The following is a 144,179-nucleotide window of genomic DNA, read 5'->3' on the forward strand; positions in this document are numbered from 1 at the left end:
AGTGTTTAAAGAATATGAGAAAGGTCTACTAAATTAATGGATTATTTTTGGGAAAATAAATAAGAAATTTATTGTGACTTACGGATTGTGAAAGCTTGAAGAATTATCTAAAAGACTCATCCCATCATAATAAAAAGTCATCAGTTAAGGCAATTTAATAAAAGGAAATTTTGACAGTGAGATAGATGATAGAAGTGTTTATCATTCAGTCCTGGAATAAGGAGTCCACTCTCTAGTATGCTTTGTATAGCTGGTCTGTCTCTTATCGTTAAATTAAGATGTTAGCCCTCTTCATCTTCCTTATGCTGCTAAGTAAATATAATAATACAGGCTCGTTGAAACTCTTTTTTGAATAAAATTCACAGTGATTCCCAGTGCAGAAGATGTCAAAGGGAATGCAAAGGCACCTTCTATTGCTTGAAGCCTTTTTGAGGGAACTTGCTGAGTTTCAAGGAATAGCCTTATAACTATAAATCTTCCTCTCCTTCTCTTCCTTAAAGTTTCCATCCTCAATACTCAACTGTAAACCACAGATTTAAATATAGGTACAGAAATCCTTCCCTGGTAAATTCACTTCAAGACCTATAAATAACAGAATCACCATCTAAATACATTGGCAAAGCTCTTTTGGTATTAAAAATTCAGCACTATCATAAGTCTATACACCATAAGGTTTAGAAGAAATTATTTCTATTCTAGAGCATCCCAGAAACCTCTGGAAAGTCAGCAAGTGATTTGCTATCTTGAACACAAGAGTCACAATAAAGAGAGCTTTTTCATCATAAGGTGTTTTGTCAACTCTTTCCACAAACAACCAAAGGAGAATTTTTACATTCAGCTACACACTTTCATGTTATATGGTATTCAGAACACATAAAAGGATGAGAGAACATTTCAAATTTAAAGGCAACTGGATTTACTGATTAATTCCACCTGGACGTATTTTAAGTGTTAAGCATGAACAATTTCAAAAATGTAGCTTTACCCACAGAAATAGGTAGAACACATCTATTCCCGACAGCAGCATGGCAGGGTGAATGTACGTGATCACACTGTCTGCTCTTCTTTCCATCATCTTTCTTTCTGCCACAAGGACATTGAGATACAACATTTGGGATGATTAAATAAACTCCCTTTCTCTATCATCTACCCTCTTGATCCTGAGGAATAGGCTCTTATTGGAAACTTGGTGCACTTGAGCTCTCCCAAGGACTGGTTTTCACAAGCACACCCATATATACAAGTAAGCCTGGGTCCTGAACTGACTGCAATCCATGATAAGCAAGGGCCAGAATGGACTCTGAGTCTGGCAAATCCACCACCTCCTCTGTATCAGGTTGTTAACTAGGTAAATTAAGTCCCTGCCCTCCAGAAGCTCAGGTTTTAGTGCAGAATAAACATATCAAAGTAAACAAATGACTTAATTTTAAACAGTTCTAACTCCTATAAGAAAAGTTAAGAACACTGATGGTAGAATATAATCTTAAAAAGTAAGGCCCAGAGGAAGGAAATATTATTTTTTATTATTATCCATCTACATTCTCTGGCTGGGGCCTTGTGAACTGGACTGACAAGACAAATTAACAAGAGAAGAGCATACAAATGTATTTAATATGTTTAACATGACATAGGAGTCTTCAAAAGAAATGAAGACCTGAAGAAATGTTTAAACCTGGGAATTTTTATATTAAGTTTAATGACGAGTGGAAAGTCATGGAAAACATGATTGGAAAGGTGGGAGTGAGCTAAGGGTAGTGAACTCAGGGAAACTTAGCACAGCCTGTTTGCTCAGATTCCTCTCAGGCATTTCTTCATCTTTGGAGGTTAAGAATGCTCCTTTTCTCTGGGCATAGTGAGGGCCTCACCTGAGGGTCTACTTACTAGCTTCAGGGGAGAAGGAGGAGGTCAGACAGTCTTTATGCAAACTGTTTCTTAAATTCCTTCCATTTAAAAGATTCAATATGCTGAAGTTACATATTTTGGGGGCAGTGTGTTCTGAACACTATCAAAGTTTATTTTTGTGACCACCACAGTTCAATGAGGATCTAAACTGTACAAGCTGGGAAGGAAGATTATTCTGGCAGAGCACAGGATTTTAGGAACAGCACAAGGCCATTGTAGCTGGACCAGATCTAGCAGAAAATGGTACAAGGCAAGGCTGGCGTCCACCAGACCTTGTAGGCTATGAAGAAGCGGGAGATTATCAGTTTCTCACACAGGGGAGAAATGAGAACTTGCAGGTATATTAGAAAAACCTCTCTCTGCTGCACAGGGATGCAATCAAGGGGGTAACTTACAGGATTATGCTGAAAAGCTTGTGTATGTAAAGGCCTGTACCCAATGTTTGGTATATAGCAGGAATTCAATAAATAGTAGCTCATTACTGTATCTTTCTATTATGATGATGCAAGACCACATGCATACTGAATCTGTACAGAGGAGAATGACCACATTTTTCAACTGTATTTAATTTTGAATTGCTTTTCCTTATCATAAAAGGAATACACACTCATTTACAGAATTCATAAAACTATGAAAAACTATCATAAAGAATAAGAAGAAAACCTGCAACTGTAATTCTTCCTCCCAGAAACGACTGCTATTGGTAGTATTTTCTTCTAGGTTTTTTCTATGCAGTCATATCTATATAACTAAGCTCTCGCTATGTGCACACTTTAATAAGCTATTAGATATTTTCTAATTAATTAAAGCAGGTTAAGATTAAGGAGTCTCTTACAGCTCATATAATCTCTTTTCAGTAGCAAGGTGCTGTACAAAATCTATATTATTGTCTTTGCACATCCATTTAATTCTTGAATATGTCACAAACTGAACATGCATGCATTCTCAGTTAAGTCTCAGTTCAGCTCTTTGATGAATGGAAGGCAACCTAGAATTTTTATACCAATTTAACAGATGTGTAAACTGAGACTTCAGTGGCTAACTGCAGGAGCTACATTTCAAATGACTGGAAAGAAATAAGACACTAGTAACTTACTTTTGAGGGAGGGGAGCTGAGTGACTTAAAAACAGGTGAATTATATTTTACTATACATGTTTTTATATATTTTGAATAGTGTACAATGTGCATATATTACGTATTCTATAATTTTAAATAAACATCTACAGAAATCATTTTTATTCAGGGCAAGGGAAGTGGGGAGAGGCAGTAATTATCATGGATATAATCTTTTCATGACCTAAGAGTAGAAGTGGAGCTAGATTGGCAATTTAACAATCCGTCTCCACCATTAATTAGCTGAGTGACTAGTTCAAGCCTTTTCATTTTCAAGTCTCAGTATTCCTTTTATTATAGAGGAGAGCAGGCTATCTCTCCCACCTACTACCTTATAATATTGTCAAGATGAAATAAGGAAATGCATGGGGAAATCCATTATGAACTGTAATATGCTTTACAAAATTAAGTCTGTATTATTGAGCCTGGATGCTTAATGTTTTGATATTCTCTAAATGGAACCACATCAAATATTAACCACCTCCATTACTGCTCCCCTCCAATACAAGCTACATTTTGGTAATAAATGAGTCTTTGTGAATCACAAATCTTAATATGAATCTGCCTAAAATTTTCCTATGACATTTAAAATTTGTTTGGCATTCCAGGCTCATAGTGGTCACGCCCAGTAAAAAAACTTAAAAAATTAATCATTTTTGAAAACTACTCAGTATGTTCTAGTTCAAATGTTTTATTTTTTGTCCCTAAACAGTACCTTCAGTTTTCTGACATCAAGATGTTAGAGTTCAGTTTGTGTCAAGGATAGGATAAATCTGCTCATTCTAATGCCAAATCCAATGTGCATGGGCTTTTGTAGGATAGAAATGGTTGAGAGGACAGGAGGTGATTATGGTGATGTCATGACCCTGCAATGTATTCCCTACACGTGCTAGGGCAAGCAGCAAATGAAGCTGACCTGAAACAACCCCTTAAATGCCTCAATTTCGACCTTACTCTAGTGACACGTGGGAGGCTATAACTATTAAAAAAGGCTATGTTTTGTGTGCTCTTCCTAGATTATCTATTCTCCTTTCTCTGATGATGAAAAACATACCCATCCTTTAAGGACCATTTCAAATACAATTCCTTTCAAGAAGCCATTTCTGATGACCTCAATCCAATGCTATTTAGCCTTCTCTGAATCACTACTGTGTACTCTTATCTGTCTTATGAAATGCTACAATCTCATGTGTTGTAATTGAGTTATATTTTCTTCCCTACTATTGTGTGTTCTGAGGACAAGATTTTCTTGTTCATCTTTCTATCTGCAAAAACATTTTATACTGAGTAGGCATTCAATAATATATTAATTCATCACACCATTCAATAAGTAAAAAGTCTCCCTCAAATCACTTCAAGCTATGAGATAAAATAATTCAGTCTCCAAGTGAAAAAGTAACTAACTACAGAAGGAACACATCTGATCACCAAAAAAAAATGCCTTTATAAAGACCTCTTTTGCACTGAAAATTCATCTCCTGCAGTTACCCGATTAATGAATTTTATTCAAAAAGAAAAGCCACCATTTGTATAAGGTTTTGATTACTGAAGTAAATGATTCTCTAAACTTGCAATACATACAAATTAGCAGGCTATTTTCAAATAGCTAGCTTTGCTTTGGTTCTTATTTGTGCTTGTTTAAAAGTTCATCCTGCTTGTATACATGCACTTATGCAACAACCAAATACTCAAAACAATTTAAGACATAGAATAGAGATTTTTCTTCCAAATTAGAATCCCAACAGAAAGGGAAAATTGCAGTGACATTAATAACTAATGACTCAATCAAAAATTGATTTCAGACAAATTAACACAGATGAAAGTCAAATTTACACTCATTTAGACTGTCTAGAAGAGTCAAAGGAGAATGAAAGCCAGTAAGTGCTAAAATTTTGAGAGAAATTACATTTAATTCATAATCTCTAGCTTTATTTTGAAATCACTTCAGTGAATTACGTTAAAATGCACCAAAACTTACAGATAAGTCTTTTTTTTTTTTAATATAAATACAGAGTTAACATTCATCAAGACTCCATATTGAGCTATTCAAGAGGGATCTGATGCATACCTGACTCTCACATAGCTTCACAGCTTTAATCATGAGCCACTGAATGGGCTTCATAACAGACAAATGGAGAATTAAAAAGACAAAACTCCAGCCAACAACTTCTACTGTCTTGGTTGGCTATGATTTTCACCTGACCATAGCCTCGTTCCTTCTCAGTGTCTAAGGTTAGTCATAACATCATTCCTCAACTTCCCTTTTTACCTGCCTGAGGAAGTTCTCTGATTCCTTACAAGAAGAATCAGTACTAACTCACTTCCGTAAGCAAAGCAATTTATTGTTAGGAAAGGGTGCAACTATCTTCTGAACGAGTAGAAACCTGACTGCCCAGGCCTTCTAGAAAGCAGAAAGAAACAGATGGTCTTTTTGAGGCTACAATCCCCTTGAAGACAGACTCCATCCCTGTTTCATCTTTGTGTCCCTTATGCTCAAGGGCTGGATTCCTGGCAGAGAGTACCTGATTATCCTAGTCGTTGTCACACGTCCAAAGCCCTAAGTAAAGTCAAGGCCGCCTGACTGACAGCTAAAATGTATCCCACCCATTACGGGATGGGAGCATCGCGGGGGGGGGGGGGGGGGGGGCGCGTACTTCCTCTCTGACCCAAGCCCCCCACTATTTTCTTGGAACCCTTCCTCACACGCACAGAAAGCTCAGATTACCAACAAAATAAACTTTCAGACTTAAAGTCAAGAAGAATATCACGCAGTGTCAGGTCTCCGCGCCTTTGCTCACACGGTTCACTCTGACTGGAAGGCCCTCAATCTCTGCTCGGTGAAATTCCACTCCTGCTTCCAAACCTATTTCAAATATTACCTCCTCTGGCACGACTTCCCACGGAGGCCTCTCCATGAAGAATCCATCGGCCCGCTTCCAAGCGCACCCTTCATCACCGCGGCCTGCTCGGCGTTTCAGTCGGTCGTGCGAGGGCCGGTCGCGCTGACGAGAAGGTGAGCACAGCGGTTGCACACGGCTCCGTGAGCTTGCACAGCCCCAGATCTTCTGCCCTGACTCGGCCAGCACGCCTCCCACAAAAGCGCTTTGGGTACAAAAATGTAAGGGTACTGCGGAAACCAGCTCCCCGGCCCAAGATGGAGCCTTGCCGGCAACCGAGCTTGGAGTTCCTTGAAACGCTCGGCTTGACCAGAAATGCGGCATAAACAGTCAGCCAATCCCTAAAGCCAAGCCAGCTCTGGGCTCCATCCTTCTTTCCTCGTTCCCTGAGCTTTCCACACAAGGCCTGAGGGCGACGCCGGTGCCACAGGCCGCTTCAGCGTCTCCCCTTCGGCTCCTGAGGCGCTAGAAAGCGCGCGCTTTCCCCAAATCCCGCGAGAAGAGCGCCCCACCGCCTGCGAGGCGAGGCGCTGCCGCAGCCCGTGCATTGTCTTCCCGCGAGGGAAGGAGGAGGGACTCATTACTGAATTGTCTGAGTGTCGTCATTTGACAGTGGCAAACTGAAATGTTCCTTCTACACGTTCTCTGATTCTAGTCCATGTGACTACCATATACAATTACAAAATAAGCACAATTTCAAAAACTGAGTTTATGAACCAAAGGCTATTTTGAGAGTTAGTTTTAATTATTTTAACAGTTCTACATGATTAATATGATGGTCATTAAAAAAGGAAGTTAGAAAAAAAATGTATCAGGAACTCGAAAGTCTCTAGGCTATCTTTTACTGAAAAGAAACTCAAACACTTTTCTTACCTCCTACAAACTTAGTATCTTCCATGGATGATAATGATACAGAGAGACATATGCAAAGGAAGAATAGAATAATGGACACATAATAATAAAGAAAAAGACACCAAGTAAATTACTTACATGTCCAGGAAATAATGTATAAGAAAGGAGCACACACACACACAAAAAAAAACTTAGTTGAAAAGAGATGAATTTATACACAATAACCTAATGCAAACATCCACTTTCCTACCTGCTTAAGGTAAATTAGAAAGTGTCCAGTTCTTCAAAATTCTTAGAAATATGACTGCCCACTTATTTGATATTTAAATTTATTCACTCTTTAATATGTCTTTTAATTTGTATTTAGCTTGTTTTGTCTCCCCAGTGAGACTTTAAACTCTGTGAAGATAAGTACCATCTCTTTTTTTTCTGTGGCATTCTATGATATTCTGAAAATCTGAACATTCTAAATGGATATAAATTCAGAGGTCTTCTGAAGCACCCATGATTACTACTGCCTAATTTCCTCAAAATATTAACAGTATGAATGTTATTATCAATACTTGCTTTTAACATCACCTCCAAGTACTCTGCACTACATTAAAAATCCTGTGTTTGTAGGCTACTCATTCAAAATTATCCCAAGACAGGCTACCAAAATAGTACTACTACTACTACTACTACTACTACTACTACTACTACTACTACTACTACTACTACTACTACTACTACTACTACTAATAATAATAATAATAATAATAATAATAATCACAATAATATAAAAAAGAATATCAGGAAACTCAATAGGACTTTTGAAAAGGAATTTCAAGTCTATACTTATAGCTCATTTGAATTTAATAGCAGATTAGACTTTAAATGGTTACTGTGTGTTTCAGCAATTCTGCTGATAAACATTAAGAGGGAAAAAGCAATTTTCTCCAGACAAACATAGATCTTTGACACTAAGTACATTCGTACTTACACATACATGGTTTAAATTAACTGAAAATACTCATGGTCTATTTCGTCTCTTAACCTCAAACAGATCTGTGGTGTTTGAGTATTAATCACTTTCACACAAACTCAAACCAAATACCTACCTGAGGAGGCCAGTGGTTAGTTTTTGAGTTTTACTTCATTTTAGTAACACGTAATTAAACTACAATAATTCCCTCTGACTGTGGAAAATAACTTTCAGTTTAGTATTAGCACAGACTAAAAAATTAAAGAAATCAAATATAAATAGAGATGTACATATTAATTTAATTCTAGAGAAGGTTGTATATTTTTATGGTCAAAGCAAACACACAAAGCTGAGTCCATTTTATATTGCCTGAATCTAAAGACATCACAGGAGCAAAAAAATTTTTTCTCTGACCATTTACAAATTAGTCAGCACATTTCTTGAGTACCTGTTAGATGACCAACACCATACTAAACATGAGCCCAGAGAAGGAAGGATTGTAGAGGAAATGAAAGGTTAGTTTCCTGATTTTTAGTTTATATACAAATAGGAAGATAAAAAAGTTTTTTAAAAAGTATATTCATGAAAGCATTTACAGAGCATATAACAAAAAATTCTTTTTTGAGAGTTTTGACAAACCTGGTAAATTAGTTTTTTGCATTGTGCTTTACTAGGTATATTGACATACATCTTATCATTTGCATCTTCTGAGAGCAGGAATATACCATTACTTCCAATCAAGTTGGCTGCATGGACATGGTACCAGTGCAGTGATACATGACCCCAGACTCAGAACAGCCCCAGGCTTGGTTTAATGCTCTGATGTTGTCTAACAATTCATAATAATATTTGAACAAAGGGTTCCACATCATCACTTTGCACTGGGCCCTGCAATTAGGAAGCTTTTGCATTTGACAAACAAGAAAAGGTATCAGGAGAGGAGTCATCTTCAAAAGCATGGAAACAAATAATTGAATTATTTAGAGAAGAAGAAGAAAGGATGGCGTTTCATTGGGTCTTTAATAGAACGATGGGTACAGACATGATGTGGGTGACAAAAGGGGAGGAATTGGACGATTTCCAGGTAGATCAATATATACATGGCCTCTCTTAGGGTGCTCATATTGTAGTAGGAAACTAGGGTCCACCCAGGAGCTCCTTCCATTTTTACTCCTCACTGCATCCTCCAAACCATTTGTTTTTTAAGATTAATGGCTGGTAAACTATGATCTCAGGGTCAAATCTAGTCCAGGCTTATTTTTGTAAAACTCTCAAAGTAAGTAATGATTTTCACATTCTTAAAGTGTTGGAAACAAAACAAAATAACAAAGAATATGCAAGAGAGGGAGTACTGTTAATACATGTGGCCTGCAAATTCTAAAATATTTTCTATCCAGCCTTTTACAGAAAAAGTGTGCCAATCCCTGATCTAGATAGATTCAACCATTTTCAGAGAAACATGTTACACTCTTCAGAGTCTTTTCCTGACCAAGAATAATGATTAGGGTATGTCAAAGCTAGAATCTGTAAATAAATGTGTGTTGGGCAGACTCACTACTCACAAGGCATAGTGGGGCCTTAAGAACTCTGTCAAGTTAACTGTTTTGATCTTGGAGACTCAGGATTACATTAACCTCACCTCAGAGCAAGATTTGATTCAGACCTCACTCCTTTCTGACCTTGACCGGCTTGGCTACCTCTGGTTGGACCTCAGTCTCAGTTATTCTCAACAGTGAGCAGTAGGCTGCTAGTAATCTCTTACTTCCATCCCGTCCTCTCCCTTTCCCCTCTTCTTCCCCTCCGAAAGAGCAGTCTGTTCAGGACAACCAAAAATAAATACATTTCCTCATCATTTCCCTCTTTTGTAGGCCTCTTCCTACTGGCTGTGGGCTCATATCATGTTGAAAGCCTTTGAGAAATGCCATCAGTGGAATTCTATGGCTCACACCCTAGATTCTGAGTCAGCCTTTGTGACTACTTTGCAGACCTCAGGGTGGGCAGCTGCCCTTCCCTTCTGTCCTCACCTGCATAATGGCAGGTTTCCCACGCCTTCCCTGGCTGCTTCTGTCTCTAACAGATGAGTACCTGGCCGTGGGTTGCTCGGCCTCAGCAGCTAACATCTTGGCCTGCCTCAACGTATTGGGGTAGAATATTGGAGAAATGACCAGCTGCCTTGCAGCTGAAGAAGGCTGGCTGGAAACTTGCCTGTTTTTTGCAGAGAAGAGATTTTCACTTCACTGCAAACAGATATTTTTGGATGAACCTGCATTTGATTTTTCCTGTCCTGGTACTTTTCAAGGAATAGATAGGAAGGAAAAAAAAAAAGAGGGGTGAGATGAGTGAAGTTCAGATATGGCTAAATAATATACCTGAAAATAGTCAAGAAGGGAAATATGAACTATTAAGCATGGTGCTCTTACTATGTTCTAGTCCTTTTAAGCTTGACTGAACTAAATGTTCTTCCCTTCTCTTTCTTCTCCTTTCCTGACATTTATGTTTTTGTGCAGGAATAATTTCCTGAGAGATGAACTTGTACTGGTTCTTCCTTTTCTTTTCCATTCCTTCTTTGCAAGCTGGAAGGCAGGCTTTTAGTCACAGATGTTTACAGAGTGGAAAACAGAAGCCTCTTAAAGTTAAAATCTCTTTTCCTGTCTTTCATAAAACCTTTAAAGCAATTATGCTAGTGAGTGCCTTCAAGGGCAGGAAGAGGAAAGATAATGGTATTTTCTTAAGGTTAAAAAGACATTGCAGATTGTACAGATAAGAAAATAAGCCTAAGATAATGATTTCCTTAATTCCTGGTATCACTATTTCGGGGAGTTGTTAAGATGTGAAAGGGAATGGTTTTCTGGTGTTTATAAGATGGTTGAAACCCAGACACAGGAACTTTTGGTTTTCCCATAATTTCCTTTTCCCCACGCAGAGCACCAAAGCAGCACAGGTACATCTATTTGCATCGTGTGTGGTTTCATACTCCTGGGTACCAATGGACTTAAATGAGTCAAATGCTTACATCTACACAGAAACCTGCACCCAGACATTTATGGCAGCTTTATTCATACCTGCCAGAACTTGGAAGCAACCAAGATGTCCTTCAGGAGGTGAACAGACATATTAACTTGGCTCCATCCACACATCACAATGTTCTTCAGCACTGAAAAGAAATGAGATAGACATGAGGCCACGAGGAGACAGGTGGGGTACTTTGAATGCATATTACTCCCCAAAAGAAGCCAATCTGTAAAAGTAGCATACCTTAGGGCATCAACTACACATAACATTTGGAAAAAGGCAAACCATGGAAAGGGTGAAAAGATCAGTGCGTTGCCAGGGGTTATGGCTGGGTTGTGGGGAGATAAACAGGCTGAGCACAGAAGATATTTAAGGCAGTGGAACTATTCAGTGTGATACATTCATGCTGAGATACATTTGTCAAAACCCATAGAGCATACAATACCAGACGTGAACCCTAATGTAAACTCTGGACTCTGGATATCATGTTGTGCCCATGTTTACTTACCAATAATGCCCAACACACAGAATGTTGGTAGGCTAGTTGGGGAGCGGGAGTCTTTGAGCATGGGGCACGGGGGGTTGTTGCGGAGAGCAGCAACAACAGAGCAGGGGGCATATGGTAACTCTGTACTTTGCTCGACTTTGCTGTGAACTCAAAACTTCTTTAAAATATAATAAAGCCTGTTTCAACAAAGGGAAAAAAAAGTTATGTCTAGAGATACCATGGAGACTGCGAACAATGGGCATCTCGTTGACAACCATGGGTGACCAATGACCAATGGACCTATGGATGTGCCCACAGCCTTGACACTAAAGACCCTCTAAGACTTTCACACAATTCTGGGCAAGCCTATCCAAATTATACTTAATATTACTTTTCCTGTCAGCTTATGGTAAGGAACCTAAGAATCATATTTTTAATTTAAAAAAAATGGATAAATGGACTTTCTTGAACATCTGAGTTCATGGACCATGATTTGAGTTAGCCTCATCTTTCTGCTCACAGATAATCATGATGAATAGTTAAAGGTCTTGAAAGGATAGGGGGTTTCTGTGGCCTTCGTCATAGATAAGGTCAGTAGCCCTTGCTCACAGAACTTCCCTTCAGGTTTTCATTGCCATTGTCAGTGATGGTTTATCAGGAAAGCTGTAGTTTGGAGCCTGGTGCCTTGGGGACCCCTTCCTACTAAACTCACAGGATGATTTGCTCTATGCTACAGAGTCTTCTTCTAAATGAAATGTATATTGGGGAGAAAAGGGAAATGGTCCCCAAACAAATTGATGTTTCACTTTTAGTACACACTGATGTCAGAGAATTTCACTCCTTCTGTCTTGCTATCAAACTTTTACATCCTTGGCCATTTGGTGCTTCTAGCTCCTCTAAGTTTGCAGTTAGTCTAAATGCTGAGTGCAAAAACAAGAAGCCTTGGCTGGAAAAGTCCTTCTGAGGTCACCCTGCCTATCTCCCTGCCTCCAGGCCGATTAGCACCTAAACCAAGCAATTCACAAAAGTACTGTCTATTTTTAAACAGCTCAAGAATCAGCATTATGTAACTTCACTTTGGTAACCCAGTTTAATGTTTGCCAAGCTGTCCCTATATGTAGCCTTCACATAATCTAAAATAATAATAATAAAAGAGGAAAAGGAATGAGAATAATGAAATAAAATAAATAAACCAAAAGAAACTGTGCTCTAACTTAAGCTCAGTTATTTTATTTTTTTAGTCTCACTCAAGGCAACAGCTTGTATTAAAAGTGCTCATCAGTCCATTTTAAGCTACTCTTTTTTGGGGGGTGGGAGTGGAGTGGGATTAATGCTGCTCTGTCTATTACAGCAACCACACCCAGCTTCCCTTTGGTGGTTGAGAGGAGCTGCCACTTTGCCACCCCATTATGCAATCACTACCATTGCATTTAGATTCCCTGGCCACTCATTCATTTATTTTTTTCACTTGAAGACTATAATTCTGTCTAACATATACTGCCTGAAATTATCTTACTCATCTTGCTTATTTCTTCTACTCCCATCCCACTCCATTTCCACTGAATGGAAGTTTCCAAAACAACTGGGGCATTGTCAGATTAGTGTATGGCTATCCACCCTATGTTTAGATTATCAATAGGAATATAGCAGGTGTGCACCAAATCTTTTTAAATGAGAGAGTAAACTGAATAAGAAATTGATGCATTGCCCAAGCATCATTCAGTGTCTACCTCACACAGTGCACTTCTGGATTACGATGATGTGCTTATGCCAGTGCTTACAACCACAGGCAAAAGTTAAAACATGATTTGGTTTGTTCTGGTAGAGAGTTATATAAGGTGTTCACGGCAGACATAATCCTAATGGAACTATCTTGTTTCATTCTTGTTCTTTTCTTATGGACATTACTTTGACACTCCATGCCAACTTTTGTCCATGAATATGGCAGCATAAGCCCTCAATCTCTGAAGATGCAATTGTGGTTTGACTTGAGTTACACAATTAGTGGTGAGAGCACTGTGAACACTTCCCAGAAAGAAGACATTCCATCTGGGGCAGATACTACGTCATCTTCGCCTGGTTAAAGAAGGGAAAGTATAGCTAGTCAGTCAAATCTCCAGGAAATCCATAGCTCAGGACTGGGCTGTGATGATACTTCAGAATGATTCCTAACACCTGAAGTGTACATATTTCATAAATCAGATAGTCCACAACTTGACCAATCAAACAGTGGTTGTGAGCTCCATCCAGACCTTGTTTAACTTTAAAAAGCTACACTCCAGAGATAATTTAGAACCCAAATTCCAGGAAGCACTGCCAAAATATTCCAAAATTGAAAATACGTACATTATTTTCTCACAGCCTCTGCACAGAATAAGCATATGAGAACAAGGGCAAGTTAAAAGAGGTTAACTTTTTATGCAAACTGCTACTGTCTGCAACATTTGTCTCTTGGTTGGAATGACAGTAACCCTAGTGAAAACTCATGTCAATTTTAAGGAAATGTTAAATGTTCTTCCCAAGGGTCTACAAATGATACATCCTGAAACATGGCAACTGTCAAGTTGCTCGTTGAGCATTCCAGTCACAGAGAGGCTGGTACTATAGTCAGCACAGTGTTTCCAACAGACGGATAAATCAATGACACAATGTGAGTGTACATGCATCCACCCAGAAAAGCGGAGGAACAGTGGAGGAAGCTAATCGTTTTTAATCGCCCTCTTACAGAAGGTTTTACGTTCAATGTCTCGTGCCTTTAAACTATTTTCCTAATGTGAGACCATAAAGTAGACTTCTGATTCTTGCATTTTCAGTGTACCTTTTAATTCATTACGTCTCTGAACATGAGCAAATACCAAAATTAGGAGTTATTGATGTTCTCACTCTGTATGCTTCAAATGGCCAGGAAAATAAATAGCTTGCATGACATTACAAGGAGTACAAAAAATATACTTCTGTTTCTTCCGTATTTTATCAACAGCTGCTGCTTTTCAGTGAAGTGATACAGTTGTGTGGACTTTTTGATAGTTTCTCTCTTTTGATACATGAATTTACAATTCAGATGCATTTAAGGATCACTGCATATCCCATCTTTTTATCAAATGATTTTCATGGCCCAAAGCTAAAAAGGGGTGAGAGGCTGTTTAAAAAGCATCTTTTTTTGGGGGGCAAATACATTTTTATCTATTGATTTTTACCCTGGTTGTTGGCAAGGGAAATTCATCCAAACATTTGGTTTATTTACAAGTTTTTTAAAATGTTATGCCATGTCATATTTAGTTAAGGCTTTTGCTTTGTTTTATTCATTTTTGACCCTTTTTTCCTAAAATGTGGTTTTTGTTGGCCATCTCTTTATTAAAACTTTCCTCTCCCTTGGCCTCTGCCCTACAAACATTTGAACTTTTCATGCCTCTTGGGCATTCTTCTTAGGACTGCTTCTGAATTGGAGATCATTTCCTAAATTCTTCCTTAATGCCTACATGCAAAGCTGATTGTATAAGCATCACCTCTGGCCCTCAACCCAGAAACTCTAATTCAGTGGGTCTGAGTAAGAACCTAAATCTTGACTTACATAGATTCTATACGAAATGGAAATACTTGGTCAAGACTAGGAACAAATACCTTTTTATTTTCTTGCAATCCTAGGTGTTATTACAGTTTTGTTTGTTTGTTTGTTTGCTTTTACAAATGCCTTCTTTATTTTTGATCCCAAATTCAGGTCTTCAAGCCTGGTCCCTCATCTAAGTTCCAGCCTTCATTTTCAAGAGTGCACTGGACGCACTCATGACGTGTACAATGCCCCGCGGACTGCGCTGCTTACCTTACACAGCACCTCGTTCATCATGAACCACCACCTTAGGGAGAGCCTATTAGTTGCATTTTCCAGATCAGAAAACTAACACAAAGGGGTTCCATGACTCACTCTACATTATACAATATTAAAGGAGCCAGTTGACTGGAGAGCTTCTTTTTTTTTTTTCCTTTCTGTTATACACTACTTTTAGACACATATATAAATTTGAATCTGAATTTTCCCTTCTTCAGATTGAATCCTTTTCCTGAAGTCCACTTTTTTAAACATTTTTTTATTGAGTTATTGTCATTTTACAATGTTGTGTCAAATTCCAGTGTAGAAGCATGATTTTTCAGTTATACATAAACGTACATATATTCATTGTCACATTTTTTTCTGCTGTGAGCTACCTGAATTCCATTTTTATGTGCATATTCTTACAATTTTTGTAAGTGTATACCAGAAACATTATTATGAGCTAAGAATTACACTACCTCATGTCATCCTTCCAACAATATTATGAGCTAAATACTATTATTATATATGAATAAATTCAACTCGGAGAGCTCATGTCTTATGTCTAAGGCAATGAGATAGGTAATGGCAGAGCTGGGGTTTGCCTGAGCTCTCAGTTAGCTTTTTCAACCAAAACGCTGCACTCAGTAGAAAATAAGGACCCTGCTGGCCATCAGGCACAAAGATGAGCAGGAGTCAAGGGTGCCTGATGTAACTCTGAAGGCAAAATGTTAAAAAAAAAAAAAAGACCTCACTGTTCCCTAAAATCGAGTCAGTCCATATTTTGTGGGAAAAACATGCCACACTCTGGAACTAAAATCAAGCATTAAACTCACTCAGTTCATTAGAGCCTATGTGTGTGTGTGTGGTAGCTAGGCAAGAAAAAGAGCTCCAGAAAGTTTTCAGGATGGATGATTTCTTACTGTAGTTGTATAAGTAATGATGTGATCATTGCAATATTTTCCAAATAGAATTGTCAGGAATGATGCATCATAAATTCTGTGATCATAGCAGAACTAATGAGGGCAATTGGAACACTTCAGTAAAGTTCCTGATTCTGCTTGTGCTTGAATCTTGAAGAAAAAACCCAGTGGGGGTGAGGAGTTGCTCGTATGTCAACCAGAAGGTCAATTAATTGATTGTTAATGAAATGAAAATTAACAGAAGAAATGATTTGTTTGTTCAAAGGAAAAGGAGACCCAAGCAGGCTGCCACTGCTGGTGTATTGCTTCCAAAATTTCAAACTACAGATTTCTCCTTGCTTGTCTCTCAGTAAATCCCTCATCCCCCAACATTGTTTTCTTCCTGAGCTACCTTCCTTTTAATGTTCCCCCCAATCCCCATATCCTTAACCTCATAAAACTCTTGAGCGCATCATCTCCGTCCACTAACCAAATACAGACCAGGAATTTGCTGAGCTCCCCAAATGAGTATCCTTTGGAAAGAACAGAAGCAAGACCGAGTATTGCACTTCTCCAAGGACGAGAAAGAAGATTCACTGCATCATCTGAGGCTTGCAGGCAGGAAAAAGCCATCTATCTGGCATCACCAAAGCAACTTGAGTCATTTGCCAGTTTCAGGCTTAGACACAAAGGAGTTTGCAAATATGGTTTCTTGTCAGTGTGATTCAGTCCATTGTACTCTGAAACTAAGTGATGGGCAGGTTACTGATGGTCAGAATCAAGCCTGCTGAGGTGTGTGAGATAAACACAACAGCTCCTAAAGGAAGCGTCTATCATTTTTCCTCACAAATGTAAGCATTTGCCTGCCCTGGCCTCACCAAAAATGGATGTATAGTTTGACCCTCAGAAATTATTCCACAACAAAAACCATCATGTTTCTCTTTGGAAAGAAATGAATGGGAGCTACGGATGCTCACCTAACTTTCATGGTGAAAGACCTACCAGGAATTAAGAAATCTGAACCTCCTATGAACTGTATAATATGCACTGTATACCACTGTATTTGGAAAAATTACCACCTATTTCCAGCATCACAGAGACCTAGTCACAAATGATATAACATGACTTCCTGAAGGCAAAATATATCTATCATCTTTTCTGTTACTATTTTTTCCTCTAGTTTGTCCTAAGTTTCTTAAGATACAATTATCTTCCTTAATTACCTTGAACATAGCAGGAGAAAGGTCAATTAGCACTCTATGTACCAGATAGGCAAGTGTTGTTTGGATTCTATTTTCTGCATCTTAGTTTGATTTTCTAAATGTGTCTTGAGAATTATCAGAGAATTAACTGATCCCCTGGCTACAACTGGAACAATCTAATCAAAAAATGAAGTCATCAGCTTTGTCCTATTTCAAAAGGGCCACTTATTACTTGTACAAGATATGACTGAGCCTGTTACTAAATTTACCTTCTGTTCATTTTCTAAGGGTTTCCATCATTACTATGGCTTGATTGTACCCATCTGAAGAATGCAAAACATTATCTTCCTGTTGAAAAAGTAGCTCAGTAAGATTCCAAAGCAAAACTTCATAGATAGCCCACCCACCCCCTAATCAGTACAATCTCTTCTGAGATGGGTTACTTCTCCCATCTGTTAGGCCATGATTACACAGGACAGGAGAAGGGGTGCAGAGAAAATACAGGTGGGCGGCCAAGACATTTCTCATCAAGCACTACTGGATAACAAGAGGAAGTGATGTAAATGGCACACAAATAGAAAGTGGCATGACCAAAACCAATGTGGTGCCAGACACTGAGCCTAACACACAACAGGGGGAGCGGGGCCCAGAAAGAGAGTCTCAGAAAAATTAAGGCTTGTAGGTGGACTCCTCTTCTTCTTTGAGGTTCAACATCTTGTAGAATGCAACGGATATGTATTGAACGGAATTAAAATTCCCACGCTGAATTGTGTTTCACTGGGTTTCTGTACCTCTTGCTTCAAGCAAATTCCTCCCAACCTTTTGCTTGCTTGTATCTAGTTTAGTTTTGTTTTTGTCACGTGTAGAGTTATTAAAGTGGTTGATTCTATGGATGCCATAGTCCCGGTATATGTAATTTAATGGTATTTTCAGGGTTTTCTTATTTATAGGTGAGAGACTACGGCATGGAGAAGGATGTAGATACATGGGTGAGCTAATGATGTGTTGAATGAACATATCAAACTTACGTTGATTACACAGGTAAGGATGAAGGAGGTTTCTAACTGTTACCTAACAGAGTTCTGCCATCATGCCTGTCTGATTCAACATTACCTTTTTGTAGTGCTCATTGAGTGGGAAAACAGCATAAATCTGGGAGAGATACAAACAGGTTGGATACAGGAATTAAAAACAGACCTTGCAAACTGGGGTGAACGAGACAAATACAGTAAGATGGCATACAATTGAGGGAGAATAAGAGGAACCGCACATTAAACTTCTAGAAAAGAGTAGCAGTGGTATTAGCAGCTACTATCAACTGAGCAAACACCAATGTGTCACAACACAGTGAGATGAGTATAGGGTTTATGTTTTTTACATTTTGTGTATGCATGCTGATAGCATATCTGTAAGAACTGACATTCTTACAGATATGCTATCATATCATATCTTTTCAGAAGAAAAATATTTCCTTGATCAAAAATCAGAGCTTACCTGATGATTTATCAAATTAAGAACGTACTTAGCAAAGTGTCTTTTAAAGTGTTGCAAACTGTCTAATCAAATCATTACTCAAGAAAAAAAAAAAAGACATTCTTATTTACTTCCCATTTACTTTACTGAACTTGTTTAGTTAAAAAACATCTGGTGTAATAAAACATGCCCTCCATAAAGTAATATTTGTGATGTTCTCAAATAAAATGTAAAAAAAGAAGTGCTCCTTGACTTAAGGGCATTTATTTAATAATTCTAATTTTATGCAAAATTGTGTATCTTTGTGTGTGTGTGTTGACCTGAAACTCAATGTTCATTAAGAAATGTGAAATAAAATATGAAAATGAATATATGTATATATATGCATGACTGGGACATTGTGATGTACACCAGAAATTGACACATTGTAATTGACTGTACTTCAATTAAAAAAAAAAAAAGAACTGTAACATAAAACCTGGTATCTAGAAACCAAGTGCTGTTGTCTTGTTTGGGGAGATGTTAATCACTTGCCTCTCAGTCATTGGCACAGAAATCATAAGTTGTTTTTTTTTTTAATTCAGTTTACCTTTTTTATTACAGCCAAAATGGGAGAGGAGTTTTTCTGATCATCAACAAAAACTAGCAAGCCTCTTGTTTAAATATCTATCTCTTTTTCTTCATAAATGAAATAAACCCCTACAGGAAAACGTTGGCTCTTTGGTCATAAATCATGTCTTTCTCTTCCAGAAGCAACTTAATGTGAAGGTGTAGCCAAATTTCACTCTGAATCCCACGTGCTTACCAATGGTGGTGGTGACATTTTCTCCTGGAGGAAATGAAATTTGCCTTCACCTAGCCCTTCAAAATGATGAGCTCTGTCTCTCAGCAACTGGTTGTCCTGGCAGAGCCCCATCCCTGAAATAAGGTGATGCATCACTGTGACATACAGAATGCGTTTTCGAGAGCTGTCTTCCAGAGTGTACAGGGTCGCTTTCCATTGCTGGCTGGGGCTGCCAAGGGCTTGTGGATAGAATGTGGGCAGAATCCTTTCGAGCAGGAGCTGTTTTCACAGCTGCCCTGTTGACTGAGATGTGCTCTAACTCAAAGTTTTCCTCATCGCACCGCAATGTGGCAAGAAGAAGAGACAAATCCAGATGGCATTGGAAGCACCATTCCTCCTCATTTTGGTGGGCAAGTGAGGAGTGGGCTCAGCATGGCTGAGCTAGATCAATGCAAGATCAAACTGTTACAGCGGGAGTTCCAGAAGTTTCTCTTTACTAATGAGGACACTCCCTTAGCCAAGACATTTTTGTTGTCATAGAGCCGACTAGATGTGCCCTATTGCCCCAACTTCCTTTCAATACGAGCAGCTGGATGGGGTGGGGTCTGTCTGTTGGAGCACTTTCTCTGCTGCAGCCAGCTCAGCCACACCCAGCCCAAGCACATCTTTGTGTGAAATAATGAGACCTCAGGGGGATTCGTGTTGTGTTTTCCTGCTTCTAAGTTTTTCCTCACAATAAATTCTGTTTTTTATTTATACCCCCCGGCACTATGTTGTGTATCGCCATACCTACCCCCCGCCCCCACGGCACGACAGCTTGACTTCCAGCCTTGTGAGCATTTTAAATTCATTCCACTGGTCGGCTTTGCCAGGGACCTGAAAGTAAGCAAAAGACACAGAAAATCTCTTGGGATGGTGAACAAGGGATACCCACTTCAGGGCATTCAACTTGAATATTCTTCCCTTCTTTTCCTCTTTTGATCCTTCTTGAGTTCTTCCTTTTCCTAAGCAAAGGAGTAGCAGAGAAATAGTCAAATTGGATTTAGAATTAGCCTGGAAAAAAGAAGCAGAAAATGACTTCAATTCCTCTTCTTTTCTCTCCAGCCCTGAAAAGACATAGCACATATAACCAGAAATCTGGTACTCTACTAACAAAACAGACGTGCCCATTGCTAATTGGGCCCGATCCACCTGATTCATGACGATAAAGGACATATTTGTTACTCTGCTGCTGGCTGTTGTTTGATGTCTCTTCCCAGTGTTCATAAGCCAGCCCTCATACGCAGTCATCTTGCCTCCATTAGTACCTGCCTGTATCTGAAGCAGATTTTAAACCTGGGAAGAAAATTGATGACCTGCTAGGCAAGCGTGGAAAGACTCCAGAAAGTAACAATTGGCAGGAATACTGTCCAAAATTATGGATATTGTGGTTGGGAATTTAGGTCCTCTCTACAGATATTTTGATTTACTCTGCAAATACGTAGGAATTTTTATTTTTTAAGATAAGATAAAGTTTTTACTTCTAGCCTTCCAGTTGCAAAGATAGCTGTTGCTCTGTAAATCAACACTGGATTATCTGTTTTTCTCATCAGAAGGTGAGTGGGAGACAAAATACTGAAGTCTTCATTGAAGACAGCGCCAACAATTCATCCCAATTTTGTGTACTTTACGTCATTTTTCCAAGGAAAATACACTGTAAATGATATGATATGAAAAAAAATCACTACATGAAAATAAATTTTGTATACTTATTTGATTTATTTTCTTAGATTACTAGATATATTTTCTTTCATAAATAGGTTTTATTTTGAGAAGTTTGGTATTCACACATACTGCTGACCATTTCTTTCTAATTGGTTCTTCATATTTTTTCACTCATGGCCCACGACACATGCCAGGTATCACTGACACCCATGGAGCTGAAGGTAAACTTTAAACTTCACAGTGAAGCCTTATAATTCCTGGGAAGCTGTTCACCACTCCTACCATTGGAATTGGTACAGTGGAGATTTTTCCTACATAAAGGAGATACATTTTATCTATACAGTAAATAATTATACACATAGGCACACCTGTATAAATGTAGACCAGACCCAGCCCCTCTGCAAAGACAGAGAAGTTCAAGCTATGTAGCTTCTCAAGCCATATGCAACCTTAGGATTCTGGAACTCCTGCCCCCAAGCTATTTAAAACAAAAAAAAGTGTAAAACCTTGGTCTTGATACATCTTGATACTTAGATGAAAATAACCTGAATGCAGGAGATGGATAGATGGGACTCGGACTTTTTCTCACTTTTCATGGGACAAGACGCATTCACACTTTATAACACTATGTACATCTCTAAAAGCTGGAAACCTTCAAGTGCTCAGAGTACTCATCAAATCTCTGTAGAGAAAATCCCTGACATGTGTGATGGGTACAGCCTGAGACCTTTGCAAATCATCACATTCAATAATGCTTCAAAGCACCTCCTTTTACTCAGATGTACAATAAATAGCGGCAGGAGTGAGCTATTAATGGTGGGAGGTCAACCAGACTCAAGGACTAAGCCACACATAAAATCCAAATCTCTGCTGCACAAGACTGCCCAGGCCTTCCATGACGTGGACATTCCAGCTCCTCACATATACGTGAAAATGGGAATCTAGCCCCAGGATACACCCGGTCTACTGCTGTTCACTCCTGCCCTCCCCACGTGTAACTAGGTATGGGTTTGTTGAAGTCTGAAGCTGTGTGTACTAGAATCTCTGCAATATTTAACACAGATCTTGGCACAGAGAAGACAAACAACACTCGTCTGAATGGACTAGAGATAGTGATAAATTAAACAGAGCTTACAATTCAGTAAATGTCGGGATACTTTTGAAATGTCCCAGGCAATTACAAGACGTGTCATTTTAGGATAATGTCTCTTAACAGTTTCACCAAAATAAAACTAACAGCTAGAGACAGTAGAACATGTATGTCTGGTAAAATTTTTATTTGATTGAATATTTTCTTTTATTGAGAAGGAGATAGTTTTAAAAATGAGATATTAGGTTAAAAAGATGGCTTAAACTTATTAATGCAATTTCATGTAAAATTTATACTCTGTTCCATAATATACCCATTCTTGTTCTAATACAAAATTCCATTTTAAATTATACATAAGTTAAATGATTTAACAACCCCTCACACACACAAATTTTAATTATGACTGACCCTTCGAGGCTTCTAGAAGATGTAATATCTTTCTACAGTGGGATATTTACTCATGCTCTGGTATTAGTGAGTATCAGGAAGTGGGGGTTGGGATCTATAAAATTCAATATTAGAAGTACAGCATTAGCAGTTGAAATCTAGAGGAGTGAGGAGTGCCTTCATCAAAGGTGATGGCCTTCAGTACCGGGCCAGATTACACAGGCCCTCACCTGGTTGGCCAGTGTGGCTGCCTCGCACACAACTTTAGTGCTTTAAAGGGCAATGGATTTGAGGGCAATGACTAAACCACTGTTAAAGCTGGAGATCAAACAACAGCTTAGGATCTACAGTTTTACATTAGCTTTACTCTTTTATGTTACCTGCCACTGTGAGCATTTACAAGTCTAGAGTTTCTGGTTTAAAATCCCCCACAAATGAACTCATTTCATGTATATTCTTTAACAAGTTGAAAAATATTCACCAAGTTCTTCTAGGCAAGGCATACTCCTAGGCATAATACGGAATAGGATAAAATACAAGATAGTCATTAAACAACATCTATCATAGCATTGTAACCAGTACAAACTGGAAATGCTGGCTGATAGCACAGTAATATAAATGATAGTTAAAAACAGTATTAGAAGGCTATCACAAGACTGTATCATACAAGTAACTCTTAGTATCCAAATCTATGTGGATGTTAAGTTCAGGTAGCAAGAACTCAGAAAGCAAAATAAACAATCCAAATGCAAAATAAATAATTCATAATGAAAGAAAAAAATTCATACTAGTGAAATGCTAGAGTTAGGAGAGTCAATAATCTGTTTAAAATGTAAAAATAAATTTCCAAAAACAAGTATTTTGTAGAGTATTCATATATGAATGTTTGGACATGTGATAGTTAAATACTTTTACAAGCAAGTAGTTGGTGGGAAATGCAGAACAAACTGGATAATAAAAAGAGAGAAAGCAAGTAGAGATAAAGGGAGATGAGAGACAGAAATCATTTTCTCATGTAAATAAAAAATTGAAAGGCCCCACCTTCAGGCATGGCTTGATCAAGAAACTACATCAATGTTATCAGAGCCAAACCCTATTTTTATCCATCTCTGATCTGCTTTCCTCTTTATTGGTTTCATTCTCAGATATAATTTTTTTTTTTTCTCATGAAGGCAAGATGGTAAGGTGAATTAAAGAGTTCTATGCTTAGATTTTCAAAATTCCAAGTTCAGGGATAAAGAGAGTAATCTCTCTCTCTCAAAAGTCCCATAATTGGCTTTTGATGAGCTATGATTTTACCCTCCTTTGAATAACAAACACTGAGATCTGGAGCTGTGATGCTGTGATGGGCTAAGCCTGAATTACATACGTACCCAGGAACTGGTGGTGGAGCCAGTCATGAGAATGGCCGAAATGCTGAAATGGCTGAATGCATCAGCGGAAAGTTGAATAAAATTAGCTCCCAAAATGGTATTATTTTTACTGTTACTAGAAAAAAGAAAAGAATGGTACTCAGCAAGAATTCAAAAAAATATTCACCACTGACATTAAATTTTAGAAAGCCTGGAACGTCAGGACAAGAAGTGGTACCGTTTGTCTCACATTTAGTATTAATCAGGGAGAAGGCGGGTCTACAATACAGGGTGAATTAAAGTGAATGAATCAAATAGAAACTGGAAGACAGAATCACAGAGGAATTTGCTGGATGTTGTGTCTAGTACTTTTGGTCACACTCCACACACCAAAAGAAGATGGGAAATTGTGGGGAAAACACTGCCTAACAGGCTATCACTAACAAACCACTGCTGACGGGGCTAAGCCAAAGGTTATGAAGATAAGTAAGTCTGCAATAGAGTATTATACCAGTTTTTCTTATTTGGTTTTGATTTAAAGGTACACTAGGCAAAATGATTTATCTTTTGTCCAGAAGTAATAAATCAAATAATTTTTAATGAGCAAAAGGAGGAGAAAAATGGGGAGATTCAGAGGAATCAGTTATTAGTCAAAATGTAAACATAAGCAATGATATTCCAAATTCTATCGTCACTGATTGCTTTCATTCTGTACTGTCAGGCTGAAAAATACGTCAACACAACAAAGCAAATGTATGTCATTAAAACTGGGCATTATGACACCAGAAATTAACCAAAAGACAGAAAAATTACAGCGCGTCAAAGAGAAACCGAGTTCTGTACAGACACAACTTTTAAAACAAGAAAGCTCAGAGGGAAATGGAAAATGAGCTTCTGCCAACTTTATGTCTAACAGAGATTGCCTATTTTTCTTTGAGGTGCTTATCATGGAAGGAGCTCAGAAATATATTCAATGCATGAGTTAATAAAAGAGGATGAGAAGTTACCCTGAGGAAAAAAAGAAGCACAACAGTACTGCTGACTGTTGAATTCCAGCATGCTGTCTAGAGAATGTTAAGAATTCCTTCTTATTCATACCTTTCTTATATTTTGAAGGCATCAAGGACTTTCCCACACATTGTATTCTGCCTTAAACAACTCCTCCATTTTCCACAAGGTCTAGCACGAGTTGAACTCTTTAGTCTCTCCCTTGACTGAATATCAATGCAGAGAGCACTTTGTACTCAAACCTCTGCTACACAGGGGAAAACAGACCGTAGACTCAGAAACCTCACGCTTATCTTTGATGAAAATATTGGGATTTTCCTGTTGTATCGATGAATGTTAAACTTCTAGATGATGAAAAAGTCATAATACTTGTGAAAGCCTGACGAGCATCTGCTAAAGCAACAACAGGAAACCAAGAAATCAAAGATGTGTCCCAGAAGCAAAAAGAGGACAATGCTGCAAGGGAAAAGCACAAACACGCCGAGTTTCTCTGAAGCAGCCCACACGGCAAGAGTGACGTGAACCTTGCAACTGACCACCTGGAGGCCGTTGGGTTTTGACAAAAATAGCTTCAGTGGAGTTTATGGCAAAAGCTAGATTTTAACAAGATTAGGAGTAAACAGAAGTGAAGGATTTGGTATAATTTATATACAACTATTTCCAGAAGTTCGGCTTTAAATGAAGGCTGAGAAGTAGTGCAGAAGCAGAAGAGGGATGTAAGATCAAGAGAAGGATTTGCTTTGTTTCTGTTGCTGTTTTGTCATGTATTATTGCCTTTGTTTAGATGCGGGTGGTAACAGTCTTTCTGTATTCTGATTGGAAAGTCCAGCAGACAGAGGGAATATTCAGAACAGAAAAGAGATGAGCTGAATAGCAAAGTCTTTAAAGAAGTTGTATCACGTGGTAGAAGAAAAAGTGAACACTGTGAGAGAAAATCTGGGGACTTGGTGATGGAAAGGTACAAAAAGTGATAGAAGAGTTTACTTTATTTATTTTTTTACTGAAAATATATCAGGAAGGCTGATTAGCTGAAGGTGACGAATAGAGAAGAGTGAGAGAGAAGAAAGGAGTGAAAGATAAATATATTAAATGGTAATATCCCCCTAAATAGAAGTAGAGAAATAAAATTCATTCTTGAAGAAGAGATAATCTATATTTCTGTGTCACTAGTGCCTGAGTGACATCCAGGTACAGGTAGCCAATGAGTCCTTAGAAATTAAATATGACAGTGCAAGAGAATCATCAGAAGTAAAGATTCAGATTTGTGACTACCCAGGCAAAGATCATAGTTGAAGCCAAAGGATTAGATGATACAAACAAGGAAGAACACAGGGAATGAGCAAGAACAGAGTCTTTGGGAAATGTCTGCACTTACAGAACAGGAAGAAGAGGTCCATTCAAAGGAGATAGGGCAGTGGTGTCTAGAAAGCAAAGAGGACCACAGTTGTGATGCGGCAGAGAAAACCAGGAGTGGAGTCCAAAGGCTAAAGAAATGTAGAAGGAAAGCCCTTCCCCAGGAAATCTCACTGGATTTAGCAAGCAGGGGGTCATTTCAAGAAAGCTCTTTCTGTAGATCGGTAAGAGTATTGTGCCCAGACCCCACAAATTAAGCAATAACTGGAAGGAAGTAACAGCTGTAAAATGCTTTTGAAAAGTTTAGCCTTGAAGAGAACTGGTGAGCTAGAATAGGAGGAGAAAGAAGTGGCAGAAGCAAGGAATCTAATTGGAATAAAAGACATTAACATAACTGTAGGATGAAGGGAAATGTCAAACGGAAAGACAAAAATGAAGATCACTAGTAAGAAGTAAGATAATGGACAGAGTGAGCCTTGCTTCCGTCCCAACAAAACATGCCCTATCATACTGCCAACTCTGCTCATATCCTTCTCCGCACACTCGCTGCTGCACTGATGGCCCTGAATTGCCCCAAGTCAGGCTGAGACTCAGGACATATTTACATGCTGCTCCCAGCCTGGATAATCTTCATGCCTCAGGTCTCATTTCCAGCATTTCCTTCTCTAAAAGGTTTCTTCCAATAGCACTCTCTGGGGCAGTCTGCCCAGGAATCAGACCCTATCACAGCATACCATTTGTTTCCTTGATAGAATTTATCAAAATAAGAAACCAGTTTGCCTTCTTGTTGGTTATTGCTAAATTTTATGAAGGGGGATCTGTTCCGAACAGCAGTGTAATTTCTCTGCTTGGCATTATAATAAGCAATAAATCAACATTTGTAGAATAAATCAACAAATAAAGATAGAGAAATGGGACTTAGAAATCTAAAGATAGGGTTCCCTTTACAAATAAAGAGGAACATTTTCTTTCCATGAGAAAGTTGATAGTTGTAAGAGTTAGAAATTTTGTGGTAGAGAGGAACACTTTTGAAGTAACTCAATTTGATAAAGTAGGAGGCAAGGTCATCTACTAAAATAATATCCCAATAACACCACTGAACTTTGAGTCTTAGTTGCCTTCTTGGTAAGATGTGGAGAACAATGGGGCTGCTGCTGTGAGGATGAAGTGGGATATCGCTGAAAAGTACCCAACATGGTACCTGGCAAATCATAAATACTCCGTGAGTTAAGGAATTCTGTACACATTTCTTCATAGCCCTGTGTAATGTGCGCTCCCTCATTATGTATCACCTTCTCCGAGAAGCCTGCCTGACTTTCCAGACTGTTAGATATCTCTGCTGTGAGCCAGCTTAAGGCTCTGCTCATCTCCCCTGAAATCCTAATATATTGAAGTCAAATTGCACGTGTGCTTGTCTGTAGCTTACACATTGCTCTTCTCTAGCCCCCAGCCTAGGATCTCAAAAGGTGGGATGGGGAGTTCACTTATATCTCAATAAAACTGGAGAAAAAAAAATAAAGGGAGGAAGGAAGGGAGTTACATCTTTTTCACTTTCCAGTCTTTCCATATCACCTTGCAGAATGTTATATACCTAGTAGGTACTCAATACATTTTTGTACTAAATCAGATACATCCAGAAATTAAAATAACAGTGGGGGCTTGTTACATATTCTGTAGCTATCTTTGCTTTATGTGTTACTGCTTTCCACAGGATGCTCTGATCACAGCATATGCTTTCAAAATATTTTGTTATTCTACCAACTTTCTTCTCAAATGTTTCCTAATTCTCACTGAAAAACAAAGTCAATTATGTGTAACTCATTTAATTAACTTGGCAACGAAAATGAAGTGAATAAGCAGTCAGCAGAAAAATATAAATATGCTGTAAAAGAAGGATTTAACTATATAATTTGTTCAAAGTAAATATAATAAACTTAGTGTAGATAAGAGGGGATACATGAAAAGCAAGGCATCTGCAAATTTCATTAATGCTTTCAGTAAAATTAGGGAATCATTCATTATAGCAAACAGATTGTACATATTTGATGACATATAATCATGAGTCCAAAGTGTAAAAATATTATAATTCTAGCTTGAGGTTATGAATTCATGGCCATCTTTCTAGGATGTTTCAGTAGAGTTAAGTATAAACAAATATTCCAGGCAAGGCTTTGATGCTATGCATTTATATTTATATACAAATTTATAAAATACATATTGTTATGAATTTAACTATTTATTGTTAAATAGATACTATTTAAAAGCCAAAAATTGAACATGCACAGTATCTTCTTCTCCCCAGTTTAAGTCTAGATGCCACAAATAATAGGTTCTTAATAGAAGTAACCATAAAGCAAAAGGTGCAACTTGCCAGACCAAACTGAATCTAACCCACTGATGTAACTTGCAAGGACAAAAGCAGACATGTTTATGTAGATGAAGAAAACACAAGGGAGAATATACACCTGAGAGATGGCTGCCAGTTGGAGCCACAAAAAAGTCCAAACAAAAATAAATATCTATGAACAAAGGACTGATGGAAACCTCTCAGGATGGTTCACTGGAGGATTATCTGCAGGTTATCTTAATAGATGGTTCTACCTAACTGGGGAGATACCTCTTTCCTCTGCATATAGAATTTGTTCCTAGCTGGTGATCTAACCAGAGAGCTTCTAAAGTAGAGGAAAATATTTTCCTGGGAAGGATCCACTGTGTGGGTGACGGAGCTGTTGAGAGGAAAGTGAGCCACAGGAACTTCAAACCTACAAAAGCAATTCAGAGAGAAATGAAGGGAGCTCCAAATAAGAGGGAAAACATGTTAAACTACTTCATTCATAGAGAAAATGCTTTTCACTTGGGCAGTTACAAGAGTCCTAAGCATATCTTCCTACTCTAGGCTCAGACACCATAAAAAAATCCAGACAATGGGTCAGATTTTCTACTTACACAGAAACCACAGCAACCTTTCCATTCAGTAAAGCAGTCTTTTAGGTAAATAGACACACATAACCGCTTGAAACAAGCCTCTACTAGTTGTCCATAAAAAAAAAAAATAGACATAAATGATGAATCAAAAATTAATAAACAATTTGAGGCACAGAACTGAAAGATAATGAATACAGAGGACAATTAACGCAAGGGGAAAAAAAAACAGATACTATGCAACAAGCAGAAGGGAACTTTAAGATTCTAATTGGTATCTTCATCAAGATCAAGGTGATGCTGTCTAGCTAAAACAGAGCACGTTATCATGCAACTGAAGAATCCAGAAAACTATATATAGTTTTTGAAATTAAATATATGTTCTTGTAGGTGATTTCTACTTTCAGCCATGACAGTATAACTGGAAGCATATGAACTTGCCCAATGGAAATGATCACAAAAGCACTATAAAATACAGAAATGACTCTTTCTGAAAGTGTAGAGAAGCTGCTACAGCAGCCAGGACATGAGGGGTGATACTACGGAAACAAGAGAAGCTCACTAAATTGAGCACAATTTCCTACACGTTGTTTTTCCCTTTGGGGCATTTGCCTATTTTTGGTATATGGCTAAGAAAGAGGATAATGGGCAGCTTCTAAGAGGTAAGAAACCATTAAAGATGTTATAAAGTACACTAGGGCAAGGAGACAAAAACTGGAGTTGAAAGATGTGAAGGTAACTAGGGCCTTCTCACCAGAAGGAGGCACAAAGAAGTTAGCCCAATACTTGGTACATAATTTAATATTAAGGCATTTGCTTATTTTTAAGATGCATAAGGCAAAATGTAAGAATTCATGCAGAAAATAGCTAAAACTATAGTGCACTTTTTGACAGACCCAAAGTGCTGGACACAGAAAAACTGAAACTCAATATTCATCATGAAGGAGAATCCTAGTAAATACTCCAATGCTCACATTTGGAACACCTAGACAATTACATCCTCACATCAGAAATAAGACTTGCAAACCCTGCCATATAGCTTAGAAATTCCTCAATTCTTAACTGGATTCAGGTAATCTATTCATCTGCTACTTGTCAGATAATAGAGTAAATCTTCCCTCAAGAAAGAAAAAGACCATCCATAGCCTCTATAATTTTTATACCCAATACCTGGTATTTAATAAAAAATTACCAGGCATACTAACTAGCTAAATGAATGAATGCATACAAGTATGAATGAATGAATGAATGAAACTGGTATTTAATTTAAAAATTACCAGGCATACTAACTAAATGTATGAATGCACACACATATGAATGAATGAATGAAAAAAACAAATGAATACAGTGGGGAGAAGGTGGGCTCAAATAGAAATGGAAGTACTGTATACATTGTATTTACTAGGCTTGAATTAAAATAACTGTTACTACTTCAAGAAAATAGATGATAAAATAAAGGAATTCACTGAGAATTAGATTCTATGTGACAAGATTCAAGTGGAAACTATAGAAATAAAAACCGAAATAACTGAAATTAAGAACTTAATAAATCAGTTTATCTTCAGATAGCAGAAGGAGTAAGTGAACCAAAAAATAAGTCATCAGTAAATATCCAGACTTCATATGGAAAACAAAAGAGATAGACGATACATTAAAGAAAGGAAGAGACTTATGAGACACGATGAATACATTTAACATACATGTAAATTGAGTCTCCAAGGAGGCAGAGGAGAAAGAATGGTAAAAAATAATCACTTAAACATGACGGCTGTGATTTTCCAAGGCTGACCAAATACATCAACCCACATATTTAAAAAATGCGAGGCACCCAAGTAGACAGAATAAACAGAAAGTAAATGACAAAAAGGCATATCACACTATCTTAACACTGCTTAAAATTAAAGACAAAGAAGCATTCTTTATTAGAAACAAACTAAACAATATCTGTTACCTTTTAAGAAGCAAAACAAAAACTGAAAGTTGACTTTCCAACATAAAAATGGAAACCAGAAGACAGTAAAAACATCATCTTTAATTAAAAGAAAATATTTGTCAACCTCAAAACCCATAGTTAGTGAAATAACAACGTTTATAGGCAAACAAAGACAAAGACTACTTCCCTTCTTCAATCTTATTTTAAAGTATTTCAAGCAAAATAAAATTATTCCATGCAGAAAACCACAAATGGAGGAGGGAATAAATAGTGATTGAAAGATAATATTATGTGGGTAAATCTAAATGAAAATTGACTGTACATAATACTAATGTCTACTGGGGCTTAAATATTATACAGAATTAAACTGCATGACAACAATGACAGAAACAGCAGGAGGATGATAAATGGAATTTTCTTGGAAATGAGTACTAATTATATTAAAGTATATTAATTCAAGAATGATTGTTTTAATATCTAGTAAGTCAATGAAAAAAACAGTAAAAGAATGTATAAGTAACAAAAGAATAGAGAAGAATGGAAAAAATAAAAATAATTTATGTAAAAGAGTGCAAAAAAGAGAAAGATGAACGTAAAAGAGGTTAGAAAGATTTACAGTGATTAGTGTCTGTAAATTCAATAAACACTCCAAATAAAAGATGAAATTTTCTTACTAGATAAAACAGTAACAACAAAACAATCACAGAAACAAATTCACATGTTTCTTAGAAAAGATACACTTTAAATATGAGGCACTAGAGGTTAAAAGTAAAATGATATACCATGCAAATAAACGCTAAGAACAGCAACAAGAAGCTGAACAAGTATGTTTATCGTAACATAAATACAGTCGACATTAAGGTCAAAATCATTACTAGAGATAAAGAAGCACATTTCATATAGTAAGAGTATGTATTACTTTTTTATGACTATATAAAATATTACCACCAATATAGCAGCTTAAAACAACACACACTTATTTATCTTACAGTTTTCATGGGTCAGGAGTTCAGGAATGGCTTAGCTAGATTCTCTCTTTTAGGGTCCCAAGACCCTAAGTGCTATCAAAATGCTAGCAATATGTTAGCCAGACTTCATTCTCCCTCATCAATAAGACTGATGAAGAAAAATTGCCTTAATTTTTGTTTGTCTGGAAGTGTTATTTCACTGAATATGGGTTTCTGCATTAATAGGAATTGTCTTTCAAATAAAAGTGTGTGTATTAGTCAGCATTCTCCGGAGAAACAGAAACAATATGATAGACTGATTAGATAGATAGATAGATAGATAGATAGATAGATAGATAGATAGATAGATAGACAGACAGATAGACAGATGCTTGCGTACATACATGCATAGACAGAAATGTAAGAGGAGATTTATTATAGGAACTGGCTCACATAGTTATGAAAGCTGGCATGTCCCACAGGCTAGAGAACTAGGAAAGCCAGCGGTGTAATTCAGTCCAAGTCTGTAAGTCTGAGAATTGAAGGGCCATTGGTGTAAGTCCTGATTGAGTCTGAACAACTGAGAACCAGAGGTGCGCACATCCAAGGACAGGAGAAGATGGATGCCCCAGATCAAGCAAAAAGAGATAATTCACCCTACTTCCATGTTTTTGTTCAATTTGAGCCCTCAGTGAATTGGATGATATCCACCAGCACTGGTGAGGGTGATATCCTTTACTCAGTCTACTGATTCAAATGCTAATCTTGTTGCAGGATACTCTCATAGACACACATAGAAGTAATGTTTTACCAGCCGCCTTGGCATCCCTTAGTCCAGTTCAGCTGACACATAAAATTAACCACTGCCACGCCATTTCATTATCTTCTGCCTTGGGAAGAATCTGCTCATTCAGGTTGTTGGCAGAATTCATTTCCTTATGGAAAGTAGGACTGAGGGCTTTTGGCTAGAGGCTGCTGGCAGTTAGCCCTCTCCACAGGCAGTTCACAGCATTACTGTTTGCTTGCTCTGGGAGAAGAAAGAACCTCTCTCCTCCTGGAAGAGGCCAAAATTCAGTATAATAGAGAACATATAATTTTTAAAAAATGGTAAGTACTGTCTCAGAGACCATGCAATACTAAATAATAACAGAAAATGTATTTTTTAAATGAATATGAATTTTTAAATTAGACATTCATTGGCCTGTAAAATAATTTTCAACAAATATGAAAAAACAGAAAATGTTTCTTGTCTTCATGTAGAGATGAATTGTTTTAAATCAATAACATCATCATCATCATCATATGAAGAAGGAGATGAGAAAGAGAAGGGAGGAATTTGGACAAAGAGGCAGGGGAAAGAGAGAAAAAGAAGAAAAAAAAGATCCCCAAATGCTTAGAAGTAAATAACACATTTCTAAATAGCAAATGGCTCACTCACAGAAGAAATAATAATGTTTACATGACAAAACATTTTGCACTTGAATCATCCTGAAAATAAAATATATTAAAACCTGTGAGATAGAGATAGTTCCCCTTAGAGAGCTATTTATCACCTTAAATGTATACATTGTGGAGGAAAGGCTGAAAATCAATTATATCAATTTCCATGTCAAGAACTCATAAAAAGAACAACAAATAAATTCACATAAAGTATAAGGAAGGATATAATAATGGTGAGAGTTGAAATTTATAAAACAGAAAACAATCATACAATAAAGAATATAAATGCAGATGAAAGCTGTATGCTATGCCTTAATAAATTTATGTAAAACAACATAATAAAAGAATAAAAATTACAAATAAAAATATAATAGTAAAGTAACTCAATCAAAACTGTAACATATCTATAGTTATTCAATTATTTTTCAATTGTCTTAACTGATTGCTATACTAATATACTCTTTTAAACTTGAAAAATTAAATGAAAGAGAACTTCCTAGAAAAATGCCAAACTGCTCCCTACAAGAGAGAGAAAACCTTTCAAGAAATTAAAATGGTAAGCAAAATCCATTTCCTGCATGTTTCCCTTACCCTCACAGTCACAAAAGTCATTGGGCCATTTTACAGCTAAATTTTACCAAATACCCCCAATTTGGTTAACTGTTTCAAAGAACAGGAAGTGAAAGAAAGCCAACTCCTCTCATTTTTATTTTGTAAATCTAGCAATACGTCAAAAGCAAAATTGGACAAAGAATGTCAAGAAAAGGAAATCCAGAACAAACCCACCTATGAAGGTTCATGTAAAATTTTAAAATTTATCTCTGCTGAAGAAAGTCCAAAATCTTCACAATGAAAAAAAAAATCAACTGAATATAATAGAAGCAGAATTAATAAAAAAATGCCCACAGAAAAACTTGAAATACTGGGAAGAACAAAATCAAGTTTCCTTCAAAGGAAAATATATATCTTCAGGACTGAATGCCTGTAAAGATACCAGGAAATATTACTAACATAGAATTCACTTCTTAGGAACATTAGCAATCAAATGTGGGGACAAGATAAATATATTTTTAGGAATTCAATAATTCAGAAAGTTAATTTTTTTTTTAAACATAGTAGTTGACCCTCTAGTGGGAGGAACCCTGGAAAGAATAAGGGAATAAAAAGTCATGCATTATGAAGTATGCGCTTGTATTTCCACATGGTCAGTGTTACAGCCAACCTAGGAAATAATCAGTGCAAATGAAAAAAGGAAACCAGGAAGGGAGATTGATCACATAATGAAAAAAATAAATGTCCTAACAGATCACATACATAATTAGGTTGTTATTTCTTCAACAAGATTAAAAAACAAGATTTAAATAGAAACTACTGTTAAAAACAATACACCAACAAACAAAAAGCCAAAACAAAACAGAAAACTCCAGGAAAGTCATGATCCTAAGATGAAACAAACCAAACTGTAGCATGTAGTATGATGAAACAAACATTGCACACAAGTCTTGTGATTTAGGATTGCTTTTCAAAATACTTGTTGTTTTGGATAAGAGTCACAAAATAATAATACCCTCAGTACTGTGAATTTACCTCAATTTTTAGAATCAGCTTAGAGCAAAGCAATAAAGAATTATAATTACAGAGAAAAGATGGAGAGAAATTTCTAATTTTCTTATCTCACGTGTTGGGAAGTCGATAGAAAGTCTCTAAATTGATTGCTCAAAAATAACTATGTTGAAGTATACTGCTTAAAGTTAAAAATAGGATAAACTGCTAGTAATAAGAGAAGAAATCATAATAAAACTTAATATGTTAATGGTGTGGGTAAGGGAAAAGAAGTCAGGAATAAGGTAAGTTTACTCATCTTTCTCACTGGGAAAATGATAGATATTGACAAACATGGATAAATCCTGTGACCAGAAATTTCTGTGCATTTCTTATCATTTTTGGTAACCACCAGAGAAAATAAAATATTATTTCTGGGGAATAGGGTAGAATGAACTTGGAAGAAATACATTCATTTTACTTTTGAAATCTTTAGTATTGCTTATTTTTTTTAATTTTTACTCTCCAAAAAACAAATAAACACGTAAATAACTATAACTTAAGTTTATTTATTTCATATTCTCCACCTGATATTTCAATCTGCTCTAAGATATGCTAAGTGCTTGAATCCCTCTAGTGAGTGTCAGGTATCTAAATATACACTGAGGCAGATACAAAGCTGTATTTTTCCCTTATATCTCTCTCCAAGCAACGTTACCGATACTACTCTGTTCTATAGCTATCTGGAGGTAAATTCCTACTACGACTTTTCTCCTTTGTGCTAAATGTTCCCTCTTTCTTCATCTATTTAGCACTTAAAATGTTCTCAACCCTTTAGGCACATTAACTCTTTGAGGAAGGTACTCTATTACCCTGGTTTTATAGGTGAGGTAGTGATGCACAGAGAGTTTAAATGGCTTACTTAATAGCATCTCAAAGTGGAAAGGCCAGGATTTGAACCAAAGGAGACCGGTTACAGATCCTATGCTTCTAAAAACTGTACTGCTTTTCTTATTTTAGAACAAAATCTAAATGTTAAATCTAAATATTATTATTGCCTAAGTACCATTCCAACTACCATCAGTTTGCCAGTCTTAGTTAAATCGATGCCCAAAATAGAATGGATGCTATTACAGGGATAGTCTAATTCAGAAAGATTAAAATTAGACATTATTGCCTTCATTTTGGACACTCATCTCTGATGGACTTTTTTTTTTTTTTTTTTTGCATAGCTTTCACTTGCAATGAATTCCATACTGGCAATTTCTTTCATATTTTCTGCTAAGGTCCAGCTCCTTGATCCTGTCCTTTTGTAATGTTCATATTGTGCACCTGAGTGTGGTCACCTTTCCTTAATATAGATTTCCATTTTTAGCTGAGGAAATCAAGTCAATGGCTAATTAAGAGAGTAAAACTTCAGTTTTTTGGTTAAAACTTTTGACTCTCAAGCCAGATTGACCTTGCTTAAATTCCACCTCTGTTTACCTCACTGAACTTCAGTTTTTTATCAGCCAATCACTGGCCTCAATTTTGTAAGGAACCTGTTTCATAGCTGTGTTGCAATGTTGTAAATACTTAATATATAAGCTAAGCGTCCAAAATTGTATAACCAATGATTGCATTTCTTTCTTTTTGTGGCACTCTATTGATGTCTTTCTTTTTGTGGTACTCTATTGATGTACAAGTACAGCAAAAATATATTCAGTGGGAATATTTCATTATCATTTCCAAACTAGAGGAAATCGGTACAGCATCTGAGACCAAAAACCATGCAATACAGTAAATAAAGTATTGACTAATCATAGATGCTCAGTGAACATGTCCTAAATAAATGAAACAAGAAATATTTGGTTGATGTAATTTCCTCTGTCTTTTACTGTGTCCCTTCTTTTGTTCCCCAGGTTTACTAGCAAGGAGCAAGGAATTGTTCTCTGTTCCTAGGCTGGCTTTATTTTGAAGATTCAGTAGCAGGTCTAGGGAACAGACTTTCCTTAAATCAACTTTTTGCATTGAAAGGGACCTCAAAGTGTTCTCTACTTAACACTCTAGTCGATGGGTAAGACAGCTGAGGATTCCTCAGCAGCTGCCATTCCCATAACATCACCTACTTCTCATTCTCTGTTCCACACCACAGCTTCTGATACAGATCACAACCTAGAATATTAAGTCAAACTCTTAAAAGTAAAACAGAATGGAGAATTTTTTTGTTTGTTTTGTAACAAAGATAATAGAAGAGACGAAATTTTACAATTGAATATAAATTTGTGGTTCTGATTTTTTTTTTTTTGCTCACCCTTTCGAGAAATCAATGAATGCACTAGACTCCCTTCCCACAAAGAAAACTCAAACACATGTACTTATAATTCTGCATATAATTTGAGGGAGTTTATGGAATCTTTCAGCTCACCTCTGGACCTCAGATTAAGAAATCATGACCTGCAACTCTTCTCAGAGCAAATGTCTGTCTCCATACCATTTAGCGCCTTTAGATAAGAGCATCAAGTGCGGGTTATTACTTTGTGTTAAAATACACCATTTCTCCTGAATTGCACAAAGAGCTTTACGATATCTGGTTAATGGACAGAAACCTCAAGCTGGCTCCATTTAAGGGAAAAGCACATTAGAAATACATTGGCTGATATGAATGGCCTTGTAAGCACAAAAAAAAAAAAAAAAAAAAAAAAGAGAGAGAGAGAGAGAGAGAATGGTGCGTGCCCAATATTTAGGTTACAATACCATCATGCTCTGTCAATGCTCTTCCACATTTTAAGCCTCTTGCCTCATTTATCCCAGTAAAACATCCTTATGTCCCTACATGATGGTATGCCAATTACCATCAAATAATTTACGTAAAATATTAGAGAAACGACAATAATATTCAGAAGTGGTACTGAACTTTATTCCCTATGTTGGAAATTTGGGAAAATTAAAGTCGCCTTGCTAGTGTTTCTTTTTTCCTTCTGTCATTGTTATCGTTTTTATTTATTGGTTTTAGAAGAGGCAGGGAAGACACTAATATATTCATAACACTTGGAGAAAGTGTAATGTGTAGGCAGATTTCTACCTTTTTTTGACTTGAGATGCTGAGAGCTTGACTGATGGGAAGGGGAGGATATGCTAAATATTTCAGAATGGGTGGTAGCTGGAATGCGACTTTCCTCTTTCTGTTACGAGTGTGTCAAGACATCCTTTGAATCTCGTCAAACATTCCATTCCATTTATAATAAAGATAGGTCAAAAGAAATCCACATGCAATCCAATGTTATATTGTTGCACTGTGTAAATTTATATGAAAATCAAAGCAAGAGCCTATGTAAAAATCTGGCAAGGTGAATTATGGAAAACAGTATGGAGATTCCTCAAAAAACTAAAAATAGACTTAACCATATAAGCCAGCAATCCTACTCCTGTACATATATCCAGAGGGAACTCTAATTTGAAAAGATACATGTACCCTAACATTCATAGCAGCACTATTTACAATAGCCAAGATGTAGTAACAACCTAAATGTCCATCAACAGATGACTGGATAAAGAAGTTGTGGTATTGTTATACAATGGAGTACTACTCAGCAATAAAAAAGAATAAAATAGTGCCATTTACAGCAACATGGATGGACCTGGAGCTTGACATTCTAAGTGAAGTAAGCCAGAAAGAGAGAGAAAAATACCATATGATATCACTCATATGTGGAATCTAAAAAAAGAAGAAAAAGACACTTATGAACTTATTTACAAAACAGAAACAGACTCATAGACATAGAAAACAACCTTATGGTTACCAGGGGGGAAAGAGGGTGGAAAGGGATAAAATGGGAGTTCAAGACTTGCAGATATTAACTACTATATATAAAATAGATTAACAATAAGTTAATACTGTATAGCACAGGGAATTATATTCAATAGTTTGTAGTAATCTATAATGAAAAACAATATGAAAAAGAATATATGTATGTATGACTGAAACATTATTTTGTACACCAGAAATGTACACAATATTGTAAACTGACTATACTTCAGTTTAAAAAACAAAAACTTAAAAAAAGCCTAAAGTACATAACTATTTCTTCTAAACTTACAGAGACAGAAGAAGTTAAGTAAAATGAAAAACCAAAGGAACTACTTCCAATTGAAAGAACAAGAGAAACCCCTCAAAAAACAAATAGCAAAATAGACCTCTCCAGTCTACTAGAACTCAAGTTAAAAAACAAGGTCACAATAATGCTAAAAGAATTAAGAAAGATTATCAATAGAAATGCAGATAACTGTAGCAAGGAACTAAAAACCATAGAGATGAACCAGTCAAAATTAGACAACTCATTTGCTGAGACAAAAACCAATCTAGAAGCAATGAAGAGCAGACTAAATCACACAGAAGAATGACTAAATGATCTGGAAGAAAGAATAATGGATATCACCCAATCAGAATAGCAGACAGAAAGACAAATGAAAAGAAAATTAAAACAAAATACAAATCTATGGGATAATGTGAAACATGCCAATCTTTGCATAATAGGGGTTCCAGAGAGAGGGAAGGGGATCTTAAGTGTATTTGAAGTAATTATGGCTGTAAAGTTCTGACACCTGAAGAAAGAAACCAATATTCAGGTACAGGAAACACAGAGGGTCCCAAACAAGATGAACCCAAATAGACCCACATCAAAACATATAATTAAAATGGTGAAAAATTAAGGATAAAAGAGAATTCTAAAGGCAGCAAGAGAAAAACAAAGAGTCAGTTACAAAGGAACCCCCAAAAGGGTATCAACGAATGTCTCTGCAGAAATTTTGCACACCAGAAGGGAGTGGAGCAGCAAGATATATTCCAAGTCCTGAAAGGGAAAAATCTGCAATCTAGGAATTTCTACCCAGAAAGATTATCATTTAGAATAGACAAAGATTCTACTATTAGTGGGACTGTAAACAGGTACAGCCATTATAGAAAACAGTATGCAGTTTCCTTAATAATACTAAAACTAGAGCTACCATATGATTCAGCAATATACTCTGGGTATATATCCATAAAAATGAAAATAACAAAAACTCTAACTGAAAAAGATACATGCACCCCTATGTTCATAGAAGTGCTATTTAAAATGGCCATGACATGGAAACAATCCAAGTGCCCATCAACATAAGACTGACTTAAGAAAATTATATACATATATATTTTATATATGGAATTATATTTAAAATGGAATTATTATATTATATATATATAATGGAATATTACTCAGCCACAAAAAGAATGAAATATTGCTATTTGCAGCAACATGAACGGACCTAGAGATTATACTTAGTGAAGTAAGTCAGACAGAGAAACACTACTACTATATATTACTTATATGCAGAATCTAAAAAACAATACAATGAATCTATATGTAAAATGGAAACAGACTCATAGACATAGAAAACAAACTTACGGCTACCAAAGGGGAGATGAAGGAGAGGAAGGAACAAATTAGGAGTACTAGATTAAGAGCTAAAAACTATTGTACATAAATAAATAAGAGTTACATTCAGTATCTTATAATAACCTATAATGGAGTATTATCAGAAAAAAATAACTGGCTCACTATGCTGCACACCTAAAACTAGCACAATATTGTAGATCAACTATACTTCAGTAAAAAATTATTTTAAAAAATCAAAATGGCAAAAAATTATTTATAATTCAGCTGTTCTTTTTCTTAAAACTATTGCAATAGAAAGAAAAATGAAAAGGCTGATATAAATTTGGGGGGGGAATCTATTTTTAGGGACAAGAGATGTTTAGAAAATTAAAAATAGGACAAGGTAAGATGTCACAGTAAACATATCCAGCTCAAGGAGATTGGAGAACAATTTCTGTTAGTCATAGTCCAAGGAAATGAAAACCTAAACCTTACTTCTTAGTAAATCAGTTACTCTTCATGATGAAATAGTCCTGAAACAGGCCTGTCAAATATTTGACACGCACGTGGCTACTACATCTCCTTCATTTGTGGCAGACAATCCTGACTAACCCAGGCACTCTTTCTTAGAGACCTCAGATTTAGCTTCCTGGTTCTCTGCACCATAGGCAGCCATCATCAGTGGATGTGAATTTTAAAGTGAGATCAAGCCTTTTGGTCATTCCTTAACTAAAGGCAAATTTGCAATTTCACAGAGTGTGGTTAATTGTTCCTATTCTGTATAATTCACCCATACCCTGGAGAAAAGAAAATTCATCTTCTAGAAGTTGACCTAAATATGGATTTTGTGAATGCTGACATTATAATGAACAATAATTTGATTGACTGAAACAAAAAGAATGATAGGAAATTTTTTTTCTTTGAATGTGTGTTTTTTATTTTAAGTCTGGTTGGACAGTGGAGCGTGGATGTGAATAACAAGATTTGCTCATGCACCTGTGTGTCTTGTCATCCTATTTTTATATTCACATATACTATTCATAATTACTATACGGCTCCATAACACACCAAGCATCTAAGCTCAGGTCAACAAGATAGTTTTTCCTTTATCAGACCAAACTGAAGGGATATCACAAACATGTGTCATAAAATTATTTAATTTTTGCCAAGAAAGCAATAAAGATAGAAGAGCCAAAGGTAGACAGATGAATTTAGTCACTCTAACATTTTCGTCATGAGGACCAAACTTTCTAATTGCAGATCTAATGTTAGATCACTGCTAACATTATCACTAATAAGAATCAGATCATACACATTCTTTTACCTTGAATGGCATTAGTGTTAATGTTAGGAGTGATCTAAACAAAAAACTATATTTTTATTGTACTCTTGGAAAAAAAAGTCAAAGAAAAGGTTAATGCTAACAAGCGTTTTTATGCACTAATGAGAAGACGGTAAGAAGTGCTATCCTCCAAAGATAAATAACATGGCATATTAATTTGTTTAATGAAATGTATTTGTGAATTAAATTTACTTGGATTGAGTTACTTGTTTTGCCTACTGTTCTCACAACATTCTACTCATATTCTAGAAAACCTCCTTAATTCACGTGTTAACATATCTTCTGTACGAGACAATAGCACCAAAAAGGAAAAGAAAGTATAATGTTTCCTTTCAAAGTTCGAGCACTTTGAGTAGTTCTGACATAGAGTCAAATCTTAAAAATAAAATAAAATAAAATAAAAGGTTATATGAAAGATAAAAGAAGAGATTTAATGACAGTTTCCAAGTATGCAGTCACCTTTTTTGAATTTGTTTTCTCCTCTATCAGGAAAAGCAGAGAGCTTAACCTAGAGAAAGAACCCAAAATATTTTAAAATATTGATTAAAATAAAGATTAAAAAACAATTATGAAGGAATCTGTTATTCATTGGGAGCACAGTGTGCAGTGAAAATTAATGCTCCAGGTTAATGGGATGTGATTTTGTACTTTCTCTTCCACTGAGTTGTAGAGTTGTATTTTCTTGGGATATTATTAAAATATAAGATGCTGCATCTCCCTGTCACAGCAAGATGGATTATCGTAGGATTTACTTGTCGGGCTGTGAAATGACCCACAACATTAAAGCAGCCCAAGCGCTGAGTTTTGAAGCGGCCTCATTGCCTTCAGTGTAGGATGTGATGAGTCGCTGCTTGATATGTCAGTGTTATTTTTTTCTAAAATGCTAATCTATAATTCAAAATGCACACACATACATATGTTCAGAGGAATAATGTAAGCAAGAAAGGGGTTGATGAAGAAGGAGAGCAAACAGTAAGAAACAGGGCCAACTCGATGACCACAGGGAAATTGCAAGCGATTTCAAAGTAGTAAAGCAAAATCAATGAACATAAAAACAAGCACAATGAATCAAATAACTCATATTAAAAATCCAGCATCACTCTTCCTACATGTCCCAAATCTAATCTTAGCTAAATTATCGGGTTGGCTTTCCTATAGAGCACTCATTTGAAAGTTAATTGTCAAACTTCATTGTGTATTAGAGAGATGATTGGATTTGTGCAGAAACATAATAAATGTAATCATCTTCCTTTTAGTTATTAGCAGCCTACAGCAAAATGAACAAAGGAGTGTTAGATAATATTTTGTTTTTCATTTTAAACTGTGATATTAACTTCAAATATATAAAGTAGAGATAGTATTATGTATGTAACAAAGTGATAATTTCATTTACTGGGAGTAGATGTTGGTTTGTGAATACCACATGTAAATGTACATCTGTAGAACAGAACATCAGTAATGCATCAGAATATTTGTCTAATAGTTTTAAAAGATATTTTGGGACTGAGCCAGAACTGTGAACAAAAACATAGGAAGTAAGTGGAAGGAAAACCGATAATGATGACCTATAGGATTTAAAGAAGAAAGAGTTTCAGAAAAAAGCTCATAAGATTCCCCTAAATGGGATCTGATCAGGAAGCTTATTAAAAAGGAATGATACTGTAAAAGAGAAGGTCCTGGACCTTGGGCAAGTAAATGTTGGACTGAATGCCAACTCCAGCACTTAGAAATTGTGAGACCATTCACAATTGAACTCTTCATGGAATTTAAGTTCCAATAAAGTAATACGTAAGCAAGATACTTATAAACTCTAGGACATGTGACAAATGTCAGATACAGGAATATGGAGTTAGTAGTCAAGAATGTGACTTCTGGGGACATTTGATTTCATTCATCCTCTGCTTTCACCATACAAAGGTGAAAGTTATTTAATCTCTCAGGGACTTAAATTTTCTCATCTGTCATATTTACATAGATTGTGATCAGTGCAAATAATGATTAAATGAAATGTTATGTAAACCATTTAGAATAATATCTGGTATAGTAACTATTCAATAAATGTAAGTTATTCATTTTGCTATAGGCTGCTAAAAATGAAGAGGATTTTATATATATTTTAAGTTTCTGCACAAATCCAAATATCTCTCCTATAAACAATGAAGACGTCTGACAATTGGCTTTCAAACAGGAGCTCTACAGAAAAGCCAACACGGTAATTTAGCTTGGAATTGAGGACATTTAGGAAGAGTGGCACTAGAGTATTAACATGGATTATCTGATTCATTGTTCCTTTTGGTTTTGGTGATTTTTGTTTTGTTTGATTCTGGTTTAACTAAACCTCCAGTTCACTTGTTATTTTTCTGTTCTGGTTGAAGGAATGTTTAATTAGAAAACATCATGATTGAGCAGTAATTAGCTTAGGCATCAAGTATTGCAGAGATAATCCCTGATAATATAGATATTGCAGGAAGAAGTTATGATTGGATCTTGGTCCTGTGTCCAGCTTTGAGAGGGAGACAAAGGAAAAGGAAAGAAGACAGACGCGTGTGATGGGGAGATTCAGGGGAGAACCTGCAGCTGTGCTTGCGATCCACGTGAACCCTGCTTGGGAAAATGTGCTCTCAGAGTTCCCTTTAATAAAGCTGTCTCTATGTTCTGAGGGTCTGGTAGTGAGTGTGTTGCTACTGATGTTTTAGGGAAGGGTAGCAGACCCCCAAAGAAGGGAAGGTTGCTGGGTCTTGGATTATGAGAACCACATGCTGGTTTTGGATCTCTCTTGAGATTTCTACTCTTGACCCTGGAGTTGGTTAAGTCAGAGTCATCACTCTCTTCTATGGTGACAGTCGCACATACATACCAACACCCACACCCACATGCCTGCTCATGCATGACCATACGCGCTCACGTACTCACACACTAAAGCATGTGGACCTGGAGATGCTTCAGGAATAGCCCATTTTCATTCTGAAAGATTTGTTTCAATAATATGAGACAAATACAATCAGGTTGTTGATCTGTTCTGATACTTGACACTCATTGACCTGCAAAACAGAAGACTTCTTTATTCTGATAAACCAGTAGTATGTTAGCAAATTTTATGTAAATGATCATGATTGTTAACATGAGCCTTCCGTGATTTTCATTTTCTTCTTGACAGTCAAGTCTCCTATTCACCAGTGCTATACATCAAGAGTTGCAGGATACTAAGAGGAGCAAAAATAAAACACCTTCTTAAGGGAGTGTTTTGTAATAAAAAGCGTTAGCAGGGATCTCAGTAAAGACACTGAATTTTAGAGAATAATAAAAGAATTCAATATATTTCTAAAAAAAATCAAAGTGCCAGATAATTTTTAAGTTTCCATTTTCTCATGCAATGTAATCAGCGAGCTGTGAATGGCTGTGATATTTATCAGTCCATCAGCAAGCTTCCCTGTATTACAAATAAGGAAAGCCAAGTAGGGATATAGCTTTCTCACTGAAACATTCACATCCTTACATTAAAAAACAAGAATTTTTTATATTTCATAGTTAGGTATTTTGAAAGGGGAATTAAAATAAAATATTCCTAAAACATAAGACATACTAGATTTTGCAATAACCCAGCCCGGTTTTTCCTTCCTTCCTTCCTTCCTTCCTTCCTTCCTTCCTTCCTTCCTTCCTTCCTTCCTTCCTTCCTTCTTTCCTCTTTTTTCCCTCCCTTCCTCCCCCTCTTTCTTAATAACAAATATGAAAGAGACAGTACAGCAAAAGAGAGTATGACAGGCATAATCTCTGGAGTCAGAAGGTTTTGGATTAAAATCACTTTGACATTGACTAGCTGTGAGGCCTTGAACAACTCCTTAAACTCTCTAAGCCTTGCTTCCTCATCCCTCATGGGGCCACACTACTGGGTTGTTGTAAAAATTGGATAAGCCCATGCTTATAACCTATTGAGCACCCTGCTTGGCACATGGGAAGCTCTCAGAACACTTCATCTTAAAAACGTTGCTCTCTGGATGAAGAAGCTCACTCAGAGATACCCCAGGATAATACTACGTTAACTTTGATACCTCTGTGATCATAATAGACATGATCAGAATGACTCCAACAATACATTCTTGTGTGAAAAGACAGATACCAAAGGAAAATAACATTTTTGAAAAAGTCTACACCTGAAATTTTGTTTTATATTTAGATAAAATCTGACAAGGACAAAGAACAAAAAGGGACTTCAGACATTACAAAGAAATATGAGGTCAAAATTTGGCAGATATTCAAAAAATTCCCAGTAGCTAAAGTAAAATCTCTCTTCATGAACTCTTTGATTTTTTCATCATCCAAGCCCAGAATCTTCTATAATGGAAAAGTTGGGAGGAAAATATTACATATAAGCAACAGTCAAGGGAGCTCAAGTGACACTTTTTCAGGTAAAAAGGAGAGATGTTGTGTGAGCCGTGGATATTTTGGCTGACCTGTTGAAATAGGAAGGGAGAAGTTTTCGGGGAGCTGGACAAGGCTGTGACTGCTGACTGATAAATGCCTACAGCAGTTTGCATCACTTCAAGAGAATCTACACCTGAGTTTGCAGTCCCTGAGAAAGGCAGGTGAATTTATATTGATGTCCTTTTCCTCGTTCTATTTTCTCTGCTTTGAGGGATGTTCTCCTTTCACAATCTGTAAATTCTTCCTCATTTCTCAAATGACAGAAAACATAACCTCTTTTCTGTGCTACATTCTAAGAGCCCATGTTTCTCTTTCAGGAAATGAGTTACTCTTTCGTCTGTGTCCCAGAGAATCCTATATCAATATTTGTTGATCATTTCCATGAATGAGAAAAGCACAGGAACTAATTTTTCCCCATTGCTTAGTTCCCGAGTGCTTAACAGTCTACTGAGTAAAAGAATCACAGAATGAGTGATTGAAGAAACAAATGAGATGCCAGAGGACATAAAATACCAAATGTGCCCACAATTAAATCCTAGATTCTTCTACTGTAGGTCCAGGACACTGTTCCTACAGTCCCCTTTCCTGTAGATGGGGTAAGGAGAGTGACAAGATTTCTAATGATTTTTTAGGCATCTCCTTAACATTTCCCTTATGTTCTTCTTAAAAGAAGCTACTGCACCAGACTTATGTTACACACAAATAAAACATCTCCCAATAAAATAAAATCTGGCCCCTACTAAAGACTTGATTTTGTAAAGATTCCTGAGGATTTTTAAGGAAGAGCAAGAATGTAGTACTTACAAATATCCACCCATGTTTCTTAAAAATCTCTAAAATAATTTGATTTAAAATGTCCAAATTATGTTGCCATATTTTCATGTATTCTGTAATGCAGCCTTGTTAATAAGCATAAAATATTTATCAGCTGAATAATTGCTTCATACAGCTATTGTGTTCCTCAAGAAATTCTCCTGTAGAAAACTAAATAAACTAACTCATCATTGTCCTCACACTTGACATCTAAGCAATAAACAAAATTACTTGATATGAAACATAAAAAGTCTGGAGTAGTAATAAGTATTTAATTCTTCACTTTTACTTCTCAACTGCTTTATTTAGATACCTGAATTCTGAGAATCCTTAATCTAAATTCCCTTTGTTGATTAACAGAATTTAATTAACAAATTTTCTAAAAGATACTAGAGATCTATGATTTTCAAATGTAGAGTCTCAAACTTTATAGTTATCTAATATTTCTCTTTATGCATAGCTCTTCACATGTGAACTCTCTCTTGCGCTCAAATATATCATCCCAGGTTTGCTTTTAGAGGAACATTGGATTCCATGTCTGGCTGAGTAGCCATTTCTACTTCAGTTAACAATTTAGCTATCTGTCTTCTCATCGGCAAACATTATCTTTCTCTTCAGCCTATTAACTGTGGCCTAATGCTCCCTATCTCTGGTAATAAACTTCATTCTGACTGTATTTTAGGAAGTAAAGGAAATAATTGACACGTCTTCTTTCTGTCAGTTTTCTGATGAGTTGGAGTCCAAGCTAATGGTTTCAATTCATGTTTTTTTTCTCCCTTACTGATTCTTTACCCAGAGCCATAAATTAGCATTCTCTTAGCTCCATGGTCCCCTGAGTTGCTAATTTCTCATCTCTGAAGTTTTTGTAGGTCCAAAGTGTTTGACCATTAAGTAATATATATTGGCTTCAAGAGCTTTTCTCCTTGGGTAAACTCATGTTCTGCATACAAATTGATGCTAAGGGCAGCTGCTTGATTCATCTCGTCAAATATAAATTCAGTATCCAACTGTCCTTTTGCCCTAGTTTTTCTACATAAGTAATTCTGCTTATGTCTTCATTGGAAATTAAAGTAGGTTTCCATGATTGGGTCTCATTTTTGAATGTCAAGGTTATTAAACATGCTATTAAGTTCAAGTCCATTTTTCTCCTCATTAGTGTGCCAATGAAAGGCTGATTTAGTGATTCACTTGACAAACCGCTGTTGATATTTCAATAATTTTTTGGGAATTTTAAGCCAGATTTTGAAGGTGAAATACATTATGATCATCTTGCTAAGAATTTTATTTTTTTATTCTTAGGTTTTATTTTACATATAAATTGATTTCACTGAGCTCTTGGTAAAATGGCTTCAGTTGATTTTCTGTGTTCAACTCAAAACTGTACTAAAGAAATGACTCACTGTCCAAAGTATGTTTGTTACATAATATGTTGATGGGACAGTCTCAGAAATGAGATCAAGAAACCTGAATATCAGCTTTAGTCAATAATATCTTGGGATTTTTCTCATTAAAATGTATGCATTTCTGCACATGAATGTTCATAGCAGCATTATTTACAATTGCCAAGATATGGAAGGAACCAAAGTGTCCATCAAGAGATGAATGTATAAAGAAGCTGTGGTATACACATATAATGGAATACTATTCAGTCACAAAAAATGAATGACATTTTGCCATTTGCAGCAACGTGGATGAACTTGGAGGGTATTATGCTAAGTGGAGTAAGTCAGATAGAGAAAGACAAATACTGTATGATATCACTTATATGTAGAAACTAAAAAATATAACAAACTAGTGAATATAACAAAAAGAGAAACAGACAGATATAGAGAACAAACTACTGATTACCGGGCGGTAAAGGAAGGAGGGAGGGGCAAGATAAGGGTAGGGGATTAAGAGGTACAAACTACTATGTATAAAATAAGCTACAAGGATATATTATACAACACAGAGAAGATAGCCAACATTTTATAGTAACTATAAGTGGACTATAAACTTTAAAAACTGTGAATCACTATATTGTACACCTATAACTTATATAATATTAAGTTTCAATTATACTTCAATTAATAAGTAAAATAAAATATATGTATTTCAAAGAAGAAAAGTCTAGGAAAAGCTTTTTCTCAAAGTGTGATGTGGCTTTTGTAAGAGTCCTCAAGACACCTGCAGGCAGACTGGAAGGTCAAGGTTAGTTTTTATGATATCACTAAGATGTTATTTACTTTCTTCACTCTCATTGTCTCCTGAGTATAGAATGGGGGCCGTGAGTACAGGAAGAGAACATACAGGGGCTGTGTAACATATGATAATATCATCACTTTGATAGCTGAAGGAAGATACATTTGAGTTTTGAAAAATTCTATTTTAGTTTCTAATTCAGAAGGAAGAGACCCACTTCTGGCATGACACTGTGAGAAGTCATCTTTTCTGCTCCCCGGTGAAATGGTGAAAATTACAAAATAAGAACAACAGAAACACAAACACTCAAAAGCCTGTGGAAATGGTCCCAATAGCAATGAATTGGTAAATGAAGAAATACCTGTTCAAGAAAATCTATGAAAGTTTGGTAAGAAAACTTAAATTTGTGCTATTTTAATCAAGACTGCTCCCTGTCTGTATCTTCCACCTCTCCAGCTCAGGGATATGGAAATTCCACTTCACACTGTTGTAGCCAAAAACACATCCCTCTCCCCCTGACCCCGTTCCCTGAGGGCTTTCTTCCTGCGAGGAGCAGGACTTCAGCATTCCTCATCCTGCCCAAGGTGCCTGATGCTGACGCTAAGTCCCACATGGCTGCAATGCAGAGGTGAAGGCTCCCTTCTTCTGCCCACCACCCACTCCTGGAATGGAGGCTCTATCTTGGACACCGAACCACTGAGAATGCTAGGACCCTCAGAGCCTTTCCTCTGGATCCTAAGGAAGTGGTTCTATACCAGGAGAGGCAAGCTGAGAGGACCTCAGGCTTCTGAATCCCCAAGCCACCACTCAGATCCTGAATGGGAATGTCACTTGGAGAGAAGCTTGTGATTGTTCTCCAAGCTTCAGAGCCTGGCTCAGAGGTTTTGCAAGTAAGAGTAATAAGTCACAGAATAGATAGTTCCCAATCTCTTCCCAAAGGATATGATTTCACTTGTAACAGACTGTAGAGAAGTTTAAACTCTATTCAAGAAGAGTGGAAATTGTGGTGACAGGCAAATAGAAGGACACAGGTGGATCTAATGAATTTATAGCCCACACTGTAGGCTGATTACTTTTCAGGAAACCCAGGTCAATATTCATGATCTTGGATTTGGCAAAGGATTCTTAGATATGACATAAAAATCATAAGCAATAAAAGAGAAATAAAATAGGACTTCTTCAAAATTGAAAACTCTTGCACATCAAATGGCATCCTCAGTTGTGAAAAGATATTCTACACTATCTGAGAAATTATTTGCAAATTACATATTTGACAAGGGACTTGAATGTAGAATGTATAAAAGAGTTCTTATAATTTAAAATAAGAAGATAATCCAATTAAAAAATACACAAAGAAGCTGATAGACATTTCTCTAAATTTCCAATAAGTATATGAAATGATTCTCTATATGATTAGTCATCAGGGAAATACAAAGCAAAACGATATGAGATATGGCTTCACACCCACTAGGATGTCTGGAGTGAAAAAGTCAGGTAACAACACATAATGCCAAAGACATAGAGAAATCAAAAACTTCACACACTGCTAGTGGAAAAGTACGATGTTGCTGCAGCTCTGCGAAGCACTCTGACAGTTCCTCAAATGATTAAATACAGTTTCCATTTGACCCAACAATCTCACTCCTAGGTACAAAATGAAAAAATAATATTCTAAACAAAGGTTTGTAGATGAACGTTTATAGCAGCATTACTCATAAAAGCCAAAAGATAGAAACACCCTAAATGCCTATCAACAGACAGACAATGGATATATGAAATGTGGACTATCCATACAATGGAATATTAATTGGCTGTAAAAAGGAATGAAGTACTAATACATGCTACAACATGAATAAACCTGGATGATATTTTGCTAAGTGAAAGAAGCCAGTCACAAAAGACCATATACTATGTGATTCAATTCATGTAAGAGTCCAGCATAGGGAAATCTTAGACAGATACAGATATAAAGTAGATTAGTGGTTGCTCAGGGCTGATGGTGGTGTTGGTGACAATAAAAGGACAGAAGAGAGGCAGCTGAAGGATATGGACTTTCTCTTTGAGATGATGAAAATGTTCTAAAACTGACTGGGGTGGTGGATTTCCACATTTGTGAATATATTTTAAAACATTTAATTTTACATTATAAATTCAATTACACTGAATTCTCCATTTCAAATTTGTTCACTGTTCAAAGACATCCTGTGGACAAAGAGTTTGAGAATTGCTGACATAAACTATTGTGAACCTTGTAAAACTGGGTTTCAAGAATTTTAGCTGGCCATTGTTAGAAGCATGAGACCATGACCGTTAATAGATGTGATTTCCAAAAGTGGAGTTTTAGTCTTTTACTTCAACATACTTCAGTAAATACTCATCACCCTTCAATAAAACTGGCAGTCAGCTTCAGGAATCAGGTCTGACTTCAGCATATTTCTAATTCAAGGAAAAGACTTCTTTTCTCTGAATCTTGGTTTCCACTTAAAGAATAAAGAAGCTGAATTCAAAGACCTCTCATACCCTTTTAGTTGTAGAGTGCTCGAGAAAGTATTGCTTCTACTTGACACAGACTTTGACAATTAACATCTCTAGATTTTCCCTCAACCTCATGTAACGCACACACATCTAATAATACTTTTTTGTTCTATGACTTATTCCTTAATTACACTTCACTGATGTCAAATTTAATTCACATAATGAAGACAAAACTTCTGGCTCTAGATCCAACAAATTATTTTAAAATATAATTAAGTAAAAAGGTCATGGTAATCACAGCTAAAATCTAATTTCTGTCACTGAAGAAGGAAGTATTCATATTGGCTCATTCAGTGTTTTAGCCATTGGTATTAGATTAGGTCCTTCAAAATCCAATGAATGAACTTGCCTTCTATACACGTAAAATTAAACTCTGTATAATTAAAAGGAAGCAGAACATGGATAAATATACAACTAATTCTGGAAACGGTAGGATAGAAATGTTTTCCATTTACCTCATGCTCATTTAAATGTGTTCATGATTTGAAATATGTTCATGAAAACATCATTTATTCACCATAACAACTTTATGTAGGCACAAAAATGTTTTATTTTCCATTGTTTATAATGGAGGATGCAGAGACGAAAGCAGCCGCCTACAAACTTGTTTTTATCTATTTCATATATATTATATATACACTATATATACATTATATGTATACATTCTGTGTATATATATACAAAAAAAAAAAAAAAGAAAAAGAAACAGCCTATGATGGCACAGACAATAGCTGAATTTGAATTAGCCCTGTTTCCTGAAACTAAGTTTTACACTATATATACTACAGCTGTTTTTGCTGCTAAAAATCAAATTCAAATATACAGCATACATCTAAAATTATAGCTAGTAGGGACTCTCCCATCAAGAAACTCAGATGCTTGATTAATAGACATAAGATAATGATGGCTCACTGAAGGACTTTGGATTAAATCCGTAAGCATCACTTAGCAAACTAAACTACTTGGCTTAATATTTATTCTCTTATTAACTACTAATCTTTCCAAGTTTTAGGTAGAGTAATTTGATTTTGGTTATCATTGTCAATAAAAGATAGTAAGCCTGAGGGAATTACACATACAGAGATGTTTCTAGGTATTTTCTAGATTCAACATTTTTTTTGTAACATGACAATACTAGCCATAAAAGTGTAGTGTAGCACCATTAAGTGGTACCAGTTGCTCCTTTAAAATTAAGTATCAGAAACATTTGGGAGATGCTGAATTTCAGTGTAGAAGTTACTACGCACTAGCATTTTAAAGGCTTAAATATATCCTGATTTCATGAATTATTCCTTTACTTCTTGGCTACAAGACTTTTATTTCATGACTACAAGACTTAGCATGATCTGGCCCCTGTTCACAATTCTTGGCAGTCTCTTCCTTGTTAAAATCATAAGAACTTTATACACGAGACTCTTGCTGCCTCACTTTTTGGCCATAACACCAAAGGCTAGGTGCACCCACACCCTGAGGTGAGAAGATGCCAGACCATCCATGTGGAACCTGCCGAAAGTCCATTTTGTCAGCCTAGTTCTCAGCGTCAGTGATCATAGAGGAAAACTGAAGCTTTTTAGGAAAGGATGACTGGAGTGCTGAAAGGTCCACCACTCTTCCACAATGAGGGAGAAGAGTTAGGTGTTTCCAGAGCAATCAAAGAGTGATTTAAACTACCCCAGCCACTGAATCTCCTGATGAGATACAGAGGTAGAACTAGGAAACGGTAAGGTACCCATCCACGAGGCACCCAAGCATGAGTCAGTCGAGAACTAGAAAAGGGGAAAAAAACCTGTAACGTAACTTGAAATTCTAATTAGTGCTTTGGGCTGGGTTTTTTAGTGACTAAAGTGAGACTCTTTTATTTTTTGTGACTCAGAGGAACAGTAAAAAGCTTTGAAACCTGTCTAAGGTTTCATCCAAAGGCATCAAAAGGATCACAATGAGAGAGTAAGTTTGAAGAACGTGGAGAAAATAAAGCAGTTGCCTCATGCTTTCTAACCAGAGCCCAGCCTGTTTGGAAAGATGGTCATGTTGTGGAGAAGCGGTTGTTTCCTTCGAGGGTGTCTCACCACAGAAAGGACGGGCTCCACTTCTCTCAATTCCTAATGCACCAACGTGCTGGAGGCCTCAGGGCCACTGCACGCGCTCGCACTTGGACTGAAATTCTCAACCTTTCTCTCCCTTCCTCCAGTTCTTTGTCTAATCAGCTGCTACTTGAGCTTCCCATCTCAACCTTACTATCAACCCATTGGGGAGGACTTTATCAGTCCTCCTTCTTCTCCAGTCCAGGTGAGGTTATCTTGTTACTCATTCATTCTCCTAGTGCTCTGTGTTTATCCTTCATGATATTTATCAAGTATTTATCTTTCTGTCAAAAAGTTCTTAAGCACATATTATATTCTATGTATAGGTGCAGCAGACCAAGAGAAATGTTATAAATAATACATGTGCCAGCAGTTAATCACTATAAATTCATATTAGCTGCCATTAATTCTGCAATAAAGACCTTTAGGTAAAGCATTTATCATTAACTGTGCATAAACCATGGACAACTTCTTTTCCTTTATGCAAGTAGACTGGAGAAGTCTGGAGCTAGTGTGTGTGTAGACAATAATCAAAGGAAATGCGAGCATTAAATATACAGGTGCATGCATCCAAACAGTACCATTAGGAGGTATAGTTGCCATTCTCATTTTGTTCAACTTTATCCCTTCTTTGCTCCTTCCAAAGTCTGCTGATGTGATCTATATAAAAGACACATCCGGGCATGCTTCTTAAAAGCTTTCCATAGTTCCACATCGCCCTTGAAAACACCCTTGAAAGACACTGAACGTCCTTCACAGACTGGCCTGAGTGCACCCTTTGTTCTCAACATCTGCTACTGTATCCAGTGCATTTAAAAATTATGAAGACCACTGAACAATAACTATTTCCATACTAATGATGATAATCTCCAAATGTTTTTATAATTATTTCCCCTACCACACCTTGACTTCAATTCATTGGATTACGACTTGATATAACTGTTTTTTTTTTTGAGCCCTCCAGGAGATATGATGTAACTTTTAGACATTGGGAACTTGTAAAAGGAGTGGGGGTAAAATTAAATACAAAATGGAGACAGGACTTGAGATTTCCCCGAGCAGATGAAACCATCTAAGACATGTAAGCAAAGCAAAATCTACCTCACTTCATAAATGTAAACAAAACCTAACAGGTTATTTCATACAACTGCCTATGATGATTCTAAAAGAAACTTAAGTCACCATCCTAAAAATGGCATGAGATAATCACCAGTGCCCTGCCATCTAGAAACTCCCTTGTAATAACCAGTCACTGTAAAGGTTAACAGCTTCCTCATTTTCACTTTATAAGCCATCCTATAATTTCAGGCCCATGAGCTTCAGATTAGTCTTTGGATGTGGAAGCTACCAGTTCACAGACTGCTTTTATATGTATATTAAACTCTTACTAAATACTATTTGTTGATAGGGTGGTTTTAATTTTGCTATTTCTGGATTTTTGACAGCGGGAAAGACACTTATCAAAAGAAGATGTAGATGTCTCTCCTTCCTATGTTGTAATGACTATGATATGGACTGTCCTAAACACTCAGTTTCTCTAATGAATAAGTCTTATTTCTATGGTATTTCTTGCCCTAGATCTATGACTATGCCCAATACGCCCTATGATGTTACCTCTCTTAGAGAGCTGAGAAATGATTCCTTTGGCTTGATCAGTAAAGATGAATTTTAGTACTTTCTTCCTGGCTTCATAAACCCTTCAGGAAATCTGATTGGAACTTAGATATAATAGTAGAGCCTGACTCCAATAAATTCACTCCTCAAAGGAAGGAATATGATAAAACTCTAAAAAGAGATACTGCCTTTTCGAGGTCAATTTGGCTTTTAGACCAAAGATAAAAATCAGACAGACTTTTAGTATAAAACCGTTTCCTTAATTCTGTCCACTAGCTCAATTTTAAAATATACTAATTGATTTGTCACAGAATAAACCAAAAAACAGCACATAACGTTATTAAAATGGTGTTCATTAACTAGGTGACATTCTATTTAGTTTTCTAAATTATGCCTGGCAATACTGGCTCAAACTTATAAATAATTATGCAAACTGATAACTAATTCTGCAACAGGAAATCAGAAAGATTTGGCTAAAATGTATGTTTTGTGATATATTACCAATATGAATGGAGGAGACTTCTGAATGTCAGTTTTCTTGTGTGCATACCATGAAAATATGATGACCCTGAAAGGGGGCTTCTCATCTTTGGCACTCCTGACACGTTAGGCCCCGTAATTCTTGGTTGTGGGGAGCTGACCTGTGCCTTGTAAGATCATTAGCAGCCTCCCTAACCCCTACCCACCAAATGCCAGTAGCACTCCCCACAGTTATGACAATGAAAGATGTCTCCAGACATTGCCAAATGTCTCTGGGGGGCAAAACTGCCCACGGTTGAGAACCACTCCTCTAAAGGGTTGTTACAAGGGCTTGTTCAGTGTGTGTATTTACCAACGAGAGTCTACTGTGTATTTGGCCCTGAGACAGCACTGGTGAGCACACACAGACAAGACCTCCACCATGATGGAACGTACAGCCCAGGGAATCAGTCAGTGATGAATACATACATATTCCCCCCCCATGCCTGGCATATGGTACCTAGTCAGTAAGAATTTGCTAAAACTTTTCGGTATTCTGTCAGTAAAGAAATACACCTAGCATTTATCATGCTAGTAACTAGAAAGAAAAAGAATGAATTATATTTAACATACTATTTTGACACCTAATGTTATATAAAGCCCAAAATCAAATATTAAATGAGGATGCATAGAATAGATGAAGAATAGCTTCTTGCTGTCTTTGGGTAGTGTATCATCTCCTAGGGCACCAGAGTAAATACACACGTATTTATAATTCAAGGTAGAACGTGGTAAGTATCACACACAATCGTTAGTCAAAGTGCCAAGAGAGTTCAAAGGCAGAAAAACTGACACCTGGTTAGGGCAAAACAGAAAATGACACCTACAACTACAGAGAGCCTTTACGGAATTACATTTCACAGAGTTGCAAAAGATCACACTCCCTTTTTTCTTGCTTGGTTTAAGGCCTTTCATGTTCCACAAATTGCAGGAAGAGTGCCTTTGGATCTTTCACTATTGCTAATCTACAGTAATGAACTAGAGCCTATTGCAAAATATGAAATAGACTAACTTGAAATAGTTCATGTGATTTAAATGTATTCTGTTTTGCTGGGGCTGGAGGACAATTTACAAAATGAAGTAGCTATAGATCATATTTTTAGAGTAGACAGATTTTCTTTTCCTTTTACCCAGTATCTTTTTATGGAACCACCTCTACTCCACTGTCAACCCACGTGGTTTAGATGGAGCTCATTTTACTCCTGAGTTCAAGGGTTTATATATATATATATATATATATATAATCCCACCTTTGCCCCTTGGACTATTCTACCCACCTGAACTTCATACTGAGCTTAGAAGAACATAAAAGACCCAAGAAAGATGTAATCAGAGTTGATCCCATGAAATTTGCTGGAAATTTGGGGGGAAAATTGCTCTCTTTTTCCTAGAGTTGGAGTATGTCTAAAGAGTTTTCCTGGGAATAAAAAGCCAACAGAGTAGAAAGCAGAGCAAGAATTAGAGAAAAACAGCCTCTTACAAATACATAGGTGGTAAAGACCTTGGATTCTGTATTGCCTGATGAGAGTTATTCCTTGACCTGTCTAGTTATATGAAGCAATAAATTCTCATTTTAATTTGAGATGGGTTTCTGTATTTTGCAGTTTAAAGAGTTCCAATTAATAAATATCCTAATTATGCTAAATGTTTACTTAAATAGGTCACTCTTCAACATAATACAATGTCATGATATTGATGAGACTCTAAATTAAAAAGTAGAGTGAATAATATCTGACACTCAGTAAATGTTGAATGAAAGAATAAACTGTGCATAGAAGAGTGAAAATTAACTAAATCAAGCAATGGGCTTTTGAAACATTATAAATCACAATTAACAGAAATTCTTGAAAGTACAGATCCCAAAATACCATACAACGTAAGAATTGTGGATCTTGGTTTGCTCCTTTTTGACTGCATAGTTCAGTTAATAAATTTATGTGGTATTTTCTATATTCCACGTGATAATGACAACGACACTTGAACTGAAATGGCCACATTAGTTCTTTCTCAGCTTTTCTCATTTAAGATTCTTCACAGGAAAACCAATCCTAGGCCTTTTAGGAACTGATTTATCATCCTTTCTCACATGTCAATAGGTTATCCTTGCTGAAAAAGGTCTTTCGATTGTTCTTTGCATTTGAATTCAAATTAAGTCAAATAGCTTCTCCTAGTGATAGGCTGCTTACAACTTTGCTACAAGTCTGGAAAACAGACTATATATTCAGTGTTTTGGAAACATCTCTATTTGTACATGCTGGTACATAGTAAAAGGCCAAGATATAGCCAGAAAAGGATGTCAAATATCATGCTACCCTTCATCAGTGGGATAGATTCCATTCTAATGACAACAGATCAATCATTTGTTTTCTCAGTTTTATGCTGGGGGATATGACAAGATAGGAGGTTATAAAAAGTGCATAACACATCATTCCAGTCCTCAAAGATGTTAAAAGTTACTGGAAGGGCAGGATTTTAAAGATGATTTGGCATTAGAATTATTTGATTAATTGCAGCTTGTTAATGCTGTGTCACAAAGCTAGTAGCTGGTGAGTATATTAAACAACAGAGAAACTGCCTTTCTCCAACCTGGGAATGAGAAATGGAAATTTTCTACACTTTGGCACTTAAAATGCTGCAATATAGTCTGGATAATTGAAGACTATAGAGTGACACTTCTGGTTTTGCCCCCTTCTCTTTCTCTCTTCTTTCCTGACACCACTCTATTCATTTATTCAGGTGCTCGATGCACTTATGAAGCAACTAAGTATGTGCAATGTGCCAGGCACTGTAACAGGCTCTGGTGATGTAAGCAAGAATAAGCCCAGGAACTTGTGTTCAAGGAGCAGTACTTTGGCAAGTACAACCCGAAGAGAGACAGCTAATTACACTACAAAATGTTATAGGCTCCCAGAGAGGAGTACACCGAAGTATCACGCTGGCACAGAAGACAGAGTGACCAATCTGACAGAAGATGAAGACGTGGGGAAGAGCAAGAAGTGCTGAGAAAGAGTCTAGGTCACAGTTTATATCAGGCCCTGAAGTCTTGAAAGACACTCAGTGTGAATTGTAACAGAAGTTCAGAAAAATGGTAAGTCACAGCCTGTTGGGTGGGTAAGATGGCATTTGAGCCAGCCTTTAAAGGAGGAGAGGAATATAGGCCTGCAGAGATAGAATAAGAGGAATTTCAGGCAAGGAAATCAAAAGAGAATCAGGAAAGGACAGAACCTTGACAAGATATAACAAAACTTTCCGTTTGGCCACCACACAGCGCTTGTGAAGTGTAGCAGTGGAAGTCGAGGACAAAAGGTGCCCTGGGGCTGGTGTCTGATCAACATTCATGGAGTTTCTGAGGGTCACAGGGAGTCATGGAAACTTTTTCAGAAGTGGAGAGATAGGCCCAGATGTGTGTTTTATGTAGGTCACTTCAGCAAACTTGAGAAGGAACAAAGGAAAGGAAGGAACTGGGATGGGAAGACGAGCTTGCGGCAAGCTTCAGGGAGAGCTGGTGGGAGCAGGGACCAGAGTGATGGGGGTGAGAAGAAGGTCCTGCTCAGGGGACGTGATGGTAGGAGACGAGGCTTGGGGACTGACTGCATCCAGCAGAGATGGAGAGAGCTCCGAGGTTTCTAATGCTGGCAAACGAGGAGATGATGTTCACTTATTAGAGACAGAGTACCGTGAGGGAGACACGTGTTGGGTAGGAAAGCAGAACGGTAGGTCCTGGTCCTCTCTGTCATGGTGAGCATAAGGGACTCTATGCTGCTCACTCAGTTTCATTTGATTTCTCAGATAATTTGGCCTGAACCCCAGGGCTCAAGTCCTTAATCATCTCTCACTTGTTCTGCAGTAGCATCGGCGTGTACCACCTCAGCCCTCAGACCATTTCAGGCAACACCCCTCACTCACCCCACACTCTTAATCACTTAAGTCACTTTAGACTAGATCTCAGAGTCTACCAACCTCTCCCAGCCTCTGGCCCCCTCCCCTTGCTCTGCCTTTTTTGCTCTTCCTCTGTCCTGGAAGTAAAGCCAATAATGAATCCCTTTGTTTCACACAAGTCAGTTACAACACCTCTGGTTCCCTGAGCCTCTCAGCTTCTCTCCCAGGAAGTTTCTTCATTATGTCTTCTGCACAGATGCAATGCTCTCCCAGAAAGGAGTCGGTGGCACAGACGTTTCTTCATCTGGTAGCTCACAGTGTGATACAGGAAGGAAGGGCACCACTCAAAGTGATAATCCACAGACAGTTTCACCACTGAGAATTCCAAGCTTCATTTCTTAAAAAAACCTCATAAAGCTTTATGGGGCATTAAGTAGACAGATAGGTCAGAAGCATAAGTCTACTCTTAACCATTTCAAGCTATAGGGAAAACATGAACATTAATATTTTCAAAAGGCACTATTTCATTTAACCATTTTTTTCTATTTGGGGCTCATTTATAATCTTATACCCTATCTGTATGCCTGTTTATTGGTGGGGCCGGCACCCAGGGGCTAGAGAGTAGTGGTAAGTACCCACAGCATATACACATGCATAATATATCTGTGTATATGTATATACAGAAGTATGTATACCTGTCTCCCATAGAGTATTACTTAAAACATCATAAGACTTCAATAAATATTAGCAATGAGCTCAGTAGTTCCTAAGATCAATTCTGACTGATAACACAACAGAATTATACTAATATTGAAAGTGGTAAGTTGCTAGGATTACAGAGCTGGGCACTTCTTCCCTGTCTCACTATACATGCTCAGTCTTTGTTTCATCCAGGTAAGCAGGAAGACCAGAAACGAAATGTCCAAATTACACAATTCTGACAGTCCTTCAGTTTGTTATTTTAGATAGCGTGATATCTATTTCATTTGCTGAACTCTCAAAATTCAAGGCAGACTCTCAGATTTCTGGAACATTGGCTGGCTTGCGGTCCATTACCAGTTGTTTTATGAAGTGAAGCTCTTCTTAAACTTGAAAAAAATCAACCCAAGTAAAGGAAATTACAATGCCTTCCAAAAAACATTTCCTAGCCCACCGCTTACCTGAGTACATTTTTCATAACTCAAAGTTTATACAGTTCCCTGCTCCCAACATCCTCAGTAAGAAGATTTAATCTTATTTGATAACCAGATAGTATTTATGGCCACTTAAAGAAGACTATGGAATTTCTCCTGTAAGTCATGGCTGCCAATGTGAAGCCACCTTAGGTCAGAGAGGTCATTAATCCATCCAGGACTTAAATGAATAAGGATCATGCCTGAGGCCAAACATACCTACATTATTTTAGCCACTTAACCACAAAAGGGTTTGCACAGTGAGGAAAATAATTCCAGGTTATGAGTTTTCATAACTTCTCATCTAACCACCAAGTGAGAAGCAATTTGTTGCCACATTCATAATGATACAGAGAAGACAGATTTTTTTGAGCTGGACAGACTATTGTATAACACAGACCTTTGAAACACATTTATGTTTATATTTTAAGCATCAATGTGTCATTTAATTATCCTAGGTGATCAAACAACCTTACATTTTATTTCTTTTTGTGATATATTTCTTGACTGGTCTATAAAATGTTTATGTTGAGCCTTTGGTCAGAAACACAACTCCCAATGTTAATACATTTTAGAGGAGCAATGAAATTATTTTATGGTGGGTAGCTGAGAAATCAATTATATAAAAATAAGAGAATGTCTACCCTGAAAAAACTTAAGTTTTTAACTATATGATTCTCCTTAAACAAACGTTTAAATATAGCTGGATGATCACAGAGAAACATCTGAAAAATCCAAAGAAAAATGAAGATAAAAATATAAAGTTTATAAAATGCCCATGGAGTAAAAGTACCTATGTGAAAAATATATAGAACATAAAATAAGAAAAAGCAAAATTAATGTATTTCGAAGTCTGTACTCAGCTACAGGTGATAAATACATTATCAGTATCCTGTACAACAATACAATGATATATGTATTAAATGCATTTAGATATGACAGGAATTACTCTCCATGGCCTTATGCAGCCTATATGAAAGTACAATACTACAAAACATTTCAGACCCTTAATTACACTCATTGACATGAAAGCTGTAATTGCTCTGCCTTGGGAGACTGGAGGGAGAGGCGGGTGAACAGATGGACAGAATCTCTATTCTGTGCTCTACTGGCTGCTGTTCAGTGGATGGCAGTATGCTAATAAAGTGCTCAGAGGACTTCTGCCTCCATCTGCTCTTAATAAAAATAAATGAGGCTCTGAAGCAAGCACAAGCATTTAAGTTCTTGCAGAGAACCCTTCAATAGCGCGTGAGCAAGTGGATGGGTTGATCTAAGATGAGCAGGTTGTGACAGCTCCATCGTTGCCACAGTCTGTGTCACCCAATTCCCAGTTCCCTGAGCAGCACTCCCTCTTTTTTTCTGGCTATTTATCATGAGAAATTATCATGCTTGGGCAACCTTAATGGCCTCTTAGCCCCATTGTTCCATAGCAAGTAATGAAATTAGATTAGTGCTGCTCAGTTTAGTGAGCAGGGACTTTATAATTCTCTTATGTTCGGGGAAATAAATGTTTATGAAACTCCTCGTACAGTCCATGCATGTGTGGCAAATGTCATTAAGAGTGTGTGTCTTGTACCTCCGTTACAAGGGTTTGACTGCAGTTTCCATACCATGTTCCCCATCCTGTCAGAAAGTAGATACAGAAAGACACAAACTGCAATTTCCCCGTTACAACAGAGCAGACATTTAAGGCAGGGGATAAGGATCACCCTCTTCAGAGGGAAGTTTGGTACTGCCATCGTATGCAGGGCATTGAGGGCCCATTAAGTTTTACCCAGCAAGAGAGGGAATAAGAGTGGGATAAAAAGCATTTTCCAAAATAAAATGATGAAAGTCCCTGTAGTAAAGTGTTGTGGGCAATTTCTATTTCAGAGTTGATGCTTTCAAATGTTCTGTCCCCCAGGGATTATCCTTGGAGATTAATGAAGAAATGCAAAGATACTTTAATGGGCATCCAAAGGTAGAAACTTCTGCTATTCACTGGGGATGATACTCCTTCAATTAGCATTTCCCTCCTTCCACTCTGGAGGAAAAGTGCCCTATTAGTATAAAAGTAGAATAAGTGGATAGACATTACAGGAAGATACTGTTACACTCAATATGAGAAAGAATTTTCCAATTTTCAGATTTGGTCAAAGTTACATGAGCTGGTAAATTCCTTTCATTAGGAGTAACCCAATATGGAGTCAGCATTTACTCAGTAGGGAAGTTATAAAGGGTGCATGTCTTTTGTAGTCCTTCCAACACAAGATTGTTTGAATTTAGTATTAAAATATCTGTTCCTCTCTTCCGCCACACACACACACACACACACACACACACACATGACTGATGAGCTCCATAAAATTGGAACATGGTAAAGGCAAAGCAAATCATCTAGGCCAAGTATGTTTCAGTAATTTGGAAAGGTGTTGACTCCAAGTTTGGGGTCAAATTTCACTCAGAGGGCAGGGAATAACAAGTGGCCCTTATGTGATTAGGAGTCTAATATTGCCTTCTTTGTCCATTCATGCAGTAAGAATCTGCTGAAGTACACCATGTATGATGCACTGGCATAGGACTGGATATACAGATGTAAAAGTAACTCTATCGCTTTATTTATCCGTCTATCTACCTCTCTATCTATCACCTATTTACTTATCTCTCTTTATGTCCAATTCTCCATAACCTATCTATGGTCTAATTATATCTATGTCCATAGTATCAATTCATACATACATCTATATACACATGGCTGGAACTGTAGAATCAGAGATAAAATATACAAATGCAGATGGCTGCTTTAATTGCTTCTGGTAATCATCTTGATACCCGAGAGAAAAGTTATGCTGAAGTCAAAGCTAATCCATGAAAACAAAGAGATCTGAGAAACTCAAAGAACTGGAGCTTGCTCCCTGATGGTACTGCAGGTAGAGTTCACTCTTCCCTTGCACTTGTAGAATGGTACACTGAATTAATGTTTAAACAATTGTTAGTAGTGTTTTTGGTTATAGCTGAACAGATAATTTTATCCTACCTGACATAACTGATACAGCACAAGGCAATCTTGGTGGCTGGCTTCATTTGTTCACATGGAGAGAGAAAGAAACCACCAAGTACTGTAAAGGAACACTAAATAGCATCCTCATGTTTTGATATGTTGCAGGATGCCCCTTATTATAGGCAGAAGGGAGGGTATTAAGAAAAAGAAATTATAGGCAAGCAAGTAGAAAATAGCAGAGTTCCAGTACAAAGTGATGATTGGGAAGAATTTTATCAAGACAAGAAAAAGCAACATTTCCCCCCAAGTTACTAAAAAAGGTTTTTTGTTTTTAACATACTCTCGTTTTTTGTTGTCCTTTGTAGGAAAACAAAAACATAGAAATGAGACTGAAAGTAAAAGGGAGGAGAAAAAGAAAGAATAGTAGAGGGAACCAGTGATCATTCTTGGATGTAGACAGGGAATCCCGAAGGCCCTGTATTCTGGACTTTCCACACTGCCCACGTTCCCTTAGTCACTTGGCAATGCCAATCCCAGGAATACCCTGGGGAGAGACCTGGAATTAGATGCTGTGGAAGAAGAGCTGTTGTTACACAGGACTGGGTTTGCACATCAGCTTTACCCCAGTGGGAACCGAGATCCACTGGCTCTATGACTCCTTGTAGGGAGATAAGAAAACTCATTTGGTTTTCAAAATAAAGCAGTCATGCTACTTTATACCCTGCATTTCTAGCACAAAGGAAACAGAACTTGTTTAATATTTAATTGCTTTAGTGTTGCCTGTACTACTGGCTCACCCTACTGTTGTGCATTTGTGCTGGTTTCATATACTGAGACCAATACATATAAGTTCGTATCTTTCAGGATCACAAATCAGATATGTGCAATTTACCTTATCCTATGACATGCTTTTCAAATATAGACTAATTTCTTCTTCAAAGAATGTAACAATCAACAAGCTACTGTATCATATAGAAGTATTTAAAAACTAGGGAGGAATTAAGATCCAATTTTTTCATGTCTGAAATACATCTTCAGTAGGTCATAAAATTTTGCAAAATTTGATATTCTCCCTTCACAAAACATGGATAATACTAAATTGCTCCAGAAACAAAAGAAGTGACAAACCAATAAAAGATGTTTGAAATATATTTTGCAAAAGCATACTACAGTACTTAAGAGCTAGAATTTGGAGTCAGAAAAATCAAGTTACAAGGTAGAATAACTAGCAATTTATTTAGCAACCCAAGGTTAGCTTCTGCATCCCTTAAAAGGAGGTCAATAGACTTACCATATGAACCAGCAATCCCACTCCTGGGCATATATCCAGAGGGAACTTAATTCAAAAAGATACATGCACCCCAATGTTCATAGCAGCACTGTTTACAATAGCCAAGACATGGAAACAACATAAATGCCCATTGACAGATGATTGGATAAAGAAGCTGTGGTATATTTATGCAATGGAATACTACTCAGCCATAAAAAATAACAAAATAATGCCATTTGCAGCAACATGGATGGACCTGGAGAATGTCATTCTAAGTGAAGTAAGCCAGAAAGAGAAAGAAAAATACCATATGATATCACTTATATGTGGAATCTAAAAAAAAAAAAGACACAAACAAACTTATTTACAAAACAGAAACAGACTCACAGACATAGAAAACAAATGTATGGTTACCTTGGGGGAAAGGAGGTGGGAAGGGATAAATTGGGAGTTCAAGATTTGCAGATACTAACTAACATATAAAAAATAAACAAGTCTATACTGTTCAGCACAAGGCACTATATTCAATATCTTGTAGTAACTTACAGTGAAAGAGAATATGAAAATGAATATATATATGTATGTTCCTATATGACTGAAGTATTGTGCTGTACACCAGATACTGATACAACATTGTAAACTGACTCTACTTCAATAAAATACATAAAAAGAAGAAAAAAAAAGGAGGTCAATCGTACCTAAACTGTAGAATTACCGTGAAGATTCAAAGAGGCAAATACTAAAAATGCCTAGTATAGTGCCAACTTACAATAAAAGCTTGATGAATGGCCACAATCACGATGGAATTCTCCAAGTTAAGCCCTCTCTTTGATTTCAGTTAACTTTTAAAATGCCTAAACAAAAGGTTGGAAATACTTGGAAAAGTCAATCCCCAGAACATTTAGGATAACACATTTCCTACAGCTTGGATATATGTAATTTGAAACAGCTGAGATAGCAAAGTATGGGAATTGAAAATAAATTCTTGGCAGGCTTGGTGTTAGAACCTAATTATAATTTCTCAATATGGCAGCAAGTCCTGGAAGGAAGATGAAGAAAAGGAAGCTCTGTATATGCTCGATAGCAGACTTGCACCCTGAAATCCCTCAGCCATCCCAAAGCTGGTATTTACTTGTAAATAGTTAACTAGCAGTACATAGGAGAAGTCTAATTCCTATAAAGTTTTGTATTTCAGATTTCACCCAGTTGTGAAAAATCCCACAAAGTTGACAAATTGATTATTTTCCCATTATACTACCAAATAAATAATAGAGTCTAGTATTTAATGACTATTCTTTAATACAGATTTGTTCTCACATGCTGATGTATGATGGAATCATACATGAGGTTTTCCACCTTGAGTCCAGAGCAATCGCTTGTAACAGCAGATCATTAGGATGAAGGCACATTTAGATACACACACAACATTTCCTAAATAGAGGCTTCTTCAGGAAATATCTGGCTGTGAATTCAGAATGAATTAGAGAAGACTGCATTTATGAAGATGGCTAAGGAAATGCATTTCTCATTCATTATTTGAAATCATTTATTGACCTACGACAAATAGATATTTCTCCAGCGAAGCTGGGTTTATTCAAGATTAGCAAGAAAGAACTGCAATTTGAGGTCTGCAGCTATGGCCAGTTATGTGCAAGTTCCTCACTTAGCAGGGGAATGATTTTACAGGGGAAATGGAAGTTGGGAGGGTGATACTAAACAAAGTTTCATTGGCTGAGCCCTTGCCAGGAAAGAAGAGGAGTCTTTCTTCTTCCTGTTGGAAGCTCCTCCTTCTGATCTCCTGATTTTATTTAATTGAGGTTTTTGTTTATTAATATTTGACATATTGGTAGATATTTTAAGTTAATATTTAAGAATATTGGCCTGGAACCTTAAAAGACATGAGCTAAACCCCCAGCTTTGTTTTGTACTAGCTGAGTAAACCAGGCAAGTTATTTAACCTCTGAACCTCAGTTTTCTCAGCTGTGAAATAAGGATAATAAAACCCACATCACAGGGTTGTTGTGAATATCAAATTATATAATATAAGCCATGTGCTCAGCATGGTCCTGGCCCAGAGAAACCACTTAATAAATGATCATTACAATTCTTATTAACTCTTGCCTAAGAAAAACATCCTTTCTCAGGTTTGGCTCTTTCAAATTTGAAATATAAAAAAAAATTCAGAAATACTATTTCATAACACATTATATACATTCTGACTACCTGAAAGAATTTGAAGGTAACTCTTTGCCTTTAGGTCAGCACAAAGTACGTGGACAAAGACTGAAAATAAAGCACATCAATAAATATTAAAAGATCTGAAAGACTGAATATGGAAGGGAAGTATAGAAAACAGACCACAGATAGAAGAACAGACTGTTCCACTTTTACATAAATGGGATTGAGAAATCGCATCTAGAGATGGTATGAGACAATGTGTGTAGGACAAATTACTAAAATGTGAGATAGAACAGCTTATTGCTTGTAGTTAGAACTTCCTCATAAGGGCCGAGAGCTAAATCCATATATGTATTTCCTTTTATTCTAGCTGAAGAAGATCCTTTCTCTCTTAAACAAGAATTTTACATTTATCTGCTGTGGGGGCTACAAAGGACACAGACCACAGTAATTTCTAAAGATCCCACCTGGTTTGTGGCAGGAGAAGACCAACAATGTTGTCTCTGGAAAAATTAATCCACAATGAGCAAAAAAAGTTTGAATGAAAAGTAGAAATGAGTCCAACTCCAATTTATATTAAGAGAACCCCACAGGAAGGAACATGTCCTTTTGTACGACGTTTAGATAATGTAATTTAGGGTGCATGTGACTGAGAGATGACCCAGGGAGGAACTGTCACGTACGTGTGAAACTGATGTGAACAAATCGACTTCAGGCAATAAAGGGATGACAAATATAAGTAGGGACACTACATTCTGGGTTATTGTGACCTGCAGCTCTGAGAGGGTAATGTAACACCCACACACACTCTCTATGGGCTGTCTCTTGAGGTTTTGAGCACTGAGAAGGAGCTTCGCAAGACAAGAGATCTTCAAGTGTCTCAGCCTCAAGTCCTCAGGCTATTCTGAACTGCTCTTGCTAATGATTTGATGTTGTTCTCTAGATTAATGTTACTTTAATACAGGTCTAGCAGTATCTTGTTATGGTCTTTTACCAGAAGAAGCTCCAGATGAGAAGATAAATCAACTACATCACTGAGCATACTGCTTAGTTCAATTAGTATTTTTTTCTGATGAAGGAAGAAGTTCACTAATTTATATTTTGACACAGGTTCTCTAACTGGTGATGGACCAGTAACAGTCTGGGGACCAGCACGTTGAAGCAAAGCACCATTTAGGCAGAAGTCAGAGAAGAAAATAGATTGAAGATAAATGTTCCACATATTAACTGATGAAAATTTCAGGAATGATACAATATAAACAGTGTGAGGTAAAACAAGTCTAGCCATCAACTTTTTTAACTCAAGAAAGCAATTCAAGAAGAATCTGCCCTTGGGAGCTCAACCATAGAAATTATATTCTAATCATGGACTACTTGTCAGGTATTATGCTAGGCAATATACTTGCATAATTTATTTTCGAAAAACGCCTATTAGCCTCCAGAGTGCCTAGGAATGAGCTTTGGTAAATGGTAGCTAATATATTATGTATGGATACCCCTTGACTTCTTCAAATAAAAGTAAAGTACACCATCTTACATCCTCTTCATTGATCTTTCTCTTCCCTCTTCATACTTTTAAAGCTCGTTCGATTAACTTGTTCATCAAAAGATTTATGGAGTAATGACCGTATGCCAGGCTCTTTGTATGCTAAGCACTGCATATATAAAAACAGATAACTAGTTATCACTGCTCTCAATGAACTCAGAATTTAGTAGGCAATGTCCATGTATAAAAAGACAAGGTAGTTTGAAAACTGGTGCCATTGAAAGTGTAATTAATCTTTACCATGAATGAACTTGCTGAATGCACTCTTACATCTGATTCCTATATTAGTCTGAATGCTTTAATTATAAGTGAAAGACACAACATCAAAAATATTTAAGCGAAAAGGAAACATACAGGTTTATACCAATATTCATTGGTATATTCATTACATTCATTGGCCGGTGTTGGTCTACCCTTAGTTAAGGCAAGACGCAAGTTGTAAACAATGTCTTCAAGGCAACTGCTTCCTCTACTCTCCTCTTATCCCTAAATGGCTTCATTGCCCCATCAGCCTTTTCCCCACTCTTCCATAAAATGCTTGTGAGCACCACCAGATAAATATCCACCCAGGTGAGAAACCCAACCATAAAGAGGCTGTCTCTCTCCTGGAACTCATATGCAGTCTCAGGAAGGGACCTAAACAGACTTGCTTAGTTTGTAAGCCTGTCTCTGGGTCATCACTGAGGACAGGGACAGGGGAACTCTGGGCGGCTTGCTTTTATCTCCACTCCTCTGGTGGCATAGTGTGAAGAGGGGACAGTGGGGACTGGATAGAGTAGAGACTATAATTAGCAGTCACATCATGACCATGAAATTATTTATGCATAAGTCCCCAAAGGCACTCCAAAAGAGTAAATCAGATATTATAGATTTAATTAATCTTGCTTTTATTATTTTTACGAAGTAAAAAAGTATTAGCATTGTATATAAAAATGCACAGCTTTGTATTCTTGGATATCTTTATTTGTTGCAAAACTATTTTGACACTGTACCTGTTAACATCCCAAGGAATTCATGTTAAATGGTCATTTATCTAACTTGGTCTTCTCCATTTACAGATAAATAAGTAAGTTAAGGCACAAAGAAATAACCACATTTCCTTGATTTTTAAGACACCATTTTTTAACACCTTTAGTATTTCAGAAATTTTGCCTTACAACTGATGGTGTGTCAATGCTTTTTTTTTTTTCTTTCTTTCTTAGTGACACATGATACAAAGGCACATCTTACGTTCGTTCAATGGTATCTTTGGTGAGATAAAATTCGTTAAATGTCTTGCAAAAGGTCCTAATAAGAAAGCAGCTAAGTGACGGAGGCTGGGACACGACATGGGATTTATGACTTTCATCCAGTGCTTCTTACATCTCCCTGCTGTAGGGAGCAATGCCGTTTGACAAATGCATCTTGCCAGGAGCCAAGTTTTTGCTAGAAGCTAATGCTAACAGGGTATTACCCTATAAGGCCTGCAACCCTCTGCCTGAGGCTTGACAGATGTAGGTGTACTTAGTGTTCTTTGAAGTTGTAGGTGAGGTGAATTTACAAAAAAAAAAAAAAAAATCTGTTAACTGACTACCAATGTGCCTATCTGAAATCTCAAGAATGCATCCTAATGCCTTCCACTGGCAACTGCCTTGGATTCTTCTGGCTTTTCCTTTTGGAAGCCACTGCATTCTCTCCTCCAGAAATGATTAACTACCCTAAATAAAATGCTGCTATGCTCTGTACTGTTGACTGTCAGTATAATCTTTTGTACCTTTTGACAAGTTTTCAAGAGAGTCTCAATTTGGGTATTATGTGTCCAGCTGGATCCAATCAATATCTAAATTCTGCTGAAGTGACAAATGAACACCGAAGCTTGTTTGTGAATAAACATGATAATGACAATCAATGGGACAGTTCAGTCAAGTAAATCTTAAGAGTATAGCTTTTACTAATAAGCATTCGTCACACTGTATTGCTCAGCAAACTAGTTTGCTTATTGACAACCCAGTTTTAACAAAACCATTGTCAAAAGAAAGCAAACAAAAAACATATCTTCCCAGAAATTTGAGGAAACGGTGCTTACTTCAAAGGCATGGGTATAGCTTTACTGACAGAAACGCTAATACACATCCATTTGTCATACATAACACCTATCAATTCACGGGGGGGAAAAGAATCCCTCTGCCTTGCTCTTTTCTATTATTAAAAATAATCTAAGTACCGGCCTTACACATTTCACCACATGCATCTTTATGACCCACAGAGTTTAGAACTGCGAACTTAACATGCTTTGAAACAAAGATGGTACAGAAACAAACTACATGTGATAAAATGAATTGATCCTAATTGGATTTGCTTAGAAATGAGCAACACACCAAAGTGAAATTATCCAAGAATTCTTTAAAATTTTTCCATAATAAAAGATACTTATGTGTTTTTTAAAGTCATCTAATTTGTTTCTAATGGATGTTCACTGTAAGAATAAATTTCAGCTACTTGATCAAAGTCCCTTTTTGAAGAAGTCTTTTCACAATTATAATAGCTTTTTCTAGTTGGTACTTTAAAAACAGTTTGTTTTTCACTCCCCTAATGTCAGCACAGAATTTTAAATCTGAATATTTTATTTGGTAAAATGCATCTCCATTAATACTAGACATCAGGAAAGAACTCTGAGTCCAAATTTCTTAGACAAAGCAGTGACTGACAATTACTATCTTAATTATTCAAAAGCAATAAAAATTTTCCTTTGGTTCTGTTTTTTCTCTCTCCGAGAGTTGGAATTTTCCATGCAAAATGGCCATTCAGTTATTATGTTTCACTGGCCCTATATATACATAATATGGTCTCAAGACCAAAACTCGGAACACGAATTCTGGCCAGTAGATAGAATGGTGGCTAGGAGTGAGGCAGTTTACATAGAAAATGTTTTTGCACTTCACAGTAGCCCACAGATGTTGATAATGCTATCTCATTTAGAAATAAAGCTCAGGGAGAATAAGTGACTTATTTGTTTTAAATATCAAAAAATTAAAAGGCAGTAAGATACAACTTTTATAGCATTTTCTATACCCCATAAAATATTCAAGGGAGAATAACACTCTTCCCTGCCCAGGTTCTAAATCTGTTGAGAAAGGAGAAAAAAGGGTCAAAATAGCATGTCTCAATATCAGTATCAATGAATCGACTGCTGGAGAATCTGGTCTAGATCAGCAGGCAAATGGCCTCCTCCTTAAAGCTCACAGTGTGGGTCACCTGCAGGCAGTTTGCTCACAAGAAAAAGAAAGAAGACTGTCTGGAGTATCATCAGTATGCCCAGCTTCTCCTTCTGAAGTCACTGTTCAAATATGTATCTCTCCATCGCCTCGAGGTATTACACTGCATAAGAGGGCAAAGCCATGCCAGGAGTTTTACGCTTACGGGACATGTCATGGGGAGGAAACAAGAGCAGCGGGGAAAAGGCATTCTAGGCACTGTGCTAAGCTTTACGCCCCTCCCCTGTGTAATCCTCACCAAAGCTCCATGAGGTACTATTAATATCATCTCCTTTATTAATTAGAAAAATGAGGTTTAGAGAATTTAAATAATTTGCCCCAAGTCATACTGCTAGTAAATAATGGGGCTGGACTTTCAATTCAGCGCCCGAAGTAGTATCTAAAGTCTAACAATTTGTAGAGTGACAGTAAGTAGCACCCTGAGGAGGCATCCATTCCATCCGCACACCTACTGTTATGTACATAAACAATCCTATAACTTCTGTAGAGATGGATATGAAAATACATTCTGTCATAATTGAATATGCATCACATGGGTGCTAGCATTGGATGTGAGGATACCCAGGAACACAATGTTATCTTATACATACTTATCAGAAAGAAAAACAGCAGACCCTCTGGCCAGTTCCACAGCAGCCCGCTCTCAGTGGGCTGACAGACAACATGGGATCAAATCTGCCACTAACTAGAAAAAAATTAAATACTTTTTACTGCAATAAAGTATCTAAAACTTGGAAATAAAGGAAAAAGATGACTGCCCATCCTTTTAATGTCATACTAGAGCATTGCCCATGAACAAGAGCAAGATATGCCACCCCCCAAAAAAGCCACTTCTTTAAAGATACTTAAGAAACAGCTGGTGCATCAAGGACACGCTGACCTTCCTCTGTCCCCCTGAAAGCAGAAAAGACATCTCCCATATGAAAAGTAGCTTCCCTGTACCCAGAGGGTAGGGAAGATACCCTTCTCACCAGAAATAGGCAACTTAAGGCTGAGAAGGCTGTTTAAAAAACAACAATAAAAAAAAAAACCAACCTTGTTATTTCATCACTAATTTACTGCCCAAGCGCAAACTCTTTGGTCTTGTCAATTCTTCACAGTTTTTTTGTTTCCTTTTAAAGTTATAAAAACTGCCTGCTGGTCACTTCTTTGAGTCTCATATTTTTATGGGGATCTCAAACAGACAAAATTAAATTTGTTTTTCTCCTATTAAACTGTCTTATGCCAATTTAATTGTTAGAGCAGCTAGAGAACCCAGAAGGGAAGAAGGGAAAGGTTTTCCACCCCTACACCCAGCCCTACTTCGGGATTCTCTCTTTTTTGGCTTCCTGTTGACTCCTCATTGCAACTCATACCCTGAAACTAGATTTAAATTTGCAGAAGGTCACTATGTTGAAAATAATTTTTATCGAAGAGAAAAGGACATGATTTTTGTTCAGTGGAAAAGACTCCCTAAATGTTACAGGTATCCTACAGTCTTATAGGACATACATTAATTTTACATCTGTTTTTACAATCTTATTTCCATAATCTATCGCTGATTCCAATCACTTCAGTCTCTTGATTTCTTTATCCTCCTATTGGTTCTCTAATTAATGAGTTTAAAAAATCTCTAACAGGTACTTATATCTGTGTAAGAATCATGTGTTTTAACTTTTTGAAAATTATACACTGATATTATTTAACTCTTGGAATCTTAGTTTTCTCATTGTAAAATATAAATCATCACTTTCTTAGGCTGTCGGGGAAAATTTGAAGGAAGCTCCTGATCCAGTAGTTGGTGCTCTTAAATGTTCTAATACAAAAAAAAATTGTACTATTAATAGCAACAATTATGATTGTAATTATAGTTGTTATTATTAATTTTATTATTTTTCCAATGCAAATTATGGACCAATCTATCATACATGTGTATTCTTATGGGGTTTGAATGAATAAATCTTTGCTAAGAATTAGTTGGGTAAACAACAAGAGATTGAGCTTAAGTTCTATGATAATTAAGAAAGAGAATCTCAAATGCTCTGTAGTCAAAGATCATTTTAAAAAATTCTGCTCCACCTGTGGCAATTTTGTGCAAAACAATAAAAATACATTACTAGAAAAATGGTATAAAAACAAAGACATACAAACAAATACTCTTATTTTTAAATGCATTCATTAGACACAAAACCACTGTTGCTTTGCTATAGATATCTAAATTTTTGCTTTCAATTTCTTAACTTCTCTTGCTGTAAACCACAGACTATACTTGGAGTAGAAATATTCACCAGATGATAATGAAGTGATTTTCCTTAAGACAAAATGATCAGCTATATGACATTAACCTCTAGCTGCCACAGACACTAACTCAGTATGCTAGGATTATTATACTGTCTCTCAATTTCAATACTGACACAGACAGCCACTTTGGAAGCCTGTGATGAGTAGAAATTAGCTCATATTTCAGCAGCAACATATTCTTTAGTTTTAAACTACAAAGTCGAGAGTTAAAAGGAAGATGGTTGACACATGTGAGAGCAAAGATAAATGAATGGTGTTGCCCTTTAAAGTCCTGCAGGTCTGAAGGACAAGCAGACCTCTTTTCCCTGGAGAATTCAGCCTAGCAGACCATAGAATCCTACAGGGGAAATTTTAAAATTTGCCTTGCTTTATACTCTCCTTTAAAATTTTGAAGCTCAAAAAGAGATTAATCTGGAACCAATTTCTGTTTGCATTGCTTTCTTTGTCATGCAAATTAATGCTAGCCTACTTCACCTTTTCTTAATTAGGGGTAGGAGAGCAAATTTTTTATCCATCCTAATGCTACCACTCACTTTTTTTCCCTTTCTTTCTTACGGAGATTTTTTTCCTGTGGGCAAGGTTTTTAGTTAATATGTTAATAGTCACCAGCCTTTAAACAAACTGCAGTTGTATAATGGGTTTGTGAAAAGAACAAATGGCTTTTGCTCCTTGGCCAAGAAGTGAACTTAGTTAGAATTTTAACAGGAAGCCCGATGGCCAAGGCAATGAGCCAAACCTTCAGTGGGCCCCTACTCACGGCTTGAACTCTCTAGGGATAAGCAATATTGAGCATAACATTCTGTGAGTTAGACCCTTGACTCCCTATTAACTTCTCTATTCTAAAGGCAAACAAAGAAGACCCAGATTTTTCAGAGTTGATAATGAAAGCTAAGTGCCTCATGTCACAATGAAGGCTATTTTTAATGCATTAGAGAAGAAACATAGATAGTACTTTATTTTTCCTTCAAAAGTTGATTAAAAAAAGAGAACTTCCTTCTTTGGGTTGCAATCATTACAATTGATTCCCAAATACCTCCATTTCTGCCCATTGATTATACATCCGTGCTCACGATTAGCCATAACAATCTAATTCTTTTTGGAGGTAACTTTTAGGACGTTGGTACCCTCCTCATTAAATCATTTTCTTACCTTAGATAATCATCCAGGTCTCTGGATCCTCTATCAGGAACAAAATTATGATCCAAAATAGCCTTGACAGGTCTGCTTACAAAGTGCTAGAAAGTAAGGAGACACAGTGTAAGTAGGAACACTGTAATTTCTTAGGTTTGGGTACTATGAACAAAGTCTGTTTAAGTTTAGGACAAGAGACACAGCTTATGTTTTTCTTATCAATGTTAATTTATCATAGATAATAAATGACACAGCAGATCACAGCTATTTACCAATATTTAAGCAACTATTTCAGATGTTTAGTTCAGATATTTTAGATTTTAACTCAGATACAAGGAGTTTTGTTTTTTGTTTTTGTTTTTTTTTTTTAACAATATTTAAACTATTGGATTTTAGAACTGGAAGAATCTCATAGGTCATTTAGCCACTCCAACTTTCAGGGTATCTGTAAAACAGGAAAACTTCACACTGAGTTCTTTAAATTTCAAATAAATATTTTGATAAGGACTAGATGGAAGGCAGAGCCCTGTGGCCTACCACTACAGACCTCCGTCCTTGATGGTGTGGATTTATTTTTCAGATTTGGTCATTTGGGAAGTTTTAGAAACACCTACATGTATATTCACTTATCTTACATTTCTTCAATCTTATCCCAAAAGATAATGAAAGATTTAGGCAAATGAGTTTTCTGAGTCAGTGGGAAGGACTCCCACAATTTTCTTCTCTATCTTCAATATCAATTCTTACTCATCAAAGTCCATTCTCTCTTTTCTCATATGAGAAACAGAGAAGATAGAACATAAAACAAGTTTAACAAAACTGCTTTCTCTTTGTTTTCTGTTATAATTCTACCATCTGCCCCAAGCAGTAGGCCTCTTCCTTTATTCTAAAGTCTGGTTGGCTTAAACTATAATTAAGATTTTGTTTTTGCTGTTACACACCTTTCACTAGTATGTATGCCCTTTAGAGTTTATAAGATTTTTTTTTAATCATGAAACCAGTTTTATCTCCAGGTTAATCCCATAAGGCAATCATTTTTATAAAAACAGCCCCATTTTATGAGGGAACATGACACACTATCACAGGCAGCTGCATAGATAACACTCATTCATTACCTTGTTTAAGTTCACCACACTTCCCATATGTCTAGCTAGCAAATTACAGGTCCAGGAGCCAAATCCAGCCTAGAGTCTACTGGCCACTAGACTAAGAATGGTTTTTCCTTTTTTTTTTTTTTTTTGAAGTTACATAAAAAACTACAAAATAGCCTCAATTTTGCCTCTCTGCCTACAAAGTCTGAAATATTTATTATCTGGCCCTTTAAGCCAAAGTTTGTTGATGCCTGCTCTGTATCATAAACTCTAGAAGGATCTTCAAAGTAAAACTGATGACAGAGTAAGAAACGTGGATTAGTATTAACTGTTACAAAAAGAACAACTCAGAAAAATAAAATAGACAAGTGAGTAAGTCATGAAAAGTCAAGGACAAGACAGAGGAGGAAACTCCATAAAAACACTAAAAATTAATTAGAAATGACTGATGAAATTTAAAGTGGAAAAAAAAAGATTTTATTATTTAAAGTATTTTTTGAATATTTGCTTCATCTGTTATTATCCTAAACTTAGGTTTCAAGCTTCTTGAGAAAAAACTGGACTGTTCTTAGTTTAAATGTTATATGGTCTCCATCCTGTGAGCCTTCAATAAAATGACACTCCAACATTTGAAAGGAACTAACTGGGGTTAGGAGACTCTTCTGGGCCAGAAGCCCAGCTCCCACAACTGTGTGAGCCAATTCCTTAAGATCAAAATCTCTCTCTCTCATTCATATTCAATTGGTTTTATTTCTTAGAGAACCCCAATACCTCTTGATTCTCTTAAAACTGAGTTATGAAAATAGGGCAACCTGCCCAAAGATAGGGAGAACCATGCAATAAAGACTTCCCAGACAGAACATCTGGCCAATCAAAGCCAAATGGTGGAGCAGAGCATGGGATTATCCACTGAAATATTCTTCCTCTAAGCTTGCTATATTCAGCTGAGTTACTGTACTTTGCGCGACATGAATCCCTTATCTACCAATCACAGGTGGGCTCATTTGCATACAGAAACACCTGTGGTAACAGCCCAGTGAGCATATTATAAACTGTAAATAGTAACATGACAAAGACGTTCAGATGGCTTTCCTAGTGTAAATACGGGTATTTGACCTTGTCAGCAGTGCAGACGAGCTTCTCCAAGGAAGAGAAATTGGCACTGAAATTTGAAAGAATGAACAGGAGTTCATTCAGTGAAGTTGGTTCTTCCAGGATGGCTTTCAAATTTGAGTAAGAAATGGTGACTTTATTCTTAGAAATTCAGGTATCCATGATGAATTTCCTTCAAGACATATACTGAGTATTTTTCGCCAGTTACATAGCTGATCACGAAGGGGTGCCACCATTACTAAGGTTTCGTGAAGCACATGCCTAACCCTGAGCTGCAAACTCAGGAACTGGGTCTTTTTATTCTTTATTTACATTCTAACACTGAGCCCAGTGCCTCTTTGAAGTAGACACTAAGTAAACATTTTTTGAACTTATGAAAACCATACAAGTCTAAGTGTAAAGAAAATAATACAGCACAGTGTGAGCATGAATATTATGCTTAAAGTGAAAAACAGTAATTTTCATCAGAGTGAAATATGATAACATCAGTATAAAACATGATAACCTCAACTTTGGATTATTCCATGGTCATGGAAACTATTTCAGGATCTCTCTGTGAGTAAACTTGTTGTCTGAGCCAATGTACCATTACCCTCCTAATATCTACTTTAAAATATGATCTATGTTCACTTATTCCTTAAGTTACATAACAACTACTAAGCATGTGCTCTCTTTCAGATACCAACTAATCTGGAGACTGAGATCTAGTAGTGACTAGGAAAGTTATTCATTTATTAATTTTTTTAACAAAAATATTACCTTGTCAGGTAATGTTCTAGGCACTAGGGATACAGCAATGAATGAAACAGACCAAAATATCTGCCCTCATGAGACATGATCACAAGTAACTTTGGAACCAGATTGAAAGAATTTTTTTTTCTAATTAATTGCATGCAACTGGAAAGCATATCAATATTGCTAAATTTAAATTTATTAGACTCTCTTAAGAGCAGTTCTATATTTGTATTCCACATAAAGGACAATCAGCAAAGGAAAACTCAAGGATGACTTTTTATGGACCACTCATTGTTCTTCTATGTTCAGTCAAGCAATGCTCTTCTCAGGCACATGCATGTCTTGTGCATAAGAATATGTGTCTCCGGGCAGTGCACTTTGCGCCACTTCAGGCAGAAACAATCTATTTCTCTGCATGTTCCTCATCTGTCAAGTCAGAGACAGAAAATAAGAAGACAACTTGCAAAAATACCAAATCAGCAAGTTTTCTAAATTTTCTGTTACTCTTCCGCTGGAGGCAATATATATTTCAGTGCTGTCCAGAGACTGCTTCAGCAGTTGAAGTGGATGATGTTTGGGGGTCCCTTTCTGTATTGAAAGTCTATGATTCAAGTTATTACCCCAGGATTTTTCCTACCATGTGTTATTATTCCCTATCTATGAGATAAAGATTATCTATTAGGATTCTTTCAGCCAAAAGTAAGAAAAGACTCAGCTGGAAATGTCTCAACAAATAAGAAAATTTATTATTTTAGATACGGGATCAGAGGCAGTTATTAGGGTTAGTTTATTCAGCAGGTCAACCGTAACAGCTTCTTTTCTACTTTCTGATCTAAATCTCTCTCCCATAGAGCATGGCCTCAGTCCTTATGCTCTTGAGCTATCTGTGGTAGCTTCAGGTACCACACACACAAAATTTAAAGGCTGGAAAGAACACAAAGAATATGTCCTTTCCTGATGCTCCTCTTTAGAAGTGAAGGAAGCTTTTCTAGGAGTCCTGAACCCATATCTCTCCCTTCAGTTTGATCAGAAGATTACCATATGGCCATTTTTAAGCCAGTCATTGGCAAAGGAATGAAATTACCAGCACTGGCCTAGAGTGTGAATGAAGATCTAGCCTGTAGGCCTCTAATTCCTGGAAAACAAGACATTAGAGAACTTTCTGAGTATTAGCAATCAAACAGGAAGACTGGTTGCTTGGGTAGGTGACAGTGTCTTCAACCGAATAATATGTGTTCCTAGAAAATAGCTATAGTTGCTAACTAGGTGATTCCTTGCAAGATGACTGGTTCTCAGAGTCAGCAGTGCCAATAGTGGGATCAACTGAATGGAGGCAGGGGGTTAAAAACAGCTACTCAAACTGGGACCCACTCAGCGACAGTCTGATTTAATAACAATTAAGCACAGCCTAGACAGGATTTTTTAAAGCTTCCAGGTGATTCTGATATAAGCAAAGTTGGGGAACTATTGCTTCAAAGAAGTACTTCTGAAAGCAGTACACACAAATCACCTGGGGATCTGAGTAATCATGTGAAGACCCTGACGTGGTTAGTAGCACTTTGAACCATCTCCTAATGATGCTAATACTGCAGGTCCATGGATCACACTTTGAGTAGCAAGACTCTAATATCATGGGCTCCTGTAGCCCATGATTCCATCACAAGAGTAATTTTAGGTATTTTGGCCGGTGTATATGTAATTTGGCTGGTGCATGTGACTTCTCAACTTGCCCTGACTTCTTACAAAAATCTGGAAAACTCCCTGCCTCAGAGTAGGTATTTCACAGCTGTTCACTGAATTTACATTGTTGAATATTACAGAGAGCCTGTTTCTGAGCAGTAGTGTATGAAGGGTGGATGATGTTAGAAAATGGAACTTTGAGGTTCCCAGATAAAAAATTCTAGAAGAGCCATAATGACTGATTCTATTCGACTGCCTGTGGGTCTTTCGTGTGGGACAACTGATTAAGTTTAGAGGCTGTGATGCTACGTGCAAGACCAACCTAAATGTCCTCACACAGATCCTACCTTAGCTTTGGAGACAGGTGCCAAAAGCGATTACGTGAAAAGTAGCAGTTAAAGCCGAGTCTGGATGCAGACAGCTGCCTCTTCTCCCTCTGGCACTTTTGCAGGAGACAACTTTTTTATTTTAATTTTTATATTTGAAGGCATGGCACTAGCCCGCATGAGACCCAGGAGGGATAATGAAAAGCTATTTTATATTAGGATGCCTATGATCATCTTTGTGTAGCTCAAAAGAGCAAGGCTTGGTTTTTAGGTATAAGGAGTAAGCTCCTTTTTTGACAAAAGTATAAAATTGCAGTCCACAGCCCAGGGAAGCCAAGGAGAACACAGCCACGGGAGACATTATTTTCCTCCACAACAAGTGATAATCACCCCCAAAACTGGATTCTTGCTGCTCGTCTTCTTCCTGCTTGTAGCAATGGAATACAGGACAGGATATCCAAATATTTCATTGTCACAGGAGTGTCAAGGAATGGAATGTTGTCCTAATTTGTAATTTTGCCACCTGCACAATAGGCTGTTCCAGAACCGTGTTCAGCCAACACGAACAAATCTTAAAGCAGGCTGTGTGGGGAAACGCATGAACACTTGAGTCTACAGGTGTCTCCAGTTCCATGTTTTCTTTTTTCTTTTTTGTAATTGAAAAGTTTCATTTTCAAATCCCTAGGCTTAAAGAAGCTGGGATAATGAGCAAATGCAAAATGACAGACCACAAAAGTATATTTGTTTTTAATGGTGAGATAATCGTTTCCCAGAAGTAACTGAATGAGTTTATCGGTTTGCTTCCTGCCAAAGTGGTAAATCCATTCTTCTTTGCACAACCAGAGTGATTCTCTCAGTCCCTCGCTCTGCTTCAGTCCTTTTGCTGTCTCTCTCTGCAATGCAGTTCCTCCACCTGCACATACCTACATTCTACGTGGAGCAGTGACAAATGGAGGCCAAGGAGCAATTATGCAGACTACAGAGAAACCCAGTGTCCGAGCTGGTCAGAGAGGGCACACAGGGGAGTGCTGAGAGGCACTGCAGCAAGAGCCACCCTTTCTGGATTTGATTCCAAGTTTTGACCCTAACTGTGTTACTACAGATTTTTATGACCCTATTGTCCCACATTTAAAATCTAGCTAATAATTTGTTCAGGGCTGTATGAGTAGTAAATGATTTAATGCATATAAAGTTCTCTGAAGAATTTCTGATACATAGAAAATGGTATTTCATGTCATGTAATAAACATTAGTTTTATGTCACAGTGTTTACTTCAGGGTGGTGGGATTTGGTGGTTTAGTTTTTCTTTTCTTTATACATGTTTTTGCTCTTCCCAATTAAAAATGCATGTTACTTTTTATAATATAAAATAATTACATATATATTATATAATATTAAAATATAATATATAATTACACATATAATAAATGATTATATATTATATAAAGTATATATGATTACATAAATACACATATATATGTATTGGTTAGCTATTGCTGCCTAATACACTATCCCCAAATTCAGTGACTTAATACGAAAACCATTTATTTTCATAGCTCACAGATATGCTGGTTGACGGATCTTAGCCAGGCTCACTCATGTATCTATGGGTTGGCTGAGGATTCTGTTCCAAGCTTGGCTTGGTCGTGGGGCAGTTCTGCTCTACATATCTCTCATCTCTCAGGACCAGTGGGACAGCCATGCCGTCCTCCTCATGGCAGTGGTAGGAGTACAAGAGAGCAAACAGAAACACATGAAGCTTTTTGAAGCCTAGACTTAGGAGCAGCACAACATTGGCCTCATGCTATCGACCCAAGGAAGCCACATGGCCAAAATTAAGAGTCAAGAGCCAGGGATATATGTCCTGTCTCTTATGTGGGAGAAACTGTAAAGACACGTGGTAAAAAGTGATGGATTGTATACATGGAAGAGAGAAAAACTGGATGGGGATTGCTATATTTCTGAACCCCTTCAAAGCACTAGTTCCCGTTTACTTCTACCCTATCATGCAAACTGGAATCATGGCATTTGGAATCAGATGCACCTGGCTTCAAATCCCAACTCCGCTACCTAGTAACTATGTGACCTTGGCAAGTCACTTCGAATCCCTAAATCTCAGCTTTCTATTTGTAATATGGAGATAAAAATAGTGCTAGCCTCATTATATTTTTAATAATTAAACGAGGCAATCAGTGTAAAGTCCTTAATAAGTACTGGGATAAGTACTGTAAACACATAGTGAGCACTCAGTATTTGTCAATAGCCGTGGTATGGTTTAATATCACCATCTCCAATAAAGCTGTCATAAGTTTCCCAAACAGAAGTGAGCTCTTCCTCTGAAGTCCTTTGCTTCTGTAATCACCTCTACTGGTTGTCTGCTGTGCAACAAATACAGCGTGGCATTGTGGTTATTTAGGTACCTTCCTTATGGGACTGTAAACTTCAGGATGGGCAGAGACCATGCTTTATATATCTTTGTGTTCCACAGTATTTTGTAGTCTTTACTGCAATTACAATGACATGGATAGTTTACGCCTTTACGCTGCTTTATAGCCAATAGTGTTTTCTAATTTGATTCTCTCAATGTGAGATTGAGACTTTACCCCCATTTTATAGATGAGAAAACTGAGGCTAAAGAGACTTTGACACTTGCCCAGTATCACATGATGTGTGAAATAAACTTCATTCAATTTTATATCTTTGACTTTTACCCTGTTAACTTTTACTGTATGTACGGAATGTGGATATATTGATGGGAAAAATGAAATCAGTTCAACAACAGTGTAAAAAAATTTTCAATAGCCAACACTAAAGAGCACCATGAAATCCAAGGAATGGGCTATTCTGATTAGTAATTTTTTTCCCAGCAACATGTTGAAAAAAATGAAGAAAGCAACAACCTTAGGTTTTATATTTGTTTTGTCCTCCTTTTCCTTTTTTTCTACCTTAAGCAAAATCACATAATTTATATGAATTTGCATTAAAAAAAGAAGACACTAATGAACTTATCTATAAAACAGAAATAGACTCTCAGACACAGTAAACAAACTCATGGCTACAGGGAAAAAGGGGTGGGACGGGATAAATTGGGAGTTCGAGAAGTGCAGATACTAACTACTATATATAAAATAGATAAATAACAAGTTTCTTCTGTATATCACAGGGAACTATATTCAATATCTTGTCATAACCTTTAATGAAAACGAATATGAAAACAAATCTGTGTGTGTGTGTGTGTATATATATACACACACACACACATATATATATATATATATATATATATATATATATATATATACACACACACACACACACACACACACACACACACACGACGGGGACATTGTGCTGTACATGAGAAACTGACACATTGTAACTGACTATACTTCAATTGAAAAAAGAAAAAAGATAAAGTGATGGTTAGGTCTCTAAATCCCACAGCTTTTACTTAACTCAGGATAGAAAAAGGAAGACATATTTTTTAAATGTTCTTTAAATTACAGGTGTCATTTTTAAAGTGTACAATCACCCAGTTGAAGGGAGGCAGAGGGGAGGGGGAGGGCAAGCTTAAGTCTGAATCTAAAAGCTCAGCACCTCATGTGGAGTCATTCCTTCTCATCCTTAATCTCATGGCTTGCAAGGCTTCACTCTCCAGAAAGAGGATGCCAGCCTTTCTGAGGTCTATCTCTTCCTGGCTCTCTCTAGAATTTGCTTTCTTATTTATCATAAATCTGATCACTGTTAAATTGTGGCCAAGCACGTATATGTCCAATTGCTTGTCTAGGGTTTCAGAAAAACATTCCTCTGAAATATACACCTATTTTTTCAACAGTACTTTAGTTTATATTGGGGGGATATTGTTGAAGCCTAAGGAAGCTTACATCTCAATATTTAAAAACCTCTGAAAAGGTTTTGTGATTTATAAAGTTCATTATAATCAAGAGTCACTCTGAGAATTAGTGAAAAAGTAATGAAAATATTCTGTGTAGATGTATTTTTATGTTGAAGGGCCTGTTCAATGGTGCAATATCTACATAGGTGAAATGAATTTGCAAATTAAATATTTATCCCCTTCCCTACACACATACACACTATAAAAAGCTGATAAAACATTCATTTAACCCAAGAATCTCAGAGAGAATCAGAGAATAAGAGAGAAAGAGAGAGAAGTTTTACTTTATTTAATAACTAATATTCTAAATGATAGAATAATTCCTCCTTTTAGATTATGATTCACTTTTACACCAAAGCAAAAGATTGGTTCCACTTCCAAAAAAAAAAAAAAAAGTTCTACTCTGCTGAACTGGGATAGTATCCCAGAAAAATACTGGGGGAAGAAAAAACATCTAAATGGTAAAAACTAAACTCTGCGATCTCAATCTAATTCACTTGCTCAGTATGGTGCATGACCCTGGCTTATAACCTCTCAGTTTTCTCCCTGCCAAGTTACCTGGTCTTTACTCCACACCACTGACTGCCAACACTTGAGCCACAAACTCTTGGTGGCTTATGGAATTAGGGCAGGTCATCTGTGAATCTGTCTGCCTACTAAGTAAGATCTGTAAGAAAAACAGGTTCTACATTATGCTTATACATTTAACTTTTATAATAGATTAATATTTTCTTTTAAAATGAATAATTATAATCAAAAGGTAACTATGAAATTACTTGATATTTTAAAAAGTGGTCTGGGACATTACAGTCCAAAAAACTGGATGGTAACTACCACAGGCGCCACTACCTGCTCTGACCTGCTCTGCCATGGCCCTACACTGTTAAATAAATTCTGTTCTACTCTTCACAATCAAATGATTGTATTCTTTACTGTTTTTCCTCTACCTTTTTCATCAAAGATTTTTTTTCCCCAAACGAAAGAGCACTAGGAACTTTCTGCTTACCCCATTATCCCAGTGGTGCCTCGAAAATTTAATGATGTGGCCTCGGGGATGATGAAATTTCATAATATCCTCCATCCACCTTCAAAAACACTTTTCACTTGTATAGTTTTTTTATAATCAAAACTTGACAATTTTATATGATATTTGCATTAGTTACAGAACAAAAATATGTATTTCTTCCTTTAAAATTTTATTGGGCATTCATCACTTTACAGTATCACTTATAATTTTTTCAGATTTCTGAAATTTATTATGCTTCAGTACATATAAAGCAATTTTTCTTGATATGTTTGTCAAAAGATTTTGTAAAGCTGTATAAGACATAGCACTTTTATCAAAGCAAAAATTATCACTTGTTTGAAACACCACCACAAAGACTTCGACTTCAGATTTCTTATACAGGAAGAGGACCATAAACTCATGGATTTCATGGAAATACCTTATAGTAGCAACAGTAACAATAAGAGTAACTACCATTTATTGAGTAGCTACTATGTTCCAAACACTACCCTAATTACTTAAAAAAGCCATTCTCTCAGCTAATTCTCGTAAGTACAGCTAGGCTAATGTCATTACCCCTGTGATGGTTAATTTTACATCATCTGAGTTAGGTTCTGGTGCCCAGATGTTGATCAAACACCAGTCCACGTATTGCTGCCAAAGTACTGTTCAGATGCGACGAACATTGAAATCACTAGACTTTGAGTAAAACAGATTACTGTCCATAATGTGGGTGGGATTTGTAGTCGGTTGATATCCTTAAGAGAAAAAAGAGGGAGGCCTCTGGAAGAAGAGGGAATTCTGTCTCTAGGTTGCCTTCGGACTGGCACAGCAACACCACCTCTTCCCTAGGTCTCCACCCTACTGCGCTCCCTGCAAAATTTGGACTTCCCAGCCCTCACAATTAGGTAACTCAATTCTTCAACATTTCTCTCTCTCTTGATCACACACACACACACACACACACACACACACACACACACACACACAACTGGTTCTGTTTCTCTGGAGAACCCTGACTAATACCACACCTAGTCATCTGGTCAGGGAGCTCTACTGGCAGTTCTGCTAGATTTGAATCTCCCAAATCTGAGCCCTACCAGCCATGGAGCCCACTCTGTGGAAAATTCACAGTCCTATCCAACTGCTGAGCATAGCCTCCAGGCCTGTGTCTCCAGGAAGTGTAGTTGCAGATGCCAGACAGCCATGAAGCACATCCTACAGCCCACAGGAGTAGGGAATCAAACCAGCATTCTTGCCCAGCTATTGAGCATAACCTCTGGACCCACAAAACCAGCATCATGAACAGTGTCCTACCTGATCATGAAGCCCAGCCTGCAGTATGCAAGTGTAGTTCAATATATGCAAATTGATCAATGAGACACACCACACAAGAAGAATAAAAGACAAAAAGCATATATGTGATCATCTGAATAGAGACAGAAAAAGCAAGTGACAAAATTCAGCATCTTTCATGATTAAAAACTCTCAACAAGCTAAGTATAGAAGAAAAATAATTCAGCATAATACTGGCCACATATGACCAACACATAGCTAACATCATACCTCATACCCAACGGTAAAAGGTTGAAAGCTTTTCCTCTAAGATCACAAACAAGAGTTCTCATTCTCACCACTCCTATTCAGCATAAGACTGGATATCTTAGCTCAAGCAGTCAGATTAAAAACAGAAAGAAAGAAAAGATATTCAGATCAGAAAGGAGAAGTAAAATTGTCTCTGTTCATAAATGATATGATCTTAAATATGGAAACTTAAAGACTCCACTAAAAAATTGTCAGAACAACAAATTCAGTAAATTTGTAGGATATAAAATCTACATTAAAAAAAATCAGTTGTGTTTCCATACACTAACAACAAATTATCTGAAACAGAAATAAAGAGAACAATCCCATTTGCAATAGTACCAAATCCAATAAAATAGAAATACCTTTACCAAAGAAGGCGAAAGACCTCTACACCAAACACAAGATACTGAGGAAAGAAACTGACAAAGACACAAACAAATGGAAAGGTACCCATGTTCATGGATTGGAAGAATTAATATTGTTAAAATGTCTTTATCACTCAAAGTGATCTAGAGTCAAAGGAATCCCTATCGTAATTCCAATGGCATTTTTCACAGAAATATATTTTAAAAATCCTAATATTCATAGAAAACCACAAAAGAACAGCCAAAGCAGTCTTAAGAAAAACAAAGGTAGGGGGATATCACATTTCCTGTTTTCAAACTAAGTAACAAAGCCTTAGTAACTGAAACAGCATTGTTTTGTCGGAAATGACATAAAAACAGACAAAGACTGAAGAAACAGAAGTGAGAGCCCAAGGTAAGCCCATGTTTATATGGTAAACTAATATTTCACAAGGGAGCCAAAAACACTCAGTGGGGAAATGATAGTGTTTTCAGTAAATGCTATTGGGTAAACTGCATATTCATATGCAAAAGCTATAAAGCTGGACTTATGTCTTACATCACTTAAAAATTAACTTAAAGTAGATTAGAGACAAATGTGAATGAGGCTTGAAATCATAAAACTCTTAGGAGAAGAGCAGTTTGACATTGGATTTGCAGTGATTTTTTTTTTTTGATATTACACCAAAAGCACAAATAAGAAAAGCAAAAATAAATAGGTGAGACAACAACAAAGTAAAAAGCATATGCACAACAAAAGAAATAATCAACAAACGAGAAGGCAACCTGCAGAACAGGAGAAAATATTTGCAAACTATATATCCGACAAGGATTAGTATCCAAAATATATGTGAAACTCACATCTCAATAAAAAAATACATACATATATACATATACATATATATATATATATATAAAATTAAAAATAAGCAAAGAAACTGAATAGACATTTTTCCAAAGAAGATATACAAATGCCCAACAGGTACATGAAAAGATGCTCAACATGGCTAACCATCAGGGAAAGGCAATTAAAACCACAGTGATATATCACTTCACACCTGTTGGATGACCATTATCAAAAAGGTTAGAGATAAAAAGTGCTAGTGAGGGTGTGGAGAAAAGGGGAACACTTGTAAACTGATAGTAGGAGTGTAAATTGGTGGAGCCACTGTGGAAAACAATATAGAGGTTCCTCAAAACCAAAAGTAGAACCACGATATGTCCCAGCAATCCCACTTCTGGGTATTACATCTAAAGGAGGTGAAATGAGTATTTCAAAAAGATAACTGCACTCTCGTGTTCATTGCAGCATTATTCACAAGAGTTAAGACATCAGCACATGGAAACAGCCTAAGAGTCGATAAATAAAAAGATATACGTAACATTATTCAGCCATGAGAAAGAAGGAAATTCTGCCATTTGTGGCAACATGAGGACATTATGCTAATGAAATGAGTTAGAGAGTAGAAGACAAATATGATCTCACTTATATGTGGAATCTAAAAACACTGAATTCACAGAAACAGTAGAACGGTGATTACCTGGGGTGAGGTTCCAGGGTGGGAGAAAATGGGTGAAGGTGTTTAAAAGTTACAAACTTCCAGTTATAAAATGAGTAAGTTTGGGGAATCTAAGGTACACTGTGATGACTATAATTAACAACACTGTATATTATACCTGAAAGTTGTTAGATCTCAAAAGTTCTCAACACACACATACACACAAAAGGTAACTTAGTGAGGTGATAGATGTGTTAGTTATCCTTATTGTGGTCATCATTTTGCAATAGATATGTGTACCAAATCATCATATTGTACAGCTTAAAATTACACAATGTTATATGTCAATTATATATCAGTTAAGCTAGAAAGAAAGAAATAAAATGAGGAGGACTGATTTAAACAAGGGATCTCAAACCAGGAAGACCATAAACATGAGAGATCTGACTGGACTGGAATAACTTGGAAAGCCCATTACTTCATATAGGAGTGTCCTGCTTTGTTTCAGTTAAGTAAATGTTTTCAGAGCTTTGGATTCTTCAAGATAGTTCATAAATCCAGTTTTCATGTAAAGAATAAGAAAAACCTTCATTATAGAGAAATCATATCTATGTGATTCAGGCTGTAACTCATCAATGTGTCGCTGTTCTTTTCTATATTAAAATCTCCAGGATTCTATGTAGCTGGGCAGATGGGAGCCCACATAGATCACCTCACCACAGGAATAACCCTGGACCCTTCGGAAAAATCTTTATCCTTCCAACTTATAAGAGGAGTAAGTCTATAAGCCAAAATCATGCTTAGGAAAAACTTTAATACACTAAGTTTGACATCATTGAGTTACATAAGATTGTGCTGGTTTTTATTTCTACACTTTCTGGATGCCTTCTGGTGATTATTGCTAATCATTTCGTGAATTTTATATTAACTAAATGGTTGGGAAGAGAGAGTGGTGTAAAATCAGAAGAAAAAAGTAGAAGTATGAATTAAACCAACAATTTCCAAACCTTACATGCCATGTATGCCCCTTCCTCCCTATGGACACAGCTAAATTATTTTAGTTTATAAAACAAAATCTATCTTTGTAACAGCCTTTATATATCTCAGATGCTTCTCAAGGAGGACTCCTTGGGTGTGTTGACAAATGATGTATTTTCGTATGTCCAATATAGAAATTTATAAAATGCTACAAAAGTACATTATCCTTTGTCACTGCAGTAAATAATTTTTAAGGTTAATAATTTTCCTTTACAAAGAAGAATGGTTTATCATGTGAACAGTAAATAAAGGTCCAGTGACCCAATGAAGCATTTGCCCTACCTATCATCAAATAATTAACCAGATTGCTGCATTCTCCTTGAAATAATTAGCTAATAAATTTCTCAAATTAACTGTTGTATTTGTCTTGCAAACAAACCTTGACATAGAAGGGAATACTGTCTAAATGATGGATGCTTCATTTTACAATAAATACTTTGCAAAACTTTAAAGCAGAAAAAGGAAAGAGAAAGTTCAGAAACATTTTAAAGTATCTAAATCTGATTATTTTGAAAGTTCTATTGTCATTTAATAAAGTATACATCTTTCATATCTCCCAAAGCACTGCTGGGTATAAAGATATTCTACACATATTTTAGATTCATAAAAATAAATAAGAAAAAATGATTTATAAATAACTCACAGTTGCTTTCTTAGAGTTATTAGAAGTGAAGGAAAAAAAGTCTTATCTTCCAGATTTTTAAGTCCACGTGGTGAAAAATACTTTAATAAAAAATATCTTTTACAAAGGCTCTTCATACCTGCATGTTTTATCGTGTTGTTTTTTCTAGTATATGAGCAATTGTAAGAATGTAATACATGAAATAGTGTAACTTTTGAATAAATAATTCTTTGTAGTTGTACTACAAAGTACTTGCTACAACACAATTTCATAGAAATTGTCAGTTTATGTATCAGAATATGAAAACAATTTCCCTATTTTATTTAATTGTACAGAAAAACATTTGTCTTCAGTGTAAACAATGACATTTTCTTATTTTATTTCTATCAATTTCTAACTTTACAAATGTATTAAAGAAATATCCATATATTTGTCAGAGAACACAGCTATCTATTACTACTACTACTATCAATAAGAACAACGATAATAATAGAAGTTAATTTTATTAAGTGTTAAGGAACCATTCCAAATGCTACACATACATTAATATTCACCAGGGATCTGTGGGAGTGTTTTTGTTAATTACTAGATTTTACTTTTCAGAACAGTTTTAGACTATAGAAAAATTAAGCAGTTGTACAGAGTTCCCATATACCTACTCCACACACTCCTGTAATTTCCTCTGCTATGACAGTCCTAAATTAGCATGATAAATTTGTTACAATAAGGAAACAACTTGGATACATTATTATTAACTAAACTTCATAGTTAATGCTCAGGCTTGCTCTTTTTGCTGTATTGTTTTATAGGTTTTGGCAAATGCATAATGTCATATATGTACCATTACACAATTGTACAGAGTAATTTCACTGCTTTAAAAATTTCCTGTTTCCCCACATTTGTTATTCCTCCCCCAGACTCCTGGCAACCAATGATCTTTTCACTGTCTCCATAGTTTTACTTTTTCCAGCTGTCTTCTGATTGGTATATTTAACCTATTCATATTTAAAGTGATTATTCTCTATCTTCTAATTGTTATGTTTAACCTATTCATATTTAAATGGTGTATAACTCAGTGGTAGAGCGTATGTTCAGCACGCACAAGGTCCTGGGTTCCATCCCCAGTACCTCCATTAAGTAAACCAACCAACCAACCAAATTACCCCACCCCCTAAAAGTGATTATTGACACAGTTGGGCATATATTTACTATGCTGTAACTGTTTTCTATTCATTAAACCTGTTCTTTGTTGTTGTTGTTGTTGTTTAATAAATAGCCCTCTTTTCTGCTTTCTCTTATTTTATTTGAACATTTCATATGACTCCATATTCTCTCCTCTATTAGCATATCATTTATACCTCTTTAAATTTTATTTTTAGTGGTTTGCCCTAGACTTTGCAAAATACATTTTAAAGTAACCTAAGTTCACTTTCGGCTAAGACTATACCACTTCACAGTTAGTGTAGATAACTTCTAATGTAGTATTCTCAATTCTCTCTCCTATCCCTATGACACTGTGGTCATTCATTTTACTTATCCATATGCTATAATCACCAATACATTGTTGCTATTTTTACTTACAATAAGGCATTACCTACTAGCTCAATTGAGAATAAGAAAAATAAAATATATCATTTTACCCTATTTACTCCTTCTTTAATGCTTATATTTTTCTCTAGGTAGATCTGAGTTTCTGACATACATCACTCTTTATTTCTCTGAAACTTCTGTTAAAGTTTTTTGCAAGGCAGATCTAGTGGCAACAAATTCCCCCAATTTTTGTTTGTCTGAATAAGTCTTCACTTCTTGACCTTTGAAGGATAATTTTGCTGAATATAGAATTCTGGTTTGGTGGGTTGTTTTTTTTTTTTCAACACTCTTAACATTTCACTCTACTGCATTGTTTCTGGTGAGAAATGTAATGTAATTCTTATGCTTGTTCTTCAATAGGTAAGGTTTTTTGTACTTGTTCTTGCTTTCTTTCCCCTTCAAGGTTTTCTCTGTTCGTTTTCCTAAAATGTGACTATGATTTTCCTACATGTAGATTATTTTGATATTCATCCTGCTTGGTGTTCTCTGAGCTTCCCGGGTTGATTGAGGTTTAATGTCTATCATTAATTTTGCATAATTCTCAGCTGTTATTACTTGAAAACTTTTGCTTGTTTCTTCAGGTTTTCCCATTATGTGTATATTATACTTTTTTAAATGTTCCACTGTTCTTAGGTATTTTATTTTATTTTTCCTAATCCTTTTTCTATTTGCTTTTTATTTTGGAGAGTTTATATTGACACATCTTCAGGCTCACTGATTCTTTCCTTGGCCATGTCCATACTGAGTAGTTCGTCAAGGATATTCTTCATTTATGTTACAGGGTTTACTCACCTGTTCTTGTATTCTGTCACTTTGTCCACTATAGTCCTTAGTAAATTAATGGTAGTTATTTCAAAATCCTTATCTGATAATTCCAAAACCTGTGTCATGTTTGAATCTGGTTCTGATGCTTGTTTTGTCTCTTCAAACTGTATTTCTTGCTTTTAACGTGTATCTTAATTTTGTTGAAAGCTGGGCATGGTGTATCACGTAATGGACACGGAGGTAGTTAGGCGTTTTGTCTGAGGTTTTATTTTAACCTGGACTGTGTGTTAGAATGCTGTAGTTGTAGGTACCAGAGGATTCAGTTTCCTCTAGTTTTCTTATTTTCCCTCTTCTATTAATTTTGAGTGTCCTAAGATCTTCTTAAATAAAGTCTGTCTGCAGCATTCTCTGTTTCATTTCACTGTTATTATGCTGGTGCCCAATTGATGTGTTGATGGTAAGACATTTGGGAAGATAAATATTCTAAAATCTTGTCATTAAATGTGAGTGTTTTAGTGCACCTGAATCCTTGACCTGTGATCTTTAGAAGAGTTTACTGTTGTAGTTCTCACATTAAATGAAGAAGGAAGAATAGAGGAGGCTGGAGTTGTCTGACTGCACTTCTCCCTGGTAAAGTAGTTTTCTCTGGAGGGCAACTCTGTGTTATGGAGCCCACTCTAGGGTATTTCAAAGTGCTTCCGTATTCTCTCTCTCTGTTCAGAACAAGAGGGATTTTCTCCAGTCTCCGCTGTGAGAAGCTGATGTATTTCCATGAAAATGTACCCATGCCCCAAGACTAGGCCCACAGGAATTTTTAATCTCTCAAGGTAGTTTACACTTAGGATCTAGCAATTGTCACTTATTCTTTCAGTGTCCCCACCAATTCTTCACTCACTCCAGTGTCTTCTTCCTCAAATAGATTTATCTTGGCTGTGATTTTCTATATTCAACTGGCTCTTCAGATTCCAGGGTGGTAGTTTGCTGTGTGACGTCAATTATTTGATGAATCTAAGAAAAGTCACTGATTTTCAGTTTCTTTAGCTCTTTATTTATTGTAAGGATGGAAGTGATGACTTTTGAGTGCTTTACATGTTGGACTTGAAAATGCAAGTTTTGACAGATTCTATTTTATCCCAAACTTTCAGGTAAGAAAACTGAGCAATGGAGGTGTTCAAGCTTGCCTAAGATACATATTTACTAAGTGAAACTTTATATGAAGGACTCTTTTCTCACCCATTATATTTATTTGCTTTCTTTACAGAAGGAATGCATTTGATTGCATGCTAGACTGTGGTATGGTTAACATGGGGAACTATGTTCCCTGGAATTGCCACCACTTTGGTTTCAAGTTACAGACAGCCAAGTGTGAAGTTGTACAGGGTTACATTACAATCTAAAGGTTGTTCTTGGCTAGAGTCTATAAGAGATAGATGCAGAATTGCTGCCAGTTTCCAGGGTGTCCTTTCTGTTTCTCCATGCAGCTTCCCTTCTTGCCACTGGTCTTGGAGAAACTAGCCTTGAAGAGTCGTCAGCCTTTCATAGACTTTCTAACCAGCCTCTTTCACGGTCCTCCAACAGCTGGGCTGTGCAAAGCTTCCACAGTTCCTTGTACCTCTGTTTTGTTCAGGTGTTCCAGGGCTGGATAGTGATTTTTCTTTGATTCTTCAACTCCTGCTTTTGCATGTTGATTGCCCAATTCCTTCCACAATAATGTTTAAGGTCAAATTTCTATTAAATTCCTTGTTCTCTAACACTCATTATCATTTTCCTTTTCTGAATGAAAAGTGACCAGTTCATTTATTGGTACAAATAGATGTTCTCTGGTCAACAAACCTTAAGGGTGGGAACCTAGAATTATGTACCTGATCTGATTAAAGCTTCCGAAGTATGAATGGCCCCACTGCTAGTAGAAAGGGAGATACTGGAGGGGCATGGCACAGAGTGACAACATAATTCTTTAAATCATCACCCAAAATCAAGTGCTTTAAAAAGGCAAAGTCCTTGTTCCCAATGAATATTTTAGTGAAAATAAGTGAAAATAAGAATTATAATGGAACTAATTGTATATTTCTACATTCTTCACAAAAACTAGAAAAATAAAATGATGAGTTTAGGTTTTATCCCAGCTCAGGGATCTAGAGAGGACCAGAAAAAATTATGATTATCCTAAAATAATTCTTATTTACTGTAGTTTTGGGGACAAAATTTCTGAAAGCTAAACCAAAGTCTAATCCTGAGTATAGTTAAATTATAATGCACTTCAAATTCACAACCTCATAGAGTTTCTTCTGTCAAAGTTAGGATAATGAGCAGAAAGGAATAGGGCCCTAAAAATTGGCATGAGGACACTGGTACGATTGTGAATGAAGCTGAGGACTCTGAACACCTAAATTTGATCAATTCTCCTTTGCCAGCAGAAGTAGCATTTCCTCTCCTGTCTGAGGAGGTTAGTCTCTCTTTGAAGAATGTGTAATGGCCTCCCCGAGGTAAATGCACTCCAGCAGACAGCTGATGCTCTGCTAGTTTGACTTTCCCCACCAAACACATATCACCTCTCACAGAGTCTAGACCTATAATCACACTCATCTCCTAGAAGTCCCCAGAGGATCAGCAACATGTTGTGACCCTTAAGTAGATATCACACAGTCCAAAAGAACTGCAAAATTCTGCCAACTTACAGTGACATAAACCTGGAAGATATATATGGGAATGACATCTCTGGATGTTGTATTAGGGTGGAAGGGATGTAACGTTTGACGGGGTAAATTTATTAGTATTAGTGCACTAGGAAGAGATTTCATATTCCATCTGATGTGTCACCCTGAGTGGCTGGGAGTGGCTTTGTCTGAAGTGTGGTCCACAGTGGCATACACTGAATAAAACTGAAATGCTCGAACTTCTTTGGTTTCCAAAGACTTACAGAGGTTGAAGGGCTGGAGTGGACTTACTTTGCAAGACTTGCTCACCCACCTTCTAATTATGTCCTCAGGGGAGTCTGGGACGTTCCCTTCATCGAGGTGCTGAGATGTGCGTGGATAACAGATGCACCAGCATCCAGCATCCTGAGCTGGCTTTTCCCTGTAGGCCAGAAATGGCAGTAACAGCTGCCATAATAATTTCAATGGTAACAGAGGAGGCATGGTCCAAGTGGTAGCACTTAACTTCCTAAGACAAGGTGATCACAGTCACCATAATGGATAGTTGAGTCTTAATCAGTGGTCTGACCCACAAAGATCTCTGGTGTTGGGCACGTGAACAAAGATGGCACCAGGATTGAAAGAGAAGGGCGAGTGCTCACCCTCTGCTTACTCAGCAAAATTTTCAGTTGTGAAAATTGCTTGGCAGAAAGGGTTTTCTTTTCATTTGATCCTTCATGTTCAAATCAACATTCCAACACACAGGCTCATTAAAACCTTTGCTAGTTTTCCCTGATTGCAGCAAAGGCTGTCCTTGTGTGACTGGCTTCCTCTTCTTTTTGCTCTGCCCCACAATCTCAGGTACCGAAGTTTCCTCTTTCCCTTGCTCATTTGGAAATGCATTGTCTCCCTGAGTTTCAATTCATTTTATGTGTCTTTGTGTGCACAACTTATTGTCTTTAGACAAAAGAATGATTTTTGTTTCATCCAGTGATTCCTTTTTTCAGAAGCGAGGGTATCAACCTTCTCTAATCTTACTGGAAGCAGAACTGTTGGCTAATTTCTGAATTATGGGATTTTTTTTTGAAGAAATTGACAGGTGACTTAAAAATTTATATAGAAATGCAAAGTACCAAGTAATCTTATAGCACAAAGCTAAGGAACACAATCCAGGATGAGATCCAAGATCTCTGGTTATGTTTGTTAATTACGAAGGCCAGAAGAAGTTTTTGGGGGCATGGTATAAGACTCGTTTGCCTGCGGAGACCCAGTGATTCACAGGATCATTCTCTTTGGGATCCTCTAGAAGGGCTAGTATCAGGGCAAAGTCAAATCTTAAAGCTCCCCAAAGTCCATTTGCGCTCACTTCAGCAAAACTGTTTTCTCTTTTACTTACTCAGGTTTTCTCAAGCCTCAGAATGATGTAAGGCATGAGCATACACACCTCCATTTGGTTTTAGATTTCATTGTTTCCCAAAAGGATTCTTCTAACTTCAGTGATGCATGTTTTGTAACAGAAGTTCAGACCAACCCAGTAGAATCACATGCGCTTATTCTCACTACTGGCCACTGCAACTTTTCCTTGTAATAAGGTATAAAGCAAGAGAATTCAGACTGTGTTCCAAATTTCTGCCATCCTTAGCAACTCATAGTAACCAAAAGTTTAACTTTATAACCAGCAGCTTCAATGATAAGTCATTGCCTTGCATATCAGCATAGAGGAAAATAAAATAAATTGGTGGAAACACCCTAATTTAAAATTCTTTGATTTGACAACAGAAGACAAAGCTACATTGCAGACATATGGAATGAATGTTGATGAATTTACTTTAACATCTGTATAAACATATTGATGCTATTACATTCTGATTGTAATTGTACTTTGCATTTGTCATAAGAGAAATGAAGGAAGTGTCTTATAAACACTATGATTTATAGTGCTCATAGAAAAATAGAAAAGGCAATTAAGTTAAAAGTTAAAAATCACTGATTTGCACATGAATCATTCAAGAAAAATATGACTGTTATGTCTATCCTCTTGACAAAATTTTTAGAACTACAATAGCCATTTAAATAGCTCAATAAATAGGATAATCAGCATTAAACTTAAGATCATGCATCAATAAGAAGAACTGGGATAAATAATTTATACTTTAGATATAACTCTAATTTGCATATATATGAGCAAACATAAAAATTTAATTCTGAATGAAGTGATGGACAAATAATGCAAGCCAGAGTTTCAAGAGGGCCTAAACCTAATTACTCAAGTAGGTAATTAGTAAATAAAAAATAATTAACACTAGTTGTTGGGTATTTTGCTAAATAAGAATAAGCTGGTTCAATTTGCAGGTGAGCACTGAAGAAACGAATCAAATTTAAGCATAGACTCAGCTTAAGTTACAGAAGATTGTGATCAGAGAAGTATGATCTTGGAAAAATCATTTATACTCATTAGAACTCAGTCACATCATCTGTAAAAGCTGATAATGGGGATGAGAATAGATATATTTTTATGGTGAAGACTCTTGGTTGCAAGCAACATGGTAAATCAAACTTGCAATGCTTTAGTCACAAAAGGGGATTACTTTTTTTTCCAACAGTAAACCCAAGAGTTTAGCTACTTTCAGAATTAGCTGGCTCCAGAACCTTGAATCATTTCATGAAGAATCTGCTCCATCTCTCTGCCTTGGTTTCTAGTTCCTTCAAATGTCATCCTACTGTCTTTCCAATCCCCCTAAAATGATAGCTTCTTTTTCTAAATAGTCCCACAAAAGACACAAAGTTCTTTCTCCTTAAACATTTCTGGAAGCATGAGCCCATATCTACAGCAATCTCAGCAGCCAGAGAGATCATATTTTCTAGGGCCTCTACTCTTTATACAGAGTGGCCTACAATCTGTATACCCTGGAGATGGGGCAAGGATTTGCTCTCAGCATATTGACTGAGAGTGATAAAGAGGTGATTTATTAACAGAAGAGGCATGATCTTTGTAAGAAGGAAAGCTCAGGAGGCAAAGGAAGCTACAATACACCACTGTCTCTGAGAACTCTTGCATTTTACCTATCTTCTTTATTCTGAACCTCCTGCCTCCCTTCCAGCAGTTTGAGTAAGGAAAACAGAGGGTAGGGGCTGATGCTAGCAGAACCCCCTCTATGTGAGGTTGACAATCCTTGGATCATCACGGGCACATGGATGTTGTTACATATTTAGTAGATAAGATTTTCCATTAAGGTATAAGGCATGCAGTATTGTATGGCTATACAGATCCTTATATAATTACTAAATCCCCATTTTACTGGAGTACTAAGAATTTTACAATTTCAACCCATTAACTTAATACCTGTTCTATACCATACCACCGGGTTACAAAATATATTTCTTCCATGTGTGCTAAACAATTCATTATACACCTGGAAAATGTAGCAAAATGTCTAGGCGAATACTGCTTGGGAAAATATATTAGACTTAAATCTATTAAACCTACCTATCAATAGGTGGTCTACTCCCATTATCTGAAGACTGACACTCTTAAAGGAGTAATTTTTAAATTATTCTGACTGATTCTTGCTTTACCTCAGTGGTTCATAGTAGGGTGAGGGGGCAACTGAATTATGTCCGTTGAGAGGACATTCGGCAACATCTGGAGAAATTGTTGGTTGTCACAATGGGAGGAGACCATACTGCTGACACACAGTGGACAGAGACCATCATACTGTTAAATAAACATCTGCATAGGACAGCTCCCCACAGCAACAAATTACCTTGCCCCAAAAGTCAATAGTGCCAAGGCTGAAAAATCCTGCTTAATATTTTTTAAAAAAACTTCAGGATACTTCTTACTGATCCACTCCATTTTTATTTTACCCCAGACTAATTATTAATTCCATTAATGGGGGATGGTCCCTGGTATTGCTCACCAACTCAGAAAGGAATATGTGTGTGCCCTTAACAAAATAACTAAAGGGACTATTCATTTTAAAACATTGATAAATAGGAAGAAATATTCCAGGTTCCCTAAATACAAGGAATATTTTCACGATCAGAAGTTAATTTGACATAAAAGAGGTAAAACCTTAACTGGAAAACAGAAAGCTCTTGATGATCTATAACGGATCATTAATTCTCTATACAGGACAGAAGTGGCTCATAGCGAGCTAAATGCTTAAGACAGAGGGCCTGAATGCAGTAAACAAAAACCTTTTATTCTAAATTCACATAATTTCTGAACTCCCAGTATTTCAGACAGATCATAGTCAGGACCTACAAATTATTTCTCTGAGAGAAAAATTTTTCAGAGCTGCAAAATCTTCTTGCCACTTTGTATTAACTCCATCTCTGACTTTCTCTTTTTTGGAGAATGGTAAAGAAAGATTAATCCTTAATGAGAAAACAGCTTTTTAACAGCTTATCTTTAAATATCTAAAAATGAAAGAGTCAATTTTAAGGAAATTTTAAGTGTTCTTGTAGGTTCCAACTTCCACATGATTTACCACAGAGTCTCAGTAATGTCTCCCTAAATCTCATCAACCCAGCTCCTCTAACAAGTGACAATGTATTAGTAAACCTACAATTTTCATTTATGTTCCTGTTTCCTCAAGGAATGGGACTAGTGCTTAGACCAACACTTCCACCGCTACCATATAGCTGTGAAACCCTCAATGGGATCTTACTAGTTGAAAGAATAAATGAACCCAAATTATTACAAGGAACCTATCTAAGCTTAATTTATCTAAGAATTCTCTTTGTTCTTCTCCAGTACTTTTTGTTGTCTTTCATATCTTTTAACTGAACAAATAATTTATGGGTAATTAATGTTTATTCTTAACATAAGTCTAATATCCAGTTACACCTTCCAGTGGAGAAACAGCTATCTTTGGGAGCAGTGAGTACAACACTGAAGGTATTAAATACTCACAAAAGTATTTATCTAGATACAGAAAATAATTACTGCACTATTTGCTTTGTCTAACTCCATTTAACCAGAACAGCCAGGAAGCTGAAGGTTATTCTCCTCAGAAATTTCAACACTGAGGGAAAAGCCTGCCTTACAGTACAGACATTTGCTTGTTTGAAACTTGCTGTGAATTTCTCAAAAACGTGTTTCTTAGAGGTGCTTTCAGAGGCAGACCAGTCAGCCAAATTTGGAACATAGAGCAAATATTTGCTAGTTTATCAAGTATATTTGCACTGTAGTTCTTAGAAGGGTAATGTCACCATATTACCTTTAAAATATATTTTGCAGAAGTCCCTGTTTGAGAATGTGCTCAGAGAAAAGTCACTGCATTCCCACCTCCCTGATTCCCTACTTTGCTTTTGAAGACACAGCATAAAGCCAAGCATCTGATTCATTCACACTTTTTAACTGCTGCAGAAAACAAATCTCATGTTCAACCATCTATTCATAAATAATGAAAGGTAGACAATTTGAGGTATTCTGTATCAAAAATTTCTGCTCCTTCAAAAAGGCATGCACAGCTGGTCTTTTCTGGTGTGTTTCACATTGTAAATATTGTAAAAGAAAACTTACCCATTGGAGTGCTTCTGATAATCCAATAAAAGGAGAAGAAACAAGAGAAGTAAAAGTTAAGAGACTGTCACTTTAAATTAAGAAGCCATTAGGTCTCCTGCACTGATTTAAAAAATAAATGGATAAATAGAACAAAAGCGCTGGTCTGTTCCCATTCCCAAGAGAGTACAACAATTACAGCTAGATTAATCTGGTTTCAAGGGAAAACATACAACCCACACTCCAAGTTGTACTTCATTGATTTGGGGGAAAGGAAAATAACTATCCTATTAACAAAATGACACTACTGTTTCACTGGCCAATATATAGAGTAACCTGGTGTTCGTCCCTGCGTACCTCATCCTTCCACTGCGTTCTGTTGACCTGGTATAACCACACAGCACTGACTATTGTGGTATCTGAAATGGAGGTCTCAGCAGGGGAGATCTTTCTCTTCTCCTACTGTGAAAAAATATACAACTGTGGAAGAGAATGAAAAATAAAGCTGACAGTACCAGTCAGCCACCATCCTGCCTGCTCAAGTTTAGTAACCCGTTACAGTGATAAGTAGCTTTGGAGGCGTTTTGCTTTTTTTTTTTTTCCCTTGACATTCAGAGCTTCAGTGTCTTATGTTTGGGGAAAAGAGTAAGAAGCAAACTATAAAATGATAATTAGCTTTCAGAGTAGTGATGCGAGAACATGACCCTAAACACATTCACGTTGCCAAATGAGCGACATTTGTAAAAACAAAACAACGAAAGGACAATTCTGCAATGGAGTCAGAGGACGATAATGGCAAGTGAATACACAAGAAAGAAAGTCAGGAATAGAGACACATCTGCGGACTGGTACCTGCAGCATGTATAGTGTCTGATGCTGTTCTCACCCTGGAATTTGCTACCTAGCGTCGCCTGTGCATGAAGCAACTTCATAATCAATCAATACCTGCAATTCAACTGCTAATCTCTGTAATTTTTACTTGAGGCCCGTATTTGAAACCTCAGATTGCATTATTCTGCTTGTAACATGTTCATATGATGCTATTATCCCCTTTCAATGGTCACATAGACCATGAGTTGTATTTGAGCTTCAGCGTCCATGGAGATGACTACATATCTCTTTCAATACTCCTATTTCCGACACTCCACAAAGTGCATTTCATAAGTTACATCAGTGCTTCTCAAGTCATCTGTAGTCAAACACCATTTTTTCTTATTTATAGTCCTTCACAAACCAATAGGTAATCTTCTGTGTGTGACTATAACCTAGCTTATACCACATGAGACTCATCATCTACTCTGTTCAATGACTTTAGTCAATTAATCATGTGCTCAAGTGTTGTAGCAATGTCACATTGCTATGAAAATGTCTAAAAATTTAGTCTAAAAATTTGTATTTACCTCATCATGGGACAGGAACAAGAATGTGCTTCTAGGCACAGTACACGGAATATACTTTGTTTACCATTGTATTAATGGCCTTTGTTTTAACCCAGATCACAAAAAAACAGAACAGTTATTTAAATAAATTAAAAACTACAAATATAAACACACACACACACCCTTCTAAATTTGATGAAAACATCTCTAGCTTTTAAAAAATGATATGATACTAGACTTAACTAAACTTAACATTCTTTGAATAAATAATTAAGATCTGCAAAGTTACAGAGAGTTCAGGAGAACAAATAAATTTTTGCTTGAAATACTCTTCACAAAAGTTACTTGGCTGGTTGATGTTGTGTTGTAGTAAGCTGAAATTGTTTTGAAGTAGCCAGTAGTTTTATTTTTACATCTCTGAAGGTTTCCTTTTTTGTTGCTTATGAAAATAATATAATTTGCTAACAATAACATATCTAAAAAAGAAAATCAATTTTAGTAAAATGACCAAAAATTGACATAACTGTCATAAACATATGTAAATAACAAGGCTAATGACCAATAGCAAATGGTAAGTCCCAGAACAAAGAAGAAAATTATTAATATGTTCTTATTTACAGAGGAAAATGGATAAAGAGAATGTCAAATTTCCATGGTTCAAAATGTGGAATGGAGTTGTGAGCTGTACTAAAATTCACTTCATAATATTGGAAAGAGAAACAAACACCACCACCACCATCAAAACTACCTCATTGAACTATAACACAAAAAATAGAAAAATAAGGACTTTGATTATAATGTCTGAGACAGAGCCAGAAACCTAATGATTAAAGAGAAAGGGAGACAAGAGAAGACAGGCAAGTAGATATTTCAGCAAAACCTAAAGGAAGAACCTAAAGAAGCTAGCAAGGTCTTCCATATGCTGAAATTACTTGTGAAACACATTTTAAAGTAAGAAAGGTAAATAGTCACTAATCTGAAGACTAACTACAAAATCTAGGAAAGAAAAAGCATTTTTTTTTCGCATTAGTGGTATTGTATGATCTACACAAAGCACTCTCTGTGAATTAATAAAATGGTATAGATTATATGTTTGTTTATTTCAGGTTTAATCTGTTACCTGAAACCCTAGGTTATTGATTTCTCAGTTAGCAGAGCCCAAAGCCGTTACAGCTGAGTTTTATTGACCACCTAGCATAGTATTTATCACACAGTCATTACAACTATTGGCTAAAAAACTATGTTCTAGGTATCAAATGTAAAGAATATAAAGATAAATACTTTACGAATTTAATTCAGTACAGCCATTTTGGAAAACAGTATAGAGACTCCTCAAAAATCTAACAATACCTTACCATATGATCCAGCAATCCTACTCCTGGGCATAAATCCAGAGAGAACTCTAATTCGAAAAGATACATGCACCCTAATGTTCATAGCAGCACTATTTACAATAAACAAAACATGGAAGCAACCTAAACATACACTGATAGCTGACTGGAGAAAGAAGTTGTGGAATATTTATATAATGGAATACTACTCAGCCATAAAAAAGAATAAAATAATGTCATCTGCAGCCACGTGGATAGACCCGAAGACTGTCATTCTAAGTGAAGTAAGCCAGAAGGAGAAAAAAAAAAACATGATATCACTCACAAATAGAATCTAAAAAAAGAAAAAAGAAGACTGTAATAAATTCATCTACAAAACAGAAACAGACTTGCAGACATAGTAAACAATCTTATGGTTACTAGGGGAAAGGAGGTGGGAAGGGATAAACTGGCGAGTTCAAGATTTGCAAATATTAACTACTATATATAAAAATAGATTAAAAAAACAAATTTCTTCTGTATAGCCCAGGGACCTATATTCAATATCTTAAATAACTTTTAATGAAAAAGAATATGAAAATGAATATATGTATAATATAATTCAAAAGGAATTTTAAAAGGACACAATTATTTGCATATTTGCACTCTCTAATTGAGTCACTTTATACTGCCAAGATTTCAAAAGAAGTAAATTTGGCTTGACCAAAATAGCTAAAAATAAATTCAGAAAGAAAAATAAATACAGTTTAAAAGGATGAAAAGTAAACGATTCCTTCAGATGACAACTAATTATATCATATCTCACAAAAGTATATCAAGAATATTTATATTCCATAATACAAGTTTGACTACTACATTTAATTTTTTGAATAAAAATTTTGAAGTTATCATTATATCCTTTGAAATTCTATTTTCCAACTGTGTGTTGCTAGTATTTGAAAATATAATTGAGTATTAAAGATTTACATGCATCTTATCACTTCGTTAAATCACGTGTTCTAAGAGCTTTTTGTAGATTCCTTAAGATTATTCTTGTACACAATTATTTCAAAACAAAGACAGTTATAGTTAATCATTTCCAATCTGCATGTCTTTCATTTGTTTTTCTTGCGTTATTATACTGATGATGGCCTCCAGTATAATGCTAAGTAGAAGCTGTAAGAACAGATATGCTTATCATTACCCCAGTCAATGGAGAAAGGCTTTTTGGTTTTGTTTATTATTTTTAACTAAAGCCTATAGTATACATTAGGATTTGCTCTTTGTGTTGTATAGATCTATGGGTTTTGACAAATGCATAATATATAGTCACCATTCTAATGTCATACAGAATAGTTTCACCAAATTAAAAATGTCCTCACAGTCTATTTTTAATTGATGAATTTTATATCACTTTGCACTTATTATAAAAACCTTGCCACAGTATATTTTCATTTCTTTCTTCCTGGCCTTTAACAATACATTGTTATCATTTTTTTGCTTTAAAGAGTCAACTTTAAGGGAACTAAATAATAAAAATAACCTTTTGCATTTATTTATGTAGTCATCATTTCTAGTGCTCTTTAGTTCTTTGTGTAGATCCACATATCCATCAGGTATCCTTTTCCCTCTGCCTAAAATAATTTCTTTTAATTTATCTTATAACGCAGGTATTCTGGTGATAAATTCTTTCTACTTTTGAATTTTGAAAAAAATGTCTATTTCACTATTATTTTTGAAAGTATTTTGCAGGATATAGAATTCTAGATTAATTATCTTATTTGAATAAAGATGTAGCTCCACTGTCTTCTGACTTACATTGTGTATCACAAAAAAACCCTGCTACCACCTTGTCTTCTATTCTTCTATACATGATGCACTTTTTTTTCAATGGCTCCTTTTAAGATTTTTCTCCTTATCGTTAATTTTAAGCAATTTGATAGTGATATGCCTTGGTGTTATTTCCTTCATATTTCTTGTGATTGGAGTTCAATGAGTTTCTTGGATATGTGGGCTACAATTTTCATCAGATTTGGAATATTTTCAATCCCTGTATCTTCAAATACGTATTTTTTTCTGTATCTTTCTTTCTCTTCAACATTCAGAGACTCCAACTGTAAATATATTAGGGTGCTTAAAGCTGTCCCACAGATTACAAATTTACTTTTAGTCTTTTGATGTTTCATTTTGGATAGTTTCCATTTCTATGACTTCAAGATCACTAATCTTTTCTCTGCAATATATAATATGCTTTTAATCTCTTTCAAGGGTACTTTTAATCTAAGACATTATAGTTTTCATCTCTGGAAATTTAATGTGTATCTTTTAAAACATCCTCCATATCTTAACATATTTAATCTTCTTTACTTTCTTGAACATATGGAATAAAGTTTTAGTAACCATTTAAATGTCCTTATCTAGTATTCTATCATATGTGACATGTTGGGTTGGGTTTGATGTTTTAATATTTCTGCTCATTAAGGGTTATATTTTTCTGCTTCTTGCATGCATAATACTTTATTGGATGCCAAAAAATGTGAAATTTACCTTTTAGGGTGCTAGATATTTTTGTATCCTTGTAAGTGTTTTTAAGCTTTATCTTGTGTATTTTTTAAATTACTTGAAAAGAGGATTGATCCTGGCATAACAGGAACAACATTTTTCTAGAGTTAATTCTTTTCCACAACTGAGACAAATTCTTCTGAGTAATCTACCAATATCTCATGATTTATACATTTTTCAATCTGGCTGGTGGAAACAGAAACTATTTTCAGCCTATTTGCACTTTAAGGATGTTCCCTCTCATCCTTCAGGAAGTTCTTTTCCCGGCTTTGGGTAGTTTCCTCATATGCATGTGTTATCAGTACTCCAGTAGAGGAGAGTATAGCGGGCCCCTCTGGCAATATCCCGAGTTCTCCCTCTGTGGCTCTCTTTCTTCTCCAGTGCCCTGCCTTGCAAATTTTAGCCACTTTGGCCTTTGCAGACTCCCACGTGTTTTCTCAACTTAGGGACTGCACTCTGTCTCTCCTTCTCTACACTGTATTCTGTGAACTCTTTCTAGGTAGTAAGTTAGGGCAATTGTGGATGGAGCCTACCCTCCTTCATTTCCCATCACTTAGCAATCACTGGCCTTCACTGTGTGGTATCCAATGTTTCAAAAACTACTGTTTTATGTATTTTGTTTTTCTTTGTAGTTTCAGGAGGAAGGATAAATCTCTTCACTGTTTTTCCATCTTGGTTAGGAGAATTCCCTCTGTCTCATTTCTCCTTAAGTGTAGTTTACACAGTAAATATTACCCACTTCATCTAATATTTATTCTTACAGGAATCAAGTTGTAGATAATATTCAATAAAAGACTTCATTATTTATTCCTTAACCATAGATGGATTTCCATTTTCCTTCATGATATTAAATATGGTTAAATTTGTATAGATGTTCCCATATATGTTGGAGGAAAATACATCATGTATGCTTTTATGTACAGGGATTGATGGATCTGTGATTATATGTTTAGCCATGTGGGAAATTGCTCCATTGGTTAAGGAAAGCATTGTTAATAATGTCCAAATTTTTTAACCAACTTGATTTAAAAAAAAAACCCTATGTAGCCTGACAGAGATATTTTCCAGGTGGTTAGTCAAACTAGATTTGTCTTGAGATGTCTCTTGCATTATACGTATAACATAATATACGTTAAAAATGCACACATACTTTGCATATTGGGGAATTATGACTTTAGCTGCCAACAGGTCCAAGTCTCTAAGGATTTTCCCACATATTATTTATTATAGACAGTGTAATTTTCATCTGATTGACTTTTTCAGGTTTAAATCCTAAATTCTCTGACGGTATCCATTTTCATTTTATTCCATGCAAATCCGAATCCTGCCTCCAATTATACCATTGAAAATACTCTTGTCAAAATCACAAATAAATCTCATAGAGTCAAATCCAATGGAATTTTCCCCTTTCATCTCATTCAATCTTTCAGCAGCATTTGATATAGTTCATTACCAATGTTTTTCATGGGATATCTGTTTTCTTTCTTCCATGACATTTCTCATTCCTGACTTTCCTACTAAAACCCTGGCTTCTTTCATTATGGTTTTAAAATACAATTATTCCTAACAGACTTTATTTTTTGGAGAAGTTTTAGATTTATAGAAAAATAAATGCATAGTGTGGAGAGTTCCCCAATATTCCATTTCCCCACATACAGTTTTCCCTATTATTAACATTCGCATTGCTGTGGTACATTTGTTACAATTGATGAATCAATATTAATATATTATTATTAAGTAAAGTCCATAGTTTACAACAGGGTTCTCTCGTCCTGTTCTACAGGTCTATGTACAATGTGTGATGTCGTATATCCATACAGAATAGTTTAATTATTCCAAAAAGTCCCCTAGGCTCCACCTGTTTATCTCTCCTTCTCTCTGAACCTCTGGCAACCACTGATGTTTTCCCTGTCTTAATAGTTTTGCCTTTTCCAGAATGTCATATAGGTGGAGACATACATACCTAGCCTTTTAAAATGAATCCTCACTTGAGTAAATAAATTTACTGTCCTTCCAAGTGCTATGTGAAGAAATTTCATCACCAAACTTACCTTTAACTCTTCATCATCCACATAAAATGCATTACTAGTCCTACTTAGGACACCTTCAAAATATTCATTGAATCTCTTTACTTATGATACTTTCCACCATAGTCCAAACCACTGGCATATCTCATTTGTACCAGTACAACATTGTTCTAATAGTCTTAAAAAAGTCTTCCTAGCTTACACTTGACTCTCTTTCCAATACATTCTCTACTGAGCATCCAGGAAATGCTTCCAAAAATGGAAAGCAGGTCTTGTCATTTCTTTGCTTAAAATACATACATGACCTCCCATTTGCTCTTAAAATAAAAGGTGAAATCCACAATATGATCTACAAGCTCCTGCATGACACAGCTCCTCTCATTCTTCCCAGTCTCACCACTCACCAACTTTTCCTTTCTTCTCAACTTGCCGATTATGTCATTGCTCTTTCTTTTCTTACATCATCATGTTTTCTTGACATGGGCCTTTTTTTAGGCTAACTGCTCTGTCTGGAACATTCTTTCCCAATCCAAAAAAGATCACTTCTTTAGAGGAGACTCAAATTAATTTTCAAAATTAAATTGGGTTCTCCTGGTACCTTCTCTAACAGCAATCATTATGTACCATTCTTTCATAGCACTTATAACAATTTTCTAATTCTTAATTAACTATCTATACAACTCCAGGCATCTGGTATATATTTAAATAATTTCAAAGAAAATTTCTTCTCCCAAAGTCATGTTCTCAGCTCTGTTACCCTGGTACCATTTCCTTTCTCCAGAGACAGTTCTTTTCCATCTCTTCACATATATCCTCTACATATATGTAAACATATGTACGTGTGTGTGTATGTGTGCATGTGTGTGTATTAGTATCAGTCTTTCCAACTATATTTTTAATTCCACATGGTCACAGCCAAATTTGCTGCTCAACTTTGTATCCCTTATATGCCTGTATAACAATGCCTTCCATAAATGACAGCCATATGTGTTTGTGAAGCTTTTCTGAATAGATGTCCATGGAGAGATAATAAGAATAAGTAATAATTAACTAAAAGAGGACAAAGTAGGAGATGCTACTAGCAGAGGAAACATTAGATAACACACAAAGGCAGCAAGTGAGTAGGTGTTTTGAGAATGGTAGACATGGATTGGACTAAGTCCAATGGAATGTTAAGAGAGAAGCGGAGAGGTAAGCAGAGGCAGGATCCTGAATGGCTCAACGGAATAGAAGTGAAATGCTAAAATTCATTTTAGATGGTCCCAATTAATCAGTTATTCATTCATAATGATGCTTGTTGAATGGCATGGTAGACATAATAAAATTCCAAATGAAAGTGGGAAACATGAAGGAAATTAGGTCAGTGAGAGTTAAGACTGAAAAAAAGAAAAGAAAAGAAAATTGTAACCTACTGCTAACAGCATGCTAACATTTACAAATCCAATATTCGCAGTGATGTTGGAAGGCAACGATGACACCATACAATTACCTGTGAACCATGCCAATGTGTTTGACATGAAGAAATGAGATAGAATTAATTTGCTTATTGATGGAAATTAACTGGAAGAAAATGGTAAAAATTATATATCCAGAGCCAGTTCAAAATTCATTTCATGTGAAAACTCAAAGATGATCAGAAAGACTGAAAAGATTAATTTTCTTTACTTTCAACTTCTGATTGACAAAACAGACACATTCAGGATCAAAGGCTAAAATAACCAGTGTCAGCCACCCAGTTGGTGAAGTTGTTTTATCAGCATTATCAGAACACAATTTTGGTGAATTGCATTTCATATTCACTTACTAAGTCTTAACAAGGCATCATTTTTTCAGCATTCTTAAAATCCATCCAGTCCCTTGTACCCACTATCATTATCCCCTTCCAGGATACTTTCATGTCATAACTGGGACAAATGTCATGGTCCCCTAACTGCTCTAACCTAATCCAGTGACCTTTCCAAAGTAACGATCTGATCATTTCACTTTCTGCCTTAAAATCTTTCAATGGCTGTCTCTGTTACCATTAGGATTTAGTTCAAATGTCCTGGCCTGACTTTAACATCCTTTTTGAGATCTGGTCTCTTCTCTTGCTTCTCCTTCATTTCACACCTTCTGCTGCAGGAAACCTGCTCTACCACCAGTAAGTATCTGCACATGTCCATGTCTCCTCTGCCATTCATAGTAGTTCCCCAATTATTCCCCAGAGCAGTATCTGCTCATTCTTCAGGATTTTGCTTAGACAAAGGCTTTCCCTGATAACCCAGGGCCTAGCCTCGTGTTTCTCCTCTGTATTCCCAAGAAACTCATTAATGCCCATTCATTTGTCTCTTCTGCCTCCTCAGTATTCTACTGAGAACTCCCTGAGGGTAGGCATCCTGCCTTATGTATCTTTGTGGTTCGGGGATGTACCTTAACGCCCGACAGACAACAGGTTTTTTATTTTTAATTCAATAATAATATAAGAATAATTCTAGCAGCTACTATAAATTGAGCACTTAATTTGTGCCTGTACTTTTTCCAAATACTCTATCTTCTTTTTCTAATTCTATCCTCAAAGTAGTTTTATGAAATAAATATTATCCATTTTTTTAGGAGAGAAAAATTAAGTTCAGAGCATTTAAAACTTAGCACCAGCTAACTGATACTGGTTAAATTGGATTCAACTCGTGATTAAGCACAGAATTCTACTCTTTCAGATTATGTCTCCTTTCAGCTGACATAAGCAAAATTGAAAGGAATTCACCTTGTGCCGAATTGGAAGACTTGAGGAAAAATGCCAAAATGGCAGCCTAGATGTGCAATTTTGACTGTGAGGTGCCAAACACATTCCTAGGAAGTCCTATATGCTATGTCCATTCTTACCTTTCTAAACAACATATAATCAAATAATCAGTGTTCAAATAATATGCAATTCATCCTACTAGCAATTTTCTAAATTTTTCTTGTTAAAACATTTTATCCCCATATTTCTATAATTTTCAGGAAATACAATAGGAAAAGGTACCATTTATTCTTACATATTTTGTGTGTTCAAGGATTGAAACCATAATTAGTGAATTGATAATGTGGATCCTTTACAATCGATCTGTGTGAATTATACTTATAAATAAATGAACAAATAGATATATTAACTTTTATTTTAGCAGATGACCAGATACAATGCCTCAAATAAAAAATTTCCATCTCATCTTTCATATATATTATGTCTATTTAACTTTTATTTATTTTATTTTCCTCCAAACCCATTATTTTCTATTAACATATATTTTCATAGTGATTAACACTATGACTCTGTGTTATTTTTATAATCTTCTGTATTAATTGTTAGATCTACCACATATTTAAAAAAAAAACCAACTTGAGCCTTAGAAGTCATTTCTACTCCATGAATCTATATTTAATTTTTTAATCTACCAATTAGAGGGCAAACACTTCTGAAAATATTGATTTAGGGAAGAGAATGCATAAAGTAGACTTTTTGGAGTAAGAGTTCAAACCACATCCTAAAACACTTTTCAGAGTTTGGAGAAAGCCTTCCCTAGTGCCAGAGAGATCTGCATTCCATTCATGAGTCCTTAAAAACAAACAAAAAAACCCCCCAAAAAACCTAGAATTTTCAAGAGGTAGAAAATAGCTTGCTAGAGTCTCCGTTCACAAAGAAATAACCATTAATCACTCTAAACCTTCTCTTCAAGAATCTGAAAAATCCAAATTGTATTACATTTCATTTTGGGTCTCATAATTCTTATTCCTGTATTTTCTGCTTTTTTCCCCTCCTTCTTTCAATTCTCCAGAACTTCCAGAATGATACAGGAGAGGAGAGACAACTTTCAGATCCATTTTGCACACTTACTTTGAATCCCATGAGTAAATTTATAGTGCCAAAGGAAGATTATTTGGCAAGTCTTTGCCCCAGAATTAATAACAATAATAAAAATAATATTAATAATAGTATCTATCATTTGTTGAGTTCTTTCTATGAACCAGTTAGTGTATTAAAATATTTCTGTACATTATTACATTTAATTCTCCTACTACACACACATAAAACATAGGAGATAAATGCTATTAAAAACATCCTTATTTGTCAGATAAGGAAACTAAATATCTTGCCCAAGTCAAAGAGACAACAAAGGTGGAGATGAAATTCAAAACCACTCAACAGATTCCAAAACTGCTCTTAACCAAGGCCAAACAGGTTAGGGTCTCTTATCTAACACCTTCAGGAGGACTGCTGTGCTAATATTTCCTTTTATTTTGCAAATGTCTTAGATGGCTCTAAAAATAACAAATGTATGACTCAGAATCCTAATGAAGCCTAGATTAGAAATCTTTGAAAGTAAATGCTTAAGGGGAATCACTCCTTTTTAAGCAGCATTTAGTGCTTACCTACTCCTTGATTTAAAGTCCTAATCTATTTGTGGAACAGCATCTAAAAGTTTTACAGTGTTCTAAGGAGGGCTGGCCTAGGGCAAGGCAAGAAAATGCCCTAGGGTGCAAAATTTAAGGAGGTACTCAACTTTCATTGTGATGCAAGCACAGGGTCTGCACCTGAGCACCCCTTTAAATGTTACTCCCTGGCCCCTCACTGTTCTTACCCTAGTCCCACTTTGCTCCTGGCAATTTTAATTTAAAATCTAGGTTTGGTTACCTTGGTTTAGAGGTCCAAATGGAACTTTATTTGCTACCACTGACCAATGGAAAATGGTTAATTGTTTACTAATAATTTTTTTTTTCTCTTCAGAACATTGCTTATATATACAGAGAAGTCTCTGGACCTTTACCAAAACATCCTAAGTTCCAAAATGTGTTTTGGAAAATTAAAAAAAAAAAAAAGATAGTTATCTTGGTATTGAAAGAGTGACTGATAGATTCTACATACATTAATTAGCCAAGGTGGGAATTAACTGCCCCAGAACCTGCTCTGTTCCATGCACCATGCTGATTACTGAAACACTGTTGTCTAAAGTTCCTTCATATATGTTGGGCTGCAACCTGCAGGCCTGAAAGCCTTGTACTCACCCAGCCTTGAGATTAAAGACAGAGCCCAGAGACAGTAACAGAGACATCAATGGCTTATTGGACAAGCGTTATTATAAAAAGGGTCCTGGAGTGTGCAGCAGAGAGCGAGCAGGACATGGGAGCAATTTTTCCTACTTAGAGGCGAAGGAGGCTACCATTTCTAGGGGGAACTGATGTCAAGTAGGCTCATTAGTTACTAGGGACAAATTAAGCCCTATAATTAAGATGACTGGACAGTCATGTGAATGAAGCAGGGTCTGGCTGAGCAGGGGATGTGCAGAGAGCAAGAGAACAGCCATCTTGAATGACTTGATCATATGACAATAATAAAAATGGGACATGTTTGGAGGGCATAGCGCTTTGGTTTATATCTTTAAATTTATGAAGCATCTTCAGGACCAGAGCGCTCTTAGAGAGGCCTTTAAAATAAAAAGATTTTGTTGCAATTTTCCAAATTAGAAAGTGGAGGTGAATACTGACAGGAATATGCAGAATAGATAAACAAGATTATACTGTATAGCACAGGGAAATATATACAAGATCTTGTGGTAGCTCACAGCGAAAAAAAAATTTGACAATGAATATATGTATGTTCATGTATAACTGAAAAACTGTACTCTACACTGGAATTTGACACAACATTGCAAAATGACTATAACTCAATAAAAAAAAGTTAAGAAAAAGAAAAAAGAAAAAGAAAAGTGGAGGTTAGAAAACATGGGACTGACACAATGTGAGAATGTAGCCCGATCAGTTTCTAAAAAGGTTTTCTTTCTTCATGTGCTTTCTGTGGGTATTAAATCATTAATTTAATAATTTAAAGATTTTTCCCATCTCAGAATTTCAAACTAGCAAAAAAAAAAAAAAAAAAGGTGCCTGGAAAGTTCTACTCTTTCAGAGTCTTTTGGTTTCCTGGACTTTAATCAATATAATAAAACGGTCTGGATAGATTGAAATCTGTCCCCGAAAATTGTGCCAGCACAACTAGCTTGGGCAGATAATTCACAAAAAAACACAAAGCATCTCTTTGTCTTGTTATGCAAATCTCCTTTATGCTTATCATCTGTTAGGGTGAGGGCTTTGAACCAGTCTTGAAAAAGATACTAGGGACAGAGCCAAATATCAGCTTGGAAGCAGGTGATGTTATTTGGGAAAACATGGCTTTGACTTGTGGCCGAAGTGTAATTCCTATTCATCAATGAACCCAATTTCTATTAACCTAATGAATCCAGTTTTTCATGCCTCCCTGAATCTCACCTTCTGGTAATGCTCTTCCACAATGATTCTGAGCTCAGACATGTGACTTACTTTGGCCATTGGAACAGAAACATACTTGATACAGAGAGCTAGTAAGTGGTTGTTTTTTCAATAAATAATAAGACTAAGTGATTTTTGTTTTAAGTTGCTTAACTTTGGGGGTAGTTTCTTGTGTAGTGACAGCTGATACACTATGCTCTCCTCTGAATTAAGCTTACCTCTCATTCATAGTTAGAGAAGCTTCAAAAATCTCACTGTGAGTTTCCTTTCCCCCATTCCACTCTTAAAAGGGCAGGGAATATCCAGAGAAGTTTATCACAAGGAAGGAAGAAAGAATTGAGAATAGAATTTGTATAGCCCATACGCAGGCAATCTTAAAGAGACAGCTGTAGGTAGGGCAGGGCACATGTAGACATCACCTGTTAATGCACTAACCTCATACAACAGATAAATGTAACTCTAATGCACGTCAGACTGTTACCAATTCCAAAGCAGAAAAATCATCTTACACTGGGAAATGTCAGAGAGAGTGGAAAGTTTTAGCTTCATTTCCAAGAGTGTCTCACCCAGAACTATAAATGTAGAAGAAGGAGAAGTGAAATTTCTACTCGATGAATTAGGATCAATATGGAAGGAGAGATTATGCCATCTTTCCAACACCAACACCATAATCAATTTATTGAGCACTTCCTGTGTGCAAAGCACTAATCTATGCTAGGAGCCCAGCAGATAGTCTGACATTTGCCCTGTTAGGCCTTACAATGACATGAGGTGGAAATTATCATTCCTATTTACTTAGGAGAAGAAATGAAGTCTCAGCAGGTATTTAATAATCCATCCATGAACGCTAAGGTAGTAAATGCAAGAAGCAAATTTGAATCAAGCGTTGTTATGGGACGGTCCAGCCTACTGCATTATACTGTACTAGATAAACACATGTCAAGGGCCCAAGCCGTCAAGGATTTTATAATGATGTGTTATGTGTGTGTGTTTCTATGCTAAGTGCTGGTGGAGAACAGATACGGGAGAGATCTCTGTTCGTTTGAAAGTGAAGGCTTTTGCAGAAAGCAGGTTATGGGCTGAGGTCTGTAAGCCTGAGCTAGAGATCCCACACCTGCACTTCACAGTGTTCACCTCAAGTTCTTACCGGGCGGATACCACAGAGTTGTCTGATCCTCATTGCCCTTTCCTTACAGTTTCTGACCTCCTCATTAACTTATTACACATAGGTTTTCACCCTCAAGTGACTCTCTTTTTCTTTCAGATCTTTTTTCTTATGGAAATTTCTACTGCTTCCTCTTCTACAACTGTCTGAATAAATAACCTGCCAGTTTATAATCCAAACTTACACATCATTGCTTGACATTCTTTTTTTGTTGAAAAGGAAGCATTTCAAGACTGCTGATAAAGAGAGTTTGCTGAAAGGCCAGTGACCTGCATTTTCTGAGCAGAAGAGCCATCACAATTGGCCAAAGGCACAAAGAAAGTGAGTGGTTTTTTGCTGTATATCATGTTAGAGGTGCCACTTCTTATGCTTTATTTCAAGTCGTTCTGTCTAAGCTGAACACTCAACACAGAGTCAACAAAGCAGCGAAAAGAAAGCTAAGGAAATGAGCAATTGCCTTTGATAGATGTCATCAGGGTCACATATAAATTGGAACAAACTGAATTATTCTGACTAGTAATGCAACTTAGACAGTCATGCACATTGGGCAAAAATCCAATCAATATACTCTTCTTAGATTAATATCCTTCAGATATCTAAAACGTTCATGTTCTAACACTGAATCATAGGTATTTCCTGACATTATAATCAGGTAATGAAAGCAATTAGAAGAAAAATATAAGCATAAAACTCTTTTTGGGGCATCTTTATATCTTAAAAAATGTAAAGTGTTTTAATTTTTATAAATGTTACATAGTTATCATTATTTCACTAGGCTGATCAGTGTCTTATATGAAACCCAAATTGTTATTGAATCCTTTAAATATGACTTCCTATAATTCCTTTAATTTGAATCTTATCTTTAATGCTTAGAAAATAAGATTCTAAAAATCTACTACCACCTACTCAAATCAAATCCTATTTAGGATAGGGTCAGATTTTGCTCTTGACTCAAAATCTTGTTTTAAAATGAACAGAAACATAAATAACATATTTGAAACAAAATGCAAAACAACTCTTTATACGGGACTTGTCTTACATTCCAATAACAGCATGATACATTATCTCATAATATTCTTTTATTTATAAATTTATGCAAATATTTTGATTGACTTAAATAACACTATCTACTAGAACTGGGGTTGTAGAGGCTTCAGAAAGCTCCCCAGCACTTTGTCCACGTTGGAAACAACTGGGTCAATATGATTTTTTTTGTTATGTAAAAGAAATATATGTTAGTGAGACATACACATTAGACGTATTCATTAACTCATTGATTTCTGCATTTCTTCTCCATCAGAAAGAGACACAGATCTGTACCTCTGCCTGCTGGATACTGTAAAAATTTAAGTATTGATGATATGCTTGCCCAGATTAAGGCCAAATCATTTGAAAAATAATTTGGGGGAAATTAAGTCAATTACTGATTATCCAAGGGGATGTGAAATAGCAAGAATACGAATTGTCAGACGAAGTGGCTACCTAATTTTCACTTTCAATGAAATTTTTGACAGAGCTATTTTTAAGCCCTGAAATATATATTTTTACAACTAACAAATTGTTTCCCTTATAACAGATCTGCAAACATTCAAATAGTACCACATTTACTTAAGAAAATAAAGTTAAGAAAAATATACATCTGGATATAACATTATCTCTTATAATCATCTATAAAACATTTATCTGGGAAAAAAACATGAAAATAATTGTCCAATTTATACTATGCCCTATGAGTAACACAGAAAACTTTACATTAAGTCCAATTGCATTTTGTGTGATATACGTTTGATAGCACAGTAAATCTGTCTTTAGTAAATGCTATTTTCTCTAGTTTGAGCCCCTGTGAGACAATTTACAAGCTCATATATTTACAATATGATATGATTCAGCAAGTCATGTGAAAAATTATGAAGTCTTAAGAGGGAAAGAAAATGTATTGTAACTTTTGTGCTGGTTTTTCATTTTTATCCCCAAAAGTACTTAAGTCCAACTATAACTACAAAAGCAAATTAAAGTGGAGACTTGGGTGAGCAGTTAGCCAGATAATTCTTTTACCAAGGAAGAACTTCATTTTTTCCCTTAGCACAATAATAGAAAGTTTGAAAGATTCTCTATGATGACTAATTTGATATGCTAATTTTTGCTCAGCTTCCATTTTTCCCTAACTCTGGGGAACTCTGTTGTAAAAGCTCTAGATATGTACAATGAAACTAGTTATTCATATATGTGTGTTTTAATTGCAGTATCAGTCAATGTATGAAAAAATGCCACAAAAAAGGGTTTTAAATGAAAAGATAACATGGGTCAAATTTCACCTCATTGTACATTTTCCTTGAACTTCATTCATTTGTCTTCTAAGAGGAAAGTATTTCTATTTCAATAAAGCTTCATGCTTCTCTAATCTTATTTATGACCAATAAGAATCCAAGTTTCACCAAAACAGAATTACAGGCCAATATCTTCAATCAACACAGATGCAAATATTCTCAACAAAATAGTAGCAGACAGATTCCAACAACACATAAAAAAGATCATACACTATGGTCAAGCTGAATTCATCCCAGGGACACAAGGATGGTTCAGCATACACAAATCAATTAATGTGATACACCACATTGACAAAATAGAAGTCAAAAATCACATAATAATCTCAACAGATGCAGAAAAAAAGCATTTGAAAAAATTCAACACCCATTTATGATAAAAAAAACTCTTACCAAAGTGGGTATAGAGAGAATATATCTCAACAAAATAAAAGCTATATATGACAAACTCATAGCCAGCATAATACTCAGCTGTGAAAAGGCAAAAACCTTCCTACTAAAACAACCTAAATGTCCACCAATAGATGACTGGATAAAGAAGCTATGGTATATTTATACAATGGAATACTACTCAGCCATAAAAAGGTTAAAATAATGCCATTTGCAGCACATCAATGGACCTGAAGGTCATCATACTAAGTGAAGTAAGCCAGAAAGAGAAAGAAAAATACCATATGACATCACTTATATGTGTAATCTAAGAAAAGTGACACAAATTATTTACAAAACAGAAACAAACACACAGACATAGAAAACAAACTTATAGTTACCAGGGGGAGATTAGGTGGAGAGGGATAAACTGGATACTAAGTACTACATATAAAATAGATAAACAACAAGTTTCTACTATATAGCACAGGAAACTATGTTCAATATTTTATAGTAACTTTTAATGAAAAAGAATATGAAAATGTATGTAGGTGGATGATTGAAACATTATGCTGCACACCAGAAACTGACACAACATTGTAAACTTACTATACTTCAATTACAAAAAGAAAAAAAAAAAGAGTCCAAGTTCCCTATGCTTTTTCCAATAAACTGATGAGCACTTCAGTTCTTTTTAAATAAACAATGCCCAAAGAACGCTGATTGCACTGAAAGATGCAAAAGTAAGGTTAAGTGCAAGGCAGTTTTAAAATAAATGAATGATTTTGGGATACATGAAGATTCTGCTTTATAGTTAGCTTATGTTTCTTAAGGAATTCTGGGAATATTTAACAGATATACTTAACAATGTTCAATCTTTACTTAAAAATCAGAAATAATTGTCACCTAAGACATCATGAGATATTTTAGTACTGTCCTTTATCAAACCAAGAGTGTGGGACTATGGTATTAGCCCCTATGTGGAATGCAAACAAACACTGAGATTGAATCTTTCAACTAAAAAGGGAGTAGCCTTAGTTAGCCATTTAGGTATTCATCTACATAGTCCAACCCTTTTCAACAACTGCATGCTCGATTCCTACTCTCACCAGGTAATGTACAGGCAATGGGCATGCACTGGCTGGTAAGAAAGACATGGCCCTTGCCCTCAAGGATCTTATAGTTTTGTGGGTGGGACATATGTTAAACAAATGACAACAATCCAGTTGCCATAACTTTTATGCTTTTATCTAGAACAAAATTCTCCATTTGTGCATCTTCCGTCTCCTTTCACTTAGTTAGGAATGTCGCTAGCAACTCTCTCCATTTAAAGATGTCAGGCAGAAATTCTTACCTTTCTTGCATTATCCTTTGTGTTCCTCCTTAGAGATCATCCCCATCTTCCCATAACTATTACCTCACTTGTAACTTTTTTCGTGATCTTCTTCCCTATTAATTACAGCTCCATTTCTTTGCTGTCTTGTACAGCAGAACTTCTGCAAAAGTGGTCCAAACCAACAGCTTCTAATTGCTTTCCTCTGATCAGGCTTTCATTCTACCACAACTTCTCTTAGTAATGGTACTAGTGATCTCCATGTTCCTAAAACCAACAGTCAATTCTCAATCCGTATTTCACTCAACCTATCAACAAGAGTTCATCAATTTCTTCTCTTTTGTACACTTTACTTGGCTTAAAGACATCAAAGTCTGGTTTTTCTACTCTCACGATTCTTTTACTCTTCATTTGATCTAGCATTCTTTTGTCTCTCATATATCTTAATGAAGGAGAGTCTGGGGCTTATTCCTTTCCTATGTTTTCTTGGCTTTCAACATTTCTTGGCTCACAGCTTAAAATATCATTATGCAAATGACTTCCACATCTATATGTTTACAGTCTCTTTATAGCCCTAATCTCATATCTCTCCAACTCTATATTAGTAAATTAAACTCCCTCCTTGAATCTCTGTTTATAATGTAAAATAAACCTATTCAAAACTGAACTTCTAGTATTCCCCCCTCAAAATCTGATCCACCTGCAGCCTTCCCCATTACATTTAAGGCTAACTCCATTCTTCCAACCACCCATGATGAAAACTTAGCAGTCATTCTCAACTCTCTTTTTCTTATCCCCACTGTTAATTTTTCTGGAAATCTTGTAGGTACCCTCTCCAAAATATATCAAAGCTTCAACTACCTCTTACCACTTCCTCTGCCAATTGCCTGGTCTGAGCTATCATCATTTCTTACCTGGATTCTTAACGATAGTCTTGAAACTTGTCTTCCTGCTTTTATTCTTGTTCCCTTTCCCAGTTTATTCTCATCAATAAACCTTCAACAGCTTCCATTTCTCTGAGAGTAAAGGCTTAAACAACCTATAAGACCTTATATGATCTAAATGCTTCTTATCTTTCTGATATTATCTCCTACTATCCTCTTCTTACTCACTCTTTTCAGAAAAACTGGCCTTCTTAATGTTCCTGGAACATATCAGATACACTCTCACCTTCTGGACCTCTGCACTGGATGTCCCTTGTGCCTGAAGTGCTCATCTCCCATCTGCCTACCTGGATAACTCCCTTTCAGTGTGACTTAACTCTGTATGCCCTAACCTGAGCCCCTTCAAAGATTGTAAACAAAACATTTTATTTCTCTTACCTTGCTATACTCCTCCCATACACACATCCCTTTCTAAAACATACATATGTATTTCAAATTACTATCCATCTCTGCTTAATAGAATGCAAGTTACATCATCACATTTGCATTTTTTTAATAATCACTCTGGCTGTTGTTCATGCTCTGTGTTCTCTAATCAGGTGACATTAGGATTCTACAATACTATATACAGAAGTATAAATCTCCATTGTTGCTGCATTTTTATTATGCAACCCTTGATTTTATTTCCAATCATTTTATACACAAATCCAATCCAATAAAGCTGGATGATTCACTTAAAATTTTTATTGAACAGAATAATCTATTCAGATAATAATTTTATTGTTCTTTTTTTTGTTTTGTTTTATTTTGTTTATTTGTTTGGCCATGAGCACTCGACATATAAGAAAGTATTTTCTCATCCCTTCTACCCATTCCTCACTACCAAAATTAGAAGACCATGGAAGGCAACCTACATTCAGAGTCCTTAAAATCTAGGGTTAAACAGCATGGAGGTGCTGACCTCAGTAGGAAATACAGGGCTGAGAAATGGGAGGTGGAAACGGAAAGGGGAGAGTGGAGTAACAAAGAGAAAGGCTGGTAATCATAAAGGCAAAATTTGCCACCTTGGGACTACATAAAAGGTGCAGATTCTTAAGTTTAAAGACATTGACTTGTAAGTGTGGAGTTGCCACTTCTAATCTTTGTGACTTCTTACAAATTATAGGCCATTTCTGAGTCTTCATTTCATGGAAATGAAATAGGGATAACATTACTAACTTCATAGAGTTGTTGTCTTCACAGCATGAAATGGGATTACAAGGTGCAACGTGTCTAGCTATTGCTGGCATTTGATAGGCACTAATAAGTGATAATTCTTATTATTATTGCCTTTATTACCAATCTTCTCAGGAGTGGTTGGAGCTAGTGATGTTGTGACTCAGTACTTTTCAATCATTTCTCTATTAGTCATTGTTATTGCGTAACAAGCAACTACAAAATCTCCTTGGCATGCGACTGTCTGCATCTATTTCTTGCTCACAAGAACACAGGCTGCGTGGGGTCTTTCTGCTGGGTACTGCCAGGGCTGGGGTGCCTGTGATTTATAATTCAGTTGGCTCTGATGGCTCTACTCCAGAAATCCCTCCCCTCAGGCCAGTGGGCTAGCTGGGCCTACTCTTCTCATGGAGGAAACAGAAGAGAGAATATGACCAACTATGCAGACAATTTTCAAAAATCTAGTTGCAGCATGACTACTAATATCCTGAGCTAAAGCAAGCCTTACACCCCAGCTAGACACAGGACAGGGAAGTATGCTATCTTGTGGGAAGAACTGAAAAGTTATGTGGCAAAGACTATCAGTGTGGGAGTAGTGGGAGATGGAGAAATTGGGACGAATAATTCAAACTTTAACAATATCCTAGACTCAAGAGAAGACAGATAGCGATAAAAGGCCAATCCCTTGTCCCTTAGGCCCACACCTGAGAAGCAAAATGGAATCTAATAACTGATGCTAAAATCAAATGAACAAAAACATTAATATTTTTAATTAGAATTATTGAAACAGTTTTAAAGCAAGATTTAATGCAATGAGAAAAGCCCATGGCAATAGTTCTGCTGCTAGGATTATTTCCTTGGGATATAAAAGAAAACAGAAACCAGTCAGGTACTTTATTCTACTATTTATTGAGTTTTTTACCCAATAAAGATTTACTGACCACCTACTCTGGGCCATGTAGCTTATTGCATTAATAGTTAATTATGCATTAGTAGGAGGTTGCAATGATAAATGAAAAATGTAGATTTCAATATAGTAGGAGAATTAAGATATGCAAAATTAAGAATAATGCAAAGTGGAAACTAAAAAATGACATAAGAAAGGTACCAAGGGAAGGAGAAATTGCTTCCAACTAAGAAAATGCATACACACATGTTAAAGAAATCAGTTTAAAAAAAAGAAAAACTATAAATGTTGATAGAAAATCAATGAAACATGAAAAAGACTCCAACTGAAATTTATTCGATTTTGTGTCCAAATCTGATGCTGCAACATAATTTCTTGATATATGTTTCTAAGTAATCAGTTAAGATTAGGACTTCAAGCTTTGTAAATAAAAAGCAAATCTGGCCTGTGAGAAATCAACTACTTTTAATGCAATGCTAAAAAGGAAGAAAAAAAGCATAATAGGACTCAAATGGTTACCAGTGAGAAAAGAAATGCGTAAGTCATCTGATTCAGTACAGCTATTTATCTCTAAGTCATTATTTCCTGCCTGCCAGTAATAATTTTATTTGGTTGAATAATCACACACAATCTCATGTTTTAGATGAACATTTTTCATTTTGCCTAATGAAGAACTGGAGAGAAAATTTATTTTTTGTACATTTAAAAGTTCTTAGAAAAACATTATAACTTTGTTTTTATAAGGTTAATCTTAGTAAAATACACAGAAAATTGTGTATTTGATTTAGTGTTATTTCACCATTAGAAATTGACCAAACTACGACAGATTAGACACCACGCTAAGAATTGGTATTTTCTACAAACTTGTTAAGTGTTTTAAATTCTGGTGTTCAGACTCCTGCATGGTAAATTTTTAGCTAGGAGGTAAAACAGTGAAGCTGTGAGCACATTGGTTGTTTTTTTTTTTTTAAGTTCTCTTCAAAAATTTTTTGTCTTAAAAAATAAATAAAACTTCCTGAGTTCAATTTAATTAGGTGTTATGATAGCTAATGACACTTTCTATAAATGGAAGAACGGTTCTTAACTTTCCAAACACAATAGCATGGTTAAATTATATGATTCTCTTAAAAAAAAATGTTGGAAAATAATTGTATTGGAGATTTAAATATAATTCTGATACTCTTGAACATATTCCTTAATTTAAACATTTCAACTTCCTTGAATCATAAAATTTATGCATTCTCAAATAGATTTCTATAAATTAAATCGTATTTTCTCAGTGACCTATATAATCATTTTAGAGTTACTTTAGCCTCATTTGAAATTACCTATCATTACAGTGGTTTTCAAAATTTTAGTTGAAAATATTTCTCCCATCATTCTGCTATTCATGGCAATATCTGGTTAAGCTGTTTTATGCAAAAATATAAACTGACTGGAAGTCATGACCACTTTTATACAGATGAATATTTTCTTGACAATTCAGAACTAATCTATATTCCCTGCTGGCCTAATTCTTTGGAATAAACCATCTCCTATGGTTACTAATCCCCATGTAGTCACACATTAATATGATTTATTCATTTTTATGTTTTTGGCAGAGGGGAGGTAATTAGATTTATTTGTTTGTTTCCTTGTTTTTGTTTTTATTTACTTTTTAAATGCAGGTACTGAGGATTGAACCCAGGACCTCATGCATGCTAAGCATGCGCTCTACCACTCAGCTACACATTCTACCACTGAGCTATAGCCTCCCCTACTTTTTAAAATATGTTTTAGTCTTGTTTTAAAATGTTACCTTCACAGTTTATTGGCTACATTCTCTGCTTCAGTACTGGTATTAGTCCTGGTTCTCATTTGCAATCAACAGAAGGTGGCTCTGCCTGAAGTAAGCACAACAGCAATTTATTAAAAAGACTTTGGGTAGCACAGAGAAATACTAGGAAGGCCAGAGAACTGTATTCAAGGTTAAGCAATCATAAAAACACCTAACTCATACTGCAGGTCATGGTCAGAAACTGCTGTAACCACAGAGAGAGAGAGAGAGACAGAGAGGGAGTTAAGGAAATGGAGCAGGAGGAAGAGAAGAAGAGACAGGAGGAGGAAAGATATTTTCTCATCACTTTCTTTTTGGCCACCCCTTACATGTCAAAGCCGTATCTGTGACCTAACTGCTAGGCAGTCTGAGAAAGGAGGTATGTAGCATTCTCAACTCTTCTTGCCGTAACTGAAATTTTCTCCTACCAAGCCTCAAAAGTTGGATGATTTCTCAAATGTAGAAGACAGTTCAAATCCTAGGAGGCCACAATGAACACCATCCACACCCTACAACTCTATAGTATTATTTCATAAATTGTGGAATGCTAATGTTACATGTGTTTATGACAACAATGTAATAGCAAATTGTATGTGTGGTTACAATGTGACAAAACACAAAGAAACAGAGAAGTAGAACAGGAAGGGAATTGTGACATATTATACTTCATTTTGGGGATTCATAATACACACAAACATTAAACAATACCCGAAAATTCTTACAATGAGGAAAATTTGGAATAAAATTAAACCCAGAATTTTCTAAACTTACTTGACTTTAGAATTTTTTTTACAACTGCTTGTTTGGTAGACACTGTTAGGTGTATATGTAATGTCCATTTCCACTCCCACCATCCTTCTTCCTAATCTTAATTTTGTCCAGGTATCCATCATCTCCCTCATGACCTTGCTCAGGAAAGGCTAACTTTATCCCAGACCTGGACATATGTCCTCCGTGACTAACATAACCATGTGATACAATTCTACCCAATGAGATGTGCATGGAAGTTGGCTCGGGTTTCTGGAAAATTTTCTTCAATCTTACGAATAATTACAAATAAGAATTGGACTCTTTATTCCCCATGGACTTTGCCATGTTTAGATGTGATGCCTTTAATAGTTGTAGCCATCTTGCAACCACAAACGGGTCAGACTGAGGATAAAATCTGTACAAAAAGTGAGGCAGACCCAAGAACAGTAAAGCAGCACTGACATCTGTATCAAAGAACATCTAGACTTCTTTCTCATTATGTAACAAAACACATTTTTACTTTTTAAGCTTTTCAAAAGCATCCCAAATGAAACATGCTGAAAATGTTGAACATGTTCCACAGAATATCCTTTGGAAGCTATCGCTATATAAACACCTAACCTTTGTTCTGGACACCACCTTCTTACTATTTGTCCCCTATTATTATCAAACAGAATATCCCCCTTCCTGCATCATGCTTGATAGTCTACCTTTTATTTGAGTGTATGGTTATAGCTGATTAATCCAGCAAATAAGACTTTTTTTTGAAAGCTTCTATGTTTAAGTGTCTCTTCTTGCATAATCATGGACAAAACATCAAATTTTATGCACAGTTCCTTCATTCAACAAACATTAGCAATAAACATCTAGCATTAAACTTAGCATGTGGAAGAATATATTGTTTAAATCTAAAAACTGAGGTCTGATTATACTGTTTCAATATTTCTTGGGGAAGATGAGATCGATGTTACAAACTTGTGCATGGAGGGAAAGATTTCACACATTATCGGCACTTCACTGACACACTGTGAACACTGTCTCAGAATGTGTTACTTCTCCTTAGTTCTAATTACTTCCTTAGTTATACTGTCACATTTTCCTTGTCTGGGACCCCAATAATGATTTGAGAACTAATTATGGTTCACACAAAAAATGGTATATTTGTAAGAACAAGTATTTAAAAGATTGAGAATCAAAGGCATCAGTTGTTTGCAACAACATAGTAATCAACAGATATGGTGTCTATTGTAATGTGAGAGCATCTCTCTGGCTCACTAGTCCCACACACAGCCAGAATAGTGTCCTTCCCTCTGCCAGCAACCTCTCCTGTGGGTGCCTTATCCTTAACCTTAGTAAGGACTGGGGAGCTCTGCATAGATGTGCAATCCAACACAGTAGTTAGGGCTGTGAGGGTGGGGAAATTAGCCATGGAGGAGGGAGCAAAGGAAGGGAACAAGCAGCAGCAGGGACTGCTCCCACCCCCGACAAATCTTCTGCAACTCAAATTTTATTCTAACATTTGTGAAATTATAGATAGAGAGGGACGGAGGGAAGGATGAAAGGAGAGGAGACAGTCTGAATGGATGGACAGAAAGAGAGTCAGCCATTGTCAACCTAAGTGTTCTTAAAATTTTGGATTTCATTTTTTTTCTTTTCTTTTGTTTCAAGTGTTTCTAAATTTCGGATGCAAATAATGCAATCTTAAATCCATTTGGTGTCATTTAAAACAATAGTATATGAATTTATCTGTATGTTCCTCATTCCCACTAACCCAGTTGAGGATTAACTGTTCTCGGAATGGAACTTCCACTAATTCATATTTCCCTATTGTACCTTCAAAGTTTTCGCCACAGAACTTAACCCTAGATCAGTGGTCATTATAGAAACATATGATGCTACATAAGCATATATACTGTTATTACGATTTGTCTACAACCAATTTATATTGAGATTTCAGTGAGACAGTGAAGCTCAAGTGACATTTCATTAATTTGAATTTTTGTCCTTTGTCCTTTTATTTTATTCTTTCATTCCTTCATTCAGCCCTTCATTGCACGAACATTTACTTGAAGAGAATTAAGAATGCTTTTTTCTTTTCCAAGTTTAGAAGTTTCTGGGAGAAGCTAGAGTGAGCACATTCAATGACACATTATGGATCTCCTCATACTAAGGTAATGCTCTGAACCCTCGCCATGCCTCTTAGAATCCCAGACACTGTGCACATGAGCCACCTGAGAAGTTAACAGGTTGGGAGGCCGCAAACCTAAACAGTCACTCAGGATTTAATTTAATCCTTTCTAGACCTGTAGGAGGCTGAAGGTTGTGTAGCAAATCTCAACATCCACCTCCAGCTGAAGCCCCCTCTTACCTCTCTCCCAACAACTGGAACAACAATAAAATGAATGACTCTTTGTGGAGGCGGGAAGGGTGTGACTGTATACGATGTGATCCCCAACTCCAAGTATTCCTGCCTCTGCCTGAGAGTGGGCTGGACCTAGTGATTCACTCCTAATGAACACAATACAGCAGCCGTGACAATGTGTTTATGATGCCTCCACTGTGTGTTAGAGCCCCAAAACTTATTAATCCACTAGCTGCAAGTATGTACAGTTAGCTAATGCTATAATTGCACTCATACCACAATATAAATATACCATCAAATCAATATGTTAGAACCCTTAAACTTACACAATGTTCTACGGCAATCATATCCTAATTAAAAAGCAGTTGACAGAATGTTACTTTTGAGATTAGGATACAAAAGACCATGACTGGATTTGCTTACCCTCTCTAACTCCCTCATGTGCTCACTTTTGTGGACTCCAGCTGCCTTGCTGTGAGCAGCCCCATGGACAGGCCCGGGTGGTAAGGGACTTAGGACCAAGAGCCTGCTAGGAACCACCAACTATGTGAGGGAATCTAAAAACTGGTCCACGTCAGCTGAGCTTAAAGAGGAGCACAGGGCTGCTTGGCACCTTGTGAGAAACCTTGAGCCAGAGGACCCAGTTTAGCTGAACCTGGATTCCTGAGCCATGAAGAGTGTGAGTGCTAAATGTATGTTGTTTTAAGCTGCCAAATTTTGGGTTGAACTGCTATGCAGAGACATATAACTGACACATATAAACCAATAAGTAAAACTAATTCTCAAAACCAATATATATATGCAATTACATAATTATATACAAATATAATATATGTATGTATATGTGTACACTTAGCTGACTGCATTGCTATGTTTTTTTTTTTTTATTTATAGTGTTAGGGAAGGAAAAAAACCTTCTTTTCCCCTTTTATGTTCTTCTGGCTGGTCTAAGAATTAAACTGACAGAAGACAAATTAACAGAAGGCAAAAATAAAATTTAATTATGTATGTATAGGGGCTAGAAAAGAACAGGAGGCTCACGGAAAGTCAGATAGTCGGGCAATTGAAGCTTATTTGCAATCCTGTGCTCAGGGGACAGGAATAGGGGGTCTGAGATTTCAAAGGGGAGGGAGACAATTCACAGGGAGATGGAAAGAGCCAATGTTTGGTAAACAAATGTTTGCTGTGCATGCAGAAAAGTCTTTCTAGTTTAAAAAAAAGTTATCTTTGGTAACTCGCTTCCTGGTACAGCCTCCTTATCTAAATTCTTTTAGGCAGTTAAGACTCAGGCATAAAGCTCTTCCCAAGTCTTTTTTGGTTTTGTCTTTAGCTCAAAATAATCCACATTCCAAAGTGGCTCACTCTGGGGAGACTCTTTCTGAATCCTTTCAATAGGCCAGTCTTTCCTATTTAGATGAAAAGAATGAGGTATGTTTTGAGCCATAATACAGATTGCCTGGGACATAGTTGGTGCTTAAAATATTAAGTCAGATAGATCTGGGTCTCCTGGCTTGTTCCATTTCATACTAGCCCTAAGCCACGGGCAGGTCACTTTTTCTTTGAATCTGGTTCCTCATCTATGAAATAGTAGTATCAGAATAATTACCTCCTGGATTTTGGGAAGGATTAAATGAGAAGGAGAGGAACAACCCTGTGCCTGGCACAAAATAAATACTTAGTGTTAACAACCATCATGGTAGCTTTTAAAGAACTTTTATAAACATTATCTCTTCTAATCATCAGAATAATCATTTGACAGACATTGTTTGATTTCATCTCATTACATAAAAATTTAGGGCAGTTAAGTGATTTATCTAAATTCATGTTGCCTGAGGGATTAGAGTCAAACTGCTTCAGTGAAATGAGGTAGAGAATATATAGGACTCGCCTGGCCCCAGTTGTGCACTCAGTAAATGTTAGTTGGTATTATTGGGGTGTTAAGACAAATTTAGACTTCTTGACTCTAAGTTTAGTGATTTTTCTACAACATAAGGCCCACTTTCATCCACTCCTTGTTTTTCCTCATCTTCCGGATGTCAGCTCTACAAAGGACAGTAAGAAAACTAAGACAAGGAAATAAGGTCAAGGGCCACTGATGCAAAGAAGAGCTTCTTTTACCAGAAGCGTCTGGAGACATTCTTCAATAAAATGCACTCGGAAAACAGCCGAGCCTCAATTTCTTATTAAATCAGAAGATGTAGATATTTTAGCCATATGCGATAATTGCATTAGTTTTTATCACCTAGAACTGTATTTGTTTGCATTACTAGAGAAAATTATTTATTGGTAATAAATAAGACTTGGGGAGATTAGAAATGCAGAGGACTTAAAAAAAAAGAGAATTGAATCAAAGAAAAAAGGGATTTACTCACTGGAGGATATATTGTATTCACAGTTATTGGGAAGAATGCTTTAAAATAATTTTAAAATCCTACATTTAAAATTTTAAAAACAAAAAATGTAGGCATATCTTGGTATGGAAGCAATTGCTGCACTTTAGCCGTCATAAATCCTTTCTGGATGAAAATGATACAAATCAATTCATAAAATAAATACTAGTTGTGTATGAAATACTATTTTGAAGTTATTATGGTAAAACTTGATTGAAACACTACTCATATTTAAAATCCATGTGTTGTCGGCTTACTTACACTATACAAATCTTCTGCTTCTCTCCTCTCTCTTCTACCCAAGAGAAAAGCTGTCTATATCTTGTATTAAAGGCTGGATGTAGGTAGGATTGGGATTCAGTTCTTCAGAACAACATACTAACCTTTTATTATGTATGTGGTTTTCTGCCTATATTCTACCTGATATTAATAAAGAGAAAAATACCCCTCAATTACTTACTAAAGACTAGAGATTAAAGACAATATGTCAGTCATTATTCTAAACTTGTTAGAGCTATTATCTCATGATTTCTTTTAAGAATCCTATGAGACAGATACTATTATTTCCCATTTTTCAGAAGAACAAACTGAGGCACAGAGAGGATAGGTCATTTGCTCAAGTGCACATGACTAGTACATGGTAAACTCAGGATATGAACCCAGCCATCTGAACCCTGAAGCCCATGTTCTTACCTGTCATGGTCTATGACATCTGATTCCTATTATTTCCAACAACATGAAATTTCTAGTCCAAGACTTAGAGCCAAGAATTGAAGAAGCCAGCCTGGAGAAGGTCTCTGCAGATCAGTTCAGTGGTAGGAGAATTCCTCTACCACCCACAACCCATGGAAATGGGCATGGCAGTAAATCACTGCCCCCTCCGCACTTCAAGCCTCCCAGAGCTGGAAAGCATAGAACCAGGTTGTGGATGTCTCAGTTTTCAATATTTTAAGTGATCAGAGTGGTAGAAAAGGATAGTTATATCAACAAAGCACGAATTCATGGGAAGAAAGCCACATATAAAAAATGAACAGTATCTTCTATTATAAGATTTGTTTTTCTCTTGGTGTTTAAAAATCTAAAGTGTAAAAGAAATTGGGTTTTATTGGTAAAGAGTGATGGGAGGTGTTTATCTAAGCTGCCATCCCAAGGCTAACAAAGTGACATAAGCTTTTCCATGGAGAGCCAGAGCCCAGGAGTTGTGGCAAAGGATGTGTGCTGAGCAGACAGGTGTGAGTGACAACATGGTTTCCGCCATCATCAGTCCTCCAGCTGCACTCTTCTGTTCTCAGCACCCCCTGAAGCTTTGGCAAAGCACAGAATAAAAAGATATTTTCTGGAAAGAGTATGATGAATTATGTCAGACTTTGTGAATTAAGGCACTCTGTGATGAAGCCAAAGTCTGAGCTGCATAGACTTCAGTGTAGATTAGGAAAGAATAAAAACTTGATTATGGTTTCTGTTTTCTTTCAACTATCAGTCACCTGTTTCTTAACGTGAATTTCATTCTCATATTATTCCTGGTAGTTGATTTGAATTTAGCATTAATAATCCTGACAGCCAGATATACTAACTTACTGCTTTAACGTGTTCTTTATGTTCAGACTTTTATTTATTTCCTTTGTGGGGACAGCGAATATTAAACTGAGAAAGACCCTTTTAGGCAACACTTCCCATGTCTTAGAAAAGATAAGAGATACTTTTGCTGTTGCTAGAATAAACATTTCCAATGTCTCTTATTCTGAAGTATATTAAACACATAAAAAGAAATCCTCATTAAAAATAATTACTAGTTTAGCTTTTTTTTTAAATTCAGGAAATACTGTGTCCTATGTCTATTTTTTTTTTTTTAGGAACGGCAGGCAATAAGGAGTAATATAGATGCTGTTTAAACTTACATTCTAGAGAGTGGACATGGCTAATAAATGAGTATATAATAATCAATAATATAGCAATTTTAGGCAGTGAAAATGCTACTAAAAAACACTGCAATGAAAAACATCATCCCAACTTGACTTTGCATTTCTTCCCAGGAAACATGCCTTTTAAATACAAGCTGCAAATTTTGAAAGGTCACTTAATTTCTACATGAGGTCCAAACAAATGGTGATATATTATTCATTGGGATATTTTCATTGGAGCAACATGGGATAATAACTGTTGTCCAGCAGGTATCCTAGAGTAGTTTCCTCACTCTTGGTGTCATGGTCTGAATACATTCTGAAATGATTCCATTGATATAAAGAGTGCTACAAATATCATTCAGCTCCTAAACTGACACATGTGAAATGTCTGGCAGGTGAGAATGAGAGTGTGGCAGACACAGACAAGGAGTCTAAAGCCAGAAATTAGACCATCAGATGTCTGAAAACCTATAATGCCAAATATACCACATCCTTACTGAAACTTTCCCCTATTGACATTAATCCATTTTAATACGACCAATTTCTGACTTTTTGAGTGCCTTTGCCATCTCAATGTCACAATTAAGAAAAAAGTTAAAAATACATTTACTGGCATTGCACATGTAGTATTTTATTACTCTTAGACCCTCTGCCTGTATATGTTCCTCACAAGCACTGAAGCGCCTTACAACATGCATGGCTTTGCATGGTGTATTTAGATGTCTAGTGGCCGCTATATTTAATAAGGTCAATAGATACAACATGATCAAGGTACACGATCAACTGAAAAGGTTAAGATGAGAGAGTTTAAACAATTCATATACTGTTGCATAAAATTTAATATGGTCAATTTGGTGTGATGTTAGGTGGGAAAGAGTGTAGCTCTCTAAACCAAGCTGCAGTACACGGGAGAGGAGAATTGGGTGAGATCATAAAGGGCCAAGCAAAAACAACAAAAAATTCAATCTTGTGCCAGGCAGATTGCAAATCAGAGAAGAACCAGAATTGGAGGACAAAGCAGGGTCCTGAGGACAGAAATAGGCTGCCACTAAGGGGTCATCCAGAGGAAATTTCAATAGCGCTCCCCATAGCCAGAGGAGTGAAGCAGTAGAGTAGCTGAGATCCTGTCTCTTAAACCAAACTACCTGGACTAGAATACAGGCTCTGCTATTTACCAGCATTGCGAACTAAGATGCTTGAGCAAGTTATTTAATCTCCACGTGCCTCAGTACCTCCAGTATATGCTGAATAGCTGAATCTCCACGTGCCTCAGTACCTTCAGTATATGCTGAATATGGTCTTTATTATGTTGATGTATGTTCCTTTTACACTTAATTTATTGAGAGTTTTTATCAGGAAAAAATGTTGTATTTTTTCAAATGCTTTTTCTGTATCTATTGAGATGATCATATGATTTTTGGCTTTCATTCTGTTAATGTGGTACATCACATCACATTGATTTGTAAATGTTGAACCATTCTTGCATTCCAGGAATGGATCCCACTTGATCATAGTATATGATTCTTCTAACATGCTTTTGAATTTGGTTTGCTACTATTTTATTGGGAACTTTTGCATCTATATTCTTCAGGAATATTGGCCTGGATTTTTTCTTTTCTTGTAGCATCTTTATCTGCCTTTGGTATCAGCGTAACATTGGCCTCATAAAATGAATCTGGGATTGTTCCCTTCTCTTCCATTTTTGAAAGAGTTTGAAAGGCTGGGGTCAGTTTATCTTTAAATATTTGGTTCAATTTACCCGTGAAGCCATCAGGTCCTGGACTTTTCTTTGTTGGGAGTTTTTTTTTTATTACTGATTCCATCTTTTTACTTGTTACTTGTCTGCTTGGATTTTCAATTTCTTCTTAATTCAGACTTGGTAGATTGTGTGTCTCTAGTAATGTTTCCACTTGTTCTAGGTTTTTTGATCTGTTAGCATATAATTGTTCATACTAGTCTCTTAAAACCCTTGGTCTTTCTCTGGTATCCACTGTAATGTCTTTTCTAATGTGATTTACTTGAGTCCTTTTTCTTTTTTCCTTGGTATATCTAGCATGCCTGGGGGTGTGCAGGTGCACAGCTAGGGTGCTCTAGCTGCAAGCGAGCCCAGTGGTGAGGGCATTTCCTGGAGAAACAGCTATATCTGGGCCATGAGCAACTGTGGGGTCCTTGGCTATCTGCCTTCATGTCTGTGGCTGTCTCAGCATCTTGCTATGGCATGGGCACAGCAACAGAGGGTGGAGATGAGTGTCAGACCAGCGATGTGCAAGTGCACAACTGAAGGAGATAGCCCCAGGGGCACACAACAGCAGGGGTCAGCTTGGAGGTCTGGACTGATGTCTTACACTTGTTCAGCCACAGAGATCTGGGCTGGCTTCCTGTGCAGAACTGGGCTCTGATAGGGATAGGGGTGGAGAGGGAGCAGGGGAAACTCGACAGTTTCTTAGAATGCAAATAACTGTGCGGTGAAACTGTTAAAATCTACAGAGGGTCCATAGTGGCTGTGCTGACCATTGGTTCCTTCAGTGGTGAAAGCTTCTGGGATTATCTGTAGAGCAGATCACTCCAGCCACATAGCTGATACGGGAACCCCTGCTCTTCATCCTCTTTCTAGCTGTCTCTATCCACCTCAGCTATGCCCGTCTCTGGATGGGGTGAAACCAAAGCAGGTCCATCAGTTTTCTTCTGGCTAGATTTTAGAATTTAACTCTGCCGTTTGGGTATCTGTAAAGCAAACTATTTCTTCATTCTCATCATTTACTCTTGCAGCCGCACATTACATGTGTCTGTATCTGTGCCCATGTAACCACCATTCCTGACCACCATAGGGTCTATAGCACAATGATAGAGGCAAATGAGTCCCCATTAATGACTACTAAAGGAACTCATGAATTTATAGAGAGGAGCCAAGTACATTTTCCCAGTTAGGGACATGCTAAATTGTGTGACTCATGGACTAGTGGGATTTGCGAGACAGAGTGGGATTTTCTGGTGATAACTTCTAATCTCTAATTTCCCCAACTCCAACACCTCTATTTTAGGTCTTTGTTGCTGTTTTGAAGTTTCAGAGCTAAAACTGAATGTACTATTATAGAAGAAGAAAGCCAGAAGGGCTCTTTTATTTTTTATTTTTAAATTTTGCATCTTTTTTGAAGGTCTAGGAAATGACCCCAAGATGCCAGCCTAAGTCTTCTCAATTGATGCATCAGAGCTTCAGCTTCTCTGCTTTTCTGGCCTGCAGCTCTTCAGCCCTAAGATACCCAGTATATCCATCCCTTTCTAATTTTCCAGGTCATTAGACAGCAGTTTTCAGAGAATCACCAGGTGTCCACAAGGACTTCCACAGGAGACCTGCACATCACCCATTCCAAATGGAAGATTATCAGTCACCTCTTACTTAGGTTCAAAAGTCACAATAAAATGAAGATCTAAACACAAAATACCTGACTATTTCAGTCCAATAATTGGCTTTTATCTCAGGATATTTTACTGAAGCCTGTAGTTTGAGGTTATTCAGGTGTTTATGTGAAACTACTTTTTAAAAACATAAATAAAAATTTGACAACTACCCAGGGTTTAACTTTATTCCAGGCAATTCAATTTCAAAATCATTTATTAAATAGCTTTGTGCTTGGAATGTTTTTCTCTCCTAGTTTTGAGGTTAAAACCCAATAAATGTTAGTTCTACATCACGATTTGCAGTTTAAGAATGAAAAACAAGTCCATGAGATTTGTCCAACACAAAAACCTGGTAGACTGTGGACGATGATGTTTTGATTGTTAAAGTAAGAGCTTTAATTCTTCCTTTCTTAGCAAAAATATGAGACAGAAAGGTGCCATTTGAGTGATGTTGAGAAAGACAGATGATTTTATCTAAATAAAGCAGCTTTTCATGCATCAGTACTACTACCCTGCTATTTTCTGTCATAGGGCAAGAAAGTAGAAAGAGAGCCAAAGGTCTGATCTAGCAACCTAAATTCTAACCCCATGTTTCTGAGCAATGTGTAAGGCCAACCAGAAGAGTTGGGGACAGCACAGGGTTAGAAGCCTAGTTTCTCCACTTATTCAGCATGTGGTTGTAACTGAATTATTTGAACTTAGTTTTAGTTTCTTATCTATAAAACGGGAAGCATCTACATTTCTCTTTCGTGGTTACCATGATATTTAGTAATAATATTTATAACAGATATTATAGCACTTGGTAGCTGGGAAATAACACTGCTTTTTAAAAATATTAAAAATACTTACTACTTTTTGAGAGACTGTCAAACATTCTTAGCCACTTATAAATCCTGTCACGTATAATCTCATCTTTTGCATGCTTTCTTGATCTCTTCTTACCTTCATTTACTCTCCAACTCTCAAAGAAGAAGAGGTATGATATACCCTGGATAGACACAGTTCAATTAAAAATTCCCAGCATGCGCCTGCATGATTGCATCTCTGAATGTCTGACTTAAGGTGACAAAGGAAAATAAAGGGACTCTGGTGGGGTGGGAAGGCATACTTGCTTACGAATCAGACAGATTTGGGTTTAAATCCTAGCTTTACTTCTAATATCTGATTAGTCTTGGATAAAGCTCCTTACAGAGGCTTAGATTCCTTAACTGCAAAATAGGAAATAAAAAAGGAGCTTGATTATTTGTCTAAAGTGGAATGGACATTTAAACATATTTAGCTTGCAAAATGAATTATTACTCAGTGGTTAAAAGGAAGGAATTAGCTAACTGAATATATTATAGAGTATATATCATATGTGTACATACTATATACATATATCCTTCTAAATACTCATTTTGTGTATATGTCCAAAAAATGTTGAATGAAAAAGCCAAGATGTAAACTAATGCATATAGTTTCATGCAACTTATATAAAACATCTACTAAAAAGCTATTTATGGTTAGATGAGTGATTTATCATTATTATAAAGAGGATGATTTAAAAGTATCAGGGCATATTTTAAAGTTTTAAAATTATTAAAAATGTTTTCCTCTGTGGATGTTGGAAAGGAACAAGGGGATTGTTAAAAGATATCGACCTTTATGTCAAATATTTTATTTAAAAAATACAAGCAAATAATGCAAAATGCTACAGGGTAACTATCGTGCGTGTGGGATTATACATGTTTCTTTAATACTGTTTATGTGATCTCAGTCCTAAAAATAGTAAACAAAAAACAGAGTTTTTTTTAAAATTAAGATGAGTTGAAAGAATTAATATAAAATGGTAAGTAAGTCATACTTTTTAAGAAGTGCTGTTCTTCAAAATCAAAAAGTGTCTATATATTCTGGAGATCAAGCCTTTGTCGGTTTCACTTGCAAAAATTTTCTCCCATTCTGTAGGTTTTCTTCTTGTTTTACTTCTGGTTTCCTTTGCTGTGCAGAAGCTTGTAAGTTTCATTAGGTCCCATTTGTTTATTCTTGCTTTTATTTCTTCTAGGAGAAAATTTTTGAAATGTATGTCAGATAATGTTTTGCCTATGTTTTCCTCTAGGAGGTTTCTTGTATCTTGTCTTATGTTTAAGTCTTTAATCCATTTTGAGTTGATTTTTGTATATGGTGTAAGGGAGTGTTCTAGCTTCATTGTTTTACATGCTGCTGTCCAGTTTTCCTAACACCATTTGCTGAAGAGACTGTCTTTATTCTATTGTATATTCTTGCCTCCTTTGTTGAAGATGAGTTGACCAAAAGTTTGTGGGTTCATTTCTGGGCTCTCTATTCTGTTCCATTGGTCTATATGTCTGTTTTGGTACCAATACCATGCTGCCTTGATGACTGTAGCTCTATAGTATTGTCTGAAGTCTGGGAGAGTTATTCCTCCAGCCTCTTTCTTTCTCTTCAGTAATGCTTTGGCAATTCTAGGTCTTTGATGGTTCCATATAAATTTTAATATGATGTGTTCTAGTTCTGTGAAATATGTCCTGGGTAACTGGATAGGGATTGCATTAAATCTGTAGATTGCACTATTTACAATAGCCAAAACATGGAAACAGCCTAAATGTCCATCAACAGGTGACTGGATAAAGAAGAGGTGGTATATTTATACAATGGAATACTACTCAACCATAAAAACCGACAACATAATGCCATTTGCAGCAACATGGATGCTCCTGGAGAATGTCATTCTAAGTGAAGTAAGCCAGAAAGAGAAAGAAAAATACCATATGAGATCGCTCATATGTGGAATCTAAAAAACAAAAACAAAAACAAACAAACAAACAAAACAAAGTGTAAATACAGGACAGAAATAGACTCACAGACAGAGAATACAGACTGGTGGTTACCAGGGGGGTGGAGGGTGGGAAGGGATAGACTGGGATTTCAAAATTGTAGAATAGATAAACAAGATTACACTGTATAGCACAGGGAAATATACACAAAATGTTATGATAACTCACAGAGAAAAAAATGTGACAATGAGTGTGTATATGTCCATGAATGACTGAAAAATTGTGCTGAACACTGGAATTTGACACAATATTGTAAAATGATTATAAATCAATAAAAAATGTTTAAAAAAAATCAAAAAGTGTCAGAGACCCCTCACAGGGATTATGTAAAGGGCTACTGAAGTGAGAATCCTGCAACCACTTATTAGGAATCAAAGACTTGAATTATCACCCAATCATAAATGCTTATTATCTTATTCATCTGTCAGTCACAAGGCGAAACTATTTATATAAAAATATAAGATTTCTTCCTCTTCTCTTCCTCCTCCCCCACCTTTATTCCTCTTTCTCCTTTCTCTCCTTCTCTTGAAATGGAAAACATGTTAAGATACAACTGAACTAAAAATTAAAAGACCATGTCATTTAGAAGTACTACCATCTCATTTGAGTCAAAACATCTCAACTATAATATTTAACAGCAATAAAAAAACAAAAACAAAAACAGAAGTTAAAAATGCTTATAGCCATTCACTTCATACCTGTAAAAAGTAAATCTCAGCCTAAATTTTAAGTTATTTTTGATCAGCCTACATGATTAGGCCATGTCCAGCCATCACCTATTTGTTATTTATTGTCTTTTTTCCTTCGACTTGATACCATTTTTACTGGCATAAAGTAGGGTTTTTATGATACTGTATTTACCATAAACCAAAGGCAACAGTAATATAAACACAATAAAATAATGTTATTTAATTATAGTTAGATTCTATTTTCTGCAGATGGCTCTGAGCATAAGGACTCTAACTTATTCCAAAAACTGTATGATTATTAAACACTATAGAACTGACTTTTTTGATAAAATTAGGATAACTTAGTGAAAAATTCAAAGTAATTTACCATTATGCTTCCCAAGGCAAATCCCACATTGGGGAGTCACTGATATGGTCCAGAACATCAGAATATTTGCTATTCTAGATACCTTTTATCTTTTCCTGAGCAGGTACTACAACCTAGAAGAGTCTTTGCAGTATTTTCCACTTAAAAAGAAATAAGGGACTAATATCTCTACTATCCATAAAACTTTTAAAAATTGAAAAAGTGGACAAAATATAAAAACATACAATTCATGCAGAAAGATATACAACTGACCTTTAAATATAAAAAGATAATCAAATTCACTTATAATGGGAGAAATGAAAATTAAAATTATGAGATACTATTTCCTATCTGTGAAATAGACAAAAATTGACCATAAACTCTTCTAATTACATAGGACTTTTTGCAAATGTCTAAATATACTTGTAATGTATTTTTCACTGCCTTCTTTTGTGACTTGGGAGTATCACTAACCATAGGTGAATAAATATTTTTGCTGCTTCTCTGTGTGTAGCTCAGATATGCTCAAACATCGTGTATGAGAATCACTGGAGGAATTAACAAGGTTACCGACGCCAGGCTGTATCGTACTTCCACAAACCAGAGCCTCTGAATTCTTTCTAAGCACTTCAGGTGGTTCTGATGCATCATATTTGAGAGTCACTGCCATAGCCCTTAAGAGTTTTCTGTGAAAGAAACAACTTAAACCCCAAACTCCTGTAATTAGAAATATGTATTTTTCAGATTATTGATATAAGACTCTTACTTGGAAACACTCCATGATTTTTTTCCCCTCTCCAAAGGCAATTCTGATGTGCACCATAGTTTGAAAACTACAGCTCAATCCTACTGACATTTCAATCTACATGGAAGACATTGCTATATCATATATATACCATATCTATAGCCCAACACCAGGGAAGTGTGATACTCAGCCCATATCAGAAATCATGAAATCATGACATCAGGGAAGCAGAAGAATAGCCCTACTTTCTGCCTGTGGTGTTACTGGAGGTCTCTGTGGTTCTGAAACTGTTTTTCCTCCTTTTCTTGTTCCCAGTTTCTTGCTCTTCAATAAGTGAGATACTGGACCTATCAATATAGAAAAGGGGTTCTCAACTGGGGGAGATTTTACTCCCAAAAGGACATTTGACAATGCCTAGACTCATTTTTTTTTTTGCTGTCAAGACAGGTGTGTGTATGTGTGTGTGTGTGTATGTGTGTGCTCACCTGAACACTACTGGCATCTAACGTGTAGAGGCCAAGAATGCTACAGCGCATGGTACAACCCCTCATACCAATAGTATAAAATGCCAAAAGTTCTGCTGTTGAGAAACTCTGCCATAGAGTAATAGCTATATGTGGGTATACTCTCTTCACATATGACACTGATTCGCTGAAACTATTTTTTTGTAACACACTTAAAATGTGTTCAAGTCCTTCTCATTTTTATAATCCCTGTCCCTATCCAACACTACCATACTTCACCTGAACTATTACTAGTACATTTTCCACGAATAACTCAACATATGCTCCTCCAGAGTTAAAAACAAAACTAGCTGCTTGTTGCTGGCTTTAGAATGAAATTTAGACTTCTAACCATAATCTATAACATATTTTGTGATTTGACTACTGTGTCACCAACTTGAAAACATTTTCTTTATGTTCACTATCCTCTACCCTCAATGTCCTTTGGAAATTAATAAACCATGACAAAACTTTTCCTTATTTAAAGCCTTTGTTTTTGCCCTAGAAAAAACTCCGACCCTAACTTTTGCATGCCAGTTTATAGTCAACCATGCAGAATCAACTTAATGTCCCCCAAAGGGATTTTCTATAACTACTCTATTTAAAATAACTGCCTTTAATTGTTAGTTATTGCAGATAGGTTTATATTTAATTATATATTCACTTACATCATTTCTGCCATCTTTACCTCAATATAAGCTACATGAAGAAAGATACTCTCTGTATCCTCCTTACTATTGTCCTCCCACAACTAACCCAGTGCATGGCATATAGTAAAAAAATAATAAGGAACAAATGACCTTTAGAAATATGATAGGTAACAAAACCAAAATGAAAGTGTTAAAGCAAATCATGCTGCGAAGACAAAAAAAAAATTTGAAAACACAGATCATTCATTGGGAACAAGCCTAAAGTGAATCATTCCCAAAGAAGCAAAATTAACCCCTCCTAAAGTGAGATTTTACTTTGGAAATCTACATCAGTGTTCAACAGTGCAAAGGCTCATCTCAAAACAAATCAAATCATTGGAAGTATTCCCATTTTTAATTAACCATCATCTCTACACCTGGATCTGCTGCATTCTTTGTTTAGTTTGTTAATTATGTTGTGTGATCTGTAGAGCAAGGCACTCATATTGAATGATTTATTGACTTAAACAATCTAAATTCTGTGTTTTTCAAGACACTTTGGGAATGCTTGAGACAAAAGAGATAATTGGTCTGCTCAGAGCATTTTAGTTCCATTTGTTCATTACTTTCACACATATAGGAACACAAAAGAAATCATTTTGTTTCATTTCTATTGATAGGTCCATAGTGTAAGCTAAATTATGTTCTTTGTTTCTTGGTGAGAAACAACTTCCAGACTATTGAAAGAAGTTTGTCTTGTGCAATTGATGTAAAATCAAACATCAACCCAGCACAGAAAAAGAAGTATATACCACTGTACTTAACAGTAATAGACACCCTAAATTGTCAATGGAGGCCTGAGAATAAAGATCAAATAAAGCACTAACTTGAAATTATTGATACTTCATTTGTAACAAGTTGAAAATGAATTTACTTTTCCCCTTTTCTAAAGAAAAGGAATTTTTCTATACATAAAAGTATGTACACTTTTTGAGGGGGAGAAGACTACTTTAAGTTTAGGTTATTTCCTGTTTAATCTTAGAACTTTGGGAAATAAAGTTTTACCCATTCCTAGGGGTATGAATTCAGAGACCAATGAGACAATTTACCCTGGAAGCTGCAGACAGGTTGGGAGATGGTAGTTTGGAGTTGCTGGTTCACAAATTTTCATTTCATTCCCTCTCAGTAAACACTGATTATGGCTATTTCTCACTCGTTCTTGTCTTCTTTTTCTCTGTTTCTCTCTGGCTAGGAAATTTTTGATTGAGACAAACTTTAGGGATTCCCAGAATGTGGACTGAAAACATATGACTCTATTATATGCCTTAACTGTTTCTTTAATGGTGGACAAAATCATAAGTGAATCATTTCATTTTAAATGGTATGGCTGCATCTCTTCTCATCAGTATTTTGGTTTGAAAAATATTTCTTCACATCCATATATGCAAACAAAAAAAAAATTACTTAAAGTAATTTGTTAATTGGAAACATACTGCAATCCATCTGAATGGGGAGGAGAGGATTTGTATAGTTATGGGCATTTTGGTAAATGAATACTTTTCTTCCCTTAAAAAGAGCCATTAACTTTATTGTCATTGAATTTTCCATTGTGACACATATCACTAAAATGATAGTATCATGGCTATGTTATATTCAGAGATATGTATTTTTCTGGTAGCTAGTGGTTAAATATTCCTCTGTCTACAGTTATTTTGTGTGGATTTATTTTTTTCTACTTTATCTACTTGAGTACTTGACTTTTTTTTAACTTAAGCTTACTGGGATGAAATACACAATTCTCTACATTATTTTCACAATCAATATGGAACAATGACTTCCTACAAAGAAAAAAGAAAAAAACAAGATTACTTCTTCAACCAATATCAGTAACTCTACAAATGATCTCACCAAACATTTGTGAACTCAGGAGAAATTATTATATTCTTTTCTCCAACAAAGATGTCTTTCCCCACTGTTCTTGACAATGTTCAGTAACGTTCTGAAATATTTCCTTTTTACAGAGTTGTGTTAATAAAAACACTTTCCAGGGAGGAAAATACTTAGAAGTAAAAACTGTATTTATAATTCACAGTAAGTGAGTAAAATACCCAGAGATTTCAGGCCATGGGGTAATATAAGCCTGCTTAATATATCATAAAAGTGCCAGTTAATGCACAGAGTATGTTCCCATTGGTATTATTTTTCTCTTGGTTCCATTTTACAATTCAAACATAATTTTCTATGCAAGCCTTCTTAATATACCTATATATATATTTTTTTTGCCTATTTTTTTTAAGTAGTTATACTCCTATGTACCTGCTATTCACTAGAATTTACATTTTTATTCTTCAAAAACAATGGCATTCTTCCCACACTGTTGAAGGTCTGTGAACATAATCTACTACTGTGCTATCAAGATTAGGATCTATTTCTTTTTGTTTGTCTGCTTGTTTGTTTTGTACTTTCTCTCAGTCCTGGTATCCAAATTCATGCATAAAATCATATTGCATATAATATTTTATAAACTTTTAGTTAATATGTGATGAACATTTTTCATATAATCAACTTCTACAACATTGTAAAATCATTTAAAATAATGTCATAGGATGGCCAACAAATAGAATCTTAGACCTCCTATTTATTGAGCATTTATGAACTTTTTTGTTATTTTAAATAATGTTGTGATGAAAATCCTTTCAAAATTTCCAGTTTTATCAATAAAGCATAGTGATGTGTTACATACATCTTTTGGGAAGATTAAGTATAGTTACCATAAACTGAGAAGACTGAGAAGCGTGTTTTATAGGATGCATTGTCTCTTTTGTACCTCACATTAACTCTGTAAACATTATGGCCCACATTTGCTACATGGGACCAAGGGATTGTAGAAACTGAGCACTCTGCTCTGTGACACAAAGTTAATAATTAATAGTAATTAGTTAATAATTAATAATAGTTAA

The sequence above is a fragment of the Camelus dromedarius genome, chromosome 17, assembly GCF_036321535.1.
Source record: "Camelus dromedarius isolate mCamDro1 chromosome 17, mCamDro1.pat, whole genome shotgun sequence".
Taxonomy (NCBI): Eukaryota; Metazoa; Chordata; class Mammalia; order Artiodactyla; family Camelidae; genus Camelus; species Camelus dromedarius.